At 26.9% G+C, this 144,179-nt stretch overlaps 7 protein-coding genes and 1 long non-coding RNA gene across 12 annotated transcripts; 3 read left to right on the top strand and 5 right to left on the bottom strand.

Moving 5' to 3' along the window:
* Nucleotides 1–25,245: 25,245 nt before the first annotated feature.
* LOC135927799 (putative uncharacterized protein DDB_G0281251) lies at nt 25,246–31,421 on the top strand. The gene is made up of 2 exons (XM_065463991.1): nt 25,246–25,451; nt 29,076–31,421. The coding sequence occupies exon 2, from the start codon at nt 29,088–29,090 to the stop codon at nt 30,657–30,659; it is 1,572 nt and encodes a 523-aa protein (XP_065320063.1). The 5' UTR covers nt 25,246–25,451; nt 29,076–29,087; the 3' UTR covers nt 30,660–31,421.
* An 18,411-nt stretch (nt 31,422–49,832) lies between these two features.
* Nucleotides 49,833–54,936, bottom strand: LOC135928014 (UDP-galactose transporter senju-like). The gene is made up of 6 exons (XM_065464331.1): nt 54,856–54,936; nt 54,759–54,805; nt 54,444–54,583; nt 53,427–53,645; nt 51,333–51,666; nt 49,833–50,726 (listed from the first exon to the last, which is right to left on the bottom strand). The coding sequence occupies exons 3-6, from the start codon at nt 54,567–54,569 to the stop codon at nt 50,425–50,427; spliced, it is 981 nt and encodes a 326-aa protein (XP_065320403.1). The 5' UTR covers nt 54,570–54,583; nt 54,759–54,805; nt 54,856–54,936; the 3' UTR covers nt 49,833–50,424.
* Nucleotides 54,937–69,136: 14,200 nt separating this feature from the next.
* On the bottom strand, nt 69,137–71,698 carry LOC135928190 (egl nine homolog 1-like). The gene is made up of 4 exons (XM_065464572.1): nt 71,344–71,698; nt 71,185–71,304; nt 71,004–71,140; nt 69,137–69,476 (listed from the first exon to the last, which is right to left on the bottom strand). The coding sequence occupies exons 1-4, from the start codon at nt 71,656–71,658 to the stop codon at nt 69,389–69,391; spliced, it is 660 nt and encodes a 219-aa protein (XP_065320644.1). The 5' UTR covers nt 71,659–71,698; the 3' UTR covers nt 69,137–69,388.
* Nucleotides 71,699–82,767: 11,069 nt separating this feature from the next.
* On the top strand, nt 82,768–93,445 carry LOC135927895 (putative glutathione-specific gamma-glutamylcyclotransferase 2). Its single transcript, XM_065464140.1, has 5 exons — nt 82,768–82,915; nt 82,964–83,102; nt 83,434–83,475; nt 88,829–89,011; nt 92,810–93,445. Exons 2-5 carry the CDS (start codon nt 82,968–82,970, stop codon nt 93,266–93,268), a joined length of 819 nt encoding a protein of 272 aa, XP_065320212.1. The 5' UTR covers nt 82,768–82,915; nt 82,964–82,967; the 3' UTR covers nt 93,269–93,445.
* A 1,095-nt stretch (nt 93,446–94,540) lies between these two features.
* LOC135929134 (HBS1-like protein) lies at nt 94,541–109,311 on the bottom strand. 5 transcript variants are annotated; one of them, XR_010572486.1, is made up of 18 exons: nt 109,216–109,311; nt 109,113–109,172; nt 108,981–109,073; nt 108,755–108,889; nt 107,374–108,399; nt 104,801–104,855; nt 103,224–103,528; nt 102,975–103,134; nt 102,628–102,740; nt 100,987–101,103; nt 99,407–99,658; nt 98,056–98,169; nt 97,617–97,706; nt 97,262–97,542; nt 95,749–95,862; nt 95,096–95,266; nt 94,751–94,852; nt 94,541–94,589 (listed from the first exon to the last, which is right to left on the bottom strand). XR_010572486.1 is itself a non-coding variant. In XM_065465653.1 (18 exons), exons 1-18 carry the CDS (start codon nt 109,256–109,258, stop codon nt 94,841–94,843), a joined length of 3,099 nt encoding a protein of 1,032 aa, XP_065321725.1. In that variant the 5' UTR covers nt 109,259–109,311; the 3' UTR covers nt 94,574–94,840. The 5 variants fall into 5 exon arrangements, 4 of the variants coding, with proteins under 4 accessions (XP_065321725.1, XP_065321722.1, XP_065321723.1 ...); XM_065465653.1 differs by having other exon boundaries at nt 94,574–94,852; nt 107,374–108,097; nt 108,140–108,399; XM_065465650.1 differs by having other exon boundaries at nt 94,574–94,852.
* A 2,472-nt stretch (nt 109,312–111,783) lies between these two features.
* Nucleotides 111,784–117,656, bottom strand: LOC135927928 (26S proteasome non-ATPase regulatory subunit 11A-like). The gene is made up of 11 exons (XM_065464202.1): nt 117,531–117,656; nt 117,386–117,487; nt 117,220–117,344; nt 117,107–117,178; nt 117,007–117,064; nt 116,849–116,960; nt 114,479–114,715; nt 113,044–113,167; nt 112,782–112,943; nt 112,460–112,511; nt 111,784–112,003 (listed from the first exon to the last, which is right to left on the bottom strand). Exons 1-11 carry the CDS (start codon nt 117,610–117,612, stop codon nt 111,858–111,860), a joined length of 1,272 nt encoding a protein of 423 aa, XP_065320274.1. The 5' UTR covers nt 117,613–117,656; the 3' UTR covers nt 111,784–111,857.
* Nucleotides 117,657–122,737: 5,081 nt separating this feature from the next.
* Nucleotides 122,738–130,538, bottom strand: LOC135928021 (mucin-2-like). Its single transcript, XM_065464340.1, has 4 exons — nt 130,379–130,538; nt 124,303–124,532; nt 123,946–124,046; nt 122,738–123,874 (listed from the first exon to the last, which is right to left on the bottom strand). Exons 1-4 carry the CDS (start codon nt 130,428–130,430, stop codon nt 122,956–122,958), a joined length of 1,302 nt encoding a protein of 433 aa, XP_065320412.1. The 5' UTR covers nt 130,431–130,538; the 3' UTR covers nt 122,738–122,955.
* On the top strand, nt 128,536–129,360 carry LOC135928410 (uncharacterized). Its single transcript, XR_010572322.1, has 3 exons — nt 128,536–128,610; nt 128,654–128,955; nt 129,000–129,360. It is a non-coding gene; the product is annotated as an uncharacterized LOC135928410 (long non-coding RNA).
* Nucleotides 130,539–144,179: the final 13,641 nt, after the last annotated feature.

The raw sequence follows: 144,179 nt of genomic DNA, 5'->3' as shown, positions 1-144,179 counted from the left end.
ACTGTGAATGCAAGGTTATTCTTAGAAAAACAGTCTCCTGCACTGCTGCACTGACCTGGGGTTACACCTACATTTATATTGCAGCAAAGACTAACCTCTGATTTATTGATATCGAAAAGGTAGAAGTTTTTAAAAAGCGTTGGCCTGACAACACAGTACCATCAGTCATTAATACATTAGGGATGTTCGGAAAGGGGGTTCTCAATTTTATAAAAGAAGGTAGAATCCTTAGATGGGGTCACCTTTTTTCCGATGACTTTGATGAAATTGAGAGTTAGGGAAATTTGGTATAAATACGTGAATCGCCCTACGTTTAAAAAAGGCATAGCATTCCTTTTTTTTACTAAAAAGTTACTCTAGTTATTTTCAGATCTTTAAAAGTATTGAATATAAGATATCATAAAGTTTTAAAATATCCTGAGCAAATTTACTTTTTTATATTGGAACTCTATTTCATTTTATGTTAGTTTACTTGTCAGATTTTAATTGTATTTCATAAGTATTTGTTAAAATTTTATGAAAAAAATATATATGTATAACACTATTCTCACTTATGAAAATTTTTGAAAGACAATTATCCCTATCATAAAGTCTTCAAATTGGCATAATATTCAAAGATTTAGAAAAGGTCAACATCTCTTACTTCATAGGGCACCTAGGGAGTATTACGTCAGAAGACAGAGGATCGATAATTCAACCCTCATCCCTTGGAAGAAGCACTTTCTAATGCACGTACACAGAGGGAATCAAAAAATCCAGATGCCGGGTAAAACAGTTTTCAAAAATAATGCTCTATTAATACAAATTTATATTTTATAATCAGTCCTACTTCTTATCCCATATATATTTTACATTTATTTATCATATTCACAGCAGAAATAAACAAACTAATTTATTCTATGAATTAATATCGATTTCAAATATTGGCGCTAAATTTATATTAATTATATACCATTATAATAAAATATTTCAAAAAATTAATATGTATAAGGTTTCAAATTAATTTAAAGAATGCATTTTTTTACCTGTTGATAAAAATCAGAATTCTAATCATCTTAACAAGGGTATGATGGAACCCATGCAATGAGTAGGCAACAAAAGGTTTTAGGCCTTTATAAAGAGGAAATGTCCAAGAGCTAGTGCATTATGCTGCTCATTGAACTTGACAATTTCTGATTGATTCATGTTCTCTGCCATTTATATTAAATTGCTTAGATATAATTTTATTTATTTTGATAAAAATTTCTCATTTATACTAGACAAAATATATTAAACAGAATTATAACTGATGTTCCTTGTCCAACACGGAGAATACTATTACAAAAGGTTTGTTTAACAAGATGAAGCCTTCACCTAAAAAGAAACGGTTTTTATGGTGTCAGAAAAGTCTATTATAAATGTCTTATTGAGATAGCCCATTGCCCAGAAATAGACATTTCTTCAGAAACAGATAAATTATTAGACATATTACAGAATTTTTTTAACATTCGAATATATTGACAAATTATTTAACTACACTATTATCTATAAAATATTTTAAAAAATAATATGAATAACATTATGAGAATAGCTGAAATCATCATATTGGCACTAAGGAAATTAGGGCAAATGTAAATGACGAAAATTTAATGAACTGTAAATTTTCTTATTTTCCAGCCAGCTGTAACATTAGCAACAACAAGTAAATAATTGTGTATAATGCTTAGAGAAATGACGAAACCCCCAAATTATTTGCGCCTTATGATTATAGAAGTTAGTAAGAAAATTACTGGACAAATACTTTTAATATTCCAAATATCTAAAAGAAATAGAAAACACTAAACCGAGAATTGACCTTTATCGGCGTAATTCTTAAGGAAATTATGGAAAGCTCAAATTTTTTTGCGCTTTATGCTTATATAAGTGAGTATCTACAATGTTATTTTAGAAAATAGAATATTCTAACATTTTTTAAAAATGACTAAACTAAGGACTTTTATTTTCGATATAATTCTTAAACAAATGATGGTAACCCCTGATTTTTTGTGTTTTGTGATTATATAAGTTAGTATTTACAAATTTAGTGAAAATAATTTATATCAATATAATATTACAAAAATCTAAAAAATTGAAACGACTAAAACTGAAAATGGATTTTTTTTTTGGCATAATTCTTAAGGAAATGATCGAAATTCGGATAACAAAATTATTTAAATTTATTATATACTAAATTAAAAATATATTACCCCATCTAGCAGATATTTCCTTATCAATTATTATAATACTTTATTATATAATTTTGTAAATTGTAAATCTTATTACTAAATTTGTATAATTCGAAAAACCAATAATACATCAGATGAAGGATTATATATATTTAGCTATTTACTAATTAAATAACGATATTTTAAAATAAATAAATTATCGAAATTCTATTTCAAAAATAATTGATTGTCTACAGGTTCATCTGTCCACTCTCAGCGTAGTTACAATGAAAATAATTTCCTGCTTTTTCATGACTATTGAGTAAATGGATATTTTATAACTAATATTTTTGAAGGTATGTTCTTGTTTATTAATTTGTTTAAATTAAATGAATTATATTTTTCTAAAAATTTTGTTGTATTTTAATTTAGATTTAATTGATAATGGTGAAATAAAATTTAATAACTGATAATTTTTTTTAACTTGGGCCGGGAATTATTTTGGGGAATTTAGAGTGGACAGGTTTGGGGCCAAAAAATTTTCTTTGGGTGGAAGGGGGGGTCTTGCAAGAAATTCTAAATTATGTGACATTATATTCCAATTGAAACATAGAGAGGAATGAGTTAATAAGGCAATGGAAATTTGTTTGATGACCTGAATTGCTAGTCTTTGACAAAGATAAAATTCATTTTTTGGATCCTCTATTTTGAATGAAATTCGTAGGCCCAATTTTTTGATTGGGATTTGAGCTGATTCCCAAAAGTGCTAAAAGTAAAATTCATGACTTTTACGAAATGATATTGATCAGAGATGTCTACGTATTTATGACATTTCAGTTTTTCTATAACTCATAAATCTTTGTTTCGGTTTGATGAAGTCAAAGGGTCGATGAAGGAAAAATCTTAAGCTAGGAACTTACCAACTTCCCAAGGTAACGGAATAATTCCATCCGGTCTTCAATTGTCAGTAAACAAGCTAATGGGTTCCATCATAGAAGGATTTCAGCTAACGCACGCTATAGTTGATACCGCCTATTTGTGATCTATCACATTTCTGTGAGATGATCGAGTTGATGTTTAAATGAAGAGGATGCACAACTAAATTCCTGATCAGGTTTTTAGATGGAATTACATTCAAAAATTTATGATCTGAACCTATGTCCGAATCAACAAAAGAGGAATGGTCGACAGATTGCAAGTTGGTGTAAATATAATCACAGGTACCTGCAATTTTGGGCTTATCCTAATCTTCCTGCATGATTGAAGTGGCGAGAGGTGGAGTTTGTGTTTCGCCAATAGACATTTAGTAATAGTCTGTAGAAAAAGAATGAGTGGCAAGGGTAACAGTATACTAACAGGCCTAGATGAAATAAATCCGCTAAGCTAAAGCGATTGGAGACCGAATTCGGATACCTCCTTAGGAAATAGGTAGAGTGGCTTTACAGCGGCTTGACGCCCTGAGAGATCATTAAAACGAAGATTGACAACTTATCCCATTATTACCTTTATTTTTAACGCATAAGTTTTGAATTCTCCGTTAAATTTGAAGATAGCAGTGAATCTAACGGCGTAAAGTTAGGGATGTTGAAAAATTTTTTTATTAGAAAATACTCCTTGTGAGCAGAAAGGGAGAGTTCCAAAAAGGGTTAGTTAAGGTTTTTTTTAAAAAATTGTTGAATCTCCCGCATCACTGATAAGAGATCTGAAGTGAGAGATTTCATCGTGTATGATAATCTTAATACTATAATTATTTTCATCCGATTGTAAGGGAATTCGATGATTTATGTATAACTTAAGACCAATAGAGATTTCTACATTTTTTGTTATGCCTAGATGAACCACTCTATATCGCCATTGATGTACCAAATATGGAGATCGAGCTTTCAATTGCTTTTGATTTTTTTGGTAATAACAGTCCTCTTGTTGAATGCCTAGCAGATGAGATAATTTGGTCTCCAAATTGAAGAAGGGACGAATCTTGGTATCAGCTAATTATGTAGTTAGCATAGTTTGGATAATGCTCGATGAACTCTGCGAGGAAGTGCTTCCTGTGGAAAGCATTGTAATTAAATGTTCACTTGAGGGCTTATTTTGAAAATAAATTTGAGCGGCATGAGCCGCTACCTCGAAACCACATGAAATACCTACACCTAGATGCTTGGGTGCAAGAAGACTTACACTTGAAAGTTGGGTTTAAATCATTTTGGTGACTAGTCTTCGAAAGAATGTACCTATGGCTATTGGTCTTATATCTTTATTGGGATTAAGAGCAACAAGTATAGCACCAAATAAAATTATATTTTTTCCCATTAATACAATGTAATTTTATATATGCAAATATTCTTAAGATTATTTTTGTGCATTAACATACCAATTTGTAATTTTTTTTAAAATTATAATTTAAATTTTTATATTTCAATTTTGAATGTTTGAAAAATTATATTTTTTTTTACAAAGTTCCTTTTCGAGGCATTTATTTTGCCACTATTGCTAGTTAGAGTTATTAAACTTTTGGGTCGATTTTAAAAAATGGCCCAGTTTAGATTTTGACCAAAATTTATGTAAATAGGTGGCAGAAATTTGCTAAATCTCAAGGCTTACATATTATTAGGGCTAAAATCTTAATCCGGCCGTCTTTAAAAATCAATTCAAATCGGACCGTTTATTAACCCTATTGCTAGTCATAAGGAATTTCTGAAACCCAAGAGGTTCTTTATTAACTCATATGAAAAAATAATTAATTCCCCTCCCCCCACCCTTCCCCATAAAAAAAATTCCTGCAAACAGGACTGACACTCTGGAAATCAAACTCGCATAAAAGACTTAATTTCTGTGGCTGATATTCAGCATGACAAGTTAATTTTTGTTCTAGTTATCATAACCACACTAAACTTTGACCATAAATCCCTTTTACTTAAAAGATACTCTGGGGAGCTAAAAGAATATTCTTATCTTCGTCAAAACTTGGTTAATAAATATTGAACCCCCTCCTCCTTTTTTTTAACATGCGGAGGAAAATTTATTTTTAAATTTTTTATTAATAAGTAAAATTAATAATTGACCTTATAAAATAATCTTAAGATATCTTTCCCTTTTGACCTCTTTCTTATCTTATATGTTGTGGCTGACAAATTCCTCTATTAAAAATGCCCATCAAAACTGTCTATTTAGGCCTATTCAAAAATGAATATAAATCGAATAAAAAACTCTTCATATTTGTGTAAATCATAAAATATTATTCGATAAGTATAATTATACAAATTGGAGATATTTTGATTCGTTTGTACGAATAATTCATAATTCAATTCGTATTCTTTTTGACATTTTTCTATGTTCCACAAACATATTCACGTCTTGAATGGTAAATGGTGTTTATTTTAATATTGATGATGTTTTTTTTGTATCTAATATTATGATTATAATTAAATAAATAAAGATTAAATATACAACTTATAGCTTAATTTGCAAATTTTTTTAAAGTTAATTAATGTCCTCTTTTGTAAAAAAAATAATTTAAGTGTGTCAGAGAGGAGGGAGGAAGAATAAAGAATTTGATTTTAATTGGATGAGATAAGACCAAATTTTATTGGTTAGTAATTCTATTGGCCACGAATTTTTAGACGGAAACTATCTCACTTTATCCTCAGTTATTTATGTAAATACAGCTAAACTTTAAAGTTAGTAAAAATAAATTAACTATCTCAATGCTTAGTAGATTTTCTTCGGCTAGAGCTACTAGATTAAGCTAAATTCGCCAATTCTTAGCTACTACTCAACAGATTTCTCATAAGTGATGTATATTATCTGGCTCAGAATTGTGCTAATAGTTTTAGAGATCCGGGGCACAAATAAATATCTACGGACATCTAAACCCTCCCCCCCCCCAATTTTTAGTTTAAAAAAAATAACATGAAATAACTAAATATGGTTACTTTTAAAATATAATTCGTGGGTCAGCAGTCTTAAATTATTTTTATGGAATCGTTTAATTCGTTCAGTATTTTGCCCATTTATGGGCTGCATTGCAGCATGTGGTAAATCGGGAAAATTTATTCGTGAGGCTGCAAGCTACAAGGGGGGGGGGGGTCTATTAAATTTGCAAGAGGGCAGGGACAGAGGGGGAGGGGATATGAGGAAAGATCGTCATTGAAATTGGATATCGGGGTATAGATTAATGAAGACGCTATCGTTATTTTAATAAAATTCGAGAGGGGGGGTAGGTGAAGGGTAGTTTTGAATTAAATTCGCTTCTTGATAATTTTGACTTGATAAAGTTGAAATCAGATGGAAATAAGAGTTATATCGTCATTGGCTTAGGGGATTTAGAAATCCGAAAGGGAGCATATGTATTTGAAATAGAGAAAATTTTGAAAATTTGATATTTCCGATATTATAAACAAGTTTTTTTTCTTTCTAAATAACTAAATTATTTTTTCGATTATGCGTCCTTTTCTGCGATTTTATTAAGGCTTCGAACCCTCTAAATTTTTTGACCAGTTAGGTTCGGGTTCAAATCCAGATCAAATCGTGAACTTCGGCTCAAGATGGATTCAGGAAAAATAGATTCAGTTTAAGTTTAGAAGCGTCAATTAAATTTTAAAATGTCAAGCAAAATTAAAAAAAGGATAGCAAGAGTAGACATTGCCTCCATGTCTTCCCACAGTACATCAAATGTAATGATATCAATTTGCTTGCACTAAAATCCACAGGCATTCGACTTGAACTAACTGGCATATTTAGAACCGATGGAAAACTACCTGATAGAATGTCCTTAATTCCTTTGTAAAGGGGTCAGTTCCTGGTGTGAGACTACACTTCCATTGCTCCAAATTTATCACTTTGAAATAGTGCTATCCTCAAAAAAAATTATCGTAGTATTTCTTTGATGTAGGATAGGATCCATGATATATCCAAAAAGTTACAATCAAATAATTGTGGATTATTATTGTCAACACGTGATTTTGATTACTCATTGACAGGCTAAATATAATAAACAAAAAATAAATTCATTTTTATCGTGTAAAGAAATTTTATCATCAGGTATATTATGTATTTTAATTTTTAAATATTTTATAACACAAAACATGTTATAGAAATCGGTATGTGACTCATGACATTAGTTCATATCATATGCAGTAAATAGTTTTTATATCCATTTTTAGTTATTTTTGCCAACGATTTATTTAATTTTAATGTATTATAGTTGCGGGCTATTTGCTTCATTTTGCGATTATTGCAATATACTTTTCTGTTATTTTGCGTGGTTTAGCATGCGAAGTCATGTTCTGCATGTTTTCGAATTTATCCTCTTTGCATCATGTTTTGAGGTTTAGTAAAGTCGACATTTAACTAATTTTGAAATTAAAAAAGTTTTAAAATAAAGAAACCTTACAAAATTTTAATTTCTCATATATTTTTATAATATTATATCTCTTTCTAAATATTGAAAGTTAGAAATAAATTTCACTAAAAATATGTTTGCGATATAAATAGTAAGAAAGACATCATTATGTATAGGAGCAATAAGATGATGGAACGACGATAAAATATTTAAAAATTATAGATGCTCACCCACTTGATTACCACAACAATATGACCAGGTCTAATTTAATCAAAGAATAGCTTTATCTTAATGAATTTTCGTTTTACGAAAGTTTTTTGATAAAAGAAAATACCTTGGCACTTAAAAAAAATTTGGCACTTTAAGAAAAATAATCATATAACAAAACATGATTATTAATGCAAAATAAAATAATTTCTTTCTTTCTTTCTTTCATTCATTAATTATAATGTATGGTGATGCAAAATCACTCCATTTGAGAAATTTTTAAAAATAGCTATATCAGTATTTTATCCAGAAAAATATTATGCATGGCTGAAAATTTTGCTCATAGATTGTACAAAGCGATATCTATTAGTGAAATCTCTATTATGTTTATGCAATATTTTTATATTTAAAATATTGAGAGAGCCATTTTTAGAAATAGGCTCAAATGGAGAGATTTTCCATCACTAATCTGTATATAAGAATACTTTATGGCATTATTATCTGATATTTTTTATAAGAAGCACATGAAACACGATAATGCTCAACTTCTCTAGAGCATTTTTTGGGTAAACAAAATTTTTGTTTTTAACTTAGGCCATTTGTAGGTTGGTATCACCCTACCCACTTTCTGATCTCTCTATTGGTGAGGTTAAGACGTTTTATGCATACACCTGAATATATTTTTTTAAATAATGGCGCGAATTTATAAAAAAAAAAGGAAAATAAATCACAACCAATGTTAGGAAAACATAGATATACTATATAACATAAATGGCGCTGTAACTTCTTTTAATTCGAGAATACATCTTTCTACCGAGTTAGAAAATCCTTACTTTAACCAGGTCATACTTAATCGAAAGTTCAAAATCGAAAATATTATATTTTGTTTTTATTTGTTATAATTTATTTTTTTAAAAATTCTTCGGGGATATGACCTTGGCATATTTTTTTTTTATATTTATTATTTTTCGTATTCTTCAACTCTACATTATCATTACATATTATTTTATAATTTAAAAAAATTTTTTTCGTTTACATTAAAATTTATAAAACTTTTTTATGTTAAAATTTTAAACTCAAAATTTTTTTTTTTTACAAAGTTATTGTATTTATAATTGAGAAAAAGATTATATGAATGAATAGAAGGGAGGGAGTGAAGTAAGAAGGATGGAAAGAAAGAAAAAAAATGGAACATTTCTTAAAGCACTATACTTTCTTCACTATGAATCCCCCCCCCCTACCTTCTTTGTTATGATTATATTTTACTTTTTTGAGGAAAAAAAAATAAATACAAATTTTTTTATTAAAATATCCGTTAAGACCTTGGAGAACGCAAGAAGTTTATAATATTATAATAGTTTACATTACATTATTACAAAATATTATTTATTTATAGTTATACTTATATTTAATGATTTTAAAAATATCTGAATTTTATATAAATTTTTTTTTATATAATATTAGAATAACGAGAAAAGCACAAAGCAAGCTTATTAGCAAAAATATTTTTTTTATAAAATAATTTTTAAAAAAGCTTATTCCAATTAGTAGAAAGTAATGAAAATGAGAGTTAAAAAATTTATACAATAAAGGGTAAAAATTTTTGCAATATTGTTGCTCGTCTAATCAGACCAATTCATGAATAAGGAATTTATTTTGGTCAAATTAGGAAAGGAAGGTCATCCCATATTATTTTGCCATATATTAAAATAAAAAACTAATCACTTTCGCTTCTCTAGCTTTGAAGAGGGATTTAGGAAGGCAGCCAAATTTTTATTTTTGCTAAACCGTAATCGGGAGCCAGCATGTCCAGGAAATTTGTCCAAGAGTTGGAGGGGGGATTTATGATTTTTACCATTTTTAGAATATATATCTTTATAAGATCTTCGTGAAATTTGGCTGAATAATTGAAAGCACTGATTCTATTATTTAAACCAAGGTTTCGTGTATATATAGTGCCTGTAATTGGTTAACCAATATAGTGAAAGAAAAAAAATAATAACAAAATTAATCTTACTATTAAAAAGCTCATGAGTGCATTTATTCCGAAAATTGTATAAATGTTAAGTGCTTAATATTATTTTACCTCTTTTGGCAGACAATAGAGTAGTCCTATTCAAAAGCAATATGAAACGAATAGTATTATAAAACAAATCGATATTTTAATGTTCGGATACTTATAATAAACATTCGATTCAAATATTGCATTTTTATATTTATAAAGTTTATTCAAACGAAAATACAAGTGATTATGTAGGAACGGTTTTTCTTATTTTCTCTATATACCTAACATAAGAATTTTCTCGACAGCAAATTCTAACAAAGAAGCACTTCAAGTGAAATTGACGAATAACTAATTAATCATATCACATTAATTATTTTTCCAAATAATTTTAAAAAAATATTCGATTAAATTATTCAATTAATTCTTCTAATCTTTGAGGTTATTCGTATTATTCAAATAAATCTAATCCAATGATTTTATATTCCTATACCAACAAAATGAAAAAATCCACTATTCTTCGTCACTAAGTTTTCTTTTAAATGTCTTAATTGTTGTGTTTTTATTACAACAAATCTATACTTATAAGATGAACCATTCTATTTATTATATTTTGCTTATATAATTGAGAGATGAGAACCCAAATCCTGAACCCGATCCCTCTATATTTCGCTGAACACAAACCCGAATCCTTTTTTTTAAATTTAGGGTTCAGATTCCAAGCATTTTTTTTTTAAATTTTTTTTAATTTTTAAAAATTTTATTTTTTTATTTCAAACTTTCATTTTATTTATTTTAAATTATATGTTAAAAATAATCTAATATAAAAAACATGTAATTCACGATTCTCATTTATATAAGATTTCCTATTTAAAAAGAGTTCCTATTTAAAACAATTGTTTATTTATTCAAAAAAAAATATTAATTTAAATAAAACATTTTTTTGATCATTTTTTCGTGGAATTATTTTTGTTATATTTAAGAGTCGGCCATTTTTCGTAAGAATTTTTAAATTTTACCCAGCGAAGCAGATTTTAAAAGTTAATTTTATAAATGATGGTAATATATATAATATTTATTTTAGGGTATTGTTGTTTGTGGCTTATTAAATTGATAGTAAGATGAAGAGAAGTACAAAATCACGTGGCAAAATAATTTTAATAAATGTAAGTTGCAAATAACCAATATAATTTAGATTAAATAAGTGCAATTAAAAATATATAAAAATGGTGGCTATTTATTTATAAAGTAAATTTAATAATCAAATATATATTTCCTAGTATATGCGATAAATTATAATTATAAAAAGGTTACATCTTAGCTATTTTGTAATTGCAAATTTAGTTTAAATAGTTTTATTTAAATAATTAGTTTGTTATCAAATTATATTATATTAAATATAGCATCGATTAAATAAATAAGTGCAATAAAAAAATAAATATAAATAATGGCTATTATTTAAGAAGTAAATTTAATAATCAAATAATATTTCCTAGAATATATGATATCCAAATTATAATTGAAATAAGGCAAAATCTGTTGTCTATTTTGTAATTACAAATTTAATGTATATAGTTTTATTTAAATTTAAATAATTTTTTAAAAAATTAAATTTGTAGATGAAAATCAAGGATTTATTAGCCGAATATTTCAAATTTAATGATAAGGGAGATTTTAAGTTTGAATATGCGATGTAATATTAGCAGGGAGTCGTAACAGCAATTTAGAGAGACATATTAATAGGAATCACTCGAAACAATTCAAAGAGTATCTAGGTAAAAAAAACGAAAATCATTGAAACTTCGACTGAATCCTCGATTAATCCCAAATCTGATATAAAAGAATATAATTAATAAAATTGAAAGATATTTTACATAGAAATCTATTCATATTTCAATTTCATAAAAAGATCTGACAAATGCTTTGGTTGAGATGGTGTCCTTTAATAGCCACACTTTTTCAATAATTGAAGACTCAGGGTTTAAAAAAATTATTGACCCTATTACTAAAGTTCTGGGTATGTCCACTAATCGTTATAAAATTAGAAACTTGATTACAGATGAAACTAAAAAAATTGTGAGAAAAATTAAAAGAGAAACAAAAAATAAATTAGTTTGTTTAAAAATTGATTCTGCTAAACGATTAGATAGATGCATTCTGGGAATAAATATTCAGTATGTTTGAGGTAATGTTAAAAAATTTGGCAGTGAAATAAATGAAAGAAATAGCTATAAGAGATAATATTAAAAAATTGATTTTAGAGACCCTTAATAAATTTAGCATTCCATTAAACAACCTAACTTATAACAATCGATAATGATGCAAATTTACTCAAGTCTATAAGATTATTAAATGAACCTGTAGAAGGGAAGAATTGGGATGAATATGATTTAAATGTTGATATAATAAATTAAGAAATAACAGATTTGGACCAGATATTGAAAGATTTAACTCTAAAAGTTTATATCAATAGATATGCAATGCATGCAGCACACACATTACAGTTAGCCATTAATGATTTTTTAAAGAAAGTTATGCGAAATCGATTATTGACCTAGCAAGGCAAGTGGCAAAACTTTAAAGAACTCCAACGATCGTTAGAATCTTGAAATCACTGAAAAAACCTATAGCATAATTGATTTTACAACAAGATGGTCATCGGTTTACGATATGCTGGATCGATTGTTTAAATTGAAAGATTTTTATGGACTTTGTTACAACATCCGAAGCTATTCTAGAGGACACAGAATGGGATTCAATAGCTAACATAAGTGTAGTTTTGAAACCATTTAAGGTGAGAACCTTGAGGCTACAATCGGAGCAAATGTACCTCTCCGATTTTTATGGCGTTTGGATAAAATGTCGTTTAGAATTGGAAAAAATAGACGATAATATTTCCAATGAGATATTAGGGCATATGAGATTTAGAGAGGATACATATTTAAATAATAATATTCTTTATGCATCGATATATTTAGACCCAGATATCAAATCCTATTAACCATTGATCAGGAAGAGATTGCTAGAGCAACGAAATTATGGGAAAAATATAAATCATTAAATTATACATTATTGAATGCATCAACATTAATTCCAGCTATGAATGATCTTGATGATGATAATGATAATTTTGAAGAATTGTTATTAGAAAAAGAAGAAAAAAAATTAAATTAACACAGCATCAATGTGAACAGATTCCAATATTGGAAATATTTTCACACATTAAAATAATTAATAAGGATGCAAATATTAGACTTCAGGGAAGAGTATAGTTTAATTTATCCAGAATTATACACGTTGGCGACAGGCGCGTAAGCAGGAATTTGGTCTGGGGGGGGGGATAATAAATTTTTTTAAGAAATAATATTGTTAATTAAAAATACTAAGCATAAATTTATTAGGATTAATAACTTTTCTAATACACAATTTTAAACTAATGTAAATTATAAAATATAAAGTGAATATAACCCACGATATGAATCACTTAAATGACCCAAAATTGAAATTTGAATTTTTTGAGCTTTTAAAATATATAAAGTATAAAAAAAATTAAATGTTGGAAATATAAATTAATACACAAAAAGTTTCTTAGGAATAATTGTATTTTGTATGTTTTGAGCTAATTTTTTCAATTATCAATCCTTGCTTGGCGTTTGTTTATGAATATTCAAAAGATCCAAATCAATCTACTTTCAGATGTTGTATTTCATAGGTATGTTTTTCACAGACTTGCAGGGCCGGCCCCCGAGCCGGACCGTATTTTAATTTTTTTAAATATACCCGCGCCGGGCCCGTAATTTTATTTTAAAAAAACACCCGGGCTAGGCCTGAAATTTTTTTTAGAAAAAATATCCGGGCCGAGCTGTATATTTTAAAAACAAATATTTGAAATCGCCATTATTAGCTATAAAATTCAAAAATAAATAAAATTTATTTTAAGAAAATTTTTTTAAAAAAACCTGGGCGGGAAGAAATTTTTTAAAAAAATTCTGGGCCGTGTCCTGCAAATGGTACTTCTGCAAAGCTCTGTTATTCTTCTTAAAAAAGTGAATGTTCTTTCATTAGTTTACTAAAGAGCTGCTAATATATATAACCATTTTAATAATTTGGAGTATAATCTAAAATATGTTTGAAATAAAAAGCATCCATAGCATTTTTTGGGACTGTATCAACCATAGTTAATCTTTTAATCATAGTTATTCAGCTAATAAGGCATCATAAGATATTTTAACATCTTCATGATAAAAATCTACATAATATTTATATTTTTTTTCTATCACCATATGAAAAAGGTTGGGAGAGGGGACATTTGTTTTATAATACTCTTCTACTGATCCTATATTAATGTTTTGACGATGAGCTTGCTTGCTGCAAGTCGAGGGGGACAAATATTAAACACGTATAGCTCTGCTTTTGACTCAACAATAACATATGAAATATGAAATTCTTCAACAACATTAGCTCTATTTCCTTGAGTTCTAATAAAATGCTCTCCGCTATTCTCATCTTCTTAATCAAGTCAATGTTATGTTTTTGAAAAGCATTACATAAAATAGTTGTATAATTAAATAATACATTCTAATGAGAAATAAAATTTGGAATAAGTATTGAATCCAATAATTTTCTTGCTTCTGAGGAAATATTTTTTTCAAGTCATTGTGATATTTCAGTAATAACATTAATAATCGGCTCTTCTAACTCCATAATAGCTGTTACTGTGGCGGAGACTCGATCTCGTTGGACAAGCTTGCAATTTCTTTCTCCCTGTTGGACAAGGAGTTTCAGAGATAATTATTATTTGACTAGAAATTTAGATAAATATTACGCCACTAAAATTTGAAAATAATAGGTAAATTATGCCAAGGAAAACTTAAAATCGAAATTGATTGATAAAATAACTTAGTAGATGAATGTGATAAATAAATGTAAATATATATATGTATATGAGATAGGAATAAATATTAACAAATATAAATTAATATTAACAATAATATTTTTGAAAAATATAATCTGGCATCTGCATTTTTTGGCTTTGGGGGGGAAGGGGGGGGGAGGGGGAATTTGTCCCCCTGTCCCCTTGCGTACGCTAATGGTTGGCGAAAATTGTTCTAGGTGTCATAGCAACACAAGGACAATATATATTATATTAAACTTAATTAATAATTAGGTTAGCGTCGAACGATCATTCTAATCATTAAAATTTATACTGATCTACAAGGAAATCTTAATTACGATATTTTAGAAGATATTACTTCGCCAAATTAAGATTTTTAAAATAAAAATATAATGTTATTTTTTTAAAATTGTATTGTAGTATTATATCATATGTAATATATTAATGGTGATAAATTATTTTTATGGCAATACTAATTAAAATAATTTTTTTAAAAAAATGATGCTTCTGTTATTTAACTAATTTTAATAAGTCATTATTTTTCTGGTCTCCAATCCTAAACCCACCTGTTAAACCCGAACTGAGTTCAGAGATTTTTTACTGAACCTAAACCCAAACCCGAACCCATTTTTTAAGGAGGGTTCACATCCCTGAATAATTATTTGATTTTAAAAAAAAACAAAGAGAGTTAAATTTTTCACATAATTTTTACATCTAAAATTGTATTTATTATTAATTATTAGCGATTTGAAATTGACTTTTGAATTTTAAAATAAAAAAAAAATACATAATTTAGAATCTACATTCCAGCTAATTAAATTTGTAAATAGGTTTAAATTGATATTCACGTTTTTGAAAATTAAAATGGCATTCAAGTTTTTGAATATGGTACCGCGAACAAAGAATCGATTTTTTTTTGGGTGGGGGGGGGGGGGTGATAGAATATCGCATTGTCAACCATTATATTATCACTATTCATATATAGTATACTGCCCTCTACGAAGAAGCTGCTCTATTAGCCAGATATATTGTTAATAAATTCGATTTACCTGAAATCTAGGATTTTTTTTCGGGTTATCTACTATCAAAATTATCCGAAGGGAATTTGTATTTTTGAAGAAGGGGATAATGGTAAAATAAAATAATAAAATATTTCAAAATTTGGAATTAATATTATGACTACTTATATATTTAAACAATGATGTTCAACCAACCCGCTGTGAATCATCTATTGCTCGAATATTAATTTTAAACTTAAAAATAGGTTACCATTACGGTATATAGTTTTAAAAGGAATGAAAATTATTCATTACTATAAAGTTGAAGTAGCACTTCAAATATTTAAATGAGAATATGTTTTTTTTTCGCACTCATAATAATAGGCATTAACTTAATGGCGTATCGGATATTAAGAACATATTTATTGAAATACTTAATAAAAGTATTGATTAATAACGTTATATTAATTTTTTTGTAATTTTATTAATAATATATTTGCAATATTAATTATGAAAATTAATAGAAGGAATATTACATCTCTTATCTCAGAGGTAAATTCAGATAAGGGAAAATCAGATGCGTTAAATAAAATATCTTTGGTATATTAAGGTACAAAATAGTACAGATAATATTTTATATTTAATAACCAATAATACTATAATTAAAAAAGCAGATAATATTATTAATCCATTGGTTGCAGAAAATAATTTAGGATATAAATTTTTTTTTGGAAAGTTGAATCTGATATTATTATTTTTTAAAAAAAAACAATAAATAATAAAACTGGGCAAACCATAAACTTAACAATACACTGCCTGAACTAAATCTGATGACGAGAATGGTCAATCAAGCAGTGATGTATATACGTTAATGTCAATCAAGCTAATGATCATACTCAAACAAGAATTATTGTGGAAGTCATTGATGACTCGAATGGTCAACTGTACGCCAGGAAACAATAAAAGAGATGACATCTAATGAATACATCATTATCATATTATATTAATTGTTGTTAAATATAAAGTATTATGTACTCTGTTCAATAAATTTCTATTATGGGACATTTTTGGAGGAAATATAAAGAAGCTGGACTTGTTTAGGGTAGGCGTGTTTTATTTGCTTAATTAAAAGAAAGAACAATATATAAATAAATAATTAAATCTACCGTTGACCATGTCTTTTATTTACTTTAAGTTAAAGAAATAAATACCGTAGCAGCAAAGGAAAAGTTTATAATTTTTTTACATATTCACTGATGATTATAAAATTTGTAATCCGAAATAATGAAGAGTTTTTAAATATAAATAGTAAATGGTCATTAATGGATATAATTAACAATTGTGAAAACATCGACATTCAATTATTTATATTTTTGATTATCAACTTTGGAATATATATTAGTTATTGTATTATGGAGAAATATACTAAGTAACAAACTACAAAAATTTAATCTAGATAAGATATATATAATAAAAATATATATAATATTAAGGCTAATATTTAATTAATATTCTATATTTGATTAACTTCTTTTTTTAGATAAACTTACATAAGTTATATTAAGTTCAAAGGTTCATGGCAATTTTTTTTTAAAATATCAACAGAGCATGTTCATTTACAGCAAAATTATATTTTTAAAAAAATTTAAAAAACGCGCTCAAAAAAAATTTAAAATAACAGGTAAAGAAACGAAATAAGAATGGATTAATAATTTTATATAGTGGATAGTTGAAATTTTTTAGACAACGAATAATATTATATAAAGAGGAGTATACCAAATGTATTTTAAAAAAATATATATATCCAGGGTAGGATTTAAAAAAAATTATGGTAAAAGCTACCCCAAAAAGTGTCCCATATCCAGGAAAATCCTAGTTACGCCTATGATAAACTATAATTCCTTCAATAAAAAGCGTCATATAACTTATGCGAGTTGTTGCAACACACTATAGAGGATATTATTAGAGAAAATGGATTTGAGTATTGGGATTTTATTATATTTAAAGAATATCTTAAATATATAACGTTATTCATTAATTATAATACTATATTACATCGTGTAGCCTGATAGAGAAATTTTAGAATGTCTATAACTGTATATATATAATAGATTAACGTGGATGTCTTAATGAAGAAAAATTTGAGAATGTTCTATTATTAAAATCTAACGATTAATTATATATTATGCAGTATTAAGATCTAACAATTATTATCTAACATTTATATATATTTTGTGTATAAATGATATATCAACTCAATTATTTTTTTTAGTTTATTAAAAATTTGAATTTTAATAATAAAATCCTCAATTAGGCATTTAAAAATAATGACTGTATCTAGATACATTGTGAGAATATATCGGCATCTAGTGAGAATGTATTGGTATCTAGATACATTTGTAAGAATGTATCGGTATCTAGATATATTTTTGGCCGATATATCTGTTGCTTACGCTTTTAATTGATCTATTTGAAAAGTATCTTTTGACAACTCTTCTATTTCGTAATGATGTTTTAAAAAAAATATCTACATGAAATCATTAGAATTTATCAGAGGAAAGAAAAATGGGAATTTAGGAGAGAAGCCCCCACCCTAAAAAAATTACGTGACCTCACTCCCCCTCCTGGATAAATCTATTGACTAAGCCAGATATTTTTTATGCTAATTTGGAATTAAAATTACAATTATATGATTATGGATATCTATAAATAAGCTTGCCTATTTATGGATTTTTTTATTTATTTTGAAAAGAGTTTTGATGGGCAACACCAAATATCCTTTATTTCTTGTTCTATTCCAGAGGTATATACGTATTAAAAAAAATTCAAAAATATTAATCACTCAAAACTCAAGATCACTCAAAATTATAATCAGCTGTTTATTTAGCTCAAATCGTTATATTTAAATATATTTTACTAGTATTATTGTTTCTCTTCCTCTCAAGGCTAGTATCTTTCATTATCGGCTTCGAATATTACAGGTCTAAGATTTTCAATGAGGTCCGGTTCAAATCATAATTTGGATATAGTTAGAGCCCTATCTTTGGTTTAGCTGGAATATGAGCAAAATGGATGCCCTAATTCTGAATAATTTTAGAAATTAAGATGTTTAAAATTCTAAAATAATATGCTGATTTATTTATATACGTTGCCTTTACACTTTCGCAATGTTTGCGAAATAATTAGTAGTAATTTAACAAATAAACCCTTCCGATTTCTGGGACTAAAATTTAAATAAAATTCTCTCCTTTAACGCTAATATTTACTTTGTATTTCTATTCTAATTGTATTTTTCTTCCAGTAACTTTTTCCTTTCTATCTCTTCTCCTCGTTCTCTTCCTTCCCTTCCTTCCCTTCCTTCTATAACTCTCTTTCTTTCTTTCAATTCATTCATTATTGTTGATGCTTTTTTATATAGAATTTTTTATTTATTTCAAAACAAATAAATTTGTATCGTTTTTTTTAAATATAGGTATATATTTTTATTTATTTTATATATTAAAAAATTAACAATGCAGGCGGATAAAGAGATAAATAAGTGTTTTTTTTATTAATTTTATATTTATTTATTTTTTAAAATAAATTTAAATGTCATCATTATTAAGGTGGGCTGATAAGCAATATTAAATTTTTTTTCAAATATTATACCTATAATTAAAATTATAAAGGATTATATTATGATATGTGGGACAGGAACAGGGAGAAAAATATATATTATTAAAATTAAATTTAAAATGAATATTTTTCAAACGAGTTTAAGTTTTTCACTCCATAACTTAAGTAAATTTTAATGCAAACTTTGGTATAATATAGTGCCTGCAAATGAAATTTTGCTAGTTGTTGTTAAAAAGCCCAATTTGAGTTCAATTTTAAAAAAAGGCCCGATTAAGATTTTGTCAAAATATTAAGTAAGAAGGGAGATTTTGAGATGGCAGAAAGGTTTGGACCTCCATTTACCAAATCTCGAGACTTATATAATATTATTTAGGCCAAAATCTTAATCGGGCTGTTTTGGGTAATCGGCCCTAGCGGACTTTTTAATAAGACTAAACTTTGCCATAGATTTCAAAATAATACATTTCAATGTATTCATCTAATATTGCCTAGCGTCTCATTTGCCCATAATTAAAAATACCTTCACAATTTAAACAACTAAATGTTTTATAGAAAAAAAGCAACGCTAAACGTTTGTTCTCATGCTGTATGCACTAGGATTATTATGTTAGAAATAAATTATTGCCTTTTTTTGCAATATCGTAAAATAACGCCGTTACTAACAGAATTACTTGGGGGGGGGGGGGATATCTTTGGTAATGAAAGAAAATAAATTACTTTTATCGAGTAATGTGACATTACTAGTTCCTTTTTTTAGATATTTTCTTAATATGGAAAAATTTAGATGTATATTAAGTGCAAAATTTTACATTATTGTATTATATATATTTATTTAAATTTAATTAAATAATTTTATCCAAGTTTTTAGATTACCACTAAAATATTATTTTATTAAATATTACACTGCTTTGTACACTAATCTTGGACACAATTGTTCTGAACAAAAGTACCCTGGACAAAAAAAAACACTTAGAAAATTTGTAATGTATATAATTTAAAATGTTCCCATTTTTAAAGCTTTTATATTTTTATTGAAAATTAAAGTATTCTTGTTCAGTGTCTTTTAGTTTTTTCCGGGATGCTTTTATCCGGTTGTTTTTATCCTAGAATTTTTGTCCATGATTCATCATCGACGGCAGTTGAATGCCTTGCCTTTTGTTTTGGATTTCCTCTTTTTTTTGGTAGGAGGTAAAATATCACGTAAAAGCCCCTGCCTTTAGCATACCAAAGGTTATGTTTGGGATATCATCTGATCAAAATTTTGAAAAACAATTTAATCAGAACTAAATATTAAAAAATCTTTAGAAAATTTATTTTAATATAATTTTTTAATTTTGTAAATTTTTATACATTTTTTAGTGCTTAACAATATTTTTCAATTATATTATTGTATTTCTATAACCTTTATTTTTAAACATAATATCTAGAAAAAAATATATAAATATCAGAATTTCTTTAATTGGAAAGTTTTAAGATTTTAGTCCAAATAATATTACACAAGCCTCAAGATTTTGTTAATAGAAGTCTAAACATTTCTGCCCTCTATAAGCAAACTTTTCAGGATTGCATTATATATTATTTAGATAAAATAATGGATAGGCGTCATTAAAAATTGAACCGTTTAACAACAATAGTAACGTTTTCAGAAAGTAATGAAAAAATAAAGTTACATTTTTGAAGAAACGTTTAGAACACTAGATGTTTTAACATATAAGTTAGGCAATTATTTAAAAATTATACAAAATGTTTGTTTTTCTTTTTTTTATAGTTGCATTATCTTAGTACTCTAGGTGATTGTTTTATCTTTGCTCAACCTTATTTTTAGGTGAAAAAAATACCCTCAACCTTTAATTTCTTTTCTGTTGAAAACATATCTCACTTGAAGAAGGCGTAAAAGAAAGAAAGTTTCTTTCTTGCTTTCTTTCTTGCTTTCTTTCTTGCTTTCTTTCTTTCTTTCTTACTTGAAAAAAATAAGCAAATTTTGTTTGGCATGCATCTTAAAAGTATCCCACAATATTCACACCTCAAATTAAAATTGTCAAGGATGAAGAATAATTTTCATGGCTATACTAGGATTTAAAAAACAATATTTTCCAGCCCATCCTTAAATATTTATTTTTAGGCCTTGGTCCGGGTTGGCCCCATCTTGTAAATGATTTTAATAGAACTCGAAAATACGAGAAGTTGTTGAACGTTTAAATGATCACATGAACCTCTTTAATACTTAATTAAAAGTAAATAGAATGTATTATATTGCATCCCAGTTGGTTATAGAAAAATTTTGGCTCAGTTTAAGTAGCAAAATTTAAGGACCAAATGAAAAATGAAAGTTTATCTGTACTTGGGTTGTCTTATTTTTTTTTAAAAAAAAGAATATATTTCCCCACCCGTCCGCCACACTAATAAATGTCATAATATCTTTATTTTCATCATATAAAAAAAATTAAGATTAAATATTTTTTTTCGAATATTTAAATACAAACTATAGTTAACTTAATTGTATGTTTTAAATCGGTTTGTTAGTAGTAATTTTCACTTATTTAATAAATGAAAAAGAAAATTCTATTTTTACCTGAGGGGTTTTTTGAAAAATATATATTTCATCAAGTTTTATGAAGATATACAAATATAATTATAAGTTTATAATATTATAATGATAATATTTCATAACTAGGAAATGTAACTTTTCGTCACGATAATTATTACTTTTCTATGATGAACTCGATAATGCTGAAAATATATTGATGGTTATATTACTTGAATCAATAATTATATTATTTATTATTTTAAATTGTATTTTTCCATGCATGATTCTGTGCGAGCCAAAATTAGCCTATTATAAGGGCCACCAAATTTTGTTTCTATTATTAATAACGAGTGGCAAAAAAAGAAAATTGATCGAAATAGATACTCCCCGCCCTCCTAATCACCAAAAAATTTATAACTAATACCCTATGTCGTTTATCTGGCATATTTACTTATTTTTTTTTAAAAAATGTATTTAAAAAAACATTAAATATTGATTTATCTTTTACGAATTTAGAAATACTGGTAAATTTTTTAGGCCATGCCAGCGCTCAAATTATTCCTATGATAGCCGTCGTCTGATTAGCCATCTTTATAGCTTCCTCTAAAAAGAAATATGTCATTTAGATTTACATAAAAGAATACGTGTCTTTGTTTTATCTTAAAACAAACCAAAATAGGATGGGGAGGGGGTCCTAATTCAAAATCCGTTTAGCCTGGATAAAACAGAAATAAGGTTCATGAATCGTATGAACCAGAACTCGGCCTTAGAACTTACTATTCTTAAAATAAAAAATGTAACAAAATGACGCCATTTATTAAATAAAATATAAATTTAGAGTTTAAAATTTTCCTTTCGAATTATGAATACTTTTTTTTCTTTTTTAGAAAATCGCCAACCCCCAAGGAGAGTATAAAAATTTACATTTCTTTATTATAGAAAAGAATAAAGAAAAAAGTAATTAAAGCATTTATAATTAAATATCAGCTTGAAAAATAAAAATAGGGAAGATACCATGGGAAGCTTATTATTTTAAAAGAATAAAAATGTGCTGTAATAAATATAAATAACAAAATAATCTTTAATACAGTGTGTGTATGATTTTGTAAAACATTTCTATATATTTGTAAAAACTTTCATATAAAATGGTATGACTTGCTATAATTATTCTAAAACTAACATATTGTTAACATTTTTTTAAAAAAATATATAATAGTAGCAAGTTGAACAATTCGTTAAGAAAGTTGTTACAATATAATAAGGAAATGTTTTACAACAAATCATATTGATGCTTATGATTTTATTTTTGCAAGAAAATAAATATTTTTTTGTAACGCTAATTTGTATCGAAAAATTAATCAGGTTAAAACTTGAGGGTTGAGTAATTTTGTAACAGGTGATAATATCGGCATGATTCAAAAACGAATAAAAATTTCGTATTCTTTTTTTTGAACGAATTCAGTAAATTCACACATTTCTGAATAAGGCCTGCTTATAAGTTGTATGGATGATAATTACCATATGGAAAATATATAATGTATCATTGGAATCAGAAACCTATTAGAGGTCAAATTTTTATATCAAGCCCCTTTTTTAAAATTTAATTAATTTAAGATAGAGCCCTTGCAAATTCAATTTTTCCCCCGCCTCGCATTTATATTAAATTTTCTTTTAATGGAAAAATATTAAATAAATCATTTTTTTTTGTTTGAAGTTAAAATAAAATTAATAATCACTAAACCTACTTTATCCTAAATTATTAAAGCATTTATTTTATTTTAATAAAAAGAAGATAAGATATCATTTTCCATCTCATTATTTTAATGCATTGTTTTTGAATGGATTTCGAAGAAAAAAAAAAATTAAACCCCTAACATGGTGCCCTTTTGTAAAGCTCGCTCTAATTTTTGAAACTGATCCCAAAATTTTTAAAATTGATTATTGCAAACAATTTTTAACCGTAAATGTTTGAAAAAATAATGAGAATCGAATGAAAATTAAAACGATCTGATTTTACAACTTACTATAATTTTAAATAGGAAGGAGGTCCCATTTCTAATTTATAGTTCATAATCTGGATTCCTGGTTAGGCCACCCGCAGATCATTGATGAAACATAGCAGTAATCATTTAAAATTCCAAATGATGGATAATGTATAATAAATTATAACAATAATGATTCCTGATATAGTATAATATCGTTTATTAATCAATACCATTTTTCCTCTAAATTTGCGACGGAAGTACGCTATGACCACACAAAAAAATTGAAGAGGTCCGGTAGAGGGTTGACATAAAATTTTTAATTATATTAAAATATATTTACGCTCTATAAAATATTTATTTACTTTCTCACTTATTGACTTGGCTTTGTTTAATATACATATATATTTTTTTAAAAACATACAATAATTTTCATCGGATATATATAAAATATAGAACTAATTTTATGATAAATAATAAAAATAACAAATTAGTTCCAATAAAATATAAACTTTATAAACAATCTCATGCAATTGTAATTTGTAATATATTACATATGATGATTTGTGTATGTATATGATGATATTCATAAAAAAGAAGCTAAATAAGACCTAAAAACTCATTAAGTCAATCGGAATTTCTTTTATATTTTCAGAGGTAGTGAGTGCTCCCACCACCTACTTAATATAATTTATGGGGAAGGGGATCTATAAACGATAGCCTGAATGGGATGATATTTTTTTAAAGTATATTTGGGGATTGAAAAAAAATTTGTGGCTATCTTTTTTTTCCCGATAATATTTTTATTCTCAAATGTTTTATAATAATAAATAAATAAAGATTAGTATTTTAATTAATTGGATATGGGAGGAGCCTTATCGATTACTTTACGCAAGTGAATATGTTTAATGATAAAATAATTTAGAAGTTTTTATTTACATACTTATATATAATAGGTTTATTATTTTTTTTACATCATTTGTTTAATTACAGATTAGACATCTGCCCGAGTTTTGACCCGCGCCTGGTAAATTTAAGTATCTAAACTCCGACCTGGTAGAACGATATAATGATTAAATAGTATATCCTAATACTTTTCAAACATTTCCACGGACCGTGCCAAGGTATAGTATATTAAACTGTTAAAGTGCATAACCTTCCAAAAATGCATACCAAAGTTCTTTCTTATTCTTCAGTGCTTTCGGTGGTAAACTCTCCTATTTGAAATATCCCCCTCGTCTCCCTTTCCCCACTAATCTATTTATTGTTCCAATCTGTGCAACTATGTACTTTGTTGGCAGCATACAATTATAAAAGATTTTAAAAAATTTATTTTTTACATGTAATAAACAATACAATTTTTTTTAACAAAAAAAACAAAAAAAAACAAATATTATATTAATTATATATTTTTTTTATTTATATTATTAACGCTTTTTATATGTATATGTATTTATTTTTATATAAAATCAAATTGCAAAAATCGAACGATGGTAACAAATTTTCATTATTGATTTTGCTTGTTTCTTGATAAAAATTAACTTTTTATAAAAAAATATAATTACATTTTATATTTTGTCTCAAAATAAACTTAAATTAAAAATAAAAATTATTTAATCAATTTTTTTAAAATATTTTTATTCGTCATGGATTGAGAAATAAACAATAAATTCAAAAATCTTCGAAAAATAACGAAATTCAAGTAAATTATTTATTTTAGTTTTTTATAGTATATTTTAAAATATTTTTTGGTTATCAGAATTAAAAGCCCTGTATTTTTTTGGCCCGATCCTACCCCATTTTTTTAAAATTATATTTTTAACCCCGGACCCGATATTTATAAAAGGTTCCAGTCTACCCGAAAATTAAGCGCTTTTTTTTCAAAAAAAGCCTTGCACGGATAGTCCGATATAATTTATACCACTTGATCGGATTCCTATAACTCGACATAAATTTAAATTATCTTGTTTTTCTAAACATTTTTATTATTCTATCCCGTCAAAGCTAGGACTGCACCGATTCTTTGCCGATATTAAAATGGCCGCCTGGTTATATTTGTGTATATTTCGAAATTGGTACAAGATTGACAGTTTTTTAATTCATAACTATCTCGGAATGTTAATAATACTTAAAAATCTGTTATCAAACAAAAATATTTTAAGGAGATGCTTGATATCGGCAAATATAAATCGTCTGTTTCCTTAAAATAAATAATTTTTTTTTATAACAAGTTGTGATGTTATACATTGATATTCCAAGATGTTTATACATAAAAAAATAATTAGCAACCAATCTCTTGCCAATTCTGAGATATTACACATTTATAAATAGGTCATCGGCAAAAATATCGGTGCAGCTCTACTTCAAACGCTTAATTATTTTATCCTTTTCGTCAAAACATTAATCGAACTTGGATCTATTCCCGAAAAATTAAAATTAAGGATTAGGCTCGAATCTTTGAAGAAAAAAATGATTCAGGGATCAGATCGGTGAGGCAAATTTTTTTATATATATAGGATCGGGTAGGACTATAGTTGTATAATGGCTAAATGTCGGCTCAATTTACGGGTGCTTGCGGGCGAAATTCGTCAACATGCCTTTTAATTTATATTAGTTTCTTTCAAATTTAAGCTGCTATATTTTTTTGAAAAAACCCCGAAGTCAAAGTGTTAGTTTTCCACTAAAACCTCGGTTCGATTTTTAGCCAGCTAAAACTTAGTTTAATCAGCAAAAAAATATAGTAATTACTTAGCTATAAGTGGGATAGCTTATGAAAAAATAGGTCCGATGCAATTGGACCTAAAATTTATTTTTCGGGTAAGTGTTCTCGTAAATATCATTTTAAGCTAATAATAATCCCCCTCCCTCCCTTTAAAAACTACAATATAAATATATCAAACAATAATTTGAAAGAATAATAAAGTTAATAATTATTTAAAAATAACGACTAATTTCAAAATTTTCATATAAAAAGTGAAAATAAAAAATGATTTTTTATAAAACATAACATAGTCAAAGGCAGGGTTCTGGACCTGAATTCGGGTTGAGGAATTTAAACTCTATTTAGTGGAATTTTGATAACTTAATCGAAAACCGATTTTCTAAAAGAGTTCGGTTCCATATTACCCCGGGTTTGATGAGTTGCCCATAAATCGGTCTCTGTTTGGTCTGTGATCTCTTAAATCCCCAACCAAACAATTTTAAATGTCTGAACCCGAATTATGGTCCAGAACCATGACCAAAGGTTTACCCTTCAATAAAATTTATGGCGGAAACCCCCCAAAATAGTACGACCTAATTGAGCTTTCGAAAGAAAACCAGCTTTCGTTTATATTAACGTTTATAAATTGCTTTTTTTTATTTGCACGATAACCATTTGAAATTCCGCGATCAAGGTCTCACTATAATAGTCCCCCCCCCTTCTTTCCCCCATAGGAAAATCTTGGTACGCCATATTATATTTAAACAGTCGCTACTCATTTACCCCTTTCCGTATTATTGCTTGTTTAGTTTATATATACAGTTCAAATCACATAATCACTATGTCGTATTGACTGATTTACATCTTAAGGCGATTCGCGTAATTTTTAGTATATCAATTTAAGAATGATTCAAATTTAAATTATCTAAATTTTTTAGGATATATATTCTGCTCATTACATCGATGTTTTGAAATGAAGGTCTGACCAATTATTATTTTTTTAATAGGTCTGACACGTAAGGTTGGACTTGGATACGATCCGAAAAAAATTACGAAAATTTATTTATTTATACTACAAAGGAAAGAGAGGAAATTATAAATATACTATAGGGAAATAAGAAAAATGATCAGTCTTAGCCCAAGATTTTTGAGTCCAGCAGTTAAAATGCTAATATCGAAGTCCAGCCAGACCGACACTTAATCCGATGCTTATGTGGGGATTCAGAGTCTCAATTTTAAATCATTTACTGAGGGCGAATAATTATATTTGAAAATTCTTGTAAATTATTAGATGTGTATTCCTGGGTTTATAGAGTTTCCATTTTGTGATTGCGAATTTCAGATAATTTTCCCGTAGAATTTTTGATTTTATATAGATTATTTCATATAATATTAAAATAAATGCACAAGTTCGATATTTTCTGAAATAGAAAGGTGTGTGTTGCTTTATTATACACACACTGGAGGAATACATTATGTAAAAAAAAATGTCCGTAAAATTTCGAAATTCCGAAACTTTTTTTAGGACAAATATTACTTCCCTTGTGAACCTCAGACTAGAGGTCTGCATTGGGCGGGGTTTCGGCCCGCCCGCCCACGCCCGCCCATCTAAGAAGGCGGTCGGATGGGCGGGTGAAAAATTTTTCGAAAATGGGCGGGCGGGTTAAAAAAGTTTGAAACTATGGGCGGGCTGGGCGGGCGGGTTAAGAAATTTGAACAATAGGCGGGCGGGTTAAGGAAATTTAAAATAAACTAAAAAAAAATAATTGTTTAAATGAACTATAACAATATTTCTTTTTTTATTGTACCAATCGTTTTTTTTTAAGTGGAGATCATTTACCTAACTATATTATGTAATAAACACAACAATAAAACTTTTTTCTTAGAATAAATAAACATTTTTGTCTATTAAAAATAACTTTTCTCTTAAAATTTCCTTTTTTTGGGTTTGCAATCTGCATTTGGTTTCACTTTTATTTAAAGATCTCACTTGAGGAAGAGGATATACTTCAAACGGATATCCTACTTTGGTGGAAACGACAAGAAAGAGATCTGCCAAAGCTATCAAGATTAGCAAGAAAAATATTGCCAATTCCTGCAACTAGTGCTTCTTCCGAACGCGGATTTAGCATAGCTGGAAGATTTTTAGAACAAAGAAGAACGTGTTTGAATCCAGAAAATGTCGATTCATTAATATTTTTGCATTATAATTACATTTAATATTAATTTTACATTTATATTTTTTTCATAAATATTTAATTTGATCAAATAAATTGTCCATAATTTACATTGATTATTTTAATACTTATATTAATTTCCTAAATTATATACTTTTTATAGAGGAGTAATGAAATATTTTTAGATGCTTAAAAAAATGAAAGAATGACCATAATTAAATTTTATAAGCGAGCTTGGGTTAAAAAATTTTTATAAATAATGGGAGGACAGGTAAAAAATTTTAGACTAATGGGCTGGGCGAGCGGGTTAAATTTTTTTTAAAACATTAAATAGGCGGGCTTTTAGTCCAAAAACCTGCCCAATGCAGACCTCTATCTAAGACTACATTTTAAAAAATTCATTTATATTAAAATATTAATGATTTTATATATATATTTATATGTTAAGAATTTAAACGAAATGGACCATTTTACCGGCATCAAAAATACTAGATCAATTTGTCTAAATGCATGCCAAACAGAGATCATATCTACCATCACTTTAACCCCTACGTATAAGCAATTTTACCACTCTAATAACTCCGAGCAACAACCTTTCAAACAAAGTTCTAACTCGAACTACACATCTTCATCCTTTTTCCCCACTAATAACCTTTCTACGATCAACAATATTCACTCGGCTTCGGCTTACAAATTCAAACGCAGAAAACTAATAAGCCTGACATCGTCTGCTCTTGCCTTCAAGGGAAAGCTTCTCAGATTATCCCTCTCCAAATTAGGCCGTATAAACGACCCTGAAGTGGCTCTTAGGCGTTGTGTCCTAATATACAACGCCGCGAAAACGTTAAAACGCGAAATTTTACATCTCGAGGACAGGAAAACTCTGTGGAACAATAATAATATCAACCTTAATCATCAGGTAACTCAGAGAGTCAATTCCTCCACCAATTATTCCACCGTTACAGTTACTTCAAATAATAAAGAAGGTTCTCACGAAGTGGTTCTTGGTGTAGGCGAAGAACCCTTTCACTTAAATCCCAACATTCTTCGTGCTAACGCGTCTATATTGCCCATGGATACTTCTCTAGGACTTTCCCAGCCCTCTAATAACCACAATGAGTTGGGTGGGTCTGGCTACACCGCCGAAGATTTCGACACTGGTTTTGTCGATTACCACAATTACATATTGGACCATTGCATGGAAGCAAGCGACTCTCTTAACGACGACGATAATGTTCTCATAAATGCCCAAGATCGTGCCGTGAAGTCTCACGCAACTGAAAAGAATTTTGGGCATAATTCCTTAAATCCTTCGGCTAAGATTCAGAATTCAAATGGATTCGATGATTTTAACTTGACATTCAGCAATAGTAGTTCCTTCTCAGTATTGGACAACGTTTCGCAATCGCTAGTTTATTCCCAACTTCCTCTTAGTGAGATGAGTGATAAAAAATTGGCCTCGCCAATAAGTCAAGAAGTCAGAAAAGAACACGATATTATAAGTGAATTCCATAGCACCCCAAATGCCTCCTTATCCAATTCTTCTGTGGTATCAGTTCACCTCGATAATTCCATGGACGGATTTCAAGTCTCGCCTTTAACCATGACAGTATCCTCCACTTTTTTCAATCAAGACCCCCTTAAAATTGCAGACGACTCCTCTCATATTGCATACTATGATAATAACTTGACATTTCCTCGAATCGACATTCCTTCAAACATTCAAATTTCTCGTCCAGCCCACGATGGACACCTTGACACGACCTTTCACCCTAGTCGTTCCAAGAACTCTTATAACAATCCTATCAATCCAATTTTATGCCAACAGGTCGCTTCCGATGACGTAGCAAAATTTCTTTTACCGAGCTCTTCTACCAATTGTAGATTCTCTTTGGATAGAAGTATCCACCAATTTATTGATCATTCATATTCTAATTCCCCCGATAATCCTATTAACTCAACCCACATTCATTACCATCACGCGATTAATGGGCCTCCTCCTTTAGAAATGCTAAAACTGTTCGATCTTTAAAAATATACAATTATATATGTGATAGATGAACAATGTTACTTATTTTGTTTATAAAATTAAGGTGATTATGCATTGTGTAGTCAACTATTATATAAATCTTACACCAACCTTGCTAATTGCCCATAGGCTATTTAAACATATATCAATCATATCCAATTGTCCATTGTTTAATCTTGAACATCATGGGCCGAACTCCTCTAGCTTACCCTTCTTCTCTAGTCCCAACAATACAAAATAAAAATACAATAAACCATTTTATATTAATAATATTAATATGATGATTTATAAAATATTTCTTTAAATCATATCGTAATCCATCGTTGAATTGTGAAGGTCAATTTTTATTATTTATTTATTTTTTTTAGTAGAAAATAATTTTAATTATTATGATAATAGGGTTTATTTGAACGGAGATCATTATTACCTCAAAATGAAAAAATTATATTATTTATTTAATTAATATAAATAATAATTGAATTAATATATTCTGATATATATTCATCTATTCTAAGCTAGAGAAAATAACCTATAATTTATGTAATAATTATTAATAACACTTAAATTCAAAGTATTTTATTTTTCCAGGACCGATATCTTGAACCAAAGGAATGACTGTTCTGAATTTCATATTATTTAATAATTTATAATATAGAATATTATATCATTTTTCTATTAAGTCTAAATATATTCATTATTATATATAATATATAGTAATAATTCGTTTGTGCATTACCCGGATATTTAAAAAAAATGTATATTGCTATGTAATGAGATAAGAAAATTTGTCATAAAAAATAAAATGGAAATGTTATCTTATTCCTCCATAGTCGCTATTAATTACTCATACGACAAAATCCCCCATCCTCTAAATAAACAAAAACAATCAAAAATCTTTTTTATACCAAATAGATTTGACATTTACAACTGGTTTAGACAGACGATTAATCATTAAAATGCCAATACATTCTCAACAGTAAATGCATTTCATGGTCCACGTCAGTGGCGTAGCTACGGGGGTGGTTTTCGGGTTTGGACCCCTCCCAGAGCAAAATTTTTTTTTAGATTATACGTTCAAAAGACTTAAGAGTTACTTTATATCAAATAAATACCATGAATATTTATATTTTTGATGTTCGTGGAAGGATAATATATTGAGATAATCTACTAAATTATAATAATATTTTATAGATGCATTAACTATATTTATTATAGAATATCGAAGATATTGTTATGATTAAAGGGGGTCGGGGGCGAAGCCCCCAGTCTTATATATGTATGGACCCCCTCTAAGGAAAATTCCTAGCTACGCCACTGGTCCACGTTGACTATTTTTTTTCAGAATTTCGACGATAAATGTCATTTGGCCTTTATATGTAGGCCACTAAAGCTGATCTATATATGCACACACTTTTGTTTAATAAATCGTCAACCTATTACATATATGTTATTTTCCAACTTTAAATAATTTTTTTAGCGCATTTTTGCCATATATGCATTACAATAGTATTTTTAAAATACCTATCATTTAAGACTTTAACTTTTGACTAATTTATATATTTTAAAATCTATGGAAACACATGTGACAATGTGTTATTTTTCAACTTTAAATCATTTTTATGTTTTTTCTAATTCAAGAATCTGATTTTACCGGAAATATATTCCACTATGTTTGGAATATCTACTCTATGACAGACAATTTTTTCATGAACTTTTGAACTTAATCTAATATTTTATATAAATTATAAATGACTCGAAGGTTAACTGCAAAATTGATTAAAATTCATAAGATAGGTATTCTGAACATGCCGGAACCTATTTCCAGAAAAAAATGCTCTCAAAAAATAATTTAAAGCTGATAAAATAACACATTTCCGGAAAAAAACGTATTGCCGCTAAAATTAAATTTCATGATCACTTTAATTTTAATCATATTTATACATATTATTTATGAAAAGGCAAAAGCTAGTGTTGTTAAATGGCCATATTTAGGTCAATCTTTAAAAACTGCCCGATCAAGATTTTATCCAAAATAATATTATGTAAGCCTCCATATTTGGCAAATAGAAGTCCTAACCTTTAATACTCGGAAAAACAGAGAGAGGGAACTTGAAATAGAAATTATGAAACAAGCTCCTGATATTTTTAAACTTGATTTCAAATTCTTTAAGACATTTTACATATTTTAAAGGTAAATAAAAAGAAAACGCAAAATTCTGTCAGTCAATTATGTATAAATTATTGAAACCTAAAAATAAATGAATTACACTATAAGCCAAACTTTTTCTTATAGCTCCGTTTGAAGGTATTCAAGAAATACAATGAAAACAGGGCTGTAGCCATGAATTTCTTGTTGGGAGAGGGCAACTGCTTACTTGGGGGGGGGGCAATATTTTTTAAAATAAAGCAAATGGTTAGGTCCTCATATAATTTTTTTTCTATTTTTAGCAAAAATTTATAAATGTAAATATGAATACAAAATTATACTCGACGATTTTTATTTAAAAATTTTAACATAAATAATATAAATTCTAAATTCTGTGTTATTTTTTTTCATAAGCCATTAAATTACTAAATTCTTTCATCACTCCTCTAGTGCTCGATAGAACTCTTTAGTGCAGAGAATGAGGTCCCACAAGAAGCCCTTATTCCCTCAATGATGATGGCTGCTGTATTCATTTATACAAGATTATATTTTCTTTTTACGATATAAAATTATGTGTTTCTTTAACTTATGCAATTAATAATCCTTTTTATATTTCTATTCATGATAGATCCACATTTAAGTTTAATAATGATTCTAATTGGGACATTTTATCTGATATAAAATAAATAGGGGGAACAATGTATTAAAACATGATAGAAGATTTAAATCATCTTATGTAATTCTATCTAAATAACGATCTATAATAATTTCATAATTATTTTTTAAAGAACTCTAATTGTAGTCCTTTTCACAACCAAATTGCAATTTGGTATCGCATATAAAATCATAAAGATTTGTAGACGTTTTAAGTACCCTTGATGATTTTTGAGATGAGATTAAATATTGATATATTTTCAGCCATAATTGTTTATAAATCAAAAGAATTATCACTTTTTGATTTTTAAATATATTAATTGTGGAATTAATACAAATTTTAGCATCCACTCTCTGTAGATACTTATTTAGTGAATTTATTGTTACTACTTCATATACCTCTGAGTTAAAAGTTCTATTAGATACATCACCAATAGCCTCACAATTCTCATAAATAATACGAATGTTTCTAAATGACTAGTCCACCTCTGGTCTAAGGTCTCTATGGCCTGTTTCAGGATATGTTGAAACGCCTAAAAAAATTAAAATGCATTAAATAAATTAAAAAAATATAAATTATTATTCCAAGGCACATTTTTAATAATTTTTTTGAAATAGAGTTTATACTCCTCCATTTCGGCCAGACATGATGCACCATCATATGTCTGACTTATTACATTCGATGAATTAATATGTAATTTATTAAGTTGCTTTAAAATATAATAATGCTGTCAGCAGAAATACATTGTAATTAATGATTTCTACTAGACCTTCTTAAATTTCTCAATAAAAAATATAATTAATAATTATGCACATGTTGCATCTTTTGTCTCATCAGCCTTAAGACAAAAAAACACTTTTGTTACATTTTTCTGAGATATATTCCAGCACCATATCTGCCATACATTAGATTTCATTTTGAATTTAGGGTGATATATATTGTGCATTTTGGATATTCATTCCATAATTTTATTCAATTCAGGATCTTTTTGAATGGTGTATGAAAACATTGCTCTAAAGAATAAATTATGTTTTCATCTTTTGTAGTATCCCTAATTTCTGTTGAACCTGCCCCACAAAAGGCCTGATGCTTAGCATCAAATCAACTATTGATTTAAGATAACAACTATTACTGTTAATTTGTTAGCTTACCAGAATTGTTGTTATCTCAGTGTCCTTATTTATATTAAGATTCTTATCATGCCCATTATTATTGAATTTAAATGAGCTTTCATTCATCTGTTTGGCGACTAATGAGAAAATGGATATTTTATAACTAACATTTTTATAGGTATGTTTTTGTTTATTATTAATTTGCATAAAAAAATTTTTTTTATTTATTTGATACTTTATTAAAATATTGATTTAAATCAAATTGAACATTTATATATACACTTAATATACATAAATAAGGATATATTAAAAATAAAATTTAAAAAATAAAATATATAAATAATTTATGATGAAAAACATTAAAAGAAGAACTAGGAGAAAAAAATAATTCTTTTTAAAAAAAGTGTACAAGTCACCCTAAAGAAGAGTGATTACTTAAAAAATTGGACCGGCAGATTTCCAGGGAAATCTGACGAAGGTAAATCCTTCATTGGGGTCTCCTGAGATCTGTCTCATTTCTTTCCTATGATTTTAATGAAATTGAGGGCCTCACTTCCAAACATGCCTAAGATATTGGTAACGATTGGTATACACAGTGTTGGTGAGGCCAGCGTATTTATTTTCTTGTATGATTTCTGCCTTTTCGATGGCAGAAAATGAGAGGCAGTCCTGCGAAATCGACACAATTAATAAATATTTGTCTAAAAATTTTGTTGTTTATATAGATTTAATTGTTAATTGTGAATCAAAATTTAATATATTGTAGTTTTTTTTATAAATTTGGGGGCCGACATTTTTTTATCCCCATCTAGTTCTCCTATTTAGTTTAACAAAATATGTTTTCGGGGAAAAAAAGAAAATGTTTTTTTCTTGATAAAAACTTGAAGGGGCATCTTCTCTTAATTAAAATTTAATATAACCGAAACGTTTTTGGGAAAATCAGTTGTAGTTTAGTATGCTACTTTTAAAAGTAGCGTAAATATTTAAAACATCGATTTTTTTAAAAAATCGGCAATAAAAATATTTTATCGGCTAAGGTTATTATAAAATATATAAAAATAACCCTAAAAGTGAAACACAATCTTAAAATAGCAATTATATACATATATTTATATAAAAGTGAAACACAATCTTAAAATAGCAATATACATATATATATATAAAATCGGGGGGTTTTTATTTTATTAAAACTACCTATATATTTTTAACAAATTGTAATTATTTTTTGGCCAGTTTATGAATAAAATAATTATTGTTCAATATAAATATATTTGAAAATCCCAATTTTATATTTAAAAAAACTGGTCATAAATTGCAATAAAAAATAATAATTTGCATATTAAATTGTTTTTAAAAATTTTGAAAAAATACAAACGTGTGTGAGAAAAGAAAAAAACCCTCATAAAAAAATCTTCTAGGATTAGATAGATTTTAGCGGAACAATGGCGGGGTTTGCTACCCGTTGTTATAATCAGATATTGATGGCTAATCTCGAGTTTTATCGAATCTAGGCTTAGATTATGGCTTAGTATAGACGGGCTACGATAGATAGTTAGAGCTAGATATTGTTCATTAGTAAATAAATTTTTTCCCCTTAGTTTCACTTAAGCTACGTAAAAAGCCTGATACAGCATAGGTTTAATATATATGCATGAGATTTATGTGGTTTGATCGGTATAGGTTTAGATAAGGTTAGTATAAGAGCTATTTTACACGTAGATAAAAATTAAGATCCTTATGGCTGCATTCAGTAAAATCAAATCTAATCAATGACCTATGGTTGTGAGGTAGCTATAAACATCGAATTTAATATTACTAAAACTTGATAGACTTTAATAAAGTGGTTAGACTTAATGATGCTAGGGTTGGTCCGCCGGCTATATTATTCATATGCATTAATTATTATTATATCTCTTTTTAAAAATTTACTAAATTGAGTTTAACAAAACTAATTGTAATATTTTATTTCAAATATTTTCTGTTTTTTTTCTTAATTTAGTAAGAAAACCCATTTAAAAAATGCGATGGTTTTTGAAGGAAATAGTAAAAATTATATTAGAGATAAATTCGCCTGCTAACTTTGGCACTTAAAAAATAAAGTAAGAGATAACAAACATAAGAAAAATGAAAATTATAAAGATAAAAGTAAATATTAGCGTGACGTCATTATTAAAAAAAAAAATCTTTGATAGCTTTTGTTTGCTATTACTTTGCAAATATTGGAGGAAAAAATGACAAGTTTTGAAAGGATCTTTTAAATAATGATAAAATAATTCGACAAAATATATTAAAAATATACACAGCAATATTATTGGACTAAATTATTTCTCTCCTTCCTTCCTTCCTTAAATTCACGGCTTTAACCGAATCCTAGCTTGACCTATCTAGTTAATAACCAAATCTTACTAAAAAAATTTGATGACCTCTTCACTCATAAATCTATTATATTATCCCTCCATATTTTATATAATCCCACTTTTCACCTATCCCAATATAAATTTCTAGCGATCCCCTTTAAAGAAGATATTAATAATTAATTCAAAATAAATAAATAGGAAACTAAATTCATACTTTTAAAAATTTTCACTCAAAAAGCACAATTTTTAGGTTTAAATTAATTTAAAACATTAATTACCTCAAAATGACAAATATGAATAAATCACATCACCTCTAATTATTCTTGAAAAAAAATTCCTAAAATTTGCAACTTAATTATATAAATTAGGCTAAGTGATCCTTAAAAGCCTCATGATTTGTGAGTTAAAAATAACAAAAGCATTCCAAGGAGAAAAAAAATGACCCATTAATCAAATCATAACATAAAATTTACTGCTAGAAATTTTTTTTAAATTTATCGTAGAATTTAAAAATTTGTAATGGGATATAAAAAAAGAATTTATGATATTATAACTCTTAGAAGCTTCATATAAATATCGATTATTTTAAAATTATTTGATTATAAATAAATATAATATACTTCTATCTTAATTTTTAAGTATAATTTGTTGCCAAACAATTTTCTTTAACAAAAAATAACGCAGCATTACCTTTAAAATTAGGTAAACGAAAAATGTGAATGTGTAAATTTTTGTGTAAAGGGTGGGGGGTTAAGGAATACCAAAAAAGAAATATACAGATATAATAACGTTTCTTGAAGGACCTAATCTTCCGACCTTTACCTATGATATGATTGACTATTGTTATAAAAGAAAAATATAGAAATTTGAACTAATTTTATTATATCTCGCTATTATCAGTCACCTTTATATAAAAAAAATATATTATTTCGTTAAATAACAGACATTTTAAAAAAATTTTAATATAAATAAGAATACGGTTATTATTTAAGCCAAAATTCACTATAACACTGGGTTCAATTAAATAAGTCAAATCATATAATTCAAAATATAACAGCTACCTCGAAAAAACAAAGAATTTTTTTTATTTCATATAGGGAAGACATAAGCACATCAGTTCATAGGTGGATTAAGGTCTAACTCAATTTATTTTAAATTAATTAGAAAATAAAGTCTGAAATTTGGCAAAGATCAATTTCACTACGTCTACTCTCTAAAAACTCAAAAATATAAAAAAAAATTTATACACTTTTCTTCTTATCTTATCTAGCACGTTGGTCATAGACCTGCCCAAAATGAGCGAACGTGAATTTTATGAAGGACCACCCTTCATAAAATTATGCCGATTTTTTTTCTCAAGGATACCAACAAACCTTGTACCCAGTTGTAGTTTAACTAAATGAGTGGAATTTACCCTTTCCGATATTGTAATTGTAATTTATAAATTAATAATATAAAGACATATATTTCTTATTTGTTTTTTAATCTTGAATAGTTATATTCATGATAAGGAATTAGTTAAGAATATTTGAATCCATAGACATCAAAATTCCATTTCATTTGTTAGGTTATATTCTTCCAAAAGATGAACCGGAAAATCTTCGCCATTTGGGATGGATAGATGAATGGAAATATATTTAAAAATAAACAAATTTTATATTTAGTTTTTTTTTCACCTAGATTTTTAATAATTATCATAAGTATCAAAATATAACAAATTTTAACATAAAATTCTATGCTATTAGATGTTTTATGTGGATTTTATATCCCTAGATTAACTATGAGTATTTTTTTAAAAAATCATCTTTTATCGCTAAGACCTAAGGAATGTTAGACTGGGTCATTTATTTCTACAAAATTAATTTTTAATATAATATTTTATCACCTTATTAAATAAACTGTATTTTGCTTGAAAACTAAAAATACTCTCCCACCCACCAAAAGAGATCTAATGATTTATTTATTTGACAGGTTATTAATAAAAAAAGATAAAATTTTATTAAAACTCAATCTGAATTCTAATCCATATCTCTCAAACCTTTAAATAATTCTAACCCATCAACTTTAACCTTTAATCCTACGCCTTATACTTCACATTCACATATTTGTTTAAATATATTTCATCTAATTTAACATTTTCCATTAGTTACACATTCTGAGTTGAACGCATCATTTATCTTCAAGTGTATACACTTTCAAATTATATACATTATTAACTATAGATATGGATTTAAAAAGCAAGAAAGCAAAATCCTTAATTTCTTATTTGATGAAATAATAGCAAAATCATTTAATTACAAATAAATAGCTAAAAAATGTATTAATTAAGAAATCAATTAAATAGAGGGAATTATCTTTTTTTTTTTGATAATAATGATGGGAAAGATTAAGGAGTCTCATATCATTCATTATGTGTTATCAATTGCAATTATTAAAATAAAGATCATTATTTAGTGTCATTTTTTTAATCTTAGTATTGGGTTGTATACGCCAAAGATTTAGGGTCTTCTAAAAATAATGGAATAACTTTCTATAATAAAATATTCCATACTTCTTCTAAAAAATGTATAAATTGTGCCTAACTAACATATTTAGTGATTTTTTTTAAATTTATTGGTTTTTATTAGATATCTGCGCCATGCTACCCTAAGCCCTATAGCTTGATCTGTCGAACGGTTCAAAATATGAAAAACATTTTTCAGTCCTTTATAAGTCCGGATTTGCAAAAAAATAATTACGGGTCGAGTTGAAAAGGAATTCAGGCCGGTAAACTTTTGTAAATTATAATAGACCCGGGCTATATTCGGGGGCCGGTTTGTTCCAGGCTCTGCTGATCTCTAAGTTTATATTTCAAAAAAAGAAATTAATTAAATTGAGAATTAATAAGCAACAGTAAATATAATTCTAATATTCATAAATCGGCCATTTTGTTCAACGGGAAATCCAATCACGATTATTTTTTGCAAGAACTGCGAGATATTACTTTCAAAAATCGAGATATGATAAAGTAGTACTTAGTTGAATTTGTAGTTATAATCTGCAATGAGATTAGACGAATGTAATGTCCTATCATTTGAATTTAAAAAAAAATAAAAGACTAATAGCGGCAACTTGTTATTTTTATTGGGTAAATGGTTTATTATAAAATTTAAGTAAAGACTCTCCATTGCCTCCTAAATCCAATTACATCAGTTTCATTGGAAACCTCTTTCCTAAGGAGCTTTTTAAAAAAAATCTTTTTAACATATTTAATTTTTTTTGTATAATAATCCTTTTTGCATATTATAATTTATGTTCTTATATTTTAACATATGATGGATTAAAATTAATATGAAGTATTAAAAAAATATATATTATATAAAAAATTAATAAATATCAAAATAAAAATATTATGGAAAAATTAAAAATTCAATAAAAAATATAATTTAGCATTTTACCTTATCATGCAAAATAAACTTGTATGTAGATTTAATTAAAGTATATCATTTCAAACATTGCGTGCATTTACGTATATCATTCTAAACATGTACAATAAATTTCTATAAAATGATACTTTCACGAGAAGTTATAAATATTATGCAATTTTAGTTTTTACAGATTTTAAATGATATGCTTCACGTTTTTACATATCTGAAATGGGTTTCATGTTTAGAATAATGAATAATATTTTTGAAAATGAATTTGTTAGTAGTGATGATTTACAAGGTTTTGAAGGGTTACTTTACAAGATACAAGTGTTAAAACCGAAACCCCATAAATTATTAGAACCAAAATTAAATTTAAAACCAGTAAAATGCATTAAAAAGATATTGGAAAGAAAGAAAGAATAGTATTGTAAATTATGGCATAGCTAAACTAACTTTCTAACACTTTAACTCTAAGTATTTTACTTAAAAAATATTTCCTTCTTTCATGCGCAATTAGAAATATTATTGAATATTTTTATATAACACTAGATATATTTTATTGATTTATTTTATAGAAAAAAAGCGGGGGTTGACTTTTTCTTAACTATTGATTTTTAATATATTAAAGTATTTTTAAAAAAAAATTTTGTAAAAATAAACTTATTGGTATCTACTATTTATTTTTTAAAAAAAAATTAACCTTTCATGATTTTTTTTCTTTAATTTTCTGGTTTTTTTTTATTTAAAAAAAATGAAATCATATCTTTTTTATCTATTAAAATCTTTAGGCGTGTACGCAGGAATTTACTGTGTGTGGGGTTGGGGATAATTAAATTTTTTTAAGATATAATTTTTTAAATAAATGTGAATAAAAATTAAATATAAACTGGTGTATAAAAACTATAAAATTACTTACCTCTTTCTTCTTTACTATGTTAGCTGACTACATAGTGGTACCGTCCACTATAATAAAACGGGTATATCATTTAAAGAATTTGTATATTAGTGAATATACATGATGCAAACTACAACTCCTGGTGGATGATAAAATTGTACTTCGTGTAATTTTTGGTGTTAACTGAATGAAAGATACGTGTAAATTTGTTTATTAGTCGTAAAAATGTAAATTTAATCTTTGATAATGACAATAAAATGCAATTAATTTCAATTTTTAATACTTAATGTATTATATTTATATAAAGCTCTGTTCAAGTTTTCTTAATCTATATCCCTTTTGAGAACCTTAATTAGTTATATTTTGAAAAAATTACTTAGGCTAAAAGTTTCATTTTTGGCTAAATAAAGTATATATGTAACAAGTTACATTTCAATTTATTATATTTCTATATCTAAAATAAAAAGTGAGAATCATGAGAATATTATTGAATAAAATTAGGTGAGGTTTTATTACTGCTGTAGATATTTTTTCACATTTGATGTTCTTACTATTTGAGATTTTATCTCATATTACTCAACTTGTAATATGGATATGTTGACAATGGTAGACAAGGTCGGGGAAATATGATTGGGAATTTGTATTTCGGTAATACTTTTATTTTAAACAAAAATTAGCTTTGAATTTTTTTAAATGGATAAAACCACCTCCCTAATTTTCTATATCTATAAAATTGTCTCAGAAACTTCCTCTTCTGTTTAAAAATGCGCGTGAAAAAATATACCAAAAATACGAATAAACAATAATATAGGGAGACATTAAATTTTTTAATAACATTTTCACATTAAAAAAAAATTAATGTTATAAATTAAAATAATATTGTATTTTTCTCTTCATATATAGTAAGGTGTAATATATATATATATTTACATTTCAGATAAAAAAATGACTAAAAAATATCTAAAAATGTGACTAAAAAAGACTATTAAAAAGAAAATAAAACAGTTTTTTTAAAAAAAATTAAACAGTTTGGATTTTCTAAGAAGATCCTCTGTCGTAAAAACTTCTGGGATCTTCGGTGACTAAAGTTATTTTTTTCCAAATCTTTTGATTAAGTGGAAAGCCTTGCCATATTTTCCCAAGCTGTTGGCAACTATGGGCGGAAAATAATATTTTGAAAATTGGAGTATTTGTTTCTTATTAAAGTTTTGGGTGAGCTAGGGCAAAGTGTGAATTGTTTGATTTCGCTTAGAAATCCATTCAAGCGTAGTAGGCTAGGGGAAGGCCGCTAGACCAAGATAATTATTTAATATCATCTTTTCGAACTATCATTAAGAAAATCTACTATTTCGAGGGTAGATGGTATGTTAGTTTTTTGGAAAGCTTGTAGTAAAATGTTTATGAATACTTTGTGACGGGGTTGGCGTCCGTGCGAATATTTGCAATTAGGGATTGTGACACTAATTATCTAATAATGTAACACAGTGTCAACACATTTATATGGTTTTACTGTGTTAAAACCTGGACGGATGATGTTAGAGATTCTAAGTTGCTCTGCCGTTATATATAAAATATTGAAAAAGGGACGCTTCCCAAAGATCTATAATTCGGATCGACCTTTCATCTTTTCTATTTCCAATTGTAAAATGACACTTAGTATAAGTATTATTTTACTAAACAATCGCTCAACCGTAAGACTTGTGGGTACAAATTTATTTAAATTGTTTTCAATTTTTGGTAATTGGTAATACATTTTTCAAATGTACCACAAATCTCTTTTATAGCTTTTATGCTACCGTTGCTTATATCATTGCTAGAGCCAGATATATCTAGTTTACGATAAAAAGTTAAGTTTTTTACAATGATGATATAATTTTTTTTTTATATTCATTTCTTTCATTTAATTTTTAATATAATTGCTTTAATGTTTCTATTTTTGTTTTCGTTACATCTGAATCTTGATACCAAGTTTTAAAACTAAAATGCATATTAGAAAGTGACGCAATATATTTTAATTTCAGCTTTAGAATTATTACTTTCAAAAGTTTGACAAACTACATGCTTTTCCCCAAAAAAGAGCAGATATTTTTTTTCGAAGTAAAGGAAAATTTCCTTTTGCCTCCTACCATGGCTACGCCTATGATGATGCCATAATTATTATAGGATTGACGCTTAACTCTTTCTATTTCCAAGAGTAAAAAGGCACCTAGTGCTAGCATTACTTTACTAAATAATCTAATAGGGCAACCTTATCACTTGAGTGTAAAAAATTATCTATTGTAATCTTCATTATATTGTAACCAATCCATATTGGTATCATATTTTATAAAGCTGTCACAACTTTATTTGACTATTTGTAAGATATCGCAACTAAATTATTTAAAATATTAAAACTAGAGTCGGAATAGTCAAATTTTTTATAATGAAGATAGTAATTTTTAATATATTTTGTGGTTAAATTTTATATAATAGGTTCGTTCTATCTTGATGTCAATTTTCAAAATGTTCTTATTTTGCTAATTAATATTTTATATATTATTATGTCTACCAAACGGGTGTCTTAAACTAAAATGCATAATAGTTAAGTTACTTATTGGCCTAAGGTTTCAAAAGTTATATAAACTTAATGCGTAGAGCTGCGTCTTAATATGAGATTACCATATTTTTAAATATACAATATAATGGGTTTTTATTATACTTCTATATCAACTAGAAATGAACAAATAACTACTTTAAGACAGTAAACTTATAAGATTAAAAAAATATTTTGAATTAGGGAAAAAGAAACGTTAATGTATTTAGATGTATATTAAAATCGGGATTTAAAATCCGATATTTAAGACTCAGAAAAAGGCATGCCGTTATTTTTTTTATATTTAGCTTAAAACAGGTTAATATTTATTGACGGAAAAACTGATTGATGAATTAGTACGTATAGGCACTAAACAACATTACATATTGGAAGCACCCATATAAGTGCTTCAATAACTTTTGTCCTAACATAATTTCAATCTTTCTTATTTTGCCAATAATATCTTTAAACTATCTACCAAACGGATTTCTATATACTACTAATTATGAATATAAGTTTCAAAAGTAGTAATTTTTAAGCCGGTGTTTATAATTTGGTTAATTTACTATGATTATCAAAATTATTGAAGAATTAATCAGCAAGGTACTAATATCGCGAATCTGATATTTAAAATTTAAATACCGTTCTGGCATTATGCTATTTTTTTTACTTATTTTACCAATAACTTTTTCCCCTTTAATTCGTCTACCATACAACTTAAAGCAATTAAATATACTAGTTAAGCACTAATTAATGTTTTGGTATGAGTTTGAGTATCAGTGTCCAAAATCTTGGCTCATTTCATATTTAGAGCTTTTTATCTTGTTTATAATTTGGGTTTTTTGTGATTCACAAAATTTATTAAAGAATTAATAAGTTAGAACTCTTATATTCTCCGTTCTAACAAGTTACAAATTAAGGCCATTTTTTCTTATTTTACAAATATTTTTTTTTTGCTTTTTAAGTCATATACCAAACAGTTTAAAGCAATAGATTGTACTAATTAAGCGCTGCTTAATGGTTTGTAAGGTTTCAGGATTAATGTTTCTCTAAGCTTGGCTCACTTCACGCTTAAAGCTTGATGTCATAGTTTTATTTTATTTATAATTCGGTTTCTTTATTTGTTGTTAGAAAACTGATTGAAAAAATAATAAGTACTACCCAGGCATTATATATAGATGTTATTCTTCTTTATCCTCAAATCTGGCATAATGCCAATATTTTCTTATTTTGCTAATAACCTTTTTCTTTGTACTATCTACCAAATGGATTGAAATAGTATACAATTAAGAACTGAACACTGATAAAATTTTAAGTGTAATTGCTTTCAGTTATTTTTTAATGGTATGAGGTTGACTAAAATTATATTGACAATTTGATACCTTCATACTAGTCTAAAATACTAATAGGTACTAATGAAACAAAAAACTATTTTTTTAAAAAAAGCAAATTTATGGATTAATAAAAAATATCCAATCTAAACAGAATTTTCCATAGGCGGAACCTGGTTGAAATTGCAAATGGGGACTAATAAAAGTAAATAGAGTTCTTAAAATTGTTTTAACAATTAGAATATTAATTTTTTTTAATAACTTCTTTCCAAACTCTATTTAGCATCTCTCTCAAACCCTGTTTACAATTCTGACACTTTAATATTCAATCTATAAGGCGCTGCCATCGAATTTTAATCTCTATGTAGTATAATATAGAGAGAACTCAGAGAAGTATTTTTTTATTTTTGAAATTGCAGTATTTAAAAAAAAACATTGTCTTGTAAACTGCTGAATCCTAGATATTATTAGGTAGAATGGCCGGAAAGCTTTTCATAAACTATTATAATAGAAGAAGAAATTCGCTCATTCGAAAAAAACATTAACTTTGGATTGAAGGGGTAGTAATTATTATAATTTAACAAAATTGAATTAAGATAAATGAAAAGTAATGATACAATTATATTCTCAGTGAATAAAATCCAACAATTAAATAAATATAATTTTTAAGCCTCCTTTCCCTTCCTTCCAAAGTTATGACCAGGATTTAACAACCAAAAAATAGATTTTTTTGAGCATGCTCAGTCAAGACCTTTGATAAAATTTGCCTAAAATTCCAAACACTTTTGTCATTTTTATGTTTATTAAACTTTTTTTTATTACTATTTCGTCGCCTGAGAATTAGAATATTCATTTCCACTTTTTATAATTTTTCAGGAGAGCCATTTTAAAAATTAAGTTTCCATCGTTTTCAATAGGATGGTTAACCTAGTATCGGATTTAATTTGAGTTATTTTATAAATATCTCGAATTTTTTAATGATAATAGAATAGTATAATTATAAATAATTGACGTAGAAAAAGTCACATGTGACACAAAGTGGATATACCCCTTCTCATGGGACGATTTATTGTACATTAATGACCAAACAAAGATGAAATAAGATTTAAAATACAAATAAAACACAACGAGGGAATGAGTTAATAAGGCAATGAAAATATCCTCTGATTTAACCGAAATTCGTCCGCCCTGGTCTTGAGTTTGTAAGAGTGGTCATAATGACTGGAATGTTTAGAGATATCCATTTATTTATCAAATTTCAATTTTTCTGTAGCCACTAAATCTTTGTTTAGATTTGATGGAGCGAAAGGTAAATGCAAGAAAACTTCCAAGCTGAAAACTTGTCATCTTCCTAAGATAACCTAGTAATTCCATCCTTCTATTGTCAATAAACAGATTGATGGGTACCGTCGTGGAAGGAATCCCAGCTGATTTTAAAGCATGCTTGCATTATAAACAAAAAATGATGTAAAAAAATCTTCATTTTTGTTTTTGAAAGATTTTTGCTCAAAATTTTTTCAAAAGTTGATTTTAAATCATAAAATATATTAAAAAATTTTTTAAATATTATTATATAGAAAGAGGAAGGTTCGAATTCAAATAAAGTGACACTTATTTCAAAAATGAGAATATATAAAATAAACAGAATATTTGAAATATGAGATTTAAATTATTCTTTTAGGAAAACTTTTATATTAAGTTACTTACCCACTTGTCTAATAATCTACAAATTTATTTTAAATAATTTCTTTTTTTTCCCCTTTTTATTTACATTTATAAATTTTTATTAAAGTAAATTTAATTTTTATCATTAATTATTTCCTATAATTGATCAAACAAAACATCCTCCAATTTTAATATTTTAAGTTTAAAGAAATGTAAATAAATTACACACATAATTTTATATTATATTCAAAAACTGTAACTAAAAAAATAACTTTAACTGGTTAATTTAAATAAACTTGTATAAAAGTTTTTTAAAAAAAATATATTTTTTAGAATGTAACGGCAAAAGTAACTATTTACTTCCTAAATATGTTTAATATTTATAAATTCATTACATTTTATATGTTATGATTTCCTAATTTTAAAATTAACAGTTTATTAAAATTAAATTCTCATTTACATTAAGCGCTCCTGTAGAACATGTTTTCATCAAGGGAAACTTATTTCGGAAAAAAACGACACCTTTGAGACACTAATTTTGAAAATATTTTGTTAATAATTGTCAAATAAAAATTTATTTCGCTCGAATTTTTATGCAAAATAAATATTATATTGTGTCATTTATATTATAATTCATCTTTCTATTAATACCTAAATCTACGGTCCGATTCAAAACATATGGAACGGATTGCGGTCTTCAAATAAAAGTCCGTTTCAGACCGATGTCCTAAATAAAAAAGACCGTTCCACAGTCTTTTAAATTTTTCTTTGTTATTTTAAAAATATTTTAGTTAACTTTTGTTATATTATTTTATTAAAATAATTTTATATTAACAATATCAAAAAAAAAGAATCACACAAAAATTTATTAAAAAATTATATGAATTGAATAATAAAGTAAACTTAAATATTTATAAAAGACCAATCCGGACTAAAAGTCCAAGTTGGGGTCCTCGAAAAAACTCAGTCTGTCAGCCGGTCCGATGTAGTCTCAGTCTAAGACCAAAGCGTTATTCAATACCTACATCGATGTTATATGGTTATAAAAAAATAAAAACAATCCTATCTACTCAAAACTTAAATCTAGGCATTATGGCCTGGAGTGATCAGCGTCAAAAAATACTTTAATTCGTTTTCATATCCATATTGATCATTTATGTGTTAAAAAGTTAAATTACTCCTAATCCTCTCCCAAAACTCGCCCATTAATAGGAGGTTGGCCTTTAATTGAAAGATCGTTTTTGATTGGTTCTCGATTGAAACTTAAATTGATATATTTATTTTCATATATATTTATAAATAATATAACGCGTTATAAATAAGATTCTTGTTACTTATCCCTTACATAATTAAATTCTTAAAGGTATTAAAACCACGTGATTGATGTTCCAATTATAATTTTGAATTTGTTACTTTAAAAAAAAAATTACATTATATGTAGTAGTAGTTCAGCAAAGTTTAGTACATTTTTAAAACTTAAATCCATTTGTAGATAGGGCCGTCTACCTCAGTTAGTCATTGCCAAAGAGCTGCACAAGTAGTACCAAAAATCAATATCAATTTTTTATTATGAATTAAGGATACATAAAAAAAAATTTGAATTCACTGGGGTATGTTTGGTACTCTATACATGCTAGAATACCATTCCGAAAAATGAGGATTTTTTTTAAAAAAAACGCGCTATAAATTATTTAAGTTTATAACAAAACTCCGGGTCAATGACGCATAAGCCATGAATTTTCTAATCTCCTACAGCATATTATTTACATGTAAGAATTTATTATGCGAAAGATATCAGATGTAAATTATAAACTATTCTTTTTTTTTAAAAAAATGAAGGAGTGCGATTAAGTATAGGCATGTTATAATAAGCGCGCGAACCATATGTTGATAGATAAATAAATCTCATATCCTAAAATATTTTTATAAATAATCTATTACCATTTATTCACATTATAATAATTTAACGATTAAAATTTATGTAGTGATCAAAGACGATTTGGGTTACCATATAGCAAATTAATAAACAGCAACAAAAATATCATCCATTGTTTTTAGAAAAAAAAATATATCAGAAACCTGCAGGCCTGGTCCGGTTAATCGCCATTATCATAAAATTTAAAAATAAATGAATATATTTTTAAAAAATCCGGGTCAGGCCGTGCAAGTGGTACTTTCTGCAGGTTTCTGATATATATTAACCCTAATCCATATCTGACGACCTTTTAACTTTAACAACTAGTCGTCCAAAAGATTGGATTTAGAAAAATAAAAAAACAGTCCCGAAGAGAAACGAACAACAGACCAAATCACTTTATGCACCGATATCTCGAACCAAGCTACGGTTGTTATTCAAAAAACATTACGTCATCAATCGGCCTAAAAAATTTACGCCAATCGTATTTTTTCAATAACCAAAATTAACACCCATCTATTCCTATCCCTTAATTTTTATTGTTAAATAATATAATCACCTTTTTTGTATAAATAATATATTGCATTTACTACATTTATAACGAAATATAATAGTATTTTAAATAGTATTTTATAGATTAAATATCGAGTAATTTTTTGGGGATAAACTGGAACGGAAAAATGCCCTTGTTCCGAGTTACATGATATTAAATAAATAGATAAAAATATTAATTGTTTTACAGGAATACTCATTCATTTTCTTATATAGCATTGGTATTTAAAATCTTTTTAGTATAAAGGTGTTTGAAAAAAAAGAATTAACATAGCGAAATTACTAATTAGAAGTAATTGATTAAAAACTATAAAACATGAAATAAAAAAAAAATTCAGATGGGGCTAAAAGGACCAGTATAAGATATTGCTATAAATATTGATATTATATTGTGATGGTTGTAAACAATTTAACAATTTTATAAGAAAGTTTAGCAAAAAATATTATTTTTTTACAGATTTTATCGAATTTTGAAAATAGAAAAAAAATGTATGAAAGATTAAAGAAAAGAATAATTATATTATATCTTTTCTTATTTTAAAAATAACTTTTATTAATAGACCTAATTCTTTCAATTTCAAAATAAATTATTATCAAAGACAAATACTTAATTTCTAGGAAAAGAATTGCTGCTAGAAAAAAACTTAAGGTCATTTTATAACGATTTTTGAGGATAAAATTTTTTGCTTAGTAAAAGGCTATAAAAATACATGAATTGAATCCCCCTTTTTTAAAAATGTACAAAGATTGAGAAAACCCTAAAATGTTAGTTTAATACCCAAACATATGTATAATGTGTCAAATGTTCAATTTTTAAAAAAGGTCGATTTTTTTAAAATGATGATCAAAGAAAATAATTCAGAGCTAATCTTTTGGTATGTACAATTCTATAAGTCTCATACTCATAACAACACTAAAAGCCGTAATAATAAAAATAACAATAGGCAGTGCAAGAATAAACGTTTTAAACTTCCCTCTAGTAAGTATATACAAAAAATCGTTATAAAAATTTAAGAAAAACACAAATACCTCCCGTCCTCCTTTACATTTATAGATTACTATCATCTAAGTAGGCGGGTTGGGGGAGACGTGTATAATACTTTTTTTTGTTTTTAAAAAAAATAGATTTTTATAAATAAATTTATCGTAAATTTGGTTTGCTTATTTTGTCACGGGATTAGCGCTGTAAAGCCACACAGAATAGAAGACCAAGGCTGTGGCTATGGCCGTTTTAAGTCCCCCAGCCGGGATACCCAAGATAAGCTTAGCTAACAAAGCCGTAAATATGATTTCTAATGCTGAAGCAAAATTTTTAAGGATAGAATCCAGATATTTGAGGAAAAAACTGGTTATAAGACCAATGCCGGCACCGTTGATAATAATGAATATTAGTGTCATGTCGGAAGCTATGACGTTGATCAAGTTAGAAGGATGATGGGTGGTCATTATACCGCTGGTAGTGCCTAATATTATATAATATATTGTAATTTAGGCGATCCTAGATATTATGATAATAGCTTTTTATATAACGAGTCATTTGTTTTTTTTGAGATTAAAAGTAGCTGAAGGAATTTGTAATTGAGAAGTATTCATTCCTCCGGTAAAACACTAACAAAAACAAATTTATAATGAGAATCCAGGATTCCAAATCTAGAATGCTAAAACTAAAATCGCTAAAAATTGGGAATCTGGCTTATATCTCCTAAAATAATTTTTAAAATAAATTTGAAATTAATATTACTTAAATTTAAATTAAGTTTTTCAAAAAAAATAATTAAAAATAGAGGAAATATAATCGATATTCCCAGTCAAATTGAGAGCAATGATAATATTTCCTATATTTTTTAGTGATTTTAATAAAAAAACCCATTTAAAATACAAGCGTTTACTTCACTGCATCTATTAATATTAATTTAAAATTTACTTAAAAATTGAAATATAAGCATTCCCAATTTTTAGCGATTTAGAACCTATTCAGAATCAAGTTATTGCACAAATCATTGGTACCTCAAGCTTAAAATTTATTCAAGCATCCTCACCTTCTATAAAACTTTAAATATATAATATACCTGTATATATTGCAGAAAAGATGGAGTAAAGGTAATTGCAAATCACAGAATCGAGATACATATAAACGTTTTGAATCATTATAGGTACCTCTTCGGTCGAATTTTTATCACTTAATTTTGTCATTTCGGTCACAAGACCCGGTGATAACGTCTCGCCATTCTGGAGATTTAAGGAATTTTCATTGTCCGAGATCATGAGAATTTTGGTTTTATGAGGGTCATCGATAAGGGGGGTGTGTTTGTGGGATGATTTATCTGGTGGAAGGAAAGTTTTTCCTGATTTGTTTTTGAGCAAAAATTCGTTGTAAACGCCGGCAAAACATGAGCAAAGGATCTAAGGAATATATTATAATAAATAATAAAATGAATATCCCTTCAATATTATCAATTTATTTTTATTTATATTATTCAACAACAACAAAAAAATATGGGAAATCAGATTTATAATTCTTATGCATTTTTTTCCCCTCATTAAAAAAAGGATAGTATGTCCTGAAAAGGCTTGGCCAGTATAACCTTCATTTTGAAATTTGCGAAATTTCGCATTTGAATTCGCAATTTTTAGCAAGTAAATTTATATAATAATGAATGTTGAGATTAGCGTAAAGTTTTGCTTTTCAATCAAGCCATAAGATTTCTTATAAATGAAAATAAACAAGATTTACTTATAAAATATGTTAGCATTTTTAGGTAAAATTCATTATAAAAATCTCTGTACTTAAGAGAAAAAAAATTTCGAACAATATTTGCTCAAAATTCTTTTGACTAATCACGACACCTTCATTCTAATCACAAAATAATAAAACTTTTAATTTAATCCTCAAATCAAACCTTAATCGGATGATATAATGATTGCCCTTATTTACATGGGATTGGAACAATATTGCCTATATTTATAATTATATAAATAAATAAGACCAGTAGATCTCGCCTTGGAGCATGCCATATATTTCAAAAATGACAGGTCGGGACATATAAAAAAATTTATAACCTCTCCGAGCCAGGCTTACAAATAAAAAAAAAATTTTTTTTTATACCCTTGTAAAAATGAATTTAAATTATATCAATAGAATCAGATGGGAAATACTAAAATGGATCGTTTTAATATTCATTTATACTGCTAATATATTCAATTTCCCTTTTGAAAAAATTTACAAAACATAGAGCCAAAATTGTGCTCCTAAAAATAAAAAAAATCCGAGTGGGGAAAATATTTACTTAAAATAACCGGGCCAGGGGTAAAAATTTCAACATAATGTATATCTTCTATAAAATTATATAACAAACTGGCAAATCATTGATGGGGTCTTTAGTTTGACTAGTCATCAGTGATATGCAATGATATTACTTTTTAGTTGAAAAAATATAAATATTATTTATTGAAAAAAAGCAAGATATAATTCACCAATATTTTATTTATTATCTACAATTAATTTAATTTTTATTAAATTTATGAAAAGTTAGTTATCATTTTAAGGTCTAAATTACCAATACAAAGTATCAGAGCACTACCCTACCCCAGTCATATCTAAAATAAATGAAAAATATTAACTCTTTTTAACAATGTACCTTATTTAAAATATGACATTAATATCCAGGTTAGAGCCCTATCTACAGGAACTTACCAATTTTCTTAAAAAATTTATTGGAGGCCTTTGCAGAAACTTGGGGAATGCATGAGGAATTATTTAACACCGAGTTTATAAAATTATTAAGGAGCAATCAATTTTATATTTAGCTTTCATAACAAAAGTATGATCGATATTAGTGTTGTTAAATGGTGCAACTTGGGTCTTTAAAAACGGCCCTATTAAGGTTTGGGGCAAAATTATACCATATAAGCCTGGAGATTTTGCTTATAGATAGCAGAAAGGTTTGGACCTCTATTTATTAAATCTCGAGGCTTATATAATACTATATTGGCTAAAATCTTAATCAGGCCATTTTTAAAAATCGAACTAAATTGGACCGTTTAACAACACTAATTCATACTATGGATATTGACATATTATCCTTATTTTAATTCAAACATTTTAATTCATAAATATATATATATATATAAATATTTCTTTAGAAAAATCATATTGAATTTACTTGTATAAAAATGAAAACCAGGTGCCAATTCAAATTGATTGAAGTTAATAAATTAAGCAATGAAGAAATGATGTAAATAGTGGCATGTTCTTTATTAGGGTTCAAAGTTTCAGTATGAATAGCTTCTGTGTTAAATTTAGCCTGTTTAATCACACATCCTAGAGTCAAAATTATGAGAGAAACCCATTGTTTTTTTGTCAATTTTTTACTAAAAAGTATCTTTATAAACAGTAAATTATTCAATGAGGTTAGATTATAAGAAATAGCTATAAATAATACAAAAAAATTGGGTTTTTCGATAAAATAAATGCAAATTGGAAATAGTCTCACATAATATTAACCTCATGTTTACTAAAAGATGCAATGGACAAAAAGGTTAATTGTATATTTTTTTTTAGATACTCAACATGAAAACAAGACTTCCAATTTTCATAAATCAACATGGTTAATTTGTTCGGTTTCCAATAAACAGAATTTACTTATTTAACATAGATATAATGCTTTAAAATTAAAATTAGCTCTTCCCCTTTCCTTAGAGTAATTAAATATATGTGCTATTAATGGATATGGGTGTGGTCTCAGTTTGATCCCTTTGTAATCAACCCACAATGAGCAGAGACCTCCAGGCTCAGTCCTAAGCTCTGCCTGTACAGGCCGGGCCATATTTTAAAAATTTAAATTATGGGCTGGGCTAGCCCTAAAAAATTTTTTTAAAGAAATATTCAGGCCAGGCTGTATATTTCCAAATATTTGGAATCACCTAGCTATAAAAATCAAAAATAAATAAAATATATTTTAAAATAAACTGGCTGGGCCTGAAATTTTTTTAAAAAAAATACGGGCCAGGCTGTACAAATGGTACCTCTGCAGGTCTCTGATTATGAGTATAAGTGTGTGTGGTTTTCTCACTTAAATTAGTCTAATTAGATTGAATGAGGAATACCTAGCATAGCTCTGTTAAATAATCAAAAGTAGAGAGTGATGTGCTTAAATCATGCAAGTATGAACTTTAAATACCTGGTATATAAGTCCAGTCACAACAACTCTAAATTGCAAAAGAATAAAATATGTTGTAGGGTCATAATTTGATAAATTAATAAATTGCAAATTATTGTATAAACAATAGAGAAAAGCTGGAATCATATACTTCACCAGAACTATATTATTTTTTAATAAGAAATATATTGTTGCATAAAATTAAAATAGGAAAAATAATATCACATGAAGCATAATCTAAATATTAGAATCTAAGGTAATATATTGTAGCAATAAATGGAATAACAATTGTAATATCTTTTTAATAAATCAATAGATATTATAAATAAAAGTAACCTTTTTTGTGTAATACACATTCGCTAATAAATCTATGAATACTTTGACTATAATAATTTTATAAAATTATTTTAAAAAGAAATGATTAAATAATTACTTTTTTAAGTATATAGCTATTGATGCAAATAGCTTTAAATATTCTGTAAGTAAAACTATGATCGTAGGATCATAACTATATTTATTGGTTGTTGATTTAGTTGATGTAATTAATAAACCTTTAAACTTAACGTTAGCAATTAAAGTATATATTATCAAACCTTGATTTATAAAAAGAATCATATATGTAATAAATATAACCACCGTAATATTTGATGGAAATAATTCTCTAAAATGGTGAAATATTGCATTATGAATTATTTTGAGATATGGGATCATATTGAGCTATATGATATTTTCATACCAAAATAATAAATTTAAACCAGCTCAGCTGTTTTATATTTGTAATCGAATGAACTGTGCATTGGTCAATATATAGCAATTTACTAATAATGCTAATTCAAAAAAAAAATATTGTAAACACCAATAACACACATTTTATTTACCTTCAATCCTAACTTATTTGCTGTGGTCAGAAGAAAATACTCTGAGCTTGGCTCCAAATCCAAAAGTAAAATCTAAAGGGGGAAATAAATAGACGTACCGCCTTAAGAACCAACGCTCTGTACATTTTTTAATTATAATAGGCTAAGTTTTAAGCTTCAAACTGCCCTAAATTTTGATACTATTTATTAATATTAACACTCATAGAAATTAATAAAATTCTCCAATATATAAATCGAGTCAGGGAATTTTATAAAAAATATTTGTATTTGTAGTATTTAAAAAAATAAAAATTATGTAAAGACGATTCAATAATTAATAAATATCAATAAAAATAAGTTACCCTTAATTTTATAATATATAAAGTGTTTTTAAATTTAAAAATAATTTCAACGTATAAAAAATATTTGGCGAATGTAAAATAGAGAAAAAAACTATAAAGATTATTAAGGGATTAAGAAATTAAAAAGATGCCTAAATTTATTGCAGTTTAGTGAAATAAATATATAGCCAATTGTCTACATTATGTAATTAAGAGATGAGATAATATTCTAGGAATCACGGACAAACTTGGATAAATAGATCCGGACAAAAATACTCATTGAAAGACAATAGGCAAAAATACCCCAATCCTAGAAATTTGTTTAATTTACAAAGGATCATTTTTAAAATGTTCGCCTATAAAAATTGGCATATTTTTGCCCAAGACATTTATGTCCGTGATTCATCTTTTAAAAGTCAGAGCAAATCTATATTATAATATTCTTTAAAAATATATCAAAAACATGTCTATTTTACTAATATCTTGGTACTTGAAGGCTTATACAATTTTCCTCCGAATAATATAAATTATATATTATGTAAATACGAATGTATATATATATATATATCTGTGGAAAATAATTTAGAATAATTTCATTAATTTGTTCCAATTAATACAAATGATAATGATACTATGATATTTTCTCATCACCCGATATTTTGTAGTACCATTCTTAAAACTATAGAAACTTTGATTTCAATAGTTATTATGGCTTAAATAATTTACAAAATTTAATTTAAAAAATGTAATGCATACCCTCTAATGGCGATACACTTATTTAATTTTATATTTTAATATCACCTTTTATTTTATTTTTTTTCATATATTAAAAAAAATCGTTGATAAAAAAAAATGTATTAGTAAAAATTTTCCAAGACAAAAAATATTTCTCTTTTAGGTCCTAGACAACGTGCTAAGATGAGATAAAGTAAACAATTTTTACCCAATTGAAAGACAGGTCCAAGCTCTTATTTCCAGAATTATAATAAATACATGGAATTAAAAGAACAAATAACTCTTATTCTATTTATAATGTTAAAAATATGGGAAAAAACATATCATTATTATAAATGTAATTTTATTTCATCAAAATACAACATTGTTAATAAGCTCATTAAATTCTCCTGTCTAAAGTCATAAATATCTTATCTTGCACGTTGGTCATAGACCTTCCCAAAATGAGCGAACGTGAATTATATCAAGGCCTATCCTTCATATAATTATGCCGATTTTTATCTCAGGATATCAACAAACCTTGTACCCAGATGAAACAAAATTTATGACTGGAACTGACCCTATTCCAATATAATAAATAATTTTATTTAGTGGAAGATAGAAAATATATTATAAGGAGAAATAGAATAGATATAAGAAAAAAAATACTATAGTGCTTTAAAAATTTCTAAAAAAAATCAAACGCATTAGCTTTCAGCGTTCATTGACATAAATCGAACACCTTCATGTTCACTTTCAAAAAAGGGAACGCGTTCACGCTCGTTCAAAATTTTATATTTTTTTTAAATTTAATTTAATATGTCATATTTTTTTAGCACAATATAATTAGACATGTTAAAAAATAATATAGTTTTATTTTGATAATATAATTATAAATATAATATAATATAGCGAATAAAAAGATATTTTTATTTATAAAATATTTTTCTTATTCATTTTTAATAATTATTATTTCCCAAAATTTTCATCTGATAACGCTTGACAGTTAATACGGCATTAGCTATCCTAAAAAAGGGCTCTACAGGGGCAGATGAGGAGATTGCGATATTATACTTAATAAACAACTCTTTTAACGTTGAGAATTTATTAAAAACATTTATGGTTATTATTTTGTCCTTTGCTTTAAAAAATTGAGATAAGTCATCCTTCTCCAATCCATCCTCTACTTCCTAGTCAAAGAAAGGATATTTCGAAATTAACAGTTGTTGCAATATCATTTCCAGTGTTTTCAATGCATTTTTCATAACGCTATAAATTTATTTTTATAGGTTAGTTCTGTGGAAATTTTATCTATGGCCATTGAAGCTTTTATACTGGATGTATAATTGCAGATAACACATTGATCTTCATATATATGTTCAAATCTTTAAAAAAAATATATATGTAATTAATTTGTTAGTGATAGGTTTAATACCTTTTATTAATTTTATTTAATACTGCGATCCATGGTTGACCATATTTTAAGCTATTAATTTTTTTAATTTTAAAATAACTATCGTTATTGATGGGGTCGCCCAAATGCATTTTTTCTTCAAATTTAATTATTTTACTTAGTTATGCTCTAATATTTAAAATAAAATAATTAATATTACAATCAAATGTCGTTTTAAATTGGAACTTACTGATATAATACTTTTTGGGCACAATTTTCATTTGGTAAGCATTGAATTAGTTCCTTCAATATAGGATGTTACTGTAAAATATTTATCATATTTGAACCATGGTAACATTAATTTATCTGATTTTGAATTTTCAGAATCAGATGACGATGATGAAATAATAATACCCATGCTTTTGTTAATCTATTAAATTAAAATTAAACAATAATATTAAAATTAAATATATTATGATAATGGCGTGTTGAAAAAATTGATATGTGAAAAAGGAAAAACAGTTAATTTATATAATATAAGACTTTCTTCTTAAAAAATTCGGATTAATATTAAATATAAAAAGTGTTTTTAAAACTGAACGAACGTTAAATTCGAACGCGTTCGTCATAAAAAATGCGTTAATGTTCAAAGTTAGTCAAAAATAAAAGGAATGCCGTTCATTATTTTTTCCCAAAAAACGAACTTTGTTCACGAACGCGTTCATAACACATTTTTCCTAATAAAAGATTAATAGATGCAAAGGAAAATATTTTGATTACATTGTTAATATGTACTATCTTTATCTTAGAACATTTTTTTTAAAATCCTCTCATATGAAAATAGAATGAGGCCCATAAATTTTTGAACATTAAAATTTTTATTTTCTTTTTGTATGTATTTTTTCTTTTAGCTTACGTGTTATTTTATTTATCTCTTGAAGAGGGAAACTAGGAATTAGGTATGTCCAACCTGGTTTGAATTTTAATTCAATATGGGCATAAAGTTAATGAAAAGATTTGTTGACAATTAGATCTATTCTTGGGAGGTTAGTCATAGAGGAGTCATAATTTTTTAAAAAAAACCCTATTTCCGATGAAATAATTCGACAAGAATATTAAATTAAGATTTTATATTTAATTATCTCTAGGTTTTCGGACTTAGTATAGGGGAGGGGGGTTTGGTGGGTAAGTGGAGTAATTTTTGTAAGTTGAAATCTTTTAAAAAATAATTATGCCCGACACTAAATATAATTAATTACCCGTTATTCTTATAGGATATGGTAAAAAAAATTTCTATTTAATCTAAAAGTGAACAGAAATCATTTTTTATAAGAGAGGGAAAACAATACAGACATAGGTCACGTTTAAACAATTAATTTGTTTAAAAAAAATTGTCTTCTTTTTAAATAAAAAAAAAGGGAGTAAAGAAAGTATTTAAATGGATCATTTTTTTCTTATCTTAAACATGAATGTATTATGGTCCAATTCTGAAATTGCCGTTGCAAAAGTTGATTTATTTAAATTAAAAACCATTTTTAATATACCTACCCCAAACCTTTAATTAATTCTACACATACCACTTTCTTTAATCCCTACTCCCTACTTCTGATACTTGTTTAATTTTAAATGTATTTCATCCAATTAAGAAAGCTCCAGTTGAACATTCCTTGTGTTGAGCTTTTATCACAAACACCAACACCTTCTTCATTGAGGTTTGATTTTAATAATTAGGTTTTGAGCTAAGTTTAATATTAATTTATTGAAAAATAATAATATTGATTCATCATTTTATGATTTTATTTTAACGATTTCAAAATATTGAATTTGGGGCAAATATTATTTATTTAACAAAAAAAAATATGGGTAATAAATAGATAAATAATTTTAATGTAAAAATTATTATTTTTTATTGATTTTATAATTAATTTTTTTTTATATTCTCACATCTGTCCCAAATTTGCCGACAATCTTGTTAGTAAAAAAAATATATTATTTTGAAATTTAAATTTAAATTTTTAATGACATTTTTATGAAATATAATATTTTTTGCCTTCCACCTAGGGTTATAAATCCGCTTGTTTGAAATTAATGGATTGCCTTGCGTTACGTAATTATTAAAAAATTCCAGATTTATTATTATTCCAATAATAAGATGTTTTCCCCTTTTACGAGCTTTCCTATCTTACCTGAAACTTCGTCAAGAAAAACTTTTTATTTTAAAGCGAATTCGGGAAAAATCTTTCTTGGAGGAATCATAGAGGTAAAATTTTTATTTTATACAACGAGATTTAGATCATTAGGATTGCATAAATAAATTTATATTAATTTTACTAAAAAATATAAATTACAAAGTGTAATATTTAAGGTCAAGAATTTCTTCTTATTTTTTTTTTTAATTGTACATGTATACCCAGTACTAGTGATCTACATCGGGCCTAATTAATATTAGGCCCAGCCCTGCCCGAACCTGATTATTTTAAATAGAGCCGGGCCTAACTTTGCAGATACCCAGTACATCATCAGGATTTAAAATGAGGAGGGGGTGTTGCCACTTCAAGTCGGGGTCGATTCAGATGTTTCTTGGCGCGGGCTCAAAAATTTAATAAATTTGTTATGGCTTGGCTAAGGTTAAGATATTTTTTTTAAATCCCGCCAGGGCTTCCATTTTTAATAAAATAAAATGATAATTAATTCTCTAAAATTAGGACGAAGCATTTAGCGATTTTTATTTAAACTTTTATAAAAGTACTTTATAATGAATTTGCGATTAAAAACAAATTTCAATATATATAAAATATTATTTTTACCCCCCCCCCCTCCCTTAAAATTTAAAAAAAACAAATATCGTAATGCAAAATCCATCTCATATGACCCCGACCCAAGTCTCCCCTATTCAAAAATAATATTTCGTGTTAGTTGAACATTTGCTTATAGTAAATATGAATAACCATAGTAAAAAATATTTCTTAAAAGTTAAAACACTACATACATACCTCAATAAAGATGGGAAATTTAATTAATTTCTACTAAATGTTATGTTGGTGGAGAAAATAGACATTAGAGATCAGCGCAGCTCAGTTTTTCTGAAAACCTGGCTAGTTTGTGGGCTAAAGTTGAGCCGATCAGAATTTGCAATTCTAGCTAAACCTTGTGATAATGCAAATTTATGAACTTCAGAAAAAAATTATTATTTTCCGGACCGGCGGGAGAATTTGTGCAAATTTTATTTTTTAATGACCGGGCAAAGAATTATATGGACCAGGTCAAAACACTGCTTAAAAGAGTGACGGACTACTTTGGGCCGAACGGTGCTTGTATAGAATATACAAACCACGGAGACATGTATAATTAAATAAATAAACATTAATTCTTGATCTTAAATTTTTCCCTAAGTAATAGTTTTATTTTATTTTAAAATACACAATACAGATTTATTTTCCGTAGATTATATTACTATACATCTTTTTTCCTCAGTTTTTTATTCTTAGTTTTTTTTTCTTTTATTAGATTTTTTAAACAATAATTAATAATTGGATTAAAAAATTCAAATACATATTTTGTCGCGTATTAAAATTAATTTATATCTTTATAGTGGTTTAGTTTACTCGAAAGAAAAAACTTGAAATTCAGTATAACCCATTTTCTCTGTTATTAACATTTTCAGTTTATAATTTTTAAGGTTTCACGCCACCCTTAAACTTTAATTTTTTCAAAAAGAAACATATAGATTTAGATAAATAAATAAAAGAAATCAAACGATTCATTCCCTATGGAGTCCAACTACCCTCACAATAACAAACGAGATTGGATCCATGAAAGTTCTTATGATAGGAGTTCGAAATTCGCGGATTACAATGTTAAAGCTAAGAAATTGAGCGAATTTTGGAGAACCTTGCCAGTCCTGCTCTACTTATCGGTTATAGTTGGTTCTATCATATGGGTAGTTACCTTGGGCGGAGCCCAAAACGATTTTAAGGGATTTTGTGTGTTGTTCGCTAATCTGAAATACACTCTTATAGGTTCAATCGACGAGTCCTATTTAAATATGGATTACGGTGCCATGGTAGATAACAATACCGGGCAAGTCAATCAATCTATCATACACAATAATCTCTATGTAGGAATAAAGAAATTTGTCGAAGAAAACACAGAGAAACACATTAATTATAGTATTATCGCCTCCAAGAACGGAAGTCTGGTGGGAAAATCCAAACGACAACTAAATACCAAACTCGTTAATTCAAGCTTGAAAATTAATAATAATTTTAATTATTTGCCTTTTTTGGGAAAAAATGACACGCACATTTATCCCTCCAATAACTCATTACACGCCCCTATCAACTATTACCATCCATCTTACGGCGAGTATAACGCGATTGGCAGCCATAGAAAGTTAGTTTCCATAGCCTCGATCGACTATATTTATACCTCATGGGGTCCGGTTTGCATATGCAACTTCTGCATATATGTAGGAGTAGCTTCCCTTTTCATAGCCTTTCTTTGTTGCATGTTTTTTTCGCTATGTCAGATCGGAAAACATCAGCATTCCATGTAATTACTATGTGATTATATAATTTATAAAAAAAAGAAAAGTAATGAATTGAAAGAATGAAAGTTATTAGTTAAAAATAATGAACAAATTATACGCTATTTGATTTGTTGCTTTTTTATGAATAAAATAAAACATAATAACTTTGAAAATTTGGATACAGATAATAAAAAAAATCATTAAATTATTTGTGGAAGAGAAGCCTTTCTATTATTCGATCGAGTTTCGCATCACACGAAATTATTCTTATTTTTGAAATTTTTTATATTTTTAATATTTTAAAACAAATCGATCTTCGAATTGAGTAATTGCGAATATGAACAAGAAATTATTCGATTCCTATTAATAATACAATATTCTATTCGAAAATTAGGTATTTTTGTAGGTCTATATAAAGAATCGCAATAAAGGCGATATCTAAAAAATATTTTTACTTTAGTATGATATTTTCTCAACAATATTTTCTCGACTGTTTTAAAAAACAAGCATACACTATAATTTTCTTCCGAATCATCTCAAGTTGAGGGCAATAATTAGAATAAGATTTTCAGATAGCAACATCTGGCTAAAAGTTTTATTTTTATTAGGGGAGGATCGTGTTACCTGGCTGTAAAAAAAATGTAAACATTTATCATTTGTGATTGGTTAGGGTATATTAGGAAATAGGTTTCTTTCCTTATATTATAAATAAATAATATATAAATATTGGAATTTATATATTTATTGTTAATCGATCATTTTTAAGTATGTCAAATTATGACTTACAATTCATCCTTCAAACTAGGCCTATTCAAAAATGAATACGATGATGAATTGAATAATTTACTATTCGTAATTATACCAATCGAATAAGAATAGTATATTTTACTATTCGTACGAATACTGAATGATTCAATTCGAATTCTTTTTCGAATAGGCCCACTTCGAACGTATTCGCTTCAGTTTATACAAGTTTTATTTATAATTATATTCTATTATTACTATTTTTTTGTTAAAAGGTTGGAACGACCTTCCAATCTCGTTTTACCTTCACTCCTGATAAGCTTCATTTGTTCTCTCTTGACCGTCATTTCTAGTTGGATAATATCGAAAGGTTTTCATCTGTGGTGTAGAAGTGTCGAAGGAGGCCCATTGAAATCGTTAGTTATCTTCATTAATAAATAAATAGAAAACACAATTAGAATGGCAACCTATTCAACCAGATCTACTTGATATTGGCATCAGAAGGGAAGGATAGAAAGAATGCTTAACACTCTCCGTGTCATGGTTTCGTCTTATTCCTAGTCACAAAGCTGTTTATATAGCTTTCTCTAAACAGAATATATATTAAAAAGGGGGTTTATTTTCTGAAAAGACTGGTTAAACAATAAATTCAAAAAATAAAACTGGGACCTGGCCATTAGTGGTGCAAAATCGATCCATTTGAGCCGATTTTTAAAAACTACCAACTAATACTTTCCCCAAGAAAATATTGTCTATAAGCTTCCAGATTTCGTTGAAAGATGTCCAAACCTTTGTGACATCTATGAACAAACAATCTTCAGGCTTGCATAATATTTTTCCGGATAAAATACTTAATATTTTTAAAAAATCTTTTTAGATAGAACGATTTTGCATCACTAATTGCCATAAATGCACCCACCACTAAGTTAAAGAAAAATTATCAAAAAAAAATTTTTTCTCTTTTTTAAATAGGTTTTAGATTTATCCATAAAACTTAGAACACCCATCTAAATGAAAAAGCACATGATACCTCTAAATTTAATTTAAATATTATACTTAGCCTAAACTCTTTACACACATGACATGATAATTATCATTTAAAAGGTATATAAATATAATATAAATTTTTTAATATATTTTTGATAAAAAATATCATCTATTGGGTGGGCGGAAAACAGATGCCGTGAAGTACAAAATTTCATATGGATTAACAACGAACAACATATTTTGAACTCAAAGAAAATGGGGCAATTTTATAACTTTTTGCAAATCGCGGAGGTTTTTTAAAAAAAATATATATACTATTTTACCTCTTAAAATATCAATTCTAACTTGTATCTTAAAAATTTTATGTATCATTTTAAAACGTGAAATATATCATTTAACACCTGCAAAGTGGATGTGACCCATTCAACTACATGCATAATATATAAAAAAATTGGTTTTGGAGACTTAGTCTTTATTGTATATATATATATATATATATAAACCCACAGGGTAGATATGCATGACATGCAGCTATTAATTCAATAATTAGCTGTGGTCTAACGATGGTCCGTATACCAAACATTCTGTAACATACTAATTTATCATCAAACTATAATCCTAGGGCAGATGGTTTTTCACTATCTTGATTTTTAGGTAAATCCTTAATTAAAATTTACAAGAGTCTTCTTTACAGAAAATATCAATTCGAATTCGTATTTTTATACCAATTTTTATCTCTCCCCTTGGATATTATGCAAAGCGCAACTTTAAGTTTTTTTAAAAAATATAGGCCATATTTAAAATATAATTATTATGGTTGTTTCTTGGGAACTTGTAGTCCCAATTTCGTTTTTACAGAAATGAGCTTTTCATATATGTAAGGATTTAAAATGATATTAGTTAAGTTTAAAACAATACTTTATTGGTTCAAAATGATACACTTTAAGTAGCATGTCGATCCGATAGGCAATAACGGTTCAGTTTTATGCTGTTAAGTGGCCCGATTTAGCCAATTTTTATAAATGTAATGTTTAGGCCAAGAGTGAATTATCGCTTGGAGATTTTTCTCGCATATGGCGGGATGATTTGGACATCTATCGGCGAAATTTCGAGGCTTAGGTAATAATATTTTGGGCCCCTTAACAACATTAGGTTAATTTTTATTCCGGTTTCTAGTGTAAGAAAGGGTTAGTTCCATTTTCTCTATTTCTCAACAGATTTATATCGATTCATTTCGGTTTAGAAATTTTTTATCAGGTTCGTTTTTGTAAGTTTTGGTTCCTTTTTTAAAAATTAATCATAAAATATTATATTAATTAAACCCACAATAATCCGATAAAAATATTATAAAAACAGAAAAACTTTAAAAATAAACAAAAATTGACTAAAAGTTGAATTTATATTTTTTTTATCTAAAAGTGAAATAAGAAAAAGGGAATATTAAATAACATAACCACATATAAATTTATTCTTAAAATCTGGAGGGAGAGAAAAAAATTATGACAATTAGAATAACATTAGATTTGAAGTAACTTTTTTTCTTTTTCAAATTGTAAGGGGGGGGGGGGGGGCTAAAAATTCTTCCAAGTAAACGCCCTTCACTACTCCTGGCGTATTAATATGTAAGCCGGATTTTTTTTTTATTTGCCTCTATATTTAAGTTTTAATGAATTTGAACTTTAGATTTATTGATTTTACTTGGCTGGATTTAAGAAAATTTCCATTTTTCAAACCTAGCCCAGATTTCTAATTGTCATTTAAAACCCGGCCCTGGGTTTTAAAATAATTTTGGCTATATTTTGTATAAATGATTTCTTCAGGGAAAAAATTGAAGATATGAGAAATTGATGAATGTTGTCCCGCATGTGCTACTTGTGATGCACATTCGCTTTTTGAGCCGATTTTTAAATATGAATAACTCTATATTTTAATCAGAAAAATATTGCCTAAGCCTCGAGATTTATCTAATAGATGCTTAAACCTTTGTGTTATCTATGAGCAAATTATTTTTTATGGATAATTATTGAGTTAGCCCTTTTTAAAAATCGGCTTAAATGGAGCAATTTTGCATCACTATATCCGTCTTTTTTAACTGGTATAATAATTGATACAATTTTTAAAATTTCAGCAAGCAGAGAAATGGAACAAAAGAGATCAGTAATCCATATTCTAGGATTTATTTTCTCTTTGTATACCAAAAAAAACAATAGGTAGCCTCCTGGTTGACTTCCTTATTCTGGATCTGTTGCACTCTGTTATTGATGGTGCGATTTTTCGGTGCGATGGATTTTTACGAGGCACCATTTACTCCCCAAGATACATTATTAGATAAGGAAATTGCCGACCATTACAATTCCCTCTTAAAAAATTCGACTGGAAGGAGATGTGCCACTAGCGAAACAGAGATGGACAAAGAAATATTCGAAAATATAGCTAGAATTTTCTATGCTAAGTCTTTAAATAGTGAGCTTTTTTTAAATAAAAAAAAATTAAATTGCTACTAATTTAATTTTAAATGGTGACAGGATTCTCTTTTTTTTTAAATCTTAGGTCTAGTAATTTAAATAAAATTATCTACCTATCTGATACTTGTGCTCTTTTTTAACCTCAGGGAACTTCTATCAGAATGGTGGGGGGGGAAGGGGTTCTGAAGCAAGATTATTATTGACTTCATTGAAATTGTAAGGGGGAGATTATTATTGACTTCATTGAAATTGTAAGGGGGTAAAAAGTTATGAAGACCCTATTGTCAATTGACTAAAAAATTGGAAGGGGGAGGAGATATATTTGATTTGAATGTCCTGTTTTTTGCTAATTTTGATTTGGGAGGCGTAATTGACTTAGGTGGATGTAGAAATCCCTATGTATCCTAATATAGTTGTCCAATCTTACTTTAATGCCAGACATCCATTTTAGAGATTCTAGATTATACTTCAAGCAGGAGTAAAAAAATAAGTGTTCTGGTTCCTACAAAAAATGGTTCTCGTTTTTCCGGGCTCAGGCTCTGTTAAATTTAAACATTATTAAGTCTTCTAAAATGAATTGCCAAAAATTTAACAATTATATATACATCAGACCTTCATGGGCAGGGCTGGCCAGAAAATGGGTCTGGGATGGGTCTATCGGTCTTGGTTTAAAAAAAATAAATGGGCTTGGGACTAAAAAAGACTTTCATTTCAGTTTAGCTTATTTAAAGAATATCTAATAGGACAAATATAACAAAACATTATAATTTCAATAATATTATTTATACGTAGCCGTTATCTTCTGTTTATATTTGTAGTAAACTCCGTTTCTTGTCATCTTTTTATTTAAAACAGTTACTAACATAAAAAAAATATTGCGATTTTCTAATAATAAATTTAAGTATTGCAAATAAAATGATTGTCTAAATACAATAAATTATTGTTTATTTTCATTGAATACAATATAAATTAAATTTTTTGATGTTTTGGACGAAATTAATCAATTGTTTTGTACAGCTAAAATCAAAAGTGGTGAAAGAAGCATGATTTGTTTTAACCTAAATTAGCCAAATGTTATTCCAACATCAAATGCTTCCAGTGAATACAATTTCAGCACTATTGGAAGGGTTTTTGTATAAACAATGAAGGACAAATTTAAACAGCTTGTTGATAACATATTATTTTAAATGATAGTTTGAAATTATATATTAAAATTTAATATATATTATTCTTATCAAAATGATATAAAAATGGGTTGACGGGCCTGGGCAAAATTTGAAACTTTTTTAAAAATATTAAATGCGGGCTTGGGCCAGATTAAAAAGTAGAAGCCCATAAAGGTCTCTGATATACATTAGTTGCAATTTTTGGAGAGATGGCAACTGTAGGTACTTATATTTTGAAAGAAGGGCCTGGTTTTTAGATTTCACCAGGGTCCAAATGGACTAATATCTAAAGGATCAAAGAAATCGGAGTTTTAAGAATAATTTTTTTTTATCACAAATCTTAAATATAATATACTAATATTTTGTTGATAATTTTAATCATGTTTTTTGTTTAACACTCCCCTCCCCACCCCGTTTTTTATATTTGCATAAAACAGTTTTTTTTACACCACTACATATACAGAAAAACTCTGATTCACTTTCTTTAATTTTTTTCCCTCCTTTTACCATTAAGAATTTAGGTCCTGAGAAATCTTATTAAGTTATCCAAATACTAAAAGAGCCATTTAAGTAATATTCATAGTTTTTTTTAAATTTTATAAATATTTTCGAGTTTTGATGTTTGTTCTCCTTAAGATGGCTAAAATCATTATTTAAAATTGGCTAAATCGAACCGTTTAGCAGCATTGCAGCCCTATTTAAAATTGAAAAAATGATATGATTAAGATCCTATAATGATTATTCTATTTATTTATTTTTAAAAAATTAAGAAGATATTCAACAAGGATTCAAACCATTGAAGATAGATAAATTAAAAAAAGGCAAAGATTTGGGTGTCGGAAAAGATGATGAAAATAATGACGAGGTTCAAGCCAAATCCGAAATATTTAGGACCCCACCAGAATACGCCTGAGGGAAATCATAAGAATCTCAAAAAATATCGGATTTTTTAAATAAAATATATATAACACGATCTGATACGAAAGATTTATTGTTAAAATCATAAAAAACTCCTACTCTATGCTTTTTTTCATTAGGAATTTATAATACAATATTCTACAAATAAATTTGCCCTCGAAAATAAACTTTTCAAAGATTTAATTTATTTAATATGGTTTTACGATTTTTTTTGTTAACGAACGAATTATTTTCGTTTATGATTTGCCGATAGGGTGTCCTAGTTCTAGCATCATTTTTATAAATAAGAATTAAGAAAAAAATTAAATCAAGCTAAAACGCGGCAGTTTGGACACTATTTTTTGAGATATTTTTTTTTAGACAACGATTTTGACATAAGATTGTGATATTTAATATTCTTTTAAAGTGTGCTATTCCTATTGATTTAAATCCAAAAATCCCTATTCTGATCAGAACAATTTATTAAAAATTTTATCAAGAAAAATGTAGAGTCCAAGACACGGCCTAAATGTTTATTTTTCATAATAAATTATATTTTTATATAATATAAATATTAAAATAATAATTTATCATAATTTTTTTTTAAATCTTTGACTTGCAAATTTATTTTTGGCGCTATTTGAAGCTTGTGTATATAATATAATTAGGTAATTGCGCACACTGTGATTAAAATTATATATTAATTAATATTATAAATAAATAAATCTCAGAATCAGAATCGTCTAATCTTACGAACTCGTACATTTATATTTCTATATCACAGATAGATTAATATTATAATTCTTCCCTAATATTATCATGATGATAATGATATTTTTGGTTTGTATTATGCACAATTCGTTTAAATTATCATTTATTCTCGTTTAATTATTTGGTATTTGCATTCTTGATTCGATGTCTTTATTTCATCTTCATCTAAATACCATACCGTTATAGCGAACCTAATAGAAAATAATAATAACAATATAAAATACTTTTTTTTTAATTAAAAAGAAGAAAAAAATTATGATATTTTCAAATAAATTTTATTATAGATTTGCAAATTATTAATTTTTTGACTGTGGGTAAAATCCTAAATTCTAATCATCACAACTACTTCACTCAAGAGTAAAGTTGTAGCAAAATAATGATAAAGGAATATGTTTCTATAAAAGAATGCAATCAATAAATTTATTTTGAAGAATATTCTTGAAACTTAAACTGTCTTACCATAATCTGATTTACTGGTTTTCAAAAGGGTTTTACATTTTATATTATAAATAGAATATTTCAATACTTGGAAAAAATATATCTAAAACAAATTATTTGATACAAATACAAATAAAGGTAATTTTTTGTATTACTCCAAATTATTCATAAGTATCCAATAAGTTTTTCGGTTAATGATGCTTACTACCAAAGGTAGTACCGAATGAATCATGATTTTACAATTTTTACTTGATACATACTACCAAATATCAAAATTTATTAAAATAAGACCCTTATTATTTAACATATATCATAACGGAATAATGTGGTCGAGTCCGGCTTCCCATATATCGTGCCCCAAGGATGGAACCACCAAGTTAGATTAAGAAGAAAATATGATCATTGTTGGGATTCAAACCCATAACCATCAGATTGTAAGCAACACTCTTGCCGACTAGGCCACAGACGTTTTTTAAAAATCATGATTTTTCAAATATATATTAAAAATACATTTGGTAGTGCCTATTCAAATGAAAAATAAACAAAATACAAATTTGATAGGTAATACTTTAAGGTAGTAAGCATCATTAACCAAGTTTTTCCTTGTGAAAATATTTTAAAAAGTTAAATTTAATTTTTGTATGTGCATTTTGATTTATACTGTGAGTCAATTTGGAAATAAAAATTATTTCAATGTTTTATCATAATTTTTCAACAAATGTATTTGACTGTTTAATAAAGTTATGTAAGTTCAGTATAAGAGTCTCCTTTATAATTTTTGTTTTTTTTGTGAAGAAAAACATATTACATAATTAAAAATTCTTTTCCAATAAATGTTAATTCCATGCATGCTGGCTACTCTATGAAAGGAATGAAGATATTGATTGGTAAATAATATTGATAAATTTTATAAAAATAATTATATATTGCATTTTATATAAGCTTTAAGAAGTTTTAAAAATTAATATTAAATGTTATATTATAAGTTTCATTCATTTCAATTCAGTCAAGGTTTGTAAAAAAAAATATTCAAACCCTTTAGGCTAAATCAAGATTGGCATATATTAAATTAGCACAAGTCTACTATAGACAATACAAATCTCAAATGTCTTGCCTAAATTAAAAGTCTCTTGATATATAATTTAAACCTTAATTAAATGATAAAGATTGAATTAATTACTCTATATCATTATACATCATATTTAAAGAAATAAGGGAAGATATGATATTGAATATATTTTAAATAATAAGAAGAAAAAGTCATAATCTATAATATAAACCTGGTTCTAAAAGATGGTTCTACTTCATGGGGATTTCTACTATCTGACCAAAACAAAATAAGTCTATCAAACATAGGCTCAATGATGGGTTCTGCATCTATCATTGAGGGGTACAATCTTAAACAACCACCATCTCTCTATGATTTAAATAAAAAATAATTTTAAATTATATTAAGAGTACCTCACGATCCCAATCATTATTCAAATAATAAATTGTGGTAATGCATCTACCATCTTTATAGGGATTATCAACATGTTTTAGATATTTGGTCCCGTTTCTAGGGTATATGGATATCATAGCCTAAAATATAAGTTGTAAAAAAAACATAAAAAATTATACCTTAGTTCTTCCACTTATATTCTTGGCTAAATCAGTTTTACATTCATATACAATGCTATCAACTTTTTTGATATAATTGCGTATAAAATAACAATATTTTTCGTCGCCTTCAACCCAGGTAATTTTATCACCTCTAATAGAAGGGTTTGTTGAAAGAACTTGTCCCTCTACAAAGGGTTGCAAATTAATAATACTATTCACTTCTTTTTGGACTTCCTTGGCTAATATATAGCCCAAAAAATTGTCTAATACGCATAATCCATACGAATTTAAACAGTTCGTGACATAATTTAACAATTCTTGAAGCTCGCTCATTGATATTTACATAGAATATTGTGCCCTATAAAGTTAGATGACATAAAACAATCAATTATGTTTGACATAAATTGAAATAGCACTTAGATAAGAAGAATATTTTTAAATAAAATAAAAATAAGTTGTAATTAACACATGGTGAGATTTTGGTAGATATTTAAAAATTATTAAGATAACGAATTTATTTAATACATAAATATGTAAAAAATTAAATAATATAATATTAATCTATGTCCCGTCATAGTTACTGGAATTTCCATTGCTGCATACTAGTTTTTTATTATGTCATCTGTTTCAAGATCATACAATATCGCACTTTTACGTTGAGCCACTATCCCTTCATGCTATCACACGGTCTTTAATTTTCTATCCAAACATTTGTTCAAATTCAAGGCTTAACATTGGGGGCGGCTAGCTTTTATAAAATGGGGTGCTAAAAGGAGCTAACTGATTTTAAAAAAGTACATGGGTTTATTGTTCTTCCCATACCCTTCTCCCCCTTTCAAGGTTCGTCCAACTTTTTCCCGACCTTCGACCGGGTTTATGACCATAAATTTATATCTCCTACTATAATTAATTTTATTATACATGTATTTCCGCCCAATTATAATATAAATGTAGAATCTAACTCAAATGCTTTACTCTCAAAACAAAACGAAAAATTATTAAATAACTCCATTCTAAATGTTTTTATCTTTGATTTTCTCAATAAAATAGAATAAAAATATTCTTATCAAATTCCTTCCTTGATTCTGCATTTTTTTAAAAAAAAGAAGACTTATTAATAAAATAAGCATTTAATTAAATGGTAATTCCTGCTTTATTTATAGTATAAGGTGAGGTTTGCCACCAATAAGTATCGGTAGAAATAGCTCCATTTTTAGCAAAGTTTTTAACCGATATACTGTTAAAAATTGCTGTCATTTTACTAAAGACAGTCATTTCACAACAGTCATGGCCGTTGTAAAATGACTGAATTGGTTAATGACTGCTGCAATATATTTTTCTTCTCAAAAATATTGGCAGCCATTTTTTAATGAATATAAATGTTTTGGGATTAAAATGACAGGGATAAATTTTACTGCTCAAAATTAATTACTCGCTTCAAAAAAATTGTTGCTATTTTATCTAGGAAAACCTATGTTTGAAAATAATAAAAATTAAAATGACAGCGATTAATAAAACTGCAGGAAATATTGATTACTTGCTCCAAAAAAATTGGGGGCCTTAAGAAGATTCTGGTTTAAAATAATTGAATATAAAATTATTATTATTAATATAACTTATAATAATTTCTCGCTTTTAAAAAATAAGCGGGCATATTTTAATTATTATTGCGAATTGATAGTAACGTGATTGCGATCGTGATCACGATTTAGCCGCTATAAATGCAAAATACAGTAAATATCATATTGAATTTATAGTTACCGATCACGATAAATATTTTATTTCTTCATTTTCGGGCTGTATCTTTTGAAAATATTATATATCCCGCATTCCTATTTCTATATTTTGATATATATGTATCTGGAATAAACTCTGATATCTAATGTCCAATAATATTACACAAGTATCCAGTATAGAAATTTTTTAATTTATCATAATGAATATCTTCGCGGATGTATTATCCAAACTCAGCAAATATTAATTTAATTTGAATCTTTGGCAGATTCTCTTTTTTGCTTACCGCCAAAGCGGACCTAGCTTAGGCCAATTGTATTTTATTAGAATATATATCGGTAAGAATATATATAAAAAAAATATATTAATACAACTTATTTTAGTTCATTTTACCCTCGTTTTAGAAACTATCCATTAGATGGGACTAAATTATGCTTTCTAGAAAGTATATAATTGATCTATTTGTAATCTAACTAGTTTTAAATCTTTTTAATGGTATATTTTCAAATAAAATATATATTTCTAATCATATAAATTTTTAAGAAGGGCACCGAACAGTGTCTAAATGACCAGGAAGGAGAAGGGGTATGTAAGAGACAAATGTCTCCAAAATATATTCGCATTTTGGAAGGTAGATATTTTTTTTTTTGGGGGGGGTCGTTTTTGACTTGAATTATAATTTTTTTAAATCCAATATTTTATACAATTATGATGTTTATCATTGATTGTATTCTGACAAATAAAAATTAAAGAAAGAAATCTGTCAACCAAAACAATTTTCTTTTTGAATTTTAATCATTTTTATTTATTTTTTTAGCATTAAATTAATATTTTCCAATTTCACAATTAAAGATTAATATTGCTCTAATTTGGTAATTTTCTAAAAATATAGAGGTTAAAATATATGATTAATTTTATTAATAAATTTGAGTTTCCTCCTTTAAAAGGGAAGGTAGGAAAGGAGAAGAGAACGGAATAGGAAAAGGAAACGAGGAGAAAGGAGAAAGAGAAATTAAAAGGGAAAGGAAGGAAAAAAGAAAGAAAAAGGAATATTGAAAGGAAATTAAAAAGGGAAGAGGGAAAAGGAAAGAAAATTGTAAAAGGTAAGAAAGGATAAGTGAAAAAAAGAGAAATAATAAGAGAAATTAGAAGGGAAAGAAAAAAAAAGAGAAGGGAAAGGAAAGGAAAGGAAAGGAAAGGAAAGGAAAGGAAAAGGGAAAAGTAATGACTGAAATTTAAAGGGAAGGAAAAGGAAAAAAAAGAGAAAGAAAAAGGAATATAGAGGGGAGAAGAAAAATGGAAAGAAATATATAAATTAAAAGAGAAAAAATTAAAAAGTAAAAAGGGCCATAAAAAGAAAAAACGTAAAGGGAAGGAAAAAGAAAGGGAAAGGAGAAGGAGAAGGGAATGGAAATGAGGAAAAAAAGGAAGTAATAAGAGCGAAATTAAAAAGGAAGGAAAATAGAAAGAAAGAGAAATATGGAAAGGAAATTAAAAGGAAAAGAGGGGAAAGAGAAAAGTGTAATTAAAAGGTAAAGATAAGGGTTAAGGGATAGAAAAAGGTAATGGAAAAGAAAAAGTGAAAGTAAATTAAAGGGAAAGGAAAAGATAAAGGGAAAGTGAAAGAACAGGGAAAGGAAAATGGAAAGTGGGAAGAGAAGAAGGGCAAGGAAAGGAAGAATGAAAAGAAAAAGGGGAAGGTAAAGAAAGATAAAAAGATAAGGAATAGAGAAAATAAAATAAAGGAAAAGAAGAAGTCAAAAAAGGAATAGGTAAAAAAAAAAGAATAGAGAAAATAGCAAAAAAACGGTAAATGAAAGGGAAATGAAAAGAGAAGGGATAAGAAAAGAAAAGATAAAGGGAAAGAAAAGGGAAAAGGGGGAAAGAAAAAGGAAAAAAGGGGAAAGAATTGCAAAGCAAAAGGAGAAGAGAAAAATAGATAGGGAAGGAAAAATGAGAAAGGAATAAAAAAGGATAGAAAAAAGATAAGGGAAAGAAGGAGAAAGGAAAGGAAAGGAAAGGAAAGGAAAGGAAAGGAAAGGATAGGAAAGGAAAGGAGGAAAGAGATGGAAAGATAAAGGGAAATGTGCAAAACAGAAGAGAAAAAGGAAAAGAAGAGGGAAATAAAAAAGAAAAGGAAAAGAAAAAAAAGAGAAGCGAATATCTTTATTTTATATGGTTGGTAGAATTTGTTTGGATTTGTGACTTTGGAACGTTTATTTTGTTGATTATCCAGTCATCTTCTTCTTTACGGCAGATAAATCAAAATTTGTACAATCATTAAAAAGGGTTAAGACAGGACTTGTATTCTATAATAAAAACAAATTGAAATATTTATAAAATATTGCACTGAACCTGCAGAAGGAGTCAATATAGGTTGAACTCTCTAGCAATTGTGGGAATATCAGTAGATGTTTGTAAAGCTAAAATAGATGTTTTCTAAATGTAAGAAAGTATAAGAAAAACATTTAAAAAATTATTGTACGTATAAAGTTAAATAAACATTTTTGAATTTGTAGTATATATATATATGCCTAACTTTTATTTGTATGGTTGGTAGATTTTGTGATCTCTGAAATATTATTTTTGTTGATTAACAATCCACTTTCCGGGCCGGGCCTGAAATTTTTTTTAAAAAATACCAGGGGGGGGGGTGGGTGCTGAAATTTTTTTTATATTTGAAATCGCCATTAATAGCTATAAAAATCATATTTTTCAAAATCCGGGCCAGGCCTGAAAATTTTTAAAAAAAGCCGGGCTGGGCCTGGAAGAATAAAACCCGGGCCAGGCCGAAAAAAAATTTCGTTCAAATGATACCTCTGCAGTGAGAAATATTGAAATGCACACATAAGGTTAATTTTTTTCTCTATACTACAGCAATAATTAGCCATTAATGAATGATTTAAAATGATCAAGCTATAAAGAAAATATCAACACCAAATTAAAAAAATGGCTAAAATATTCTTTAAATTACCATATTTACTTTTAAATCAATTGGATTCTTATTCTTATTCTTATTTAAATTTATCATATAATTATATATCAACCCTCCCTTATACTTTCTATTCAACCTAAAGAGCTATGAGCAAATTAAAAAAAACAAAACTAGAACACGATATAAAATTTCATACCTTTATTTAGTAAATTTACTATATCCAGCATAATTGATCTTTTTGAAAAATTTAAGATTGATGATATTATAACACATTTTGCCTTGAAATCTATAAGATTATCCAAATTGTTAAAAAAAATAAGCAATGTATCTTTGCAGCTTATATATACATTTTTTAAATGTAAATTTAATTTTATTATAATTTAGCATAATTAGTTTTTTATAACTTAAGAGAAAAATATACTGTAATGATTATATTATAATATTTTATATAATTATTATACATAAATATTTTTCATGAATTAAAATATAATTCTATAGATTTTTAGAATTGAGCCAAATATATCTCTTTAAAATTATAATTACTAGCCTTTTATTATTTAATATTTAGGGTGCGTCTAAAGTAAAAAAATTTTATTGCTCATATGAGCTAACATCACGAGTGTCATCAGCCATGACAGCAAAATAGCCTGCCTCCCTTATTTCTGATGCTATGTACTTTACGATTAAGTTTCCAGCTGCAGATAGCATTTGATTTTGTGATTGAGGTGAGCAATAATGAGCATTGCCTGGTGGTTTATATGCTATTAAAAATGGATCATACTCTTTCAGTTTAATATTTCACAATAATTTCCTTGATTACTGCTTGTCTTACTTTCATAATGACCTCTAAGGGGAAGTTTCAACTTACCACATAGTATTATAATTTTGAATAATCGTTTCAAATATTCTCTTCTTTCAAATATTGTTGATTTAGTTAGAGCTATAAATTTTTCTTTAATGGTGCCTTCTATCAAAGATTGTTTTAAATGGTTCCAGAGAATTACATTCGTTGCATGACCATTTGTTGCTCCGTGAGTTGTTAAGTATTCTTTTACCTTACGAAATTTTTGATAACCTTGATTAAAAAGGTATCCTTTTTGAGGTTGAGTGGGAAAATTATGACAAGGAAAACAAAAAATAGAGTTTATGGTTATGCTATATTCAATCCAGGGAAAGGATTTGTACCACTGAGTTTGAAAGCATCGTTTATCTTTATCCATTACAATATATGGATAGGCACCTAATATAGGTTGCATAGGACCAGTTGTTTTAGTACCCAGATCCAATTCTTCTGAAAAAAGTGATAAAAATTAATAAATGAATTAAAATATAATTGGTTTTAGAAAATTATGATAAATATTATATATTTGAAGAAAAACATTGTTAAAATAAAAATAATACTTGTATAAGCTCTTCTAAAAAAGTGACAAATATTAATATAAAAATTAAAATATTATTGCTTTTATGAAAATTATGACAAATATTATATATTTGAAGAAAAATATTATTAAAATGAAAAAAATACTTGAATAGTTGTTATTTTTAGATTGGGCCAAACGTATAGCTTCTATTATTTTATAAATAAATATAAAATATCTTATAAACAAATTAATTTACTTATTTTCTTTCCTTCTGTATCTACATTATTTATAATCATGTCATTCACAATACTTTCTTTATTATTTAATAAATCTAAATAAGGTTAATTTTAAAATGTATTTCATCAAATGTAATTTGTTGTAATAAAACTTCTTTATCCAATATACCTTTATATTTACTGCTATCAAGAATCTGGCTTGTTGTAGTATCCTCTTCAGAATCCATGCCTAAAATTTTATATTTAAAAAATTAATACCTTCAGAGATATCTATACATTGGATCTCACATATATCTTCAGATTGAGCCACACATATTGCTTCAATTATTTTAAAAATAAAATATCTTATATATAAATTAATTTACCCATTTTCTTTCCTTCTGTACCTACATTATTTACAATCATGTCATTCACAAACACAATACTTTCTTCATTATTTAATAAATCTAAATAAGATTAATTTTAAAATGTATTTCATCAAATGTAATTTGTTGCAATAAAACTTCTTTATCCAATATACCTTTATATTTACTGCTACCAAGAATCTGGCTTGTTGTAGTATCCTCTTCAGATTCTATGTCTATATAAAATTTTATATTTAATTTAATTATATTTTAAAAATTAATACATTCAGAGATATCTGTACATTGGATCTCACATATATCTTCAGATTGAGCCACACATAGTGCTTCTATTATTTTATAAATAAAATATCTTATATATAAATTAATTTTTTACCTATTTTCTTTCCTTCTGTATTTACATTATTTACAATTATGTCATTCACAATACTTTCTTCATTATTCAATTAATCTAAATAAGATTAATTTTAAAATGTATTTCTTTTCAGTGTATTTATTTTTGTAAATATAATATATAAAAAGTAATATTCCATATTATAGTGTCCATTTTTCAAAAATATATATAAATAAGCAAACTATTCTAAATTTATTTAGCATTTTTATTAAAATATAGTTTATTATTAAGTTAGGATAAACAAATAAATATATAATTATCAAATTATGAAAGAATGATTGAGTAAACAATTTAGCCAATATTATCTTTATTAATGTAAAAAGAATAATAGTGTATGATTTTTTAAGATATTGACTATTTATATAGAAAATATTTACTATGTTTTATTTAGCTAATATTTTGACATCACCTTATGTGATTATAATAGAAAAATTTTAAAAAAAATTTTACATTTCTAGTGTCCTGCTCCTGAAAGGTGAAAATATATTGTAAAACAATTTTTGCTTAACTTGAAAACTAAAGAAATCAATTTGTTTAATACTCTGGTGAAAAATGACTTAAATAGAAATTCTATAGAAATTAGGCAAATTTGGGAGGAAATAGGAAAAACATATAACTTGAATTATGATCAAGTGAAAAAGAAACCTTCCATTAAAATACATAATTAACTAATAAATTTTTATTTTTTAAAACTTAAATGTCCAAAGTGTTTTGTTATTAATTCGTGAAAATTTTAAGGATTTTTTCAAAACATTTTGGACACAGACTTATATATAACTTTATTTACCTATTTTCTTTCTTTTAAAATTTTTGTTTTCAATATTTACTAGTAGATAGCCCGTCAAAAATGACGGAGAATGAGAATTTTATTCGTTTTTTTAAGAAAGATGTTACCTTTTATTTAAAAATCATATCCAATTTATATAATTTTTATACCCCCCCCCCTTCCCATTTAGGTCAAGTCCAAGCAATGTCATTGAGTCCAACCCATTAGGACTAAGATTGGAAACTATTATTTGAGTTAAAATATATTTAAATGAGCTTGTACCCAATACCAAAATTCTTTGTAAATATATTACTGGTTACATAAGACTAACATTTAACATTAAAAAATTTCAAGCCAGGTCCAGCTCATAATATTTGGAAAAAATTTTCACGCGTTCAAGACCTTATAATTTATAAAAAAATTTCTCATGCCTAGTAGATAAAATAATTAGTATAATTAACTTAATTTAATATTCTTATTTGAGTATATATCTTTTCTTTTTTTAAAAAAGAATTTAGATTAATTTAATAATCTTACTTCTTCAAAAGGAAACTTTGATTAAGTCTGTTTAAGAGTGCCCTTATTTAGAGAATTTTTTTAAATAACTGGCACTCCGATTTCAGGAATTCAAGAAAAATGATAGTCTCTAAAAATAGATATAATCATAAAAAATCAACAAATAAATTACTTCTTCTGATTTCAGGAATTCAAATAAAATGATAATCTCTAAAAATTGGTATCTGGCACTCCGATTTCAGTCAAGGAAAATGATAGTCTCTAAAAATAGATATGATCATAAAAAATCAACAAATAAATTACTTCTTCTGATTTCAGGAATTCAAATTTGATATGAACATCTGTTTATAAAAAAATCAACAAATAAAAAATAAATACATACCGATGACATGACGTAACGATGACATGACGTAGCGATGACATGACGTAGCGATGACATGATGTAGCGACGACATGACGTCACGATGACGTAGTGAGGACATCGGAAAATTATAATATAGATAACTTTTAAAACTACAATTAATCGTCTTTCAACTAAATCAAAGTTTGAATTTTAAAAACTGTATAAAATATACTTTGTTCATCACCAGCTTTATTATTGAATTCTCTTCTTTGGTCCTCAAGATTATTGCTACTTTTATCTTTAGTTTTTTTCATAAAGTCTTTAATGCTTAAATTTTTAAATCGCAAAGTCATTTTATTTAAATAGTGATTTTAAACTCGGCTTACAATATTAAATTTGTTAATTTTCAATTAATAAATCTTTATATTTATTTAATTAGGGTTATATAATAATTTAATTAATAAAAATCAATTAAACTTCAACTGTTAATGCTAAATTGATAAACATTATGCATGGTATTGATATTTTATTTTTAACAAAGAATTTGATTGCAAGCTGACATAGTGAAAATATAATTTATATGTATTAATCTAATCTAATAAAATTTAGATAGTCTTATTAATTTTTAAATAATAAAATTAAATCTATATATTATTTAATAGAATTATAATAAACAGGGGACAATCAAAAAAATTTTTTTTTAGTTTAAGGGGATATTAAGGAACCATTAAAAAAAAATTTTTTTTTGCTTCATGGGGCTATTCAAATTTTTTAGGGGGCTTGAGACCCTGCGCCCCCCCCTAGTGACGCCACAGCACTTGAGGCCAATGCAGCATTAAATTTAATATACATAATAAGAAAAAAAATTTAAACAAATTTATTATTCTTTGTATTATTTAATTTAAAAAAATCATCTATAGTAAATATCTTTTTTTTTATCTGGCTAGGCTCTGTCTAAAATTATAATAGTAATAGTTAGAATAGAAATTATATAGTGGATTGGCATGAATGACCATTTTTGATGACTGACTAGGCCACTACACTTTCCTTTTTTTTTATCTATTGAACCAATTTCTCTCCAAATTGGATAAAATGTGGAAGGATTGAAATAAGTATTTTTTCTAGCATGTTTTGATAAAATTTAAAAATGGGGTTAATTTTAATGTTTAAAATCCATAAAATAATTTACAAAATATTATCTTAATGATGCTAAAATAAAATGGCGGTTTTTAAGTTATAATATAATTCTTGAATAATATCTTATGGACAGTTGAGACATACCATGTTTGGACTGGGCTAGTAAATCAGCTTTGACATAAACTCACCTAACTAAAAAAAACTATTAATGATACAGCTTTGATTCTAATTTTATTTTAAATATTAAAGATTGGGTTACACCATGTTATTATATTATTAGCTAGCTACCTTCTGCTATCGCTATTTTCTTTTAAAATGATAACGCACTAAAGCTACCACTGCTGAAAAAATGCACTATTCTACTTTAGCAACGCTGTTAATCACCAACAGAAAAATCAATTGTTATATCTAGACTAAATGGGCCTGAAAGATTTCAAATAAATTTTGTTGGGAGATTATAAATGGTAGATTATTATAAGATTCCTTTTATTAATATAACAATAGCATTGTGATTTGACAAATATCGCTGCCGAAGGTCGTGAATTATTTTTAGGAGAGTAGGAGTAGATTCTATAGGGGGGCTTGTCTCCTGCAAATTTTTTGCCATATAGACGTTGCACCTAAGAACTAGATAAAATATTATCTTAATTTATTATTTCTTTCAAATAGATTAAGATTGATTACTCCTAACGACAAAAAATCTACCTATATGAAAATATTTAAATATATATATATGAACATTTAAAAGATTTAGCTAAAATCGGACTATTTCTTGCCTGTAGTGTTATTAAATCGAATCCCAACAGTCAAACAAATTCGTGAAGAGGAAAGAGTATTTTTTTCAAGATTAAACAATTGATTAATATTATCTATTTTATAGAATATTATAATACGAGAGTCCTGCTATCCCCATGGAATATATGTCACTGAAATAAAATAAAAAATTAAAAACCTATCAATTAATGTCAATTGTTAATGTATTTTCTTCTCCAAACTACTAATTTAATTCATATTTGTTGCAATTTTTAGTATAAATAATATTTTCAAATATTTTTTAAAAACCTTTTTGAAAATAATGATAAAAGGAGAGAAATCAAAATTTTTAGTTTAGTTGATGATAAAATGTAAAAACAAATATAAAAATATTTGTCTGTCTTCTATGTGGCTATAAATATTATGAAAAAGAAAAATAATTATATAAATTTTTTAACAATAATAAAAAGAAAAATATTAAATTTAAAATTTTTCAATATTTTTTTTATCACGGAAGTTTGCCCCTTCCACAAAATTTGGAAAGGGACGAAAACCCATAAAAATATTGCGGCTCCAGTTAAAAATGATTTTTTAATTTTTTAGAAAAAAATATTTTTATTATATTTTTATTTTTAATAATAAGATTCATTATATAATTAATTTTTTTTCTTAAGAATTTTAATTGAATTCAATTTTACCCCGTATTTGAAATATAGGCCCTGATTAATAATATAATATGTCAAAATATTTAATTTATTAAATCCTTAAACCTAATATTTACACCTCCCATGTAATAATATATAATTTAGTTTATGTTTTTATGACCTAAATTTTTAATTATAAAGGTGATAGTTTGATAAAATATATTTCCGCCCTTTCATAAAATATTTTTTATATTTTATACATTCCATATGTTAAAGGTCGCAAATTAGAGATAACCAATTTAAATATGTGTTCAATGCAATTTTTTTTATAAAAATATGCCAATATATACGAGTGTGATCAGGATTTTTTTGGATTATCATTATCAAATCATTTCTTGATTTTATAAACGTAAAATGATAAAAATTTTAAATTTCCATAATTAAGTTCAATTTAAAGGTCTATGTGGATATTTGGGTATGGATCTTTATTATGGAGAACTAACTTTCCGTATGAAGAAAAACGACATGGTTATATCAAAAATTACATAAGGCGTTTCTGGCAAGCTAGTTTAGATCACAGAGGCACCGAGGAAATGGTATTACAAACATATATAATATAATATTTTTTTATCAATATATAAATTGATATATTTTGTTAAAAAAGCCTAAAAATTTCTTGGTGTAACTTAATATGTTTAAATTTAAAATATGTATCCGTTATATTTCTAATGAATAATAAGGCATTTTAAGTCTTTTAATTAATGATAAAAAATCACTGAAGATAATTCTCTAAAAAATTCCCTATAACTTTAAATTTTTTAAAATCAATTGAGGGTTTTTTATCTGAAATTATTACCATTGTAAAATATCTTAGACAATCAAACATTCCTAAATATTAACAATATTTTATTTGTAAAAATTTTTTAGCCAGGAAGAGTGGTAACCCTTATATATACAGGAAATCCAGAGGTAAATATATTCTTAAAATTAGCTTACAAAAATACTACAATTTTTAGTATTATATACAAAAATTAATATATATATTATAATTATATTTTAAAATTAGTAATTTAAGCCATAATATAATCACCAGTTTTTACCTGAAGGGGGAGGGGGGGGGGGGGGGTAGGAATAATGCTTAAAAGTTTTTTGAACTTTGAACCATGACCATAGTATATAAATAATCTCATTCATGACCAATTGAGCTGGGTTCGCTAAACCAGCTGTTAGCTTACTGTAGTGCCCCTACCTAACTTATATATGAAATTGGAATATTTTAGATTTAATCTAAATTAATATTCTAGATTATTATTTGAATAAATGAAATATTTATTGGCTACTTTTTAATTTGACTATAACATATTAGTTGAAACTAAAGCCCAGAAAGATTGCACTATATTGAGTACAATTCAATGAAACTTGTTTTGGTCAGACATGGACAGATATTCAGTTGACTTGCCTACATATGACCCTTGTTTTTTTAATATTTATTTCTCACTAGATCACAATGAGACCTTGACAAAATTTAAAATATTTTGTTTTCTTAATGTTTTTATTTTATAAATGGAATAAGGCTATGCCCCCCCCTCAAAAAAAAATAAAATAGGATCAGACCTTTTATTTAGATTGGAGTCAAATCTTTAAAAAAATATTTGGATTGGTTGGATGTCATTTTGTTTCTCTGGGTTGGACCTGAAAAAATTAGTGTAGGACTCTAGTTGAGAGATACATGTTTATATGTTAAACTATTGAGCTGCATCAAACCAACCCAACTGATTGGCTCATGTGGCTCAGATTTGCTTAGGTTGTTTTTTGTCTTTTAACCCTTTGGCTGGGCAATTTAACAAACCATAATAAATAACTAGGAGGGGAGTTGGTAAATTTTTAAAAAATAGTTTAATATATCAATTATATAATATGAAGAGCAATATATGAGGAAATTTTTTTTTTCTTCATCTTCAGATCAAACCTGGATTTAACATTATTTTTCGAAATTTTTATGCCTGACCTGGCTTGGATCTTTTTTAAATTTTGATTATTCATATCTTCCAACCCAGGTTTTTAAAATTTGATATTTTCAAAAAAATTTTGATTGACTAAATTTTTGAGATAAAAAAGAATCGGCAAATATGTATAAGTAGAAATAAATTTACGCCATGATCCACAAGAAAAATGGGGTATCAGTAACATCGGCTGATTTATGTGTTCTATCTTCTTTCTTTCTTTTTACGCCTTATTTGCTTCTAAGGCATTCATTCATTTATTAATATCTTCTGCTCAATCTAGGTGCCTTATGTTTTATATTCTTTTGTATTATTGATTTATTACTTCCATCTAATAGTTATAAATACCGAATAAATATTTAAATTTATCTCATCCTTGACATCCTATTTTCAAAAAGTGAGTTTTAATAGGTAACAATATTTTTATTTCCCTCGAGGTAATTATATCAGTTGGTTTTGACCTGTTTCAAATTTGTAATAGAATATTTACTTAAAATCCGGGTTATATATTGTAAAATTTACATAAATCATTTTTTTATTTCATACATCAAAAGTTAATATTAATTGGTTGGTTTGTCATGACTTCTTTAGGTTTTTACTCTATTTAGTATTATCATATTCATAGAAACTAAATATAACTTATTTTCGGTTTATATAAAGTATCAATTTTTTCTTGGCTAAACATTTTTACATAGCTTTCAAAAATCACCTTTCCAGGAATTTTGGGTGTAAAATTCGCGGAAATTTTTGATTGGTAGAAGAAATACATTTAGTGTAGGGTCGGATACGATTTTTTGGTATATTTACTCCTACACTAATACAATTCATGACACCAATCATCTAAAAGAAACAAAAGAAAGTTCACCTTAAAGTCTACTCACAAATATCAACGAAACACAATTATTTAATACGATAGTAACACAAAAGTCATAAAAACAAGCTTCAGCCTCCTAAGGCGTTTGTAACTTTTAATTTTTAAAAACTTACACATTTCGGGGATCGTAATTTAACCTTTAAACTATTTTTTTTTAAAAAAAATAAAATAATATAAATTATATATAGGGCAAATTTAATATTTTTTACTTTTAAAATATCGATGAAAAAAAAATATAAGTGAAAAAAAAATAAAATAATAAAAATACCAAAATTAAAGGACAAACAAAGTCGAAGGACAAATTCGGGTCGCGTATTGCTTTTTTATGATTGACCTTACGAGAAAATATTTTAAAACATAATATTTATATATTTATTTTTCTAGGGACTTTAAATAATTTTTTGAATTATTTTTTTTTAAAAAGATTGGGGTTTATTTCTTAGTAAATGTTACGAAGTGAAAGAGGTTTCTTAGCCCATTCATTAATCGTATTTTGAGTTGGTGTCCAGTTGTTGGGTTTTTTGGAGGGATGGAATGACTTCATAACATTTTAAAAGTTCCTAATTAATTTAATTAGTTAACTCCATCTATTTTGCTGAATCCTTTTTTCGATACTTTTTAAAAGAATATTTCGCCTTTATTTATATTCTTTTTCGTAATTATTAAACATTAAAATTAAACTATATACAGAGCTTGATAAATATTTTTTGTTGTTTCAAAATTTAAAACAAAAATATTTTTTTTGAAGGTCATAAGCCTAGAGCGTTTCAAACTCTGCTTTTAGACTGTCCAAAATCCTTTTAAAAAAAATTAGAATTGTTTTAAAACTTTCAGAAGTTTTAAAATTTTGATGAATTATATTTTGGGCATGTTTTTTATTTTTATATTAAAAAAAGCTTATATTTTTTTTCCCTAAAAAGCTTTAAAAGTTTGCGAGTATTTTTGGATATTTTGGAATTAGTCTAAAATAAAATAAAAATAATTTTTTATCCCCTACTCCTATTTTTTTTTGATTTACTTTTCGTAAACAATAATGTATTAAAATATAACTTAACTGCCAATCGGTTTTGGACTTTTGGGTAAAAGGAGAAATATTATTTTATACCCATGAGAAGAGAGACCATATACATGAATTGTACAAAAGCCCGAATTTGCTCGCCCCATCCCGGGGAAAAAAATATTTATTTGTCACGTAAGGACTAACTCGAAAATAAAAATATTTGTTGCCCGGTCCGTATATATTTGGAGATGAGAGAATAAAAATTTTTTAATTGAAATAATTTAACAATTTTAATTAATTTTTTTTTGGATATAATCTCTTTTTTTTCCCCATGAATCAAATATTTTACGAGATGATTGCCTGCCAGCTTTTATCAAATATTTTGAAAATAAATTTTAATGACATTTTTCTTTTTAATTTGTCAATTGAATGACGTAATGCAATACCATTGTTTGATGTCATTAATTTGGTATTGAATAGATAATGGAAGCACGTGACAAAGAATGCCGTGTAATTTATTTTTGGAAAGATGTTTAAATCTTTTTTTTGTCATCGCTAACAAAATCATCCGTAACCACGTCAAATCTAACGGAAGTAGAACTTCTTTAAAATAAATTTAAGAACTGGAAACATCGTATATTCAGAATTGGATATTCCAAATAATTATGTACTCAGGCGGTTCCCATTTAACGATTAAACTCTGTCCAAATTATTATTTTTTGCTTTCTTTTTTTTCTCTCTTCATTTGTTTTTCTTTTTATTATTTTAATTCTATCTCTTCTTCTTTTTTTTTTAATTCTAGGAATTTATCGAATTGATACGAGAAATTTTTATTTTTCAAATTGTCATTTTTTTTGTCGTCCAAATTCTACTTAAAAACGCTATTGTTCTTAAAATAACGAAACAAAAATCGATTTAAAATAAAATAATAGTTTTATAAAATAAATTGAGATAATTTAAAAGCAATGCAGCAAGTTAAACAATTTTATATCAAAGAAGTTAAACAATTTTAATGAAAGAAGTTAAACAATTTTATATGAAAGTTGTTACAAATAATTGGAAATGTTTAACAACAAATAATATTATTTAATTTGTAAAAAAATACATCTTTTTGAGATTAAAAGAAAATCAAATTAAATTTCATCATTTTTATCTATTTTTTTTTTTATTAAAAAGGGAATTAAATTTTTTTTTTTTAGAGAAGTTGATCTGGGAGATACCACTTGGAAGAATGATGTAATAAATCTTAACTCTGCATTTAAGGTTAGCGCGGCGGCGAAGGTATTTAATATTGCAAAAACACAGAATATTTTGTAATGTTGTTAAAACGACTCCATTTTTTAAAGCTACTACTAACCCAATATTTTAGCCACAAACACAAAAAATAAAATACAAGCTTCGAGATTTCGTTAATAGTCCAAACATTTATACGAGCAAAATCTCCAGGCTTGCCTAATATTCTTGGCTAAAATATTGGGTTAGCCGTTTTTAAAAATCGAGCCATTAAACATAATTTTGTATACTTCGCGGGGAATACGCGCTAAATGTGAATGCAAGGGGGTAAATCATCGCTCTTTTTAGTTTCTAGCTTATTGGTATAGACTATTGATAGATTAAATTAAAGCCAAAAAACTTAATAAGCGGAAAATAATTTTTCCGGAAAAAAAATCCCCAATAATAATTCCTAAAAAATAATTTCCCGGTATTGATTTTCTCAAAATTTTTAAATATTTTATATGAGGATTATTGATAAATTTATAAGGAATTATTTCTCCTATTTTATTAATTTTGTAATTTTTAATATCTTAAAAAACGGGGATTTTTTTTTCCGGGGAATTATTTTCCTAGATTTAAAAAAACTTGTTTAATTCATTATTTTTAAAACAATATTTATGTTAGAGATTTGTAAAGCTCGATCCTGTTAAGAATTTTCGCACAAGTGCTTAGCTCGGTCTTATTAAAATTTCACAAAAATTTAACCTCCGGCCTTTTAAAAAATTTTTTCGGCCATTACATTTTTAATTTCTATATATAATTTTTTTTTCTCCCCCCAATGTCAATTAAGGCTCTTATATCTCTTCCCTATGGCTATCTATTTATTTATTTTCCTACAACAACCTTTTTTATAAATCAATTGTGTCTGATATTTGTAATAGGATTATATCATAAATAACTAACTTTTTTAAAAAGCATTTTAGTAGACAGCTCTTATAATATAACTCGTAATTTATTTTCGAATATTACAAAAACAAAAAAATTTTAACGTCCGAGCTATTCTATTAAAATTTTATGAAAACTGGTTATTTATGTATAAATTATTCGGCCCGTGTAAAAAATTATTTATGTACGAATGGTCCAATCCGTTATAATCGCCGAGCCGTTGGGCTTTCAGGCGAGTCGAGTTTGCGAATATCTAATTTACGTTTTATTAATATTAATTACTAGGACAAAGTATGGGGCACGGCCTTCAAAGTTGCCCCAGAAAACATCTCTTCCGTCATAGAATACCTAGATTACAGGGAAAAGAATGGGTATTCCAAGCAGAAAATAGACTTTTATCCCAACACCCGCAACGTTTCCGATACCCGTTCTTCGAACGAATGCGACATTATGGTCCCGTGTCAAGAAGTGAATTTTTATTTATGACATAAAAATATCTATCAATTCCATAAATTCTATATTATTTTAAAAGGTTTATATCATTTATTATCTTTTAAGGACCTTGACAAAAAAAATTTATGTGATAATCTGAATAAAAATAGAACGATCGATAAAAAGAATTTTTTCGATTAAATTTAAAAAAAATTTTTTATTTGGGTTATTTAGGAATTAAATAATTTAAATTTTTCCAAACGATAAAAAAAGATTCGTAATACCGACGACAGTAGGAAATATTCAAAATGAATATGAATCGAATAATTTACTATTCGCAGTTATGCCAATCAAATAAGAATAGAAAATTCTATTAAACGTATAAACACGGATAGTAAATTATTCTATTTATTTTAAAGTTCTTTTCTTTCTTTATATTTTAAATGTGGAAATCCAAATCAAAACTATTTCCCCCCATCCCACTTCGATTTTATTCAAATGACGATGGCATCTTCATAATTCTTTACCCCCCCCCCCCCCCCCCTTCCCCACTTTCAATTTCAATTACGATCTTGCGTCATAACCCCTCCCTCTTATGGTAACATCTAACTGACCATTTTCTTATTATATACTCAGTCATTATTTTCAGTTATTACCTTAAATGGGAGTTATATATTACAAATGATAAATTAGTCAAATAAAAAATCGTTGTTGCCAATACAAAGAAATATTACTTGGTTTTATAATGAACCCTTCTTTTTTTTTAATTATTAAAATAAAAATTAAACTATATAATATAGGGGCATAATAAATTTTATTATAATCATTAAATTTTTCTTTTAATTGATATGGCAATTAGTGATCTACATCGGGCTTAATTTTTCACGGTCCGAAAATTTTTTTTCTTTAAATTTGTCTGGCCCGATCACCACCAAATTTTTTTCTTATTTGGAAAAGCCCAACCCGAAATATGAATTATTCATCCCCTTCGACCTGATCTAAATATCCAAATATAGAAAAATTTAATTTTTTTTTTAATTGTAAAAAAAATAAAATATTGGCACCCTAGAATTTTAAAATATATCAATTTATTTCACAAAATTGATTGATATCATATTTAAAAATTTAAGCCCTACCCGAATTTTTAAAAAAATATCAGGTCCGAAGCCGGGTTCGGGCCGGTATTTGCAGATCTTTAATAGAGATTATAGAATTCCAAGAAGCATTATAATTTTATAATACCAACTAGGACTGTTTTTTTTAAATAAAAAAAATTCATTTCAATTCAAATTATTATAAATGATTTTATTTAATATAATAATATTTTACAGGATTTACGTAATCGTGTTATACGTGTATTATTCTTGCAATATCATATGATAATTGTCATGGGAATACATTTTCGGCAAAGTCACATTTTTTAAATTTAAAAAAAATGGCAGTATTATTTGTTGAGCGCCTTAAATTTAAAAAAAACTGATTTCGCGGCCTGGCTTAGGACCGATCTGCTGTGAAGTTTATTCCAGTATATGTGTATAATATAGGGGTAAAAAAAACAAAAAAAATGTGTGCTTAAAAATTATTTAATAAATATGAATATTAAAACACTTAAAATTAAAAAAAAATAGAAAGTCATGGAAAGATTTGTGAGAATGAAAAATTTAAAACAAAATATTGGTAGATTATATTTTCCTTAGGGATCGTAGTAGTAATATAAAAAAAATTAAAAATAAATCTCTAATAAAAAAAAAACCTCTATTATTGACTCGTTTTTAATTTATAACAAACTATTAAATCACGTATTGCCGGATTACGCGCATTGCCGGTAGTTTTCGGTATGTGAAACCGAAAAAAAGCACCAAATCAACAAGGTAAAGAAATCTTCATGGAGTATGAAGGTAACGAAATGCAGTTTATATTATAAAATGAATGATTCTTTACTTGAATTTTCTCTGAACCATGTCTAATCACGGATAACGAGTGTAAACCTTGTAATACTTATTAGATTATATGATAGATAGATCTCTTTTGATGAAGTAGAGGAAACATTATGCAAATTATGATAAAATAATAGATATGGAGGAAATTTAATTAGGCACCCGAATTGAATATCGGCAGGCTTCGATAAAAATTTTATAAAATCAGTTCGAACCTTTAACCGTTTCACATATATGAATTATTTTATCACTAATTGATGAGATTTGGGGCAAACGTAAGGCAAGCATGAAAATATTTAAAAAGTTTTACAATAATTTATTCCGGCTATGTGCAACACATAAAAATATAATTACAATATGAAGAAAGATAAAAATTATAATCTCATGTCATTTGAATATATATATTTAGTAGTGTTGTTAATTAGTCGACTTTAGACTTCATCAAAATAATTTACACAAAAACCTATGATAAAACCAAAGATTGTTTTTTATTATTATTATTGCACCATATACAATTATACAGTATTTATAAACTAATAACCCATAGTAAATAATTATTTAAATTGTTCTCCTAAAAAAAATAAATCAATAAAAAATATTTTCCCAAATTATATCTATTAAGAAATAGAAATTTTTTATTGAGAATAATTTTAATAATTTTAAATACCAATTTGAATAGCTGGAACCGTAAAATAGCTATTTATCAACCAAAATTTATTGATGATAATAAAACAGTTAGTTTGTCAAATGGTTTAAACCTATTCATATTCGGTTGACAAAATTGTTAACGGCTAATTTCGGATCCTGGCTTTAATAACTAAGGTTTAATTATAGAATCCGATTCTCAGTTTATAGGCGAAAAATATTTTTGCCAAACAGGTTGTATTGAATTTGAGAAGTTCAATTCCAAATATCGCTACGATTAAAATTACCTATAAATCCCAATGCTCCTCCCTCGGTTTGCCATATGCGGAAACGATTGTCATGAATAATTTCTTACACGGTTAAACTAAGGGTAATCAAGAATGTACTTCGATAGCTAAGATTATCGAAGCTTTAAAAATCACTTAAGGCAAAGGGGGCAACTTTGAGACTGTAAAACTTAACAAATGCGAAACCTTTATTTTATCTGAATAAAAGGTTGTCTATTCAATCACATGATGGATGATAAATTATGTTTGCATTAATAAAACTTTACCAGTTCAAATAAAAATAACTGTTCAAAAACTGGTTGATAGTTTTGTATACAAAAATATTACATTTTTATTTGTGATTTATAATACTATATGTAAATAATTTGATATATTGGAATTCAATTTATCCCTAGGCATTATAAGCCAAAAAAATGTTATAATATGGCAATTTGCTAAAGTTTGTAAAAATTGTGACTGTTATCAACCAAAATTGATTGATAATAATTTTGGAAACAATATTTTATAAGCACAAAATCACGAGGTTCGGTTCACGGACATTTTAACCGTTCAGACTCGATAAAAAATGCCGGTTTTAAGCTTAGGTTTGGATTCCTGATCTAACTAATATTTATTAGATCAAATAATTGTTTTAATATCGACTTTTAACATCAATGAATTGTTTTACAATTTTTTTATGTTGGTTTATCCGAATTTAAAAAGGCGAATTAATAACTTGATTTTGTCTTTTGGCCAATTTAAAACATAAATCATGTAAATCCTGTTTATTTTTTAAATATAAAAAACTTGCTTTACTATCCATAAAAATTGTAAAAAATAAAAAATATAGTATTTAGACTTGAGAGTTAAGTTCAACTTTTCCAAACGTAATAGGGGGGGGGATTAAAGAAAGGGAAGCAAAAGTTAACATTAATTTTTATTAATCAAGTTTGATTATTTTTGCCCCTACTTATTTTCCTGCATAGGATATCATACAAGTTGAGGCCTATATAGCCGACGAGACCAACGATCATTACCTTGGCCCAGCCCCGCCAAATTTCATCGCCCGTCAGATAGTTCAATGTCAAGGCATATCCGGTCCAAACCTGGAATACCTAACTCAACTTTGCGCGACATTAGCCGCTATAACCCCTTCTAACCAAAATTTTGATCCTGACGGTCATTTATCCCTATTAACGGAACATGTTAAAATGATACTTAGCTTAGACAAAGAGGGAAATGACACAACTAGCAGTTCTTTCGAAGAAAAGGGAACTATTGACGATTACCGGGAGACGGCTAAAACCAAAAATAAAATATCAATTACTTCGGATAGTTTAGAGAAATCTGGGATTGATCACGGGTTTAAAGCTGGTTGTGCCGGATTAGTCTGTTTTGCCGATTGGTCTAGCTTATCCGCTCCTAAACCTTCAAAGGCTAGTTAAAATATCGCGAACTTATTTTTAAGCTTTCATATCTTCCTCATTTATAATTTTTTTGGGTACTAAATACTATTATTACTCTAATCTTAATAACATTTCGTCGCCTCCATATAGCCTTCAAAACATTCAATTTATAATCAGTTATTTTTTACCATAGAGGCGTTTTTTTCTCCATTAAAATATATAATCGAATAATAATGAAAATCTTATCAGTATCATTTTTTCAAAATCTTTACCAAAAATCTCATGGGCTTTTTATAATTCATATTACTTATTTTTGTGTAATAAAATAAGGTTGGGGGAAAAATGTTAGGGCATAGTTTTACTCATAGTAGCCTATTTACTTAATATGCAAATCCTAAGGACTATCATATTATATTCTTTATTCCCTATTTTTCCTTTTCCGTTAAATAAAATTTTAAGTTATTTGTATAGGATTATATGTATATTTTTTTTAGAGTTTTTATTCCATTTAATTTTAGCTCAAGCATAAACATAAAGAATGAAAAAAAACTATTTGTTTTCCTGAATGCACATTTTAAAATAATAGATATTAATATATTATAATATTGAATTTTTATTTTATGTTACTAATGATATTTTTACAAATATGATTTAAAAATCGCCTCAATAAATCGTGTATATGTATTAAAAATTTGTTAAACTTTTTAATTTGTTTGTATTTATTTGATGAGTAACTTTGCCAATTTTTAATAACTTAATTGCAATTTTTTATGATATCTTAATTTCAATATCGAGTTGACAAAAAATACCTAAAATAAGATAATAGTAAAATAACCTTTATATATCGAGTTAGTTATCCATCTATTTTTTAAAAAACTGTTTAAATGCTGTTTTTAAAACTTACCGCTATTTTTCAAAAAAAAGTATAACTAGCAAAATTTTTTGCTTGATTTAGCCGATTATAAATTAAGATTTTTGCCAAAATAGTATGCAAGCCTCGAGATTTCGTTAATAGATGTCTAAATGAGCAAAATCTCCTGTCTTGCGTAATATTTTTTGGTTAAAATATTGGGTTAGGTATTTTTAAAAATCAAGCCACATTTAACACTAATTTTTAAGGTACCAGAAATGCAAAATTAAAAAAAATATAATTTCGCGGAATAAAATAGAAATTAGCATTCTAAAATGCAAAAAACTGATTTCTCCACTAATTTTTGAATTTAACCGATTATTTCGCATACACATTATATTATTTATCAAAATAAATTAAATATATAAATTTAATATCCCATTGGTCGTTAACTATAATATAGTGTTGTGATGATTTTCTGAAACACATTGATAATTACTTTAATCCTCCCTATAGATAAAATTGTTTAATTTGCAAAGAATTTATGAAAATAACATATTTATACATTTAACAAATTTTTGCAAAATAATTTAATTTTATTTGCAAATAAAATTAAAAAAAAATAATTATGCAATATTTTATTCGAATTGGATTATTAAATAATGGATTACATTATGAAACAATTTGAGGCAATAAAATAATCGATCGAATTTCTTGATCAGAATATTTCCGGAGATTTTTTTGAGGAACTATTTTTGTTTTCAACTGAGAATCTAAAAATATTTAAAAAAAATGCATTGCAATGAAAAGTTAATATAATGAAGAATGCCAGATTTTAGATCCATAAGATTAAATGTATTCGATAGAAGATTTTGGCAAGCTCGCGCTGCAAATACAAAGACTAAAGCAGTTGCAAAGAGTTAAAAAAAAGAGCTTTAAAACCGAAGATGGTTATGAATAAAACGTGTATATTTTAAAAGTAACTAATCATTTAAGTATATAAAAATCTGCTGAACTTTTATGGCTATTCCGGCGCAAACCGACCGACCAAATTGTCTAAGAGTGAACCTTCCAAGTTCTTTACAACCGAAGGATGAAAATGGCTCTATACATATTGCCCGACTAAATGTTATCTCGCATTCTGCCGATTCACCTTTACTCACCAACTTGGGCTTTTTAACTTTAGGCTTTTTATTGAAAATATTATTTAAAAATATATATAGCTTATATATTTGATTTGATAATATCTTTATTGTTTTGATTTGAGGAACAAGATGCAAATAGGCCTTCTTTTAATAACAAATATTTGAATCTGAATAATGATTTGCTTAAATAAGAGGTGCCTTTTAAAATAAAAATTGAATATATCAAATAATTTCAAATTATTGAATTGGGTGGAAACAGAGTTTGAAAAAAATCTTCAAAAATTTTTTTTATGTATGAAAATCAAAAGATTCATTTTTTAAGTAAAATATTAAAAAATCTTTAAAAATTTGGAAATTCTTTCCAAACTCTAGATGGAAACACTGGCCCTGCAGTGTTCTTAGTCTTTAATAAAGTATGGGCTTTATTTTTATATTCATTTTCCTACCATTCCTTAAGCTTATTTCTAGTTATTCTTTTCCTCAATTGGACATGATTTATTTATAACCGATAAATGCTATCAAACTTTTTTCCCATCCTGGATAGCATTAGTAACGTATTCACCGGTCGATTTATCGATCAAAGCCACCAGCTTAGTTATAACGCAAGGTTCCGCGAAAGATAGGTAATGAAATACCGCCTTAATTTTTTTTAAAAAAAAATCAATTATGAGTTCTTTTTGTAAAAAATGTTTTTTTTTCCATCATATAAAGTAAATGAAAATATTTAGAGGCGCTCAAAATTATTTTCTAATTGTTAAAATTAAAGTGCTTCGCGTTAAATATGAAAGAGAAGCAACAAATAGTACTACATCATTACAGACAGGAAAGGGTTCTAGAAAATATAAGGACTTATAAAATTAAAATAATAATACAATATAAATTTTAAAAAAAATATTATATTTGATCTTTAAAAATTTAATATAAGTGAATTACCATGATATCTTTCAAATAACCATCATTAAGAGAATAAATAAAAACAAATTTTGAACCCTAAAATTTAAAAAATGGTCTGGGTTCAATAAAATCCCGGGTTTGCCTTTGCACTACTAAAGAGGCCACTAGCTGTAATAGTGATAATTTACTATTAAGAATATTATTAAATTCTTTTCGATTCTTATATAATGATTTATTTTATTTAATTCTTTATGTTCTCTTGAAACTTTATTTTTTATATAAATTCGTTTATGCAAGATGGCGTATTTGACTAAATAATCATATTTAATAATAAATTTAACGTAATTTTTGGTTTTATTATATATATATTTACAATAAAAACATTGTCTCGTTATCAACTAGTGGCATGGGCTATAAGCAAATTGTCAAACTGATAGATATAACGGTTCAGTTCCATTTCGATTCTTTAACCGATTTAGTTCTCATTGGATTAAGAATAAATTTATATCGGTTCCGCTATGTATTTTTTTTTAAAAAATATATAAATAAAAATATTATTAAAACTTTAAAAAATTAAACAAAATTTAAAGAAAATACGTTAAATTTCTTTATTTTATTTTATATTATATAATAAAAATATGAATAAGACATTTAAATCAAGTAAAACATAATCACATATATTTGTATATATTTATTTTTCAAAAATAATTATTTCAAACATTTTAAAATACATTTATAATTTCAAAAACCGGTATGAACCGGAAAACCATTTATACCGGTTCGGTTCTCTTTTTTCAAAAATTTACATACCTTGGTCAAAAGTTAAGTTACCGGACTTGGTATCTATATGGGATGCATCTTTAGTTTTGAATTAAATATGTAATAATAATTTAAATGATATTAACATTTCTTTCACCTTCGATAAATAATAAAATATTATTTTTAAGACATAGCGGAATGCATAAAGATACTCTGAATTCAAGAGGAATGTAGAACTTTTAGATTATGGTGTATCATCAAAAGGCATAGAATTAAAGTTTATAAGCTTTAGATTACAAATAACCCATTGAAGATATAATTTTTTTTTAGAAAAGAATAATTCAGATACATAAAATAGAAAACGCTTTAGAAATATTAATAAACTTCGAATCCCAACGTGATAGGAGAATAAATGGATGGGCAGTTATTCGTAAAATTGTTATAAAACCCGTCCGATTTATCTTGGTCATGCGATGATGAAACGTCAAAAACCAAGATCTTCGCCAGGATTACATTTGCCAAAGGTATAGGTTGATTGATGGGTGTGAGGATTTGACAGGCATTAGAAACTAGTTTCAGCGGCAGTTCGGGACCCCCCATTACTGTTAGCGTTACATGATCTCCTGCTAAGATCAAATGAACATCTGTTTCGCCTAATTTTATGTCTGTTTTATATGCGAATAGTTAAATATAAGCAAGTTGTAGAAGGAAACTAATTTTAATTTAAAAAGTTTTGAACTTTTAATGGTCACAATTTCGTTCGCGGGTAAAATCACATACTTGGCGTTATTTTTGGAAGAACCCTTGATTCCGCCGATATTCATGAAGCCTAAAATATTAATAATTTTATTTTTTCAAAAAAAAATGAATTTAACAATTTTTTTACCCTTATTTAAATGTTAACATTATTTCCTACTTCCATGTTTTATAACTCGAAACATTTTGTCATGAAATTTTAAGGATAGTAAATTAAATATGATTGAAAGCAATTCGATATGAATAGTTAATGTCAAAGATCGGAACATGACCGAATATATAAAAAAAACAGACTGATGAGATCAGAAAGGCGGGTCTTATTCTTCGTGACTTTCACTAAATGAATCCTATATCCCCTATTTACAATATTTTATTCCATAAATCAGTGGTATTTATATTTAATAAGAATGAAAATAATAAACCAGTTTCCAAATGTCCGAAAAGACAAAAGCCAGAACCGATGGGGGATTTATAAGAATCGCTGATGACGAATCTCAACGGGTAATCCAAACGCCTTTCAGGAATATTCAAGGATTCTTAGAATATAATTTAAACATAAAAAATTAGATTAGTTGTTATATTGACTTTATCACGTGTGCAGAACCATTTATTAAAAAAAATATTAACAAGATTAGGGTGTGTATCAATTGAGCGAAAAAATTAGGGCATTCACCCTATTCGAGATAAAAAAAGTCACAATGTAATTCTTTAATCATTTTTTATCGGATCGGATCGGGCTGATATTTCACCCATTTTAAAATATCGGTTATCGGCCAATATTATAAATTTTCCGATCCGATCCGATCCGATATAAAATGGCGTTTTTAACAAAAATAAAATGTTATAAAATTTTTTTTAAAAGTTATATCTAAAATCATTTATTTTTATAAATAAAATCGAAATCAATTTTTACGTAATATTTTTTAATAATAATTAATTAATTAATAAACATTCTGTCATATTGTTATTTTTTTGGGACAATCTGTTTATAAAGGTGAGCGATAATCTCTTCAGAATCAGTTTTAGTGAAGCTGGTGATATTGATAGTTACCATCGCCGCAGGCTGACCTCTGATATATTGAAAAATTTTAGTATTTCTAAAAAGAAATCTTTGATATTAATGTTAAATATTATTTTAAATATTTATTTCGAATTTTATATATATTTGTTTATTTTACTTATTATGTATATAGATTAATGTATTACTTATATAAAAGTGATTTAACAATAAAAATATTTTATTGAATTGAATTGAATATAAACTATAACTGATCATTATAATATATTTAAATGACATAAGTTATGGTATAGTTAAATTATAGATGTTATACTAATAAAAGTATATTAAAAATTAAAACCATTGGTATCTTTATGGAATACAAAATTAGATATGATATCGGATCGGAATCGGCCGATATCAATTTAATATTGGGAATATTGGATCGGCAACCAAAAAGTGGTATCGGTACACCCCTAATTAGAAGTATTTTTATTTTTCTTGCCTAATTTTTTTCCCAGCTTTCTATTTTATTTTTAAACTAAATAAAATAATTGTTTATTATAAATTTTATAATATTGAAACAAAATGGAAAGCTGTATTTTTGAGAATAAAAATAAACTTTTTCTTTAGTTAATAATTTTATAGAATGCGGTGGTAGCCAAACAACTTAGCTTTATCAGATGCGTATATGAACATTAAAAATGTCAAAATTTCTATTCAGTATCTCTATCATTAAAATAGTGATATATTAAAAGAAATATTTAAAAGAATACCCAATCGATCCACAAGGGTTCCGGTCTGGCGACACAGAGCCAAAAACTTTATATCGTCGTCGGTATCCTTGGGCGTTTCAATGAGGTTTGTTCCGACCAGCCCCGATACGGGAACAAAAGAAATGGCGCTATCCTTAAATCCGCACTGCCGCAAAAATGGGGTCATCTGCAGCAAAATTTGGGAGAATCTTTCGACATTATGACGTGCCAGAGTGTCCATCTTGTTTACGGCCACTATCAATTGAGATACCCCTTAAAAAAAACAGGTATTCCATTTTTTTGAAGATAATGTTCTCATAAAATTTCAAAAAGTGAAGATAGATGGAAAGTTATTCATTTTAAAAAAAAATCAAGCCTACCTTTTTTTCCAGTTTGTTAGGGAAACTTTATAAAAAAAAAGGGAAAACGTGAAATTTAAAATAAAAAGAGCTTTGTGGCTGTGTGGAATTTAAAAGAAAAAACTTTGTGGTATATAAAAGTACTTTGTGGCTGTGTGGAATAAAAAAAAACTTTGTGGTATTTAAAAGAACTTTGTGATTGATAAAAAAAACTTTGTGGCTGTGTGGCTTATTTAAAAAAAAACTTTGTGGTATATAAAAGTACTTTGGGGAATTTTTAAAAAAACTGTGTGGTATATAAAAGAACTTTGTGTGGCATATAAAACCTTAGGCTTAAAAACATTTGTAGCGAGTAAACGCTAAAACTTTATTTAGTCAATATATATATGTGTTATATAGGAATATTTACGGTCCTAATTATTTCATGCAAACCGATCTGGTTATGATTTCAATGTGATGACAACTAACGTAAGCATCGAATTTCAGTAATAGTTATTTTTAAATATTCGTGCATATCCCGAAACCTGAACAAATGGCCATATTTTGAAACACCGGAAAAACCGGAATGGAAAATATTTAAGGAACGAAATGAGCCGGTTCAAAATTTTAAATCGATGTCAAACTATTAAAAAAAGTATTTTAAATGTATTTTTACTGCTATCGACGTTATTCAGTTAGGTCTAAGTTATTTTTTTTTAAAGTAACGGTGTCAAGGTAAAAGCATTACTAAAAAAGGTTATTATTGAAAAAGATAGCAAATTTTATAAAATTATTTTATAAATTTTCTTTGTTCTAATCTCAGGGAAATTCTCATTATATTTTTATTTTAATAAAGGAAGATTTTTTAAGCTACTGGTTTTAATTTTTTAAAAGCCCGATCCCGGTTTCGGATCAAATACATGGCTCTATCACACTTATAAAAAATAATTAAAACCGAAATTAACCGGTAGAAATGAAAACCGAAATAATGATGAAGCCGGAATGTAATCAAATCGTAAATATTACAAATGTTATCATCCGAAATGTAGCCAAAACTTGAAAATAATAATCAAATTATATTAAAAACTTTTGGTTTTCAATATCAAAATGAACTTATTTTTATTGAGTAATGAAATCAAAATAATATAATTATATCTACAAAGAGGCATATATATTTTATAAATAGTAAGTTTAGTTTTGTAAAAAATTAGTTAACAATTCAATTGTCATTTTTTTACGTTTTAAAGACAAAACAAGTTATACCTAAAGATCTAGCTAAGATGGCATGTTCCCGAGTTTGACCCCCGCTTAAAAATCCAGTTTCGAATTCGCCTTTAGTAGCGTCTATCACTAAAATGGCAGCATCGGCTTGTGAGGCGCCTAATTAAAAAAAAAATTTTAAATGATCATTTAGTTTATGTTTTTAGGTGAAAAATAAATTATTCTTAATATCTTCTCATAAAAATATAAATGATAATTTTTTAAAAAAGGAATAAATTTTCTCTTTAAATATTTCTCCTTTGTAAGGTGATCTTTTTTTTTAAAATAATAATTATATTATTTTTGGTCGAAATGTCAATTTAATTCTTGCGAAATTTGTAAGATGTTCAAAATTTTCAATAAGATTTTAAAAAAGGTTTTACCCACCGGTAAAATGCACGATTTGGATAATTTTGAACGACATACAATCTTAAATTAGTTCAAAGCATTAGCATTAAACCTATTCTAAAACGACTATTCGTATGTACGAATAGTAAAATAACCAATTCGTTCAAAATAATTGAATAAGAATAATTTATTATTGGATAAGTATTCATTATTAAATAGGCGCCTAATCAGTATAAAATTCAACTCACAATACCGGTAACCGGTGTCAGTAAATAGTCCTTAATAAAAAAATATTTTAGTCGAAATATCGTCTCCTGAGTTTTATAATGTTCTATATCAACTTTTTTTTGAAAAATGCATCTTTTTCTCGATAAATCAAATCCCTTCACCCTAGTCCTTACCCATGTATCTGTAGCTGATGAGATTTCCAGAGTACAAACATATAAAACAGGAAACTGGAAGAATGATATTCTTATGTTCCTGTACCAGTCAACAAATTGTGCATCGTTCCACGATTCTAAATGTTCGGGAACGCGTTTAGAAAAAAAATCCTTGGTTTTAAAAATTAAATAATTTATATGTTGGACTTTGTCTTATAGTGCAACCTAAATGATTTTCGAAAAAAAAGCAAACCAGTTTGCGTTTTTATCAAAGTTTCTAAATTGTCACCTTTTATTTTTTTTGCGTAAATGCGGCTACGAAATAAATTGACCAATTATTTTGCTTTGCCACTTGGTATTTATAAGATTTTTTTTCACTTTTGGAAAGAAAAATAGTGCATTTTAAAATGTTTGCCAGGTTGTAGAATAATATGGAAACAATTATCATCATCATTAGACCCAAAAAATATTTTATTTTTAAATGGAAAAATCATAAAAAAATAAAAATAATATATTTTGATAATCAAGCAAAAATTAACCATTTTTAAATATTTAAATATCTGTAATTTCATACTATTTTAAATAACAAATTTTTTTTTTTCAAATCAGAGAAAAATTTTTAAAAAACGTAAAACATCAAATGATTTATTAGGGAAAAAGCTTAAATTTAGGAATTTACTAAATTACCTTTAAAGAAAACTTGAAACTTTCTACTAATAATATTTACTTTAACCAATTTGACATAATATTTGATAAGGATCCAACTGGACATATTCTATAGGTGACAAAAATTAAATTTGAAAATCTTATAAAATTCCCTTTAAATAAAAAGTAAAAAAAAGAAGTTACCAACATTTAAAACGTAAATTCTACACACCCTTCCATAAAATTAAACCCACTTTCGACATTTTCAAACCTGTTATCATGTTAGGGATAAAATCCTTATGGCCAGGAGAGTCTATAAGATTCACGGTAACATTTTTCAATTTCAAGCATCTGTGACTGACATCCATGGTGATGCCCCTAGATCTAAATATAACACAATAATATATAAGGGCTTGAACCAAAAACAATTATATTTTTGAATTAAATTAAAAATTTTCCGAGCCTTGGTAGTAATATTAATGAGAGCGAGAAAAACATTTTAAAAAATTTTCTAATCTTTTCTAATAATTCTTTCTCATTCAATTTTTATCCTTTATTTAAAATAAAAAAACCCTTTCAATCCTATTACATTTTTTTAGATTGTAAAAATTAAAATACCTTTCTTCCCCTGTTTCGTCTAGTACCCACGCGTAAGCGAAAGATCCTTTACCGACTTTCTTGGATTCCACTTCGTTTTTATGCATAGTTCTCTGGCTAATATTACCCTTCAAGCAGAGCAAATGGCCTATTAGGGTACTTTTTCCGGCGTCCACGTGACCTTATTAGTGTGTTTTAATAAATAAATTGAAGTATATTAAAATAAGCAGTAATTGTTTTAAAAAAAATTGTCGAAAGTTTTAAAAAAACCTAATGTAACAACGTTGATAACGCTATTGCCTTCCATTTTTCGACATTTTTTCGCTTCCTCCAACATCTCCAACTCCTTGGCATCCAGCCTATATTCCACTGGGCTCGAGTTTAAAACCTTTTCTGGTTCGGGGACTAGATCTTTAGCAATCTTGCTTCCATCTTTGACTTCCTTGGAGTCCTCCTTTCGCGGATTTTTTCCTATTTTTTTAGATGGCGTTGTGGGAATAGGAGACACTATGTTTAAATTCGACATACCCGCATCTAATGACGAAGTCAAGAGTTGGCTTCTATCGAGATTTTCGCTGTTAGTGAAAAAAGGTGTTTTTATTGGAAATTTATCTACTATTTAAGGAAATTAACCCTGTCAGGAACCTTGATTTAATTAGACATAATATAAAAATACAATCGTATTTTTTACAACTAATATATGTCTTTATTTTATAAAATTTTAATTTTTCGCATTTTTCTTTTTGGATTTTAGGTCAAATGATTAACACTTTTAATTCTCAAAGTCTTGCTTGATGATATATAACTTCCATTACATATAGATTGCAAAAAGAAAATTGAAGATAAAGAATTCGATCATATTTATGATATTAGAAATCCAAGATCCCTCATCCAATAATAAGTATATATTTTTGCATATGTATTACATTACGCTCAGTGATGCCAAATTGTATCATCATTTTATTCTTCTCCTAAACTGTAAAATAGAATTTGGTTTATTTTAGTTAGGTTTTAAAGAGTTAATGATGAGTTCTATTATCAGTTGTTATGCTGTTAGTAAGCTATAATATAGGCAAATACCTCTAACTTGCATTCAGGCAAGAAAAATTAAGATTTTTTTTATATAGCGACTATATAGAATATGAAATTAATATCAAAGTATATTCAAATTAGAGTTATGGTCTTATGTTTATGGTAAATTATCAATATACATTTATTTTGAAATAGGAAATCATGGGGTTGACCAGCCCTGGATATTCATTTTATCGGCAGTAAGCTCTAAATATAAACTCTAACTTTTTTATAGAAGTTTTAAAAAACAATAATAAATTGGTTTGTCCTAACTCCAGATTTATTAACCCCAAGCAAGACCCAAAATTTTAGGCCTGCGTCCGACTGCAGAGCTCTACGATGCGTATCATGAAAAAATGAACCCGGTCCGAAAAGACCAAAAAATGACATTTAAAAACCTGGGCTGGGCTTAAAAAAGGTTTAAAGATCTGGGCAATGCCGATCAAAATTTTTTTTATATCAAATGACTCCAGTTGAAAAATCATATGATAAAACGTAATATTCGTTTCCAGCTCATATTCACAAATTACCCTTTGCAAAACACAACTAAATTATTCAAACTCGGGCGAGGACGCAAAATAATCAAAAATAAAAATCCGGGCCGGGCTTGAACCGGAATTTTTTTAAAATTCGGCGAAAATTAAATTTTGTCCTCTGCAGGTTCTGGGTATAAAGTACAACACAAAAGTCATCAATAAATTTAAAAAAAACGAGGAAGTGTTAAAAGCAAAAAATTGTTTATTTTTTTTAAAAATGAAATTTGAAAAATGTAAAACTTTTTAGGAGCCTTTTTGGGATTGTTCTTGCGACCTTTCTTGTTCAAACTCGGATCTGGGTAGGGGATAAAAAAATATAAGTTTAGGAATGGTTTTTATGTTAGAAGCCATACGCTCCATGAAGCCAAATCGACGTGCCATATCTCATATATCGCACGTTTCTATTTTTAAGGCCAAAAAATTGAAAAGAATAATCGAATCCAATAATTCGGTATTCGTTTTGGAATTCGCAATAAGAATAAATAATAATTCGATTTTTTTTAAATAAAAAATAATTATACTCTTCAGATATTTCAATTTAGTGCATAATTTTTATTGAGCATTTTAGCAAATCATAACTGTTTCTTCTTTTAGGCAATATGTTATGTTATGTTCAAGCGTTGCGCCATTTAACCAGTTGATTCTTCATAGCGTTATCAATTTTTGAAATATACGCCGCAGCATATGTTTTACAAATTTTATCATAGCGTTATCATCAAAACGCTCCGTATTAGTAAATAACTAGTAGATAGCTCGTCAAGAATGACGGGAGAATTGTATCCTTAATCTGATGATGGATGTTACCTCTTATTTGATACCCATATCCAGATACTTTTTTATCCCTCCGCCCCCCCCCCTCCTCCAGACCTAGGTCCAATTCATTATGACCTAAAGTGAATTAGTGTTGTTAAACGGCTCGTTTTGCCTGTTTTTTAAAACGGCTAACTCAATATTTTAGCCAGAAAAAAGCCTCGAGATTTTGATAATATAAGTCTGGACCTTTGTACCATCTATGAGCAAAATCTTCAGGCTTGCGTAATATTTTTCTGGATAAAACATAGATAGCCGTTTTTAAAAATCGGCTCAAAACTAGCGGTTTACAAACACTAGAGTGAATACTACTATTATTTGAGTCAAAATATTTCTTAATTTGCTTTAATTTGATATCTCTCTATTAATATCTTGTGTTGATCAAAATATTTCTGACCCCCCAAGACTCAGATCGGCCCACTTAGGGTGATAATTATAATCAAAAGATATTTTAAATACCTTTTATTTGATATCCATCAGAGACCTGCAGTGGTACCATTTGCACGGCATGACTCGGATTTTTTTTTCAAAAATTTTTGTCGACCCGGCCAGGATTTTTTTTTAAAATATATAATATTATTTATTTTTATATCAGACACTTTAAAATATATGGCCCGACCTGGGGATTTTTCTAATAATTTTTCAGGCCCGGCCCGGTTATTTAAAAAATTTAGGCCCGGCCCAGCCCAGTTATATTTAAGAAAAATTAAAATACGGCCCGGCCGGTGTACTCGGGCAGTGCCAGCAAATCTCTGATGTCCATATCAAATTTTTATCCCCCTCTTCCATAGAACAAGTTCAATCCACTAAGACCAAAAGTGAATGTCAAAAGATATATTAGATTTCATTTGATTCCCATATCGCTATTTTGTGTTGATTATAGATAAATAACAATTAAATTAGAAAACCCCTGAAGGCATAACGCTAAGCTGCTGCGACAAATTTTCAATTATCATATTTAGTCGTAAGTTCGATTTAAATCCGGATATTGTTATACTTTGTCACAAAATATGACAAAATGTGACAAGCCTTTTTAAGAGAAACTTATTTATTGGCTAGATTTTGTAAATAACGCATTAAATAAGCACAGCTTGAACATAACGCGTTTACTATAAATGAGGCCTTGGAGACATGCCATTTTGGGTATTCAATGTGTGTAAAAATAATAATAGGCACTCAAAAGACGTAAACAAAAGTTATAAATTTGTTTTTTTAGGAAATTTTAAAACAAGAAGTCACTTTTATTATATTAAAAAAAATTAATATTGCAAGTGCCAAAAAATAAAATAAAATATTTGATTAGGGGTAGCTTTAATTTAAAAAAAATTTGATTATCGATATTGGTAAATAATTCAAATATTTACTAAAATATATGATATTCAATTATAATTTTATTCTCAAATTATAATTCGTATTCACTTCGAATCCAAAAATTTGTTATTCGTATTCATAAATTTCGAATCATCAAAAAAATTATCAAATAAATAGTGGGGTTCGATATGTCAATTTTTAAAATCTGTTTTATGAGATCAATCTTTTTCTTTATTAATATAATTTTATTTTTTAATTCTATTTCATAATAATCTATGAATTATCGATTTTAAAAAAATTTATCTTGATAAATGATTTTTAAAATCACTTAAGAGTGTTAAATCATGTTGGATCGGATCCCACTATGAATCCAGCCTCAAACACTAAAAACGGTCCGGAATGGATGGCGTAAGACTAAAGCAATGGCGTATTTTTTTAAAATACTCACAAAGCTCTGGCCTGTTTAAATGTATTATTATTTAAGGAATAGAATTCACTCGTAATTCGGGGTCAAAATGGGAGTGAGGGGAAAATAAGGGTTTCCTCGCAGCTTTTCTGAAAATGAACGAAAATTTGCTGTAAATGCTTAATTAAAAAAATGTTCTTTGTTAAATTATAAAACCTTGAAAAAAAAAATTAAACCCTATTATCGCGTCACGAATTTTTTTTAAAACCATATTTTTAAAACTCACCAAGATATGAATATTTGTCGAGATTGGGACGGAGCAAATCTAGGAGCCAAGGAATCAATATGTGATTAAAATCGTTATCCTTGATAGGTAATTCATAAGGAATGTTTCCAATAAATGTATTTGATAAATCAACTTTATTCAAAGCTCCGAAAATTTCTGGAACGTTATTCGAAGGTGAAAGAGTCATGTTAGACTTACTGAGACTTAACCCACTATTCAAATTGTTGGAAGGACTTGACAGGATTCGGCTAAATGTGGATGCCTCCCCCTTTGTTGTGGCATAATTACCGAGATCGGTGAGAGGTTCGTTCGAATCAAGATTCGGTCCAGTGCCATTATCCGAATAATTAAAATCGTGTACGTTATTCAAGTATGAAAGATTTCTTTGATCGCTGATCCGGGTTTTTAGCGGAGTTATTTGGAGTTCTTCTAATGTATCGACATTCTTTTGTGCATTTTCATCAAATTTCGTGGATATTGGTGTATCCGCTTCTCCGAATACCGGAATTCGAGATTCAAAATGAGAGGTGTTTGTCGAAGTTGGACATATTTTGGGCGAGGTTTCGACTTTCGCGGAGGTGTCTTTTTTAAACAAAATGTCACGTTTAGAGGAAAAGGAAGGTAACAAGGGTTTAAAATTTGCTCGAGGTGTATGCAAAATAATGGGTTGTTTCATGGCATTTGATGGCGAGGAATTAAAGTTTTTAGAAGTAAAAGAAGGAAGCTTATCAATAAATTTAATAGTCTTCAATTTATTTTGACTCACATTATCAAGCATGTCCTTAGGTGGGAGAGAGGGTGGATTATTCGATTTTAAATAATTAGCCAATGTGTCCTTAGTTAAATTTGTTGATATTAAAGATTGAGGTGCCATTTTATTTGGTGGAGACCTTGATTGGCTTAAAAGTGGTATTTTGGATTTATTATCAATAATGCTTGAAAATTTTTGAATCAAAACTGGTTTATTTTTCAGGATTTTATTGTTATTACCATCAGTTGCGATAATAGGGTTACCTTTTTTTAAGGCTAACATATAAAAAATGAAAAAATATTTAAATGTGAAAGTGAGTTAGAACAAATGTACATAAAATAATATAATGATTTTCATTGATAAAAAAAGAATCAATTAAATTGGAAATCCTCAATTTTTATTTAATTATGAATTATAAAAACTTAGTATATAGTAAAAGGAATGCTAGTACATATTTCACTAGGATTAAATGTTGTTTCAAGAGATTTACCTATCAAAAATATTCATATCATTATATCAAATTAAGGACTTAATAATAATTAAACACATTTAAAAATTGATTATAATGGCCCATAATAAAAATTAACTTTATATATATATCTAGAATATAATTTAAAAAAATTGAATTACTTTGATTCTGCAATAAATGATCAAGTGTCATCTCTATATCATATTTACACTTGATGATTTCATTTTTAATTATGTTATCTGATACAGCATCCCCAATTAAATCTTTAATGCTGTCTAAACATGAATTGAGACAGGCTAAATTACAAATGTATAAAATATAATAACATATTTAACCACTAATATTTTATATTTCTCATTAAATAATTTCAATTAAAATTTGATTTACTATCATTCTCAGGTGTTTTGTCAGCAATAACAGGATGCTTTTCAAAGGAAGACAGTGGTATTTTAATTGATTGGGGATTTAGGAAATCATTACCTTTAAAATTTAAGTAATTTATTTGATTTAGGTTTTTACTTGCATCTGGCGAAACCGAATATTCATAATCATCGTAATCATCATCGTAGTCATCCTCTTCTAGGGAAAAATTTTAATTGTATAAGTTAGAAGATATGTTTACCAGCTTCGAACTTTTTTCCTCTGAAATTTTTGTGTCGTGACATTATGCATGAATGAAAACAGATGATAAACTAAAGTAAAAATGACTTGGTTTAACCCAATTTTGTTCAATGAATGATATGTCATTTTTTGATAAGAGATATATAATGTTTTTAAATAGAAAATTTTTCTTTTTAAAAATCTTCAATATATTTTAAGATTCTGTTAACAATTTTTAGGTACAATACACTAACCATACGTTTCTCTAATCAAAACATTTTCTTTAATTGAATACCTATTTTTCCTATATTTTTACTTCACATAAATTTTTAAACAAGACTAGTCTCCTTGTGTCTACAGGTAACTATGCTTGCTTTAAAATTGTGGACGGTTCCTTTCATAATTATTTTCTTATAGTTTGATAGTTTTCAAGAAATATATACTCCAATATTCACAACACAACATATAGGGCTAAACACTTAATATTACATAATCATATGGGAATAATTGTTAATTAGGCGTAAATAATCACATTATTAAAATAAAACATGGTGTCATGACTCATGAAATTCAGGGACCCGGAGTGAACCGTAACAAACCGTGAAACCATTATAAACCGTTATAAAGATCTAACCATAACCGTAACCGAACCGATATAAATTTGAAGGAAATAGAACCTTTATAAAAGAAAGTTAAATCGGTTCAATTTTTATATTTTAGAAATAAAAATAATTGAAAATTATATACCCTTGCTCTTATAGTACTGGCGGTTCCCGCAACACAAGTTTATGTAGAAAAGGCCTTTTCGGAGCTAAAATTTGTGTTATCGTCACAACGAACAAAAAGGAATCCATTTATATTAGAAAATATATTATTTATACGTTCAAATAATTTATTTAAAAATGAATTATTTTGAATCTTATATTATTTTTTATATATAAATTCATAGATGCTTATAATAAAAATAAATTAGAAGATGGTGTTGCTTCAATAAAAAAAAATTTCTAACCGTAATGATTTATAATTAGCTAAACCGAACCGAACCTTTATAAATTTTTTCTTAAAAACAGTAACTAAAACATAGCCATTATAATTTTTACATACTGAAACGTAACCAAACTGAACCGTTATAAATAACGGTTCGGATTTTGATGAGATTACAATCCGGATAAGAAATAAGAACTAAAGGGGTAAAAGACACTCCAACCATCAATGTGGAAGGGAAGCTAATAAAATATCTCTTGCAGGGGTGGGGCAAGATTGAGCTCTGATTAAGACAGGACTGAACCATCATGCTTTTTAAATAGAGAAAATTTTATAGAGCCCAGATATAAAAAAGCTTTAATGGATTAATCATGCAAGTTTGCCCTGAAATTCGAAGATCATTAAGGAAGGGCTATAGAGGACTCGAGCACGTTTAAAATTTTGAAGAACCCCTTTATATTTGTTTAATTAGTTCTAGCTAACTAAAAAGTTTGAATAAAATTTTATTGGACAAAAAAATGTCAGAAAACTTTGAATCTATATTCATCTTGAATTGAATGATAATTTTTTTCCTTCCCGATTAATAAAAGGATGCTTAGTCACTCATCGGTAATTGCATTTACTTATTCTATAGCTTATTTTGATACATTTTAACTTTTTTTCATTGGATTATAAGTCAATCAAGATATATCCTAAACTACCCCCGGCAGCAAAAGACATACCTATAGGAAATAAAAGAAAAAAGCCCAAATAAGGCTAAAAAACCCTTGCTTGTTGACTGATAAATTTCAATGTATAATTTTTATTATTTTCTTGGATATCAATTTCTACCATAAATATATAAAAATAAAACAATGTTTAAATTATTTTGATAAGTTACTTCTTATTTCCACAGTCCCTCAATCTATTATGGACTATATATGGTTAGCCTTATTAATTTTTTTTTATGTAATATCAATTCTAGCATACCTGAGGTCCTATGAAACCCAGTAGAATATTGAAGGATTAAATATTTATGTATATTTCTACGACAAAATATTATTAAATTTTAGAAAAAGATTTTTTTATAATTGAATTTCAATTAATTGTTAGGAACTGGGGCATGTTTTGATGGGGTACGTTTTAGCTTATAAAATTTATATACAATTTTTTTTATTTTCTTCATCCCATCTTTTTAAAAAAAATGAATACCACTATATTTTTACATCTACCCAGAATCTTATATTCAACCTCGGTCCTTCCCTATGATTCCAAATCGGACCCCGCTATTTTTTATTTTGCTAAATGATCATAAATTCTATAAATTAAATAGTTTCACATTATTAAATCTATTTATTCCAAATATATTTCAATAGTTCTTTCAATCTGTTACATAGAAAGCAAGACTCATGGCATATAATTTAATTATTCAAATTGAGACACGAAATGAAATAAACACTATATATTTTTGCGTAAATAAAATACCCACTATTTTTATTAACTCGCTAGCTTACTATATATTTTCATTCCAACAATAGTGATATATACTCTTAAATACACGTTCTTATAAATAAATCTTTATTTTTTTTATTAGTAAATGAATATATGATATAATAAATATCGAAAGAAAAAAAAGCATTATTGATACAATACAATAGTCATGAAAAAAAAATTAAAAATTTAAATATTGTATATCTAATTTTAAGACAATTTTTTGGATTTAATGTAAAGAGTATCCATGACTTTACTCATGCATTCTATGATATTTATTGAGGTGTCGAAAGTTCGATTCGGTGTCTCTTCTTCGAAAACGATCAGAATGCCACCATCGCTTTGATCTATTATGCCTAAATAGAATGTAGAAAAATCATTGAAATAATAACTTATAAAAATCATGCGGATTATTTATTTACATTTTGATCCAACTCATTAAAAACTGTTTACATTGTCTCCTTGTTATATCCAAAATTGTATTGCATTATTGCATATTGTATTAAAGATCTATAGTACCTGTCAAGCAGGGTTCACAATTTTTTTTTAAAAAAAACTAACATTGTTGAGAACTTAAATTTAGTCGATTTTTTTTTAAAAGGACGAAAATCAAGGTTTTTAAAGCCATTACTTAGAATGAAGCAAATCATTATATTTTCGTTTGCAAAATATTCTTACATAATAGACCGGGCTTAAAAAAATTACAGTTCAAAAAAAAACAACCTTTTTTAAAAAATCTTAACAAGGCCCTTTCGGAAATTTCTATGTCTATATTATATAAATCATATAAAAAACATGCTGGTTGATTTTACCATTAAATTTTTGATCCAAAATCATTTGAGATAGCTTTTTTTCGACGACATCCTGAGAATTATTTAATTGTATTATTGATTAAAAAATAAAATAAGATGAAGAAATCATCAAATAAAAACATATACTACACACCATCTATAATTTATATATTTTTTGTCCTCATTTTAAATTATATTAAAATTCCTAAAAATATTTTATACAATTTATCTCAATTATTTAAGTAAAATTATATTTTAGTTCTTTTTTAAGCCTTTTAATTTCTTAAAGTAATGAAGAAATATGAAGGTTAAAGAGGAATTCAATATATTAATAATATTTTACCAGGGGAAGCTTAATTGATTCAGCTACATAGTGAATTTGAATCCTAGAGTAAGGTTCTATGATTCTCAACAAATTTTGTTCCAGCAATTTATCGTAGAGTGTTTCGAGTAACATTTTAATGATAGGATCGTCCATTAATTCGGATCTATAGGTTTCTCTTGCCTATTTTAGTAAAAAAACATTACTACAAAACCAACAAATATGGGAAATATTATTTTCACGAACTAAATCATGATGACTGAAAAAAAATGAATTGATTCACTTGTTGAAAGAGTGAAAGAGATCTGTTTTTGTTAGCGCCCGCTATAGCTTTGAGAGCCTCGAGATCCTTGCCTCCATATTTAAGGGCCAACTTTCCGATAATCAAAGATTCAACTTCTTCAGGGCTAATAAAATTAAAAATGATAAATCCAGGCTAGGCTTATTTTTTAAAATAATTTAGGTTCAAGCCTAATATTTTATAAAAAAATTTCGGGCCTGACTTAAATTTTTAAATATGATATTATTACATTTTGTCAACTAAATTGTTATATTTTAAAATTCTTGAAAGAAACAGGTGCTAATATATTTTATTTATAGAATATTTTTCAGAGACCTGCAGAGGTACTATTTGTACAGCCCGGGGCGCGTATTTTTTCTTCAAAAAATTATTTTGGGCCTAGCCCGGGTTTTTAAAAATATTTTATTTATTTTTGATTTTTATAGTTAATAATGGCGATTTAAAATATTTTGTTTTAAAATATGGCTCGGCCCGGATATTTTTTTATTAAAAAATTTAAATTATGGCCCGGCCTGTGTACCCGGGCCAGGCTTGTAGGTCTCTCTGATATTTTTTTATATTTCGGGTTGGGCTTAAGTCCCGCTGCAGATCACTAGTATATACACTATAATAAATATAAAATTTATCACTGTCAACTACTAGGTTTACTTCCTGAAATAAGGCCATCTTTAAAAAAGCAGAAATTACAAAATACGTTTCATTTATATCTCAAAAAATAATTAAGCTAAAAACATGATTTAAATTTTATTATATAGCTCTATAATATCTAATATAGTAAAAGTTAAACTATCAATAAAAACAGGAAACGGAATATTTTTTTATAGATAGACATTGGCCGAAAATTGGAAAAATCAGAAAAAAATTATCTAAAATTATAGTATAAATATTGATACTAAGTTTGTTATTTGCAATTATGTAATTTCTAAGATATTGATAATTGAACAAAGGCCGACATTTTTACCACTTTGTCCTCTAATATCTCCAAATGCTAGCAGACTAAATTTTGGTTATTTCTTAGTTATACTAACCTTTCTTTGGCTGCCAAATTTTAAAAAAAATTGAAAGGAGTCCCGAATTTGGTTGATTTATCGTGGAGTGCCAGCCTATTCATTATCTTATTAGAGTAATTTTATGCAGTTAAAATATCTTAAAAATTTGCCAAAACGTGTAAAATGATAAATAGAAAAAGGAATCATAAAATTAAATTCTCTAGCATCCAAAAATAAATTGTTACCAATACCGTCCTAGTATCTTATTTAGCACTCTGGATTTTCCTAATTCTACATGAATATTAATTCAATAAATATCACAAAAACAACACAAATGAATGACTACATTCTAGAGGCAACCACACTCTCAACCCCATAGAACCCCTTGGAACCGCGATCTTTAAAAAAATGTATAATTAAAATATTACTTGTTCAGCATAACTTTAGAAAGAAGAGTGTATTTGAGAGCGCTTATAGTCCGTACCCTATAATCGGGCCCGCAGGTTTCGAAGGCCTCGAAGGCTTCGTAAAAATAGGAATAAGCGGTATTAAAATCCTTGCCCTCTGAAGCATGGACTATGCCCGACTGAAGGTCCAGAGATCCTTGCACTCTAGGCGAGCAGTATATGGAATTGGCCGTGGTTCTGGCAGAGGTGAGTGAGGCTCTGATATTTAATTTTTATTTTAACGAAAATGAGATAAGGAATGGAAGAATGGATCAAATATTATATATGAGTGAGCGAGAATAAATAAAAATATGCAAATGAGTTCTAGAGTAATAAGAGCAGAATTAAACCATAAAATTATTGCAAAGGGGATTAAATTCTTATATAAAGTGGGGATATATGAGGAAGAAAAGTAATGATGCGAGAATTTACAAGAAAAGGAGTTCAGACACAAAATGTATTAGAAATGATTGAAATTAGTCAGAAATGAAAGTACCAGGAGTTGAAATTGTGACATTTTTACTATTAAATTATATAATTTAAAAACAAGCCTAAAATTATAATTTTTTAAAAATTATAATTCGATAATTTATTATATCAATTCCTTATACATAATAAATATTTATACTTAAATCCTATAAAAAAAAATAAATTCAATGTAATTTTATAAGTTTTGTAAATAAATGATACTTTATAATAATTAATAAATTGTGTTTATAGATAAGAGGCAAAATTCTGCTTTTTACTATATCACATCATTCTTCTCATATTCTGATTTCCATTCGTTTGAAATTTAACTAGTTAATAAAAGAAAAGTAAAATTATTTTTAAAATTAATCACAAATTACAATAGTTTTTATTTTTTAGTTAAATTACACAATTTTTATTTGTCTACTCTACTATATACTAGGTAAATAAAATAGTTCTCTTTTTCTTTGGTATTAAGTAAATTTATATAAGCTGAAAAACGAACGGCAAAATGCTAAATTAATAAATTCCTTTTCCACGGGCCTAATTTTTTAAAAACTGCCATCAAAATTTAGACCCAAGTTGGGCTAAATTATTTTAAAAAATTTATGGGTCAGGGTAAAATTTTTTTAAAATAATATGGTCTGACAAAAAAAATTTAAAACTCAGGCCGGTGTCCCCACAAATTTGGCGAATCTTGTGATAAATCCAAATTGCAGAGATTTTCAGATAATGACAAGTCGTTCATATATGATTAATGTATGCCTGTATATATGATTTTATAGGTTATGTAACCTGTTCTTGTGGCTCCTTCAATTTTAGAGGGAGAAGAAAATGCATTTGGGAATCTCACTCCTTTATTAACTACTATTTTTAAAAATTGCTTTAAATAATTTCATTTTATAAGCCACTTATTAATGCTATTCAACAAGACAAGGGTAGGTATACAGTTGAAGTATTGTTCATAATTTATATTAGTTGAAGAATTGTTTATAATTTATATTTTGCATTTTATTTTACTTCAATTGAATATATATTATCAGCAATAATTCACCTGCTATTTAAATCAGATTGGCTCTTGTAAAACTAATGATTTACAGATTTAATTTAAAACATTTTATTTTTTTAATTCATTTGAACAAAATTATATTTGTAAAAATTTATAAGAATATATAAATGTTTTTTTAAACATTTTTTTACAAGTGAAATAATTTTATTTCAAATAAATTAAAAAAATGAAAATGTTCCATCAAATCTGGACAACAGTGTAGGTGTCAGTGAATGGAACTTATTTCCTGTATTGACAAAGAAAAGGCAGACTTGATTTCTTTAAAAAACAATATATGTACAGAATATTATCTGTAAGATAAAAAAAATAAATGAGGATATGAATGAAGATTCTTTTGACGATGAACTAAGCTTTTCAAAATAAAGATTATTCTTTAATTTTTAATAAACTCCAATATAACATTAGATTGTACCAATATTTTCAAAAAACATTATCTTATATTATTTGCAACTAGGAAAGGATTTTAAGATATATAATGGTTTATATTCAAACCTTTATATGTTGATTTTTAAAAAAAGGTTAAAATATTAGCCAAAAAAATTACCAGCTAAATAAAGGTATTTAAAAACATTAAAGCATAAACATAGCCCATATTTTAAATATGAATATAAACTTTTGGAGAATAAAAAGCAAAATATAATTAATTTTTTAAATAGAAATTTAATTTTTTTAAATGATATTCACTCATGTATAGATGGTAAATAAAAATGGTCTAGTAATGTAAGATTGTATCAGTTAACAATTTATGGATTGACTTAGCCTTAATATAAAATTTTACTAATTTTTTTTGAAAGTTTTAAATAGATAAATAGTACCTTGACTTTGGTAAATTTCCTAATGCATGATAAATTTTGCTTTCTATAAGTTGCACATCTACTAATAAATTTTTGTCATCCATTTTTTTCAATTCTTTAAGTAATGGCCCACCTTAATTTACAATGTTTAATTACAATACAATTATTTGTTATAATACTAATTGCCAATGCATTGTCAAAATCTTTAAGTTCATAATAGACGGATAAAAGTTTTGCCTATTTAAGTTAAAGGTAATATATAATATGTACAATTTTTACCTCTAAAGCCTGTCTTAAAAAAATTCTTTTCTCCTCTTTGGCCCAATCAATACACTCTTTGCATAAATCAACCTAGTATAATAAAGGTTTAGAATTTTATTCTATAAAATAACTTCTAATCCAGAAGTTGTGTTCATTTCCAAGAATTTTTCAACTAAGGTTTGTACAATTTTAGCTGCTTTGGCCTTGCTTATATTTGATAAGAAAGGACGTATATATCGTATTAAATTTGCTAATTCTAAGTATAAAAGTTATATATATATTAATTGAATTTGATACCTTTAGACTTTCCAGTCTTTGATAACTTAGATGCAAGCATTAATATCTCTGATTCAGCCTTCTTTACCTCATCTTCATTCGCAGTTTTCATATCATTTTTAACTAAAAAACTCATTGATTGCTTTGAAATATGATAATTTAATACGTATGCGGTCTAGTAAGCCATGAGGATCATCTTGATTCAGAACACTATCCACAGCCGAATGTTCAATTTCCATTGCTGTCATATTGTGTTAAATAAAATGATTTGTAATAAATCCTCGAAAATAATTTACGAAATTATCGAGCAAGATATAAAAAGTAATTTTAAAAATAGCCCTAAATCGGCAAATAAAGAATTTAAATATCTTAAAACGAAATGATCTCAAATATTTTATATATAAAAATATTTATAATTTTATCTCAAAGATTATGGAGATATGTAATATGCCATAATGGGGCGTGGCAGTGTAGAGAATATTTGTATCTCCTATAAAAGATACAAAAAATGATCAAGTATCCTGTATCCCTAATACAAATTATTTTAAAATATTTTTATTTAAGTCAATTTAGAAAACAAAAAGATTATATTAGTTAACTTAAATAGTATTAAAATTTAAAATGATATGTATTAATTTAAAATTTGAATCATAAATTTAATTTGAGTCCAGATTTAAGATAGGGTAATGATATATGACGTTAGGCGTCATCTATAAATTTGATATAAAAGAATAATAGTAAAAAAATCTCTTATCCAAAATATTTTATTTTTTGTTTCATTGCAAGAAGCCTCTTTGAATATCATATATAAATTATATGAATCATCAGAAAATTTTAGATAAACAGAAAAAAAACATTAACTCAAAAAACCCTGGAGATTCTAAATAAAATAAATAAACCAATACCGCAAAAATTTAATAATCAATTAACTTAGTTTTTTATTAAAAAAATGTATCTTTTAATGATTTTAGAAACTAGATTTATAATGCACATTTTTAAACATAAATTTAAATGTATCTATGGTTGAAACTTAATTTTGATTATATGCAAACTTAGGTTACGAATAGTTGGAAGCCATTCCCAGTTCCAATCTTGGCCTCATCTTGAACGGTGAACAGCTACGCATTTCCATAGCCCTCCGCCTTGGCTGTAATCCCACAGTTCCCTCTATTTGTATCGACTGTCGCCATCACATTGAATTGTAAGCTTACGATCTCTTGCATTGCAAGTTAAAGCTATCAAAAACATCTCTTAGCTGCCCTCAAAAAAGTTAATATTCCATCAACCCTCGAACCAGTGGACCTCTCAAACAAAAACGCCTCACGTCCAGATGGGATATCTCTCATTCCCTAGGATAATGGTCTCCCGCTCGCTTGGAACTATACCTGTGTCGATTTTTCAGCAAAGTCCAACCTCTCATTTTCTATTATAGAAAAGGCTGAACTCTTAAAAAAACAAATATGCCGGCCTCACCAACACTGTGTTCATTCCAATCGTTACCAATACCCTAGGCATGTTCGGAAGTGATGCCCTCAATTTCATTAAAATCATAGGGAAAAAAATGAGACAGATTCCAGGGGACCCCATTGAAGTATTTCACCTTCATCAGCAGATATCTCTGGAAATCTGTAGGTCCAATTTTTAAGCATTCACTCTTCCCTAGGGTGATTTGTACCCTTTTAAATATTTGTTTTCTCAGTTCTTTTTTGTTATATATTCAAATTTTTACTGTTATTACAATTCAATTTATTCAAATTATATTTTTATTTTAGTTATAATTTTATTTTATATCTTAAGTTAAGATATAAAATAAAATTTCTTATATTTTTTATACTCTCCTTAAAATTGTTTTTCTCTTTATTTTTTATACATATATTTTTTTTAAATTCATTTTTAATATATGCTTATTTGTTTTTAATGTATATATTTTTAATAATTTTATTTGTAAATCGTGAATGGTTTTTTTAAATAAAATGAAATAGTAAACATAAAAAAAATAAAAAAATAAAAAAATCTTAGATATATTTTTTAAAAAAGTATGAATCCTATATCTTATTAAAATTTTTAAGTATATAGTATCGGAAATACAAATTTCTTAAAAGCACCTGTACCGAATTTTTCTAAAAATTTGCTCAACCTGGTTATTATTAGATTTTTCACACACCTCCTTATAATATATTTTATTATTATATGCTTAAGTTTATATTGAATATTTTTTATAAATTACATACCTAAAATTTATAATGGTTAAATAATGCAATAATGAAAATTTCATACTGATTAATTTAAATATTTGTCTTTTATAACTTAGGCTCATTTTTTATAAATATCAGTATATTGTCTGTCAATATTTGATTTAATAATGTTGAATTCCAATTTCAAACAACCCAAAAAAAATTTTTAGAATTTTTACATCCTTCAAATTAAAATTGATGACTTTCGTCAGCTTTTTTTTGGAAACGATAAAATATTTGACAAGAAATTTTTATACAAATACAATATTACTAACCACCATCAACAGGTTTCTTTTCATTCCTCAATATTTTTTTCTGCTTTTAGAATTCATATTTATCACAAAATACAAAAATATACGAGCAACTAATATCATATGATCGAATCATATAATATATAAATATGGGAGATTGGTCGAATATTGTAAGCATTAAGTTACATGGTATTCCTTTGTTATACACACATATCTATAATAATTCAATAACACTATATAATCTATTTACTTTTAACCCTGATAGTAGGGTAACTATCAATTAATGGATGCTAGCTTATCCACATGAGGTACCGTCAGTCCTCTTAAATTAAAGGGGCCTTGATAGTAGAGTAAATAACTGTCAATTAGTGGATCCTGGCTTATCCACAAGAGGTACCGTCAGTCCTCTTTAATTAAATGAGCCCTGACAGTAGGGTAAATTTACTGCCAATCAGTGGATGAAAATTCAATGCACGTCCTCTATTGGGTGAAACCACTTAACTGTATGTTTCCCCAGTGAAGGTCAAGACAAGACAAAAAATATTTTAAACCTGACCCTCAAATATTTGTTTAAAATTTTCAATAATAAGTAATGATCGTTTTCTATGCTACCATATACATAGTTCTTACAAAAAAAAATATGTTAATATCAAAATATTATAATTATGAATGGTGATAACTTTTAAACCCCCCCCCCCCCCCATTTCAAAGGCAGACACGGTCTTAACTGTATATATAGCCAAGACAGGCATACAAGGCATGCAGCGATTAATTCAGTGATTAGCCATTCTCTAAGGGACCGAATAACAAACATCCTGGTGTCAGCTTATTTATTATCAGATGATAGTTTAAGGCCAGTTGGTTTAATCTCTGTACTTTGGTCTTTAGATAAATCATTAATTTGGGACTTCACGTACATATCTTTATTTCCAAATAATGCAAATACTAATCTGGTTGATATAGCTGAGAAAAAAATATATTCTAAATTAACAAATTATGTTGTTTTTATCAATTGTTATCTTTTTCCTTAAACATATGTCAAGTGAAATTCTAAAATTAAAAAAAAATATCGGCGATAAAAGAGAGTCCGTACATCAGAACATAAAGAATTTTTTTCTTAAAGCAAAATATTCAAATTACAATATGGAAATATAATCATTCATGTCCTTTGGGAAATTGTACTCCCACCCAATTCCATTTTTAGAGCGTTTTTATTTTATTTTAATATAAAAAAACGTTTTAGAATGTTTATAATTTTGTCCCTCTTACAATGATATTTTTAATCAAGGCGCCCAAAAAATAAAAGTAAGAAAAAATTCAAGTAAAAATAAAGAAATTTAATAAATAGTAATAAAACCAAAAAAAAATTCTATTTTTGAATGGATTTTTTTATTTTTCGATTAATAATATCTTAATAATATGATTGTCTCTTTTTCCTTTTTAGATTGATTCTTTTTATTTTGTCTGGATCTATTTTTTTTCATTAACAAATTTTCCTTTTTAAATTATTTTTATTTTGTTAAAAGGATACTTTATTTGGGAACTGCTAGGAATTTCTTTTCTCTATTAACCTATCCTGGATATTCCTATAATAATTAATATCAATTTCATATTTGAATCCGAGAATTTGACATTTTTTTTGCCCGAACAGGTGTGGTATGTAGTAACTGTATATATTTACCGCGGATTTAATTATTAGTCATTATAATTGATTTTAATTTATTATGTGTCGCGTATTTGATTATTAACTATTTTCGGGTAATTAATTATTTTGATTAAATTATTTATTTACTAGTTGTTTAAATAATAAATTACAATCGACACAATTATTATAATATTAAAAATATGTTGTCTAAAATATATTATAATGACGTGACGTAACTAAGATTTTGATAAGGTTGAGAGGCGGGCACTATTAGGTTAAATTTTTTTCCATAATTCTGGAGATTTTTAAGAGTAGTTATTGCCAGCCTTTGACTTTGTTACATTTTTTTAAATAATAATTTTATGTTTTTTTATAAAAAAATTTAATTATAGTCATTATTTAAAAAAAATAATAACTTATGTTTAATTTTTTTTCAAATGATCGTTTATAGTGACGATATATTGTATACATTGAGAGGGGGTGGGTGTAGGGGATCCATTACCTTAAAATGGCATTTACAATAACAGGCAAATCAGAGACCTTCACGGGGCCTTATCCTTTTGCCAAAAGCCCGCAATAAAGAAAATATTTAGGCCCAGACTCAACCCGTCTCATCTATATTATTAAAAAAATATTCCCAAACTCATGGTAAGCTTCAAAAAAATTTCCAAAGCCCTTATCCAAAAATTTAATTTATTGTATTTAATAAAATTAAACAATATTTAAGTGCATTTAGGCAATCATTTTGTTTATTACAATGCTGAAGTTTATTATTATATGAAGATGCAATATCTCTTTAAGTTAGCACCTGTTTTAAATAAGCTAAATTTAAATTAAAAATAAAATTTTTTAGGCCCAAGCTTATTAAAAAAAATTTTTCCAGATCCAAACCCGCTAGAAAATATAATATAACATTAGGCTTATACCGACAGGCCCGTCCTAAGAGATCTGAGGCAAATTCAAATGGGGGATCTTTTTTCCCTCTGATTAAGCCTTAAGCAAGCAAAGAAAAAGAAAAATATTAATGAAATATAACTTTAATATATTTCGGGCCACGGGATGATCTTGCAGAACTATTAAATTATAAACGTTTGAAATTTATAATTTCATCTTCCTTCAAATTAATAATATATCAAATTATGTTATATATATTTGTCTCAAACGGAATTTATCGGCATAACAAATTTGAAGACAATTAAAAATAATTATGTGTACCAGAGTGGTATTTATAAGTGTAGCCGAATTATGAATATAAATAAATATATTTCTTATATATATAATAATGGTGTTGCGAATTATAATTAGAGATAAACTTTGAATACAATTTATCAAGACTATTTATACATAAATAATAAAGCAAATATAATAATAATCACTTGACCAAAACTATTACATAAAACAAATATGATCCACGGTAAGGTATAATTTCTCATAAATTTTAAAAAAAAATGGAAAAAAAGTTTAGTAGCAAGGCTTCTTATCCCTGCCATGCCTCTCGCTCTCTTGCCTCTCGCTACCATGCCTCACTTTGCAAGTCACTTCACTGGGACCAGAACTCCTCAAGGTACTATATGTTGGTGAAGGTGAAAGACTGGCTTCAGTAGATGATTGTACAGTTAAGGGAGTTGTCAATAGTGTGGTAGTTGTAGGTTGAGTGGTACTGGTAGTAGTTGTTGAAAATGGTGTTGATTGTGTGGATAACATTGTAGTTGTAGTCCAAGTTTGAGTGATCGTATGTGTAGTTGGTGTCGTACTAGTAGGACTAGTTATTAGTTGTGTAGTGTTTGTGATACTAATTGTAGTAAATTTTGTCCGACGAGTTCTAACGGTATCAATAGAGGAAGATAATATAGTATCAGTGACAGTTGGAGTAGGTTGTGTATAATTGATTATAGGTGGTTGAGTACTAGTTATTGAAGTCGGTTGTGTAGTTGTAATTGTAGTTGGTTGTGTAGTTGTTGTAGTTGGTTGTGTAGTAGTAGTTGTAATTAGTTGTGTAGTAGTTGTAGTTGGTTGTGTAGTAGTGGTTGTAATTGGTTGTGTAGTAGTTGTAGTTGGTTGTGTAGTAGTGGTTGTAATTGGTTGTGTAGTAGTTGTAGTTATAATTGTAGTTGGTTGTGAAGTTGCAATTATAGTTGTTTGTGTAGTTGCAATTGTAGTTGGTTGTGTAATAGTTAATGTAGTTTGTATGGTAGTAGTTGAGGTGGGTGTAGTTAACGCACTAATTTTAAGGCTGGTAGTTGTTAAGAGTCTATTTATATAGCAGCGACATTTAAATTTACGATTCATTTTTCTACAGCACTGAACTCCTTGGTGAAAAATTCTACCGGGTCCGCATTCAAAAATCGGTTTCCAGGGATTATAACAATCAACGAATTTTCTTATAAATATGTATATTATAAAATAAATATTTGTAAAAGTTTTGGATTAAAAAAATGTATTAAATGTTACCGGCATCCTGGAAGACCTCTAAATCGTTTTCCTTTCATAGAACAAATGGTGTCGGTGTCATAAGTGCATTCAATGTTTTTTCTACTTTTGCTACCTTTTCCCTATAATTTATATAAAGTATTGTAAATTAATTCCATTTTCCGCCTAAATGTTAAAAGAAAGGTAGTAAAAATAAATTTATAAAAAACATTCATCAAAAATAGATAGGGATAATAAATCATTTCTTTTAAAATCGGAATGTATAAATCAAATTACGATTCTATAATTATAGCTCTAAATTTGCCATATACTATATTATATAGTATGTTTATATTAAAATTTCTAAAATTATCAAAATAATAATTGAAATTGAATTACTTTTCCTTTTCCATTATTTCCCCAATTTTCTTCTTTGTCATCATTATCTGAATCATTTAAGTCGTCCCAAAAGCTATCATTATCATCTTCTTGGGGATCTTTTTCATCAAAACTATGAGAATTATCATATCTCTTTCCTTCTCGTTCTTCATCATAATTACCTAAAGGATTAAAACCGTTGCCAAAATAAACGTGTCCAGGATTATCATAATCGTCCTTATTACGATTTCCTATTTACAAAGAAGGATTTGTTTTTTTTAAAGTAATTAAGACTATGGTGGGGTTGGCTTATACGGTTTGTTAGGTTTATATTTAAATTGAAAGTTGACCTCTTCTTCTGTATTTAAATCCAAAAACTAGCCTTTTACTCAGAGAAATTAATATAAAAAATATTCTCAATCAATAAAAAGATAGAAGCTTTCTATAATTTTTTGGTTCAAATCATAAGGGTCAGGTCAAGCATAATATAGTGCAAATAATAAATAACTAATTAAAGTGATAGTAACAAAAGGACATTTTTCCATTTTTTTTGGTAAAATTTTATTTTATTTTGAATAGGTAGGTTACACGCCTAGCCCGAACGTTTTAAGATGATTTAGAAATAGTAAAATAAAAAAAGGGCTAGCATTTATTACATATTTAAAAATTATGTATATAAAGTCTTTATATTGTAGAGTAGAGATTTATATTAGATAAAGAAACATTATATATATTTAATAAGGAATATAGGTGTATATAAAAAAAATATTTTTTAAAGAGAAATATCTAGAAAAAAAGTATTCTAAAAGAGTATCCAAAAGTAGTAACTAATATTTTTTTAAAGTAAAAAATTAAATATTAGAAAACAGGTGTTGGATCATACGAGAGAAGAGTGAATGTTCAGGAGACAAGATCGCGAAATCTTTAAATAGACCTTCTGTCATAGGGTAAATACTTTCTGGTTGTTATTTTTGTAATAGATCTTTAATTAGTTGGAATGAAGGGATTATCATCATAATTAAAAAGGTATGATTAATAGATATTTTTTTAGGGGATTAGCATAGGTTTTTAAGGGCCATAGTAAACCTTTTATAGCATAGTTTGCATTCAGTTAGTAATGCATCTTTAACATCCTCACAATAGAAATCTGCCAAATATTTAATTTTTTCACTATAGGTTTGAAATTGATTCGGAAGGATTCTGCTATAATAATATTTTCATATTTGTGAGTGCTTCCTGAGGAATCAAGGACCTTTCTTATATTAATATTGGAAGCATTTAAATAATTTGTTAACACATTTTAATAATAAAATAATTTGGTTTTGCTTCTGAAAATGCATTTTTCAGACCATTGTGTTATTTGCAGGGACGTGAACCCTTCGACAAAAAAAGGGGCCCAGGTCCAGGTCCGGGTTCGGGTACAGGAATAAAATTTGAAAAGACCCGGGTCCAGGGTTCGGGTTCAGGGAACAATGACTCAAAATATGTTTTTTTTGTATTCATTTATTATTATACTTCAATATATACATATTCATAATTTACAAATGAAAAATTTTAAAATGAAATAATTTATATTTTAAATGTTATATTCAATCGAACAATCATAATATCTTCTAAAATATCGTCCTTGAGATTTCCACGAAAATTAAACAATATATATTTTACAGATGAAAATTCACGTATACGTAAACCCTTGCCTAAAATAGACAGTTATCTTTATAAAATTATTGTACTTGCGATGCTGGTACAGCCATGAAGATTCTAGATAATATCTGGATATATTGAAGAATTTTTTTCCCAGAATTTTAAAATATTTATATCCTTTATTCTCTTGACTTTTGAGAACTTTACTATTAAAGATGTAATAGCCATTTTTTGATCCTCCTTTCTAACTGATGTTAATTTGATTTTTTTTTCTCTATTTAAAAGTAAAATTTCAACATCAACAATGTTGCTATTTCATTATTATTATCACTTATCGTAGCCTCCAATATATTGTAAATAATGGAGTTTTGAGGATATCATAAATCCTTAAGATCTAATTTCCAATTGGAAAGAAATTAAAATAGTAAACTACAATGTTTTACTCTAGTCTTTAGCCATTTGTTTTTGCTCAATACTCAATAAAACTTGATATCGAGGGTCTAAATATATAGAAGTGTATACAAAACTATTTTGCAAATATTGTTGCTCTCGAATTTTCATGTTTTCTAATATTTCGTATAAAAAGGACTGTAAATTTTCCTAAATCTAAATAAAAATCAAATAAACATAATTGTTCTGATTGTAATTTTAATATTGTTATTTTTAAAAGAGCTAATACACTAGGTCCTTTATTTGGCAACAATCATTTTCCGACAAAATAACTTCACATGCTCCTATAATAAAATAATTACAGAAATCTTTCAAACTTAATAATCGTTCTAGCATCATACAAATTGAGGACGAACGTGTTGTACAATTCACTTTAAAAATAATCAACATATTTTTATAACATAGTATATTAAAATTTACATAATAAAATATTATTAGCTACACTAATGATATCAATCTCTAAATAAAATGGAAGTTCAGGAAGAAAATTGACAAAGCGAAAATAAAATAAATGATTCCACAAAAAAAGTTAATAAAATTTAAAAAAATTTATATTATTTTAAAAAAATATTTTTATTTTTAAAAATTTTTAATACACCTAGAACCCTTGGACCCCAGTGACCCCTACAACGGGGGGGGGGGTCCGAAGCAACTGCTTCTATAAATTTCTATGGGGGTACTTTTTTTTTAAAAAATTTTTTTTAAAAATTTTTATGGTCGATGTTTAGCAAATTAGTTTGTTATCCGATATTTCTTATCATAAAATTATTTTTCCACTTTCAAGATTTGGCGCAAAATTAAAATTTTATCAAAGGGAATAGTAAAAATTTAAATATTAAATCTTATATATAATCATTTATAATTTTTAGATCATTGTCAAAATATGCCCAAAAATATTAACCAAAAAAAATATAAATGCTTGATTAAAAATTGTACATATCATAATATAAGAGATGATAAATGGACAGATCATATTAGAAAAAGACATGGTGGGCTTAATTTTCACGATATAAAGAAAAGCTTTGAAATAGTGGCTTTTAAGAATATTTCTCAAAATTGGACAAATAGCAAAATAATTTTTTTTATTAAATAAGAAGTGAGAAAAAAATTAAGGGATTAAAATCTAAATTATATTCAAATCTGTTATCATATAATAACATAAATATTCTTATTGAAACCATGAAAAATATGGTTATAAAAAAATTCAAAAGGAGATTGAATTAAACATGTGCTATTCAATTATAGTTGATGGCACATATGATGTATCGAAATCAGAAGCAATAGCTTTGATAGTGAGATATGTTGAAAATAGCGAGACACCTAAGCCCGTTGAAAGGCTGATAGACATTTATTGTACGGGAAATACAACGGGCCTCGATATTAAAAAGAATATAATATCCAAGCCTGGCTCCATGAATCTACCCCTCGAATTCCTAGTGGGGCAAAGCTATGATGGCGCCTCAAACATGAGTGGAAGAATTAATGGAGTGCAGGCTTTGATTAGAGCGGAGGCGCCAAAGGCAGCTTTTATTTGGTGCTATTGTCATCGATTAAATTTAATAGTTGTTCAATTATGTCAATCAGTAAAAGAGCTGCGAAATGTCTTGGGAATATTAGACGAAATTTACGTATATTTTAATGGTGTTAAAAGATATGAAGTGCTCAAAACATGTCAGAGTGATTTAGTGACAAAATCACATAGATTTTTACGCATCAAGAATACCACTCGGTAATATTATCTTAATTGTTTCGATATATAATTTTTATTTTATATTTATAGAAGCTGGCTAACATCATATAAGGCGATTGTAAATTTTTTCCTACTTTATGATGCTTTGAGGGCAGCTTTGGCAAATTTAAAGGATTCTGAAGATCCTGCCACTTCCACTATGGCTAGTGCTATAGTCTATAGAATAGAAAAATTTGATTTTATTTTATCACTATGTGTTTTGGATAAAATATTGTTGATAACTAGCTTGGCTTGTACAAAATTGCAAACCATTTCGAAGGATATAGGGTTTGCAATAAATCAAATTCAATTGGTAAAAGATTGCCTCATTAATATGAGAAGTATAATTTAAATTATTATCTTTTATTATTTTATAATCCTAAAATAGATAATAACACTGAATTTTTGGATGTCCTTTCAAAGGCCCAAGATTTTATGAAGAAGAGAAATTTACCTTTTGATTTTGAAAGTTCAAGACTTCAAACATTACAATCCAAAAAGGAGAGGTATATATATACTTTCATCATTAAATATAATATTTTATTTTAGCTTTAAAATCAGTGTGTTTTATGCTGCACTTGATTTAATTATTATGCAGTTTAGTGAAAGATTTAACGATGAATCGATAAAATTTTTGAGTCAAACATCATTTTTTACCCCAAAGGGAATGGCGGAAAAGGCAATTGTTAAAGATGATATCAAGGATATCTGTGAATTTTATCAATTAAATACAAGTCAAGTTTTTGAGGAAATGTTGATGTTTAGAAATATTTATAAAATGGCTAAAACGGGGGACGTAATTATTACTCGTGACCTAGAGGTTAAAGAAGATTTGTCAGATTCTGAGAATTGTAAATTTATTTAATTAAAATATTTTTACTAATACATTATTTAGCTTCTTCTGATGATGATAATAATTTTGAGATGAATGATTAAGACTGGAGAAACTATTCATTTATTTTACCTTATCGTCTGCTTATAAATTTTTCTGCTTTCCCAAATTTAACAATTTTATATAAATATTTATTAACTATTCTTACTACATCATGTACTGCCGAAAGGGTCATGAGTAAAATTAAACTAATTAAAACAAGACTTCGTAGTGTCATGAAAGATCCATTTCTTAATAATTTAACCATTTTATCAATGGAAAATAATTTATTTAAACAATTAAATATTGATGAAATTATAAATTCTTTTGCTTTCTCTTCCCCTAATTTATCTAAATTATTAATTTAAAAATAATATTTTTAAAGCATATATTTTTTACATTATATTTATATTATAATAAATATTGATGCAATAAAAATTATTTTTGAAATTTATTGGTGTCAAAAAATAATTTACAATGGGGGGGGGGGTACTTTAGTAGGGTATTCTGCTTCTATCCCTCAAAAAGTGTAGGGGTCACTGTTGGACCCTCCACTTTAAAAAAGGGTCGGGGTTCGGGTTCAGCCAAAATACAAGGGTTCAGGGTTCGGGTTTACATTCCTGGTTATTTCTATAAAGGAATTTATAATAGGCTCTTCGAAATTTATAAAATCCCTCTTAATGGCAAAGGCTCTATCTTGCTTGAAATTTTTGTAAAAAGAATTATATGTTGGATAACTCTGTTTATTATACTTTGACTCTTGAGATGTCTAAAAATCTAAAATAAATATAGTTCGAATATTATAGGGTGCTTAGAACAAAAAAGCAGATATAAAATGGTCTCTTTTGATAGTATTATATGCGTCTTTGAAATCGAGTTTTTAAGATGGTAGTTTCGGGGTTCGCCTTTGAAAAACAATCCTAATATAAATTAATTTGGCACATATTTTTTTTTAAATTATAAAGTATATTTTTTGTTTGAATATATATATTTTTTAGAAATGCCTATGGTTATAAATTTAAATACTTAAATAAAAGAGATACAAAAATATTATTATAAATTATATAGAAATGTGTATTAACTTTTGATAAAAGGATTTCAAATTCCTATTATTATCTTTCTACTAAACATATCCTTAAAATATGTCTTACAGAGTTTTTAAGAATATAATATTCAATTGTGTTCCATGTTATGTTGAGCATAAATGTCTAAAAAAAAATAAGAAAGTTTTAATGATAAATACATGCACTCGGGTAAATAAGTAAATAAACAAAGGAGATTATCACCCTAAAAATATTAAATTATTAAAATTTTAGGAAACAAATTTTTTTACTAAAACACGGATAGGATTTAGATATCTCAATAAGGGCTCATAATTAAAATAAAGATTTAAAAAAATTTACCTGCTGCTGTGTATCTCGATAAGACTAATAAAGTGAATAGAAGATAAATCATCGCCGTTTATTTTATAAATGATAAAAAAAATTAAACCCAACTTATAACCTCTATACTAAGTTTTTGATCATTAAGATAAAAAAAGACAAAGGTGAGGCGAGGCATAAATATATCCATAATTAAAACATAATTTAAATTATTATTAAAATTGGCTATCAATTATCAAAAAAAAAATGTTTTAAATAGCCAAAATTTTAAAAGTTATAAACCGGATATAATCAAGATAGGTTTCTTAAAATTTGTATTTGAATGATTTATGAATAAATAGTTGTTTTTTTCAAAAATTTCATATTGATCCAAATAAAAAAATTATTTAAAAATTATAATTAAACCAAAAAAAAAACGATTTTAATATAAATTTAATGCGCCTTGACCCAAGGATATCTTTTAATTTTGGAATTATGCTTGTATTGATGTAATTGTCAAATCTAATGCTCAATACAAACCAATCACCTATTGAGACATCAAAAATATTAAATAAATTACAAATTTACCGTTTGTTACAACCATATTGGGTAACTTCGAAGAAGAAGCAACTCATTTTATTAAAAATGATAGGTAAATATATTAATTATCATTACAGTGGACACAAATGTAAATCACCTATCTGAGGAAATAATTTTTTAGAAATTTTGTTTGATTAAAATATATTTCGCATCCTTAGTTCAAGTGGCTAGGTGTTATTTATTTCAAAACATAGAGTTCTGTTGTTATTAATTTGACCACCTTTTTAAATCCAATTTTTCTTCGTTATATATGTTTTTGCCAGATCAAAAAAATATTTATGTTTCATTAAAATAGTTCAAAATAGAGAATTGCAAATGGTCATAAAAATTAATTTCTGTTTGGGCTGGGTCGGGCCTTTAAAAAAAATTTCGTGCCAGGTCGGTATAATATCATTACATTTTGTCAAATAAAATAATATATTTTAAAATTCTTGCAAGAAAGAAGACCCTAATATATATTTTTCATAATTATATTTTTCTATATTTAAATGTATTCAGGCCGGGACGGACGCAATTCTTATTTCGGGTCAGGCTTTTCCGGACAAATAAAAAAATGTCGTTTAAGATCGGGGTTGGGCCATATTTTTAAGAAATTCGGGCAGGGCCAGTTTAAAAAATTAGGCCCGTTGGAGATCACCAGTTCAAAGTTCACACTTGTTAAAAAAATAACTATACACCTCTTGTACTGAAAGTCTATCTCGCACTTTGTTAGATATTTCTTTGATAATATTTTTTTAATTTTAATTTCGCATATAAATTCATTGGGGTTTTATTGGAGGTATTGTGTATTCGAGTTCCCCTCAGATCCAATTATAGCTCTTTTATATTTAGCATTCCTCATTCAGATTTAATTATTGCACTACTATTATATTATTCTTTGTCCATTCGCGACTTATGGTATAAACTTGCCAATATTGAGCGACATTTTGGTTAAATTTGGAGTTATTCATTTGTGCTCGGTTTGATATTTTATTTATATTAAATTAATTATTCGTCAGCTACTTTCTCCTTTTAATTTTCATTCAATTCTTAATGGAAAATATTCTGCATTCGTTCTTCCTATAGCTTTCTTAAATAATCGTGTTATATCATTTCGCAATAGCCTTTCATTCTTCTTTAATTATTGCGATGCATTAATTTTTATTCATTCGCGCCTTATTTATATATTAAATACATCTAATATTGAATGTCTTTTTGGTTATATTTAGTGTTATTCATTGACTTGTTAATTATATGTGGGTTATTAATCCAATTCTATTCACTCGATTATAATTGGATGTATTTTGCAGTTTTTTCCTGTGATTTAATAATCGTGATATTATATTTCGAATTCGCTTTTCATATTGTTTAAATTATCTCGCGATTTTAAATTATTTTATTTTTTTCCCCTTTCTCGCTTTATTGAATATGCCTCATTATATTATTTGTATTCCTGCCTTTCATTGCTGACTGACCTGAGCCATTTTTGGTCCACCAGCTTTAGAATTACACTGCTCCATAACTTGATGTTGTCTTCCTTGATTTTCCGTCATTGTTTTATTTTTTTTACTTATTTCTCTTTATGTCTTCCTAATCCGTTCTTCTTGTCTGATATATAGTAAATATTAGATATGATAGTTTATTTTTAAGTTCATGGACCACCTCCAGTCAAATGAATACAATCTACCCTTGCTCCACTGTCCCTTGTCAATCAGTCAATTATTCCTAGGGAAATTTTTGTTCTTCCTCTTCACTTCTAAAATTTTTGCTTCTCAGACTTTTTTCTCGACTATCCCAAACCAAATATTATTTAAGGTGCAAGATTGTTAGTTTCTAAGTCTTTCACTGATTGTATACCTTCTCTATTGCTAAATTTTAGCAATGAGAATGAGTATCTTAAAGGCCTTTTTTATGCACATAACGCCTTCACGATACGTATATCAAACTCTGCCAAAACACTTACCACAACCATTCATTACCCCAATATCTCCTCAAACTTATAATATATGCCCATCTCAATTTACTTCTGATGAAGTGAGTGAGGCTATCCTTTTCTTTCAACTAGATTCAGCATATACTCTAGATGGCATCAGTCCTATATTCCAGGACATCGCTTTCTCCTCAATATGCTCACAAACTCTCATTCTTACTAAAAATAACTTTTTAAAAGAAAATCCATTATCACGTTTATTGAGGAAAAAAATTACATAAAATCTTGAAAAATTGATAGCCTCAGTGATTCATTGGTAGAAACAGGGTTGGTAAGTCGGTCAATTGACCAGTCAAATTCAGTCAATTGACCGATCAATTGACCAGTCAAATTCAGTCAATTGACCGAAATTAACCGAAGGAGTATTTGACTTGTCAAATACGGTCAAATACTCTAAAAATTTAAAGGAAAAATAAATTAAAAATATGTTTAAAAGGGAAAAAAGATGTAAATACATGTGATCACAATGTTTTCTTATTTTTTGGGTCCACAATATCAAGAAGAGAACTCACTAGTAGTGAAATTAATGAAGTATGTGATATAATTCAAGAATTAGCTATATAAGGTAGTGATGACCAAAATTTTTAAGTAATATAATTAATTTCAAAAGCAAAAACAGCATGTTTAATACAGCAAATTATGTGAAAAGTAGTAATTTCCAGAAACAATCAATTCCGACCTCAAGTTAATAGATTAAACTTTGTCTACTGCCCATTAAGAGACTAACAATTCCTAGTTCTACTTCTTCTTTAGAAAGAAATAGGTCGATTTGGGTTAATATTCTTATGAAAATAGAAATCGATTTAAGATCTAAGATATCAGGAAAATTGTTTAAAAAATATTAAAGAAAATGATAATATTGAATATGAATCAGAACAAGACTCTGATACAGATAGCTATACGTTAGTTATTGAATGAATTTAAAAAATTAATATTATAGATTCATTTTACTATTATATTCAAAATAAAGTTAATATTAACTTAAAAAAATATATATTTGAATTTGACCACATTTGACCGTATTTGACCATATTTGACCGGTCAAATATCGGTCAATTGACTGAAACGTATTTGACCGATCAAATGCACAACCCTGGGTAGAAATAACTATTGGAAAAGGAAATTCAAAAGAGCCGTGGTACTCTCTGATTTTTGACCTTTCAACTGTAGCTGTAATAACCAGATCAATGTTTGGGTTAGAGAAAAATTAGACACAAACAAAGGAATGTTAGTGACTAAGGTCTTTTCTCATCCATACAGGGATAAGTGAACTGGTTCTAGGATGTATGGGTAGTTGGCCCAACCCTAATTTTTGAGATTAAGATGAATTGATTCTATGGCGATTAAACCGTCTTTTAGAATATAAACGGGTTAGACTATGTCGGCACTTAGGATCAGAGTCTTTACATTTATGGGGTGAATAAAACCCAAGTCTATACCCTAAGGTCACCCTCAGCTCCTCATCTGATAGATAAAGACAAAAAATTGGCACTAGAACAGTTTCAAGCCATTCATTGTCAGAGTTCCCGGAGTATTTGAGGAATGGAGTATTTTCTAATGAGGGACTAATTTTTCATAAAGTTAGCCAGAAGAGGGTTAATATAGTCTCTTTATGACAAGGACAGTGGAGAGTTAAAAATAAAAAGCATAAGATTTTCATCTATAAGTCACAGACAGTTTCAAATAAACTATCTCTATCACTCACAAGCTTACTCATAACCTCCTCGCATTGTAGATGAGAAGGGAAGGCTGACAAAAAAACTAAATTAAGAGGACCACCTTCATTGATCGGAAGTTGCATTAGCCCACTTAAACTCGATTTCCAGGTCTGGGTTTAGGAGAAAAAGTTTTAAAATGAGGATGAGGTGGTAAAAAGATGTAAAACTTTAGGAAGTCATAGCGAATCCTCATTAAATAATAAGATTGATGGGCATGAAATTACGTAATATGGCTTCCAATTTGGTTAAGCAAAAATTTCTTTTTTTAGGCTTGCTATTATGGGGATAGGACTATTTAATGGGGATCCTAAAAAGGAGATTGACACTTGATCAAGGTGTTTTGCTTATTAAAAGGTTCCATTCACAAGGGTTCCTTATTATTTTGAAGGGGTAAAGATGTAGGGATATTGTCTATAAAAGATATAAAGTTTCCCTGAGAATGGATAAACTTTAAGGAGATTATTGTGGGCATAAAATAAACATTTCTCGGTAAGGGATAAGATTTGGGATGAATTGAACGGTTTTCAAAAAATAAGCTAAAAATAAAAATGGGTAAACTATGAAGAGGAAAAAAAGGTTAATTTTAAAAAAATATATACATAAATATATATTTGGTTTATGTGCTATATGTAAATGGTTAAAGGATAATAGGTCCTCACAAATTTGCAATTATTTGACAATGTTGGTTTGATAGAAAGGTATGAGGGAACATTGAAAGATGCGAAATTGTTGATAACTTGGGACTTTAATTGGAACACTTGATTGATTGATGAATTGTTTTGTTTATTATATATATTGAACTAAATATATAAGTATATGAATGTGTGAGGAGGTATGTTTAACATCATTTTCTAGATTGATTAGATTAATATGGCGGAATTTGAGGGGTAGGGCTCTCCAAACATTGTGGTGATAATAATATAGCTGCGTCCAAAAATATAAGTAAATAAAAAAATAAATTTTGAAGAAAAAAATTACATAAGCTATTTTTAATGTAAAAATAAAATGATGTCCAATTTCATTTTTCGGTATTTATAAAAAAAAAAATTTTTTTTAAAATAATAAAAAATAATAAAAAAATATAAATTCGAATAAAAATTTATTCAAAATTTATTTATTTTTTGAAATTTTTGTAAAAAATTAGTAAGTGCAATTTTTAATGCTGTTAATTTTTATAAATATATTAACCCAAAAACGATTATAGCCTTTTATATTAATATATTTGTGTGAATATAATTTTATGGAAAGCATAAAGGAACCACTTGTACAAAAATGACTTAAAAAGAGATTCAGTCGAAAATAGGAAAATCTGGGAGGAAATTGGAAAAACATATAATCTGAACTGAATTATAATCACTATGTTCAGTCCTATCTTCAAATATTATATAATTTATAACAATAATTTTATCATATCAAGCCTTTAAAATATTTTAATTTTTATTTTAATTTTTTTTAAACTTGAATGTGTCCAAAGTGTTTTGTTATTAATTTGCAAAAATTTTTAAAAACATTTTGGACGAAGCCTAATGTTCATTTGTATTATTTTTTTTCCTCTTTTTTGCTGCTAATTTTTCTATTCTTCTGTAATATTAATTTCATTTCCTTCTATTCTACTTTTTGTTTTACTTTTTTCTAAATATTTTTAAATTCATTCCCACAAAATGACATAGATCGAAATACTAACGTATTGATTATCTTTACATTAGCCCTTTCGCGCCCGACATATTTCCCGTGAAACAAAAAATTTTTTTTTTTAAAACTGAGTTAAATAAGATGCAAATTACACATTTTCAACGTTTTTTATTTTAAAAAGTGTGTATATATAGAATTATAAAATGTTACCAATTGTCATCATTGGGATATTCATATGTAAAAAAATATAAAATTTATTTTGAATGATAAGAAATAAAACAATTGCGATTTTTATCTAAACATAAAGATATTTTACATTTTAAACATTCAAATCTGGTATAACCATTTTTGCAATTCTTGCATCTTTGTCTGTTAGCCGCCGAGGGCCAATGCCCTATTTTATCGAATCTAATATCTGGGATTGGATGAAAACTATTCAATTTCTTCTTTTTTTTCAATCTACAAATTATTTTTACCTTTTTTCCATAATTTTCCTTTCCAACCATCATTAATCCTTTAGTTATCCGAGCTTTAAACGCTAAAAGAGATATATATTTATCATATTTCTGTTTGTGGCGTCTATAGAGTAACCACGAATTCACCACACAGGAATCTAATAAATGAAAAAAAATTCGAAAAGCGCTTCCATTTTATGTCAATTCTGTATAGTTCAATTAACATATCATGGAGATCCACTCCGCCCATACCAGCATTATAATCTTGAATTATAGCCAGAATTTCGACATTAATAAAAGATTTTTCAGATACCGACCATCTTTTCGTTATAAATGATGATATCGTGATAACCGATTTGTTATCAAACCATTTGCAAATTATAATATTATAATTAAAATCCACTTTATAATCAAGGGACCCTCTTACTTTTTTCTTAAAGATTTTATCATCAACCAGATGGCATCCTAATAATCGATTAGATCTAATGGTCCCCGACATGATAAAGCCATTATCTTTGAGCGCAACTGCTAAATTATATGAAGAAAGTTATCCATGTAAATTTTATGATTTTTTATGTGGGGGAACAGTTTCTAATAGTCGTATAACAATATCTCCGCTAATTCCCATCAAAGTTTTTTTTTATATTTGTGCATTTTCCTAAATATATTTCGAAATCATATAGCATTCCAGATGATCCACATAAAGCGTAAATTTTGATTCCCCATTTATGCGGTTTTGAGTTAATATATTGTTTAAATTCACATCGCCCTTTGAAGGGGACTATCATTTCATATTCTTCTCCGTTTTATGGCGATTTCCAGGTTTACCCGGGTAGGCCAGTTTTCCCTCTGATTTTTCTTTTCATCAATTGATAATTTTTCCTCTAATTGAATCTTTCTCATGTTCATTTTTAATGCACTAATAAATGGTCTTAGTTTGAAAAGTTTATCGTAATTAGGCTGGCCCCTAAGGATTATATTATTATTATCATTAAATGAAAGTATTTTCTCAATTCCAAGAATCTGTTTCTTGTCATGCATTGAGAAATTTGAGGAATCACTCTCTCTATAGCCCAATATTGCCTTATTGATGGCAATTTAACAATGCCCGTATAAAGGTGAATTCCGAGAAATTTTTCAATTTCACTACTATTTGTATTTGTTGATTTGCCAGATAATTGAAAAGAATAAATATTCGTTTGCTTTACTAAATTGTTAATAATATCATCGTCTATAAATTTTTTAAAATATTTGTAAGGCGAAATTTCCTTATCAGGTGGAGGCAAAAATTCTTGTTTAAATTCTGTATTATATTTATATAAATCCTTATTTCGCCATAGGGCTTTCCTATTACTTGGGATAATATCATTATCATAATTTTCCAGTTCCAACCCAATATCTGGTAAAATATCATAGGTCATATTTAGATCAACTACTGTGGCATTTTCAAAGTCATCATCCTTCTCAATATCTACATCAGATATATCTCCCTCTGGTATAATAGATGTTGAGGTCATCTAAAAATTATTTATAAAATTTTTAAAAAAATATAAAATAAAATTTTCACTTTCTTAACTTTTTGCAAATATTATAGTGGCTTGCTAAATGGAAAATAGCCTATATTCAATTCTTATTATATCATATTTTCAATATTAAATTTTAAAAAATTTATGGAAAAAATTACATAAGAAAATCCCAATGTTACCAATTTGGATTTTCTTTAAAAAATCATATAAAAAATAGTTATTGTTAATTTTTTTTTTACTAAACATGAAATACTAGTAATAATCTATCATAAAAATATTATTTACCTTTGATTAATATATATTTAAATAGAATGGTAATCGATGTAAAAGTGTAAAAATTTTGACGCCTAAAATACCTAACTTTGAACTTATATTCTGATATAATACGTGATACGTGATATAGAACGTTTACGCCCTCTAGTTGTGGATACAACAGAGCTACGTTAGGTTTCCCTCAATATCCATCTAACTGGACAAATTAAAAGGGGATAAAAATGAGGAGCCCTTCACACGTTTGTGGGCAAGCCGCACATACTTGTACGCGTAATAGTCAATAATTATTTTGACAGGTTAATGATAAAATATGAAAGAATAAATATTGTTTTGTAAATTAAGGTGTCTAAATAGCAACCATTCGTTTTTTAAATATAAAAATTAATTAATTAAAAATTTTGATGACAAATGATCTAGCTGGGCGCGAAAGGGTTAGTATTGTTAAAATAGGGTAACTAGCCACATTTTTATAAAAAATAAATACGTTATTTTGGATAAATATAAATTGTTACATTTTTTGAAATGTAATCACATAAGTAACTAATTACTTTTCCTAGCACACCTTTAAATAAAAATAAATAGAGTCAAATTTCTTTGAAGTTCAAATTTTTACGAAATAATTATTTTGTGTTATTTATATATTTCTTTTGATGAAATAACATTGTAATAATGTAATAATTTTTTCCACTACTAATAATTGTATGGTAAATTTTTTTCGGTAAGTAATTATTTTTATATTTGAAGTTACAACATGTGAACAATGATACAATTTTTTATATATTATGCAGTGGAGGCGTTTTTATTAATGTTTATACATTTAAATTGAGATTTCATGATAATCTATTATTAGAATAATTTTTTCTCAGAATATAGTTTGAAATTAGAGACAACGCCCACAAAATCTTCAAAACCTCAAAAGAATGATGTATCTTAAGCCTCGGTTATGAGGTTCCATATCCATAGACATATATTATTTCAAAATGAATATGCGATTTAGTTGATCAAATTGGTTCATGGATTGATAAGAATATCTCTTCAGAGTTACGCTGGTCGAGAAAGTCACAAAATTTTAGATAATTTGGAGGTATTTATAAAAAAAAAATTTCCTGGATTTTTTTTCTCATCGATTTAAAGTGATATTACACAAATAAATTCGAATAAAGAATGAGATAATATTTTTTTTTGAATAGAAAAACGGAAAATGAATAAAGTGATTTCTTGTTTACTTTATTATATTATTTTTAATTATTAATATACTAGTAAATAGCCCGTCAAAAATGACGGGGAATGAAAATTTGCTTCTTACTTTTATGCATGTCACCTGTTATTTGAAAAATATATCCAATTTTTATTCTTCTTACCCCCTCATTTCTTCAGGCCAGGTATAATCCATTAAAACTAAGTGCTATGGTTTGAGTAAAAATAAATTTAAAGCATTTACTTGACAATATCAATATTATTTGTTAAATATTACTGATTACTTATACCTAATATTTAATATTAAAAAAAATTTCCAGGCAAAGTCCTAAGTCATATTAATTATGAAAATTCTTCCAAGCCCAATGAAAGATTATATTTTGGTAGTTGAGAACTGAAATAAAATATTTAAATAATCATAATGAATTTAAAAATACAATCAAAATTCAGATTTTCATGGGCCTTAGTTTTTTGATCAGGTCAAGTCCAGGCCTGCAAAAAAATTTGTTTTGGGCCAATGTCTGACCTATGATTCATAATAAAAAAATTCTCAAGCGTTCAAGCTTATAATAATTTTGAAAAATTTTCCCCAAGCCCAGCCCAATATAATTTATAAAAATATTTTCCAAGCCCAGCCCAACCCATAATAATTTTATAAAAAAAATTTCTCAAACCTGGCTAACCGATAGTAATTTTCCAAGCTTGGAGATAGGTAAATCTCTAAAAACCATATCTATTTTTTAGTCTATTTTAACCTATCACTCCAACCAAGGCCAACCCATTAAGAATAAGAGTGAATACTATTTTTTTGAATAAAAATATATTTAAATTAGATTTTACCTGAGGGCCATATAAATATTCTGTGTTAAATAATACACCTATGCCTAATATTAAAAAAATTCCCAAGCCAGGTCCTCGCACTTGGTTTTCTCAAACCCGCAAAAGACCATAATAATTTTGATAGTTGAGGACTGAAATAAAATATATAAAAAGTCACAATGCATTTAAAAATACAATCAGAATATGAAAGTTGCATGGGCTTTGGTTTTTGATCAGGCCTTGCCATGTCTTCAAAAGAAATTTTCAGGCCAATTTCTAGTCCATATTTAAAATTAAAAAATTTACAGAATCTTAGACTATAATAATTATGAAAAATGTTTCTCAAGCTAGGTCCAAGTCCATATTAATGGGAAAAATATTTCCCAACCCCAGTAAAACCCAAATAATTTATTTGATCGAGAAAAATAGGTCTCATGTAAGGTTTTATAAGAATTAAATCTGTCTAATTTCAAAATTATAATCAAATGAAGGGTAAATTTCTGATTTACGTATGATTCTACTAGTGAGCTCCTGGTATTTATATGAAATGCATGAATACATATTAAAATACCATTCTGAAAGTATGTTCATCCTAATTTAAATTTTAAACAAACCATTTTAAATTTTGATATTTCCAATACATGCTCACAGTACACATTGCAACAATTTTACCGCTTTTACTCTTAAATTTTAATATTTATATAAAATTTATTAATAAAGTATATTTAATACCATACACACAAACTAAATAATTACCCTTCAACACATGGTTTTTTGATCAGTTCTGGCTGTCTGCAATAAAAATTTCAGACCAATCTATAACCCATATTTAAAATTCAAAAATCTTAGCACCTCTATTTTAAATTTTATTCAATATGATTTCCATCACATTTTTAAATTTTGATATTTCTAATACATGCTCACAGTTTACATTGAACAATTTTACCTCTTTTACTCTTAAATTTTAATATTTATATAAAATTTATTAATAAAGTATATTTAATACCATACACACAAACTAAATATAACCTTCACCTTCAACATCTATACAATTAATATTTTAAATTTATTTATGTTGAAATTGGTGCATGCGTGAAAATTTAATATATATATAATTAATATTTTAAATTTTATTTATATTCAAGTTGGTGCATGCGGTAAAGCATATGCCTTTGAAACGGAAGGCTCGAGTTCGATTCTCGTAGAGAGCAAAAAATTAACATTACACTATATAGTCTCCTTAAATTTAAAATACATTAGGGAGATACGAAAACGATCGTGTTATGATTATGGAGATTATATAGATTGTATGGTAAATGTAATTACAAATTATAAAATATGTCAATTTTGAAATATAGGGAATATCTGACATTAAATACTAGCACTAATAATAAGAATTTTTATTTAAATAAAGGATTTTTATAAAAAAACGGAATGTTACTTATATGACACAATTAAAATTTCTGCGCTATGGCAGCGGATAATTTTGTTTTGTATAGAGTAGGAAGGGTTTTACTATATAATTGGTAAATTAACATTTATTGGGTCAGATATTAGTAATATATACCTAAAAAAATATTTTAGTATGCTCTTTATACTCCAGATGTTCAATTAGGCTGTTAACAATCTCTAAGAAATATTATCACTAACGAAATTTAATCTTTGGAAATAAATTATATTTGCACAAAATTATCCCTTTAAAACCTTGTTTTAACCAGTTTTTAAATTCGCCAAATATTTCTTAAGGTATTAAAATAAAAATTATATATGCTTAAAATTGTAATGATTATTAGGAATTAAAATGTAAATGTTTTTAAATGATACGTATAATTACTTATAATAAGTTTACCTAATGAATTTCATCTATAAATAAAATACATAATATTACTTACAAAAACATAAAATATGTATAATGTCATTTATAATGTCTTTTTTAAAGTTAATTATTATAAATTTTAACTTTGCATATAATTACCATAATTTTGTGGCAGTTATTAAAATTCCGCAATATATCGTTTAGTTTAAATTTTTATCACCATAAAAATAAAATGTGAATGTTATTAATAATTAGTTAATATCTTTTTTAAAAATCATATATTATCCATTATATTTTTGATTTATATTGCTATTCATTTGTTACACCGAGAGTTATCAAAATTCCACAATATTTACATAAAAATATAAAAATTAAATTAAACTGATAGTTACTGTTTTTAGCTTAGTTTTGAGTTTAGCTATTGTCCTCTTATGAAAGGAGAAAACAAATAGAACCAATTTATTACTAACTATTGCCACACAATAGAAGGAAATTTTAGCATTTAGAAAATAGTTACAATTAGTGGTTTTATATGGCACGATTTGAGCAGATTTTTAAAAACTGATAACTCAATATTTTAGCCAAATATTGTCTAAGCTTGGAGATTTCGCTAATAGATGTCAAAAGCTTTGTGTCATTTATGAGCAAAATCTTTATTCTTGCACCATATTTTTCTGGATAAAGTGTTGAGTTAGCCATTTTTAAAAATTGGCTCAAATCGAGCCGTTTAACAACACTAGTGTCAATATTGGGTTGATAGGACAAAATTATCTTTTTATGTATTTTCATAATGATTTTCCTATATATTATTACTCTTTTAAAATAAATTTTTTTAAATTATTTGTTAGACATAGATTATTATTTATGTTATTTTATTTTACAAAACAGGATCTATGGTACTTTTTCTTTGGTCTTACAATAATTCAACAAAAACACAAAAATTCCGAAACTAAAATATATATTATATATATTATCATTATATATAAAAAAACCTTTAAAATTTGCTGGTCAAATTTTTACAAAAAATGGACTACTATAAAATATAATAAAATTGATTCCCCAAGAAAGAAAGAAAGAAAGAATGATCTTCACAAAAAATTATTCTTTAAAATGAATATATATATTTTTTTTAAAAAACAGTTTTTTAAAAAAAATATTTGGGGTTAGAAAAAGCTTTAAATTATTTGTATCTTAATCAACTAAGTAATCAAAAAGATACAGAAAATTTAAAATGATATTATTTTTAAATTAAAATGAAAATTTTTTTCCGAGTTTAGATATTTTAAGATAGGGAAGTGATTATGGCGACGTTAGTCAACACAATTTGCTAAACAATTTCCATACTTTATTAAAATCGCCACACATCCACCATTTTTACGAAAATTATGAACCAAGTTATCTAAGATATAATAATAGAATCGGAAAGTGAAAACAAAGATGCTACACTGAGTATAGAATTACAATGTAAATTACGCATATTAAATAGGAACTATTATTAAGTCATCCAACATGAATATACCAATACAAATTAAAATTATGATTGTAAAAAATTCCACAAATTTATAAGTAGCTTAGACTCGCCATTTAATTTCGTCATGCATCTAAAAGTATATACTATATAATTTTATTTAAAATCACATTTATACTGATATTCATTTCACATTTTTATATTAATGATTGATAATGAAATGAAATTGATATATAAATCATCTAGAATTGAAAAGAATAAGAATTAAAATATTTTAAAGTAAAAGAATAAAAGTATAAAAAAATATATAATCTAAAATGTTTTATTTATTGTTTCACAGATTAATCTAGAATCATATAAAAATTATATG

The sequence above is a fragment of the Gordionus sp. m RMFG-2023 genome, chromosome 4 (assembly GCF_954871325.1).
Source record: "Gordionus sp. m RMFG-2023 chromosome 4, tfGorSpeb1-WG-v2, whole genome shotgun sequence".
In the NCBI taxonomy this organism is placed as follows: Eukaryota; Metazoa; Nematomorpha; class Gordioida; order Chordodea; family Parachordodidae; genus Gordionus; species Gordionus sp. m RMFG-2023.
The sequence above is the reverse complement of the archived record's forward strand: the minus strand, read 5'-3'. Positions and strand labels throughout refer to the sequence as shown.

Excerpts from the sequence above, each read along its gene's own strand:
- LOC135927799 (XM_065463991.1), top strand. The coding sequence starts at position 29,088 with ATGGACCATTTTACCGGCATCAAAAATACTAGATCAATTTGTCTAAAT.
- LOC135928014 (XM_065464331.1), bottom strand. The coding sequence starts at position 54,569 with ATGATTCCAGCTTTTCTCTATTGTTTATACAATAATTTGCAATTTATT. Across the intron at positions 53,646-54,443 it reads TGACTGGACTTATATACCAG|ATACTTTTTAGTAAAAAATT; the intron begins GTATTTAAAGTT and ends CTGTTTATAAAG. Across the intron at positions 51,667-53,426 it reads TGGTTTTCATTTTTATACAA|ATCCTTTGCTCATGTTTTGC; the intron begins GTAAATTCAATA and ends TATATTCCTTAG.
- LOC135928190 (XM_065464572.1), bottom strand. The coding sequence starts at position 71,658 with ATGAGCGAGCTTCAAGAATTGTTAAATTATGTCACGAACTGTTTAAAT. Across the intron at positions 71,305-71,343 it reads ATATAAGTGGAAGAACTAAG|GCTATGATATCCATATACCC; the intron begins GTATAATTTTTT and ends CTTATATTTTAG. Across the intron at positions 69,477-71,003 it reads GAACCATCTTTTAGAACCAG|GTTCGCTATAACGGTATGGT; the intron begins GTTTATATTATA and ends ATTTTCTATTAG.
- LOC135927895 (XM_065464140.1), top strand. The coding sequence starts at position 82,968 with ATGTGGATATTTGGGTATGGATCTTTATTATGGAGAACTAACTTTCCG. Across the intron at positions 83,103-83,433 it reads ACAGAGGCACCGAGGAAATG|CCAGGAAGAGTGGTAACCCT; the intron begins GTATTACAAACA and ends AAAATTTTTTAG. Across the intron at positions 89,012-92,809 it reads TTATGGTCCCGTGTCAAGAA|GATATCATACAAGTTGAGGC; the intron begins GTGAATTTTTAT and ends TTTCCTGCATAG.
- LOC135929134 (XM_065465650.1), bottom strand. The coding sequence starts at position 109,258 with ATGTCACGACACAAAAATTTCAGAGGAAAAAAGTTCGAAGCTG. Across the intron at positions 104,856-107,373 it reads CGACAAATATTCATATCTTG|ATCCGAGTTTGAACAAGAAA; the intron begins GTGAGTTTTAAA and ends TCCCCTACCCAG. Across the intron at positions 97,707-98,055 it reads TTTCGGACATTTGGAAACTG|GCTTCATGAATATCGGCGGA; the intron begins GTTTATTATTTT and ends TTAATATTTTAG.
- LOC135927928 (XM_065464202.1), bottom strand. The coding sequence starts at position 117,612 with ATGACAGCAATGGAAATTGAACATTCGGCTGTGGATAGTGTTCTGAAT. Across the intron at positions 117,179-117,219 it reads ACACAACTTCTGGATTAGAA|GTTGATTTATGCAAAGAGTG; the intron begins GTTATTTTATAG and ends TTATTATACTAG. Across the intron at positions 114,716-116,848 it reads GGAAATTTACCAAAGTCAAG|AGCCTCACTCACCTCTGCCA; the intron begins GTACTATTTATC and ends ATTAAATATCAG.
- LOC135928021 (XM_065464340.1), bottom strand. The coding sequence starts at position 130,430 with ATGATTTATCTTCTATTCACTTTATTAGTCTTATCGAGATACACAGCA. Across the intron at positions 124,533-130,378 it reads ATCGAGATACACAGCAGCAG|GAAATCGTAATAAGGACGAT; the intron begins GTAAATTTTTTT and ends CTTTGTAAATAG. Across the intron at positions 123,875-123,945 it reads AGAGGTCTTCCAGGATGCCG|AAAATTCGTTGATTGTTATA; the intron begins GTAACATTTAAT and ends CATATTTATAAG.